Source organism: Colletotrichum jinshuiense, chromosome 12 (assembly GCF_051148585.1).
Source record: "Colletotrichum jinshuiense chromosome 12, complete sequence".
In the NCBI taxonomy this organism is placed as follows: domain Eukaryota; kingdom Fungi; phylum Ascomycota; class Sordariomycetes; order Glomerellales; family Glomerellaceae; genus Colletotrichum; species Colletotrichum jinshuiense.
Window position 1 is genome coordinate 242,006 of NC_139305.1, and position 116,935 is coordinate 358,940.

Here is a 116,935-nt window from a genome sequence, read left to right on the forward strand (position 1 = left end):
TATTTAAATATAACGTTTAAGATTTAAGTAATACTTTATAGATTATTATAATAATTAAAATAAAGAGACCTATTTTAAAAGAAGTATAACTTAAACTATATATTTAAATATAATATAATATATATATATATATATATATATAATAGCTTACTAAAGATAATATCTTATTATTAATATATCTAAAGCTTAATATAGTACCTATATATAGTACTATATAAATATAGACAGGTACGTAGGTAGTATTAATAAATCTATATAATTGTATTTTATACTTACTAAGTAGAAGCTAAAACTATATTGTTTATACTAAAAAGTCTCTAGTAAATATTTACTAAATGGTAAAATACCTACTAATTAATTACAAGGTAGTTTATAATAATAATAATATTAATAATTAATATATTTAAAATAAACTATAATATTAATATTTAATAATTTATATTTATATCTAAAAACATCTAGTAAAACAGTAAGTAAAAATAAAAACAAGTAAATATACTAAATAGAAAGCTACAATAAGTTAAATAAACTTATTAAAACTATGAAAAAATAAACATATTAGATAAGCTTTTTGTTATTTAAAGGAAAACAATATCAGTAGAATATTAAATCTAAAAAGTCTAAAATATTAATTATAATATAATACTGTTAATAGAAGTAAATCACCTTATAATATATATATGAGTTAGCTAATTTTAATATATATTACGATATATAGTAATTATTATTACGTTTCTAATATTCACTTAAATGTTTATCTAACTTATTAATCATTTTAAAAATCAACTATTATACTATAATAAAGGCCTTCTATAAAAAGTTCAACTTATAAAGTATATATATTAATAAAGCTATTTATTATAAGGTTTATATTTCTTGTTATAATTATTAATCTCTCTAATATCTAGATATAAAAGAAACAAAAGTCTATATTTAATCTATAATATATACTTAAAACTTAAGTAACTTAGAATTTGAAAATACAATGTTTTATTAAATATGCCCCTAATGGTTATAGAAATAACAATATAATATAATAGTTTATAGAATACTTTCTACTATTAAAGTTTATAATAAATATATATATATAATAAAACGTTTAAGATCTACTTTAGAGATATTAATATATTTAACAGTAAATAAAGGTATATCGAAATAAAATATAATAGAAACAAGAAGTTTAAATTAATAGAAGGTTTTTATAATATATAATCTTTATCTTCTAAAAGAAATAACAGTTATATTTAGAATAAAAACTAATTATTAAGAGAAAGAATAAGTTGCTTAACTTTAATATTAAACCTAAAAAGTATTTACTATAGTTTAAAAATATTTCTTTTAGAAGAATCTAGATATTTAAGTAAGTTTTAAGTTTCTATTTTATAAAATAGTATTCTAAATATATAAATAGCCTATAAAAAACTCTACTATATAATATTTAACGTTTAAATTTATAAAAACGTATTTTAATAGACTTATAGTTTACACTAAACTCTATATATTATATATATTATGTAATCTTTAATATACTAAGAAGAGAATAATATAATCGTTTATTTACTTAATATAATAATACTATAAAGATTATAGTTTATTTATTTATATATACCTTTCTAGTTATTATATATTTTAGTATATATATACTAAATAGTTGAAATTATATATAAGTATATCTTTAAAGTTAACTAGTACTAAAATTAAGTTTAATTAATGTAATATAAATATAAACAATTTTATAAATACTTAGTAAAACTTTACTAGTTAATATTAGTCTTTAAAGTTAAATATATAGAAACTTACTTCCAAAAGAGTAACAGTTTAATATATTTAAATAGTACTATTAAGTTTTATATCTATAACCTTTATACTTTATTATATTAAGTAGATATTATTCTTTAGTATAGCTTTAGTAATTATTACTTATTTCCTTTATATTAGCTTACTTTTTATAGTTAAAGTAATATAGCTTAAAGTATTTAATTAAAATAAATTTATATTTTACAACTTAGCAAAAGATTTAGAAATAATTTCCTAAAGTTCTCTCTTAGTATAGATTAAATAGCGCTAAATATAACGTATAGATCTTGAATACTTTTAATATAGAATCTTTAAATAGTATCTATTTATTCTATAGTTTAATCGTGTAAAGAAGAAATATTCTTTCTTAAAGAAAGTTATAAAAGAATAAAATTTAATACTTAGTATATATCTATAATAATTAAAAAGGTGTTTACTTTCTTGTAAAAGGTTACAACTTAGTTATAAAACATAAGCCTTCTAATAAAGTTGATAATATTAACTATTAACTAAACTAGTAATTACTTTTATCTAATTCTATATAAGCAATATTACGCTACTATATAGAAATAAAATGATCTTAAGTAATTTTATAACTAACTACCTTTTAAAGGTTTTATATTTCTATAGATAAATGTTATAAATAATTTATTCAAATTATACTAAAGCTGTTTATAAGTAGAAATAAATTAACTATTATATATTTATAGTTAATAGTTTCTCTAGTAAGTAAATATAATATGTTTTAATATTAGGATAATTTTATTATAAATTATAACTTAAAATAAAATCTTTTATAAACGTTACACTTAGCTTTACTTAGCTTATTTTAGTTTGATTAGGTATCAAGCTTTTTATAAGAACTCTATATTATGTAATTAATATATGTAGAGTTTATAATTAACATAATTATCGTTATAATATAATATATATACTATTAATTTACCTCTTAAAATATATCTTATAAAAGTATAGATATATATAAAGAAATTTAATATATTAATGTAAGCAATATATATATCTCTAGAAAAACCTATAATATAGTGATATTAATTTAAATAAATTAAAACTTTAGTATATCTAGTTAATTTATAAAACTATATTATAAGATTATCTTTTTCGTTAAGGTTTAAATGTTTCTATATATAAAAAGTATTTAAAACTTAACAATATAATATAACTAATAACAACTATTTAATGTAAATTTACTTCTTTATAATACCTTACTAATTAATTTCTAACACGTTAGTAAGTTTAATCTGTTAAATATATTTATAAATAGTTTTTTAAAGTCAATAAAATTAACTCTTAATAGAATTTCTTAATACTTAACAACAACCTATTACTATCTTAATTTTATTTACCTTGTAATTTAAATTAACATTAATGCCTTTAGAGATAAATAAACTATACACCTTAGAAGATAAATTAAATAAAACAATATAGAGTATATACTTAAAGAAGTATATATTTATATCTATATATATAATGATATATAGCTAAAAAAGTTTATAAAATATAAAATATAGCTATTTAGTAAACTTAATACCACTATTATTAGATTTTATTAATATTACAATACTTTAAAATACACCTATATATACTTATTTATACATATACGTTAGTATTAATACTAATATAACTTAATGTATTATCTTTATTAATAAACATATTTAGATACTTAAATTTAATAATTAGGACCTGTAAAATAACTATATATAGCTTAAAAAGATAGATTAATTATTAAAAAATATAGATAAGGATACAAGGTGAACGTTTAAATTATATATTAAAGCTAGCAAAAAACTATATAAGTATAATGTATTTCTAAGATAGCAACTTACACTATAATAAGTAATATATTTAATACATTATAAAATTATATATTTTATAGCTGTTTTTAAATAATTTAAACTCTAAACTAATATTACACTTTGTTATAAAATACTTCTATAAGTAAAATAGTATTATATATTATATACTACTAATTTCTTAAACTATAGTGATTTAAATAAAAGTATAAGCAACTTGTATATTATTAAAATATTAATAATATAACGATAACATTAGCATTAACTAAACTAGTTTATGTTTCTAGAAATAAATACTAAAAGGTGTTTACTAAAAAACGTATATTTATTCTTAATTATCTACTTTTAATATTAAGATTACGTCTTTATATACGAGGTATTATAAGGAATAATATAGTTAATAAGCAATATATACATTAACTTAAATATATAAGAAAACACTATACTAATTATTCTCTAAAACTAGAAAAGAAATAGTTTTAGATGAAATACTAAAAATATAGATATATAGTGATATTTTAAATTAACAATCTAAAGTGTATTAATTTTAAAATAATTAGTATATCTAACTAGTATTTTAAATAGAGAAAAGATTATATAGAATAAAAGCCTATTCTATAGCCTAAAGGAATTAAAATACTTTTATTAAACTTAATATAATTCTTGTTAATTTTAAATATAACGTACTATAACATTAAAATAAAACTATATTTTAAGTTTATATAAGTGGTGGCTATCTCTAAATAAACATATAAAATTTAATATAGAATATATAAAGTATTATCATCTAACGCTAAATACGTTAACTAAGATTATTTAAATCTAAAATTAGAAAGCAAAGCTAATATTTCTTATATAATAGGTAGACTTTAAAGTAAATCGATAATTTAAATATATTTATATTATATATCCAAGTAATATATAAAGCGGCATTATAAAGCAAGAGTAATATAGCATACTTTAAAATATATATCTACTAGTAAGTAAGTCTTTTATACTAATAATATTAAATAATACTTTTAAATAATGAATAATATTAATATTAATCGCTAAAAAGATATCTTTAGTATTAGTTGTAAATCTAATGTATGTAGCAAAGAAAGAAAATTTATAGATTAATACTAAACAATTATTATTTTTAAATCTTATTAAAAAGAAACAAGTTTAATATATATTCTTCTAATAATTAAATCTATTTTCCAGCCTACTATTTTAAATGTAATATATATATAAAAGATTTAAACGTTTTTATAGTTTTAAAAGATATATTAGTAACTCTCTATAAACTATATTAAATAGTAGGTTTAAATGTAAGTAAAATATTAGTGTGTAGAATATTATATTTTCTTGTTATTATTGTTTTAACTCTGAAACTATATAATGTATATTAATCTATCTGCTTATAGGATTTTTACATTAAAAGAGTAGTTATATTTAAAGTTAGTATTATAAATTAATGTTACTTTACCTAAACAATATTTATAATAAAGATAATATATATAGAAACTTTATTAGACTATTTAGTAATGTTATAAAAAAAAACATTATGTATTATTATAATATAGTAATTAAACTATGTCCTTACTATATAAATAATATATAAGCATTAAGCTTTTACTTAATACGCTTAGTAAAATTACTATTGTTAGTAGTTTTAATTACATTATAAAAGTAAAATTAGATACTAAATAAATTAAAATTAGTTGTCTTTAGTAAACTCTATATATATTAATTAATATAATTAAATCTTACTTTACTATTTAAAGCTACTAATATAGATAAATGTATATATATATTTTTATAAATACAACCTTTAAAACTTACTATTATAGTTTATAAAGTATGAAAATATATATAACTATTAATTCTTAATATAGAATATATAATTAATAGGGATTTATTATAGTTAACATAAGTTAATTATTCTATTATATATATTAGTTTATAGATAGTTAAATACTTTATGTTATACTATTTAGTTATTTTAATTTACTTATATCGCTAAAAGTACTTTACTTTAAAGTAGCTATATAGTCTTTTATAATATAGTACACTTAGTTATTATTATTTATACAAGTTAATATTATCTATTATACTACCTATTATCCTTAATTTAGTTTAATCTAATTTAAAGTTTCACTATAAGTATAGAAGTATATACTATCTAGCTATAAACTAAATTCTAAATAAGTATAAATAAAGTATTATATTAAAGCTTTTAAACTTCTTATAATAAGTTTTTTAAGAAGAGCTATAGTAACGCTATACGCATTAAGATTTTATTTTAATATATATAAACTGTAATTACAGCAGTGTAATTATAGTTCAACTTTTATATTACAGTTGTAAATAAGGCTAGACGCCTACTAAAGAGGTTAGGTTGTTAAGGTTATTTAGAAATCTTAAGGTTTTATTATAATATATATAACTTGTAATTAAAGTACTACACTTATAGTTTATATACCTTGTAATAGATTTTAATCTTAAAAGTAATAGCAATTATAATATAAAATAATAAGAAAATCTACTTAATAGAAACTATTTACCTTATTATAAATCGCTTTAGTTGCTTAAATATTAAAAATAAAATTTAAATATTCTTTATTACCTTTTTACTATAACTATTAACTATTCAATAAATCTTAATTACTTTAGTTTTGTAAAATAAGTTTATTATAGTATTAATTAAAATATATCTTATAAGTTATTAGAAATTATAAAGATTAAGCTATAAATAGTAATAAAGTTAGAGTTATTTATTACATGTTTCTAATACATCTTATTACTTTTCCTTATATTTTATTTCTTTTTTATCTATAATAGTATAAAATACTTATTATACTTTATTAATTAACTACCTTTTTATTTATATTGTTTCTAAATTACTATTAATTTTTATATAAATTCTTTATTATACTACTTTTAAGTTAGGATTTATTATATTATTATTTAAATTTACTTTAAGTTATAAATTTTTTTTAAATTACATTAATGTATTTATATAGACTAATACTTTAAGCACTATAAAGTATAATAACTAATAAATATATTAAGTATATACTATAATATATATTTAAATATAATAAATATTTAAAGCTTTAAAATAATTGCTATATTAATGTTAAGTAGTAAATATTTTAAAATAAAACTTATAACTAAAAACGAATTATAAAAGCTAAACTTGAAATATAACAGTTTAATGCTTATATTAACATTTTTAATAAATTAAGTATATCTACGTTATTATTAAGTATATAAATACTTATTTTAGTATAGCGTTATCTAGCTAGTTAAATATATTTTTAAAATTACAACTTTATAGTTTAGAATATAATAATAAAATATATCTCATGTTATTTACAAATAGTTTTATAGTTTTCTACTTAGTTTATAGAATATTTATAATTTCAATGCTTTTATAGACTAAAGTTGTTTAAATATATATTAGTTAATTATATAGTATTAATTAAACTATAAAAGAATAAAAGATACTAATTATTACTAGATAAGTAGATAATAACTTTAATTGCTTTATTAGCTTTATTTAAATCCCCCTTTATTACATCTAAAGATAAAAGTAAAACTGTAAAGTTGGTTGCTTTATAAATATAAAGATATATATTTAAATTTGCTTTAAGTTTTTATTACTTTAAAATACTATATATGTTTTTTTTAGTTTTATTTGTAATATAATATGTATCTTTATTAATAACTAGAAACCTTAAGGTGTATAAATATTATTTAATATTTATCTTTAATAATAAGAATAATAAACTGGAAACCTATATAATAGTTAATCTGAAAAATATATACTAAATATATATTTATATTATTTTAATAGTATGTTAAATGTTAGTTTTTCTTTATTATAGAGTTTCTTTAATATAAAGATTTTTATTTATTTAAAAAGTAAAAATACTTTAAGTTATATAATTTCTCTCTATAGATACTTTAATAACTAATATAAAATCTTTTAGCATCTTAATTTAGTTTATTAACCTATAGAAACTTAATAAACTTGTTATAGGCCTATAGCTTAGTATTATATCTATAGAACTGTTGTTAATAAAGATGTTTATTTTAACCTAGTACTATATTAGCTAATAGCTATTTAGCTATATAACTCATTAGCTTATACCTTAGTTATTTAGTAAACCTTTCTTAACTATCTAATTCTAAGATAAACCTAACTGTTATTATATAATAAATATCCTACTAATTTAATTCTACTATAGTTAGTTAGCAGTAGGTAAGCAACCTTTATTTATAGGTTTTCTAGGCCTACTGTTTTTATAGTTTTTAACTAATTATAGCTTAACTAGCTAGATTAAAGTTGTTAAGAAGATTATACTACAGTACTTATTTCCTAATAAGGTAGGCCTATAACCATCTTTATAGAGACTTTTTGGTGCTAACTATATATAGTAGCTAGCTAGATAAATTTATTTAAGACTATTTTAGACTACTATTATTATATTTAATAAGTAAATAATTACAAATGCTTATTTAATTTATATTCTATAGTAAAAGCCTAATGTATATTTAGAGACACTAACATATATATTATTACTTTTAGGTTTAGTATAATCTAAATACAAACTATTACATTAACTTTATATATTTATATTAATAGTTATAAGATAACAATATATACACTATTACTAAATGATATCGGTATTTTTATAGATTAAGTAATAATTAGAATATTTTATTTAGATTTTATACTAGTTTACTTGGTATATATAGTAGTTTTACTTAGAGTATAATAACAACTAGTGTTTTTAAATAATATAATTTTTAAACATTATAATTATTAAACAAATTAAATATATATAAATAATGCTCTTAAATATTGTAATATAATAGATTTAGCCTTTATTATACTTTTAACTAAGATATATTTATTTATTTCTAAAAAGTCTTTAAAGAAGCTTTAACTTTAAAATGTATATTTAATAATAATATACTTAAAATAGAGTTTAAAATTATTATAAATATAACTAGTTACTATATACCTATTTACGTTATATTTAAAAAGCACTATAGGTATATAAATATAAAAATCTTCTTATAAAAGGTTTTTTTATAATACTATTTTCAATTTATTATATAAAACAAATATAAATAAAATAAAATCTAATGTTATCTTTTAGAAAGTAGTTTATTGTTTTTATTCTTTGTTAATATTATAGCACTATATAAATCTTATCTATTTATAGTAGTATAAAGTTTATATTAATTAAGAAACCTAATAAAGCAGTGTTTAAAGAAAATATTCTATATTAGTATTCTTTAAGTAAAAGTAAGATTAAATATCAAATAGAAGTTTTTATATTTGTTTATTTATAATAATATTAAAAAAAAATTAAATTACGTTATATACTAATTTTAAGATTAAACTAAGTTTCTATATCAAGAGTTAAAATATTTTAGTTTAGTCTACATTATTATATAATATACTACAACTGTAAAAGTAGTATTTAGGAAATTACTTAAATAATAGCCTTAGTGTAGTTACTAATATATAGTGTACTTATAATAAAGTATATAATAGTAGATAAATAGCCTATTATAAATGCTGTAAGTATGTTTTTAAATAGTATAATAGTTTCTTTAAAAAGATATCTATATCTTTACTCTAATAATAGAACTAAAGTAATAAAACATAATAAAACTAATAATATTTATATAGAGAATATATTAATATATATAGATAAGTTAAACCTAAATACTAGCTTAATCTCTAAAAGAAATTATCTTTTATTACCTATAATTATCTTTCTATATATAGTAATACTAATAGTTAACTTAATACTACTAATTCTTTTCTTTATAACTATTCAACTTTTCTTGAAATTCTTTTACTTATATATTTCTTTTATATTGTTTAAAGATAGTTAAACCTCTATATTTCTTTTAATTTACCTAAAGAAGCAGTAAAATAGATAAACAATTCTATAGTATCTTTTTTTACTTTCTATTTACAAAATAGTATATCCTCATTAGCTTTTAGAATAATATAGCTATATAATTGTTTCTCTTCTAGCTGTATATTATCTATTACTCTCTATAGAGTTTTTATTTTTACTATTAAATGCCTCTTAAACTAATTAATCTTTATATATATATAAACTCTAACTACTTAGTTATATATCATTCTCCTTTATTTTCTTATATACTTACTAATTTCTTTACAGTATTTTATATCACCCTTACTTTAAGTTAATACCTTATTATTACTAATAACTAGGTTACTTTCCTTAGTTAGCTTTTAACTACTAAATATTATATTACTTACCTAATCTTTCTTTATAATAGTAATAAAAGCCAAGAAGTCTATAATAGCTATAAGTATAAATATATATTACTGTATTTTACTATATTAGCATTTTTATTAAGTGTTGTTATTAAAGTAATAAATATTATATTAATGTATCTCTATTATATAATTTTAAAATTCAACTTATTTTAATTATAATATTTAGTCTAGTTTTCTTATAAAGGTTATTAGTTAACAAGAATACTATTTATATTAGATTATTTAAAGAGATAGAGATAATATTGCTTGTTAAGATTTAAAACTAAAAAAATATTATTATTAGCTTTATAACTATAATTATCTTTTGATTTTAAAGATAGTATTTATTATTAATTTATAAATATTAATAATATAGTGGAACGTTTAGTATTATAACTATTATACTAATATTAATATTAAGAGTATAAATACTATAAACTATAGTTTTCTTAATAAGTAAGTCTAAAAGCAGTAGGTTTACTATATAAATAAATTAAAGCTGTTATTTTAGTAAAAATAGTAGATATAATACTTATTATACTCCTTTTAGAATTAAATTAAAAAAAATACATTAAAAAGAAATAACTAATTAGTGTTATTATAAATTTAGTAGTATAATTATTAAGGTTAATTAATATTAAAGTAATAGGATAAAGTATACTTAATAAAGCAATTTAATAAAATAGTTAAAATAAACTTTTAACTTAATAGTATACTTTAATTAATTTATTATCTTTCTCTTTTTATTACTTTAAGTTTATTAAGATATATTTTTACTTTTATTTTAATATATTTATTAACTTTAATTATTTAGGTATTAAGTATAGTGGAAAATTAAAAACGTTCTAAAAGAATATCTTTTAACATTAATATTTACTTTATCTCTAAAAAATAACTAAAAATACTATAAAGTCTTTATAAGGCTTTATAAACCTTAATAGAATTCTAGGTTTTTTAATTACTAACTTTTAATTCTATAATTAACTAAAACTAGAAAATAACTATACTAAGCATTTAAAAGTAGATTAAAGTAATTATCAAAAAAAGTATATATAAAGAAGTATAAAGCGCTTTATAGTCTTTATAAAGCTATATAATTATAGTAGAAAAATAATAAGTATTACTTTTAAATTATTAAAAGAAATCTTACTATATTTTATTAAACTAATCTTTTAAAGCTTTAAATAACTAAGATAGCCTTTTAAAATAGTAATAAGCTTAAAATTAGTATTATAATATAATTTTAAAATATTATAATTAAAATAGAGAATAAATTAAATAGTATTATATCCTAATTACTAAAGAAGATATTTAAAATAGTAAAGTAACATTTTATTTATCAAGTAGTTTGAAAAGCTAACAAGCTTTTAAATAGAAATTAATTATATATTATAGTATATAAGTTAAATAAACAGAAATTAAATTTAAGTTCTTTTTAAATAACAAATATATTAATAAAAATAGAGATATATAAGTTAGAATTTTAAATAAATATTTAAAAACTATTACTTTATATAATTCACTATAAAAGTTATTTCTAATTATAGTATATTTAAAAAGTAAGGAAAATTATTTAAATTGGTTTTTAAATATAACTATAGTTTTATAATAGTTTTAAAGCTAATAAAATGTTATAAAGTAGTTATAAGAAAATTAGGGTTTATACTAATCAACCTAATAGAATAAAAGATCCGCTAGTTTAACTACTTAGTAGTTAAGATATACTAATTATAAGGATTATAGGTAGTATAAGGCGATCGGCCTAAGTATAATAACTAGCTAACCTAATACCTTATAGTAAGTATATAGTATAGCTTAACTAATAAGTAGTTAAACTAGTAGATCTTTTAGTCTACTAGGTTAATTAGTATACTACCTAACTTTTTTATAGTAGTATATTTACTTTAAATATTAGAATATAATATTACATAATACTAATAGAAATAAAAAGCGAAAAAATGCTTTATATATTAATAAAAAGCTTAAAAAAAACTACTTTACATCTTTTTAACCTATTTAAAGAAATTTTATGTTAAAACACTTTAATTTATATTATCTTTCTTAGTATTATAGTGAGAGACTTTATTAAAAGGCTAATAAGGTTATTTATTCATACTAAGTTGGAACTTTAATTTATTACCTTAATTAATATAGTTATATATAGCTATAAAACTCTTTACAACCTTATAAATATATATATAAAACAACTACTTAAATAAAGAGACGTTTATAGTATTTAACTAAAAGTAGGAAATTAATAACTTTAAAAATAGATGTAAATAAAGGCTGTAGCTATAGCTTTTAAAGATGTAAAGACTAATAAAAGGTAAATTATTACAGCTTTTATAAGAAATAGCTAAAGGTATCTCTTTAATAGGTAAACTACTAATAATATATAGTGGATTATATACTAAATAGAAAAGAATACTTAGAGATATAAATACTAATTAAAGTATCTCCTTTAAAAGAGAAAACTAATAAGTCTATTTAACTATTATATATATTTAAAAGATTACTAGTAATTCTTATTAGGCGTTTCTACTTTATTTATACTAAAAATATATAGTATATAGTATATATAGACTTCTCTAACTAACTATATTAAGGGTTAGTTATTATAATAAAAAGCCTATAGTATTAAAGGTAGTATATATCTTTATTGAAGTTAAATAGTAAAAAGCATTAAGTTAAAATAGACTATTAAATAGTTTCCTTTAGGCTTATAGAGAGCTACTTGTGTAGATTATAGTTAAACTAGCTATTTATAGCTAGAAGTAAAAAAACTGTTTATTAGAGGCTTAGTTAGTAACTAGCTATACTACTTTCTCTATTAAGGAAATTATTAAACCTATTTATATAAATATAAATTTATTTAGTTATAAAGTGTTATAGAATTATTTTATTACAATAAATAAATATAAAGCTAGACTAAGTTATAAATCTAGCTTTATACTATTTAAAACGGTTTTTAAATAAATAGTAGACTTAAAAACACTTTAGTATTATTATTAATATATTTATCTATATATTTATGTTAGAGATTATATAAAAATTGTATTTAAAGGCTAGAAAATATATTAGATAACAAATTTCACTATAGGCTATATTAATATACTTTTAATTAATAATAAACGCTTTCAAAAGCTTTTACTATATAATTCTAACTTTTAATTACGTTTATTATACTTATTAGATTAGTATTATATATTTATATATTCAGCTAAATATTCTAAAAGTCTTCTTTTAATGTAAATTGATATTTAATATTTATTAGTGTTTATTTATAACTATAGTAGAAAAGTATTAAAGTTATAAACTAAAATTACGAGATTTATATATTTATTTTAATTATCTATCTTTAACTTACTAGGTAATTTAGTTAACTTACAATAAGAGAAAGTATAAATAGTTTATATAGTTTAATCTTTAAATATAAGTTATATCTTTTTACTTTTATTAAATTTTAACTATTTAAACCAGTTATATACTAGTTTTAAATAGGTATTTATATATGTATAATTACTTTCATTATATAATAATAGTTAGTTAGTTATAATATTTAAACTAGATATATAGTATATAGAAACTAAATATATTACTATATAAAGATTAGATCTAGTATTTAAGTACTAGATATATATTTAAGTAGTTATAAGTAGTATATAGCAGTAAATATAAATATAATTAGATACCTATAGTACCTTGTAGTAGATATATAGAAGCTTAATTAAAAAATACTTAAGTTAGTATATCTTAAAGTCTTTTAGGTTTATTAGTATACTATTTAACTTTCTTATAATATTAAGTTATTTACTAAAACTAATTTCTTATTATCTTAATATATTAATTATACTCTATATACCTATACTAAATAGTTTTTAAACACTAGTAATATTTTTTATAACTTTATAACTACATTTTATAAAACTTATTAATATTTATAAATTAAATAAGTTTCTTTTAATTCTAGCTAGAAAAATAATAAAATATATTAAAACTTAATACTTTCTATTTCTATTTAGTTCTTTTTATATTAGTAAATTATTTAACTTGTTTTTATAAGTCTTAGTTAGGTAGTTATAACTCCTCTCTATTTATATAGAAGGCACCTTATAACTAAATATATATAACTTTAAACTACTATATAAATATTATTATACGTCTATAGATTATATACTTGCTAACCTATTAATAAACTTCTATCTAGATGTTGTTATAAGCTTTAATATTATAAATTTTACTAGCTCTACTACTACTCTTAAAAATATTTTAAATATAACTATAAGCTGGAATAGTAATTATCAACCTTTACTTTTACTAGTAATACAACTTAATATAATTCTATAAAAGGGTTTATTAATATTATATATTAGTTGTTATTCTAATATATAAAGTCTTTTACTAATATTTATTAACAAGATAATAGATGCTTTTACACTATATTCTTTAATATACTTTTAAACCCTAAATTACTACTAATACATATAAGTTTTTATAATAAGGCTTACTAGATTTAAAAGCCTAGCTTTAAGTTTAATATACTTAATAGAAAGATATTAGTATATTATTAGTGTTTTTAAAAAAAATATTATAGTCTTTAATATTTTTAAGTTAATAAACCTTTAGTAACTTTTAAAAAAGTATTAATAATAAAATATATTTATTTTTATATACTAGCGTTTAATATTTAAATATAGTATAAGTATTTATTATTATTAAAGAAATAATTCTTTAAAATTATTTTTAATAGTATTAATATAAATTACGTTAATATTTATATGATTTAAAAGAATTATTTTAATAGTTATCTTTTCTATAATATACTTTTAAGTAAGAATATAAAATGGTTTAATAGTAAAAAATACTATTTAGTATATATTTAGTAGATATAAAATTAAACATTAGAATAATATTACTAAATTTTAATAAACTATATTAACTTAAAATATATATTAAACACTATATTAAATATAATATTATTATTTAGTTTTAACTATACTATACCTTTTACTATATAATCTATTTACAACTTCTTAATTATATTTTATCAACCTTTAATAGTTTATATTTCTAGAAACTTTAAAGTTTATATTATATAGTTCTTTTTAAAAAATATTATATTGTAAAGTCTAATCAAGATAAAAACTACTATTATCTATTTATAATATAGTTATAAAGATGTATAACTTTTATATAAGCTAAACTTAATTAAATATTAACCTTTCTTAAAAAAGTTTTAATTTAATACTATAATAATATTTTTAGAGATATAGTAAGAACTTAATAAAAATTTAAAATACTATTAAGAAAGTAAATTTAATTAAGCGTTAACTTTAAATATTATAAAATATATACTATAAGCTTTTATATATAATATACTATTATATATATATATATAGCCTTTTATAGTAAGTAGTCTATTTTTATAATCGTTATACTGCTTATTTAAATTAATTAAGCTATATTATACTAAATTTACTAAGACTATTTACTAATCTCTTCTATAAAATTCTTTTACTCTAGTTAATAAGTTTATATATTATATTTAGTTATATTATAATTTCTATACTACTATATATTTAATTTATTTATATCTATATAGTACTTTTTTAAGTATATTTTTATTTTAGTGTTAATAAATTTAGTTTCTATATAAGTTTATTCTTCTTTAACTATATTAAATAACTTTTTAAAATATAGTAGAGCTTTATATAGCTTTATATACTATAATTAGTATTTATCATAAAGCGAATCTAGGCAGGTTGACACACTGTTGTATTAACCTATCTATAAAGACTTAAAGTTGAAGATAGGAAAATTCTTTATAGTGAAGCTAGGCGTAAGTAGCTGTCTCTTTATAGGCTTGTAGCAAACGGCTACTAATTACATACCTCGTTACGTAACACCAGGTCAGCCTTATTTAGCGGTCTTTATCACGTATTCTACTAGCGCCGTAACAGTATTTATAGAGTCTAGAAACTTTAACTATTAGGCTATAGTTTAAATAATATATAATAAAATATAAAAATAGCATCTAGCTATATATATAAAGTTTCTATAATTTATATTTATTTATAATTACTAGACTGCTTTTTATAGAGTCTTTTATAGTATTTAAAAGTTATAATAATCTTTATATATAATAGTATTTCTATTTATATACTTAGTTTTATTAAAATATAAATATTATAATATTATAGTTTATAATTATACTTTAAATAAATTTAAACTAGATTTATAGAACTATAAGATATTTAGTTAATATAATTTAATAGTTAGTAGTATATTTAAACCTACGTTTTTAGTTATATTTAGTTTTATATAAAGAGATATATATATATATATTATATTATATAATTATATAAGTTACTATATAATTATCTACTAATTAGTAAGTTTTTCTTTTAATTTAAACACTTTCTATTTATTATATTTAAAGAGCTAAGTTGTAAAATTTATAACTTTCTTTATATAATAGCTTTAAGTGGTATAATATAATATATTTTAAAATAATTACTTAATGTATATAAGTTTAATAGGTTTTATACTTTAAAATATATTATTTATATTTAAAACTAACATTATTTACTATAAATATATTATATAAGCTATAGTTTACTAAAAATACTTTTTAAGTTTTTAATTAATACTTTAATAAGATATTGTTTTTTTATTTATATAAATATAGAGACTCTCTATATTTAAAATATTATATATAGTAAGTAGTAATAAAACTGTATTTAATGTTTTATAATTTCTAGTGTAGTTTTTATTTAACTTAATATAGTTTAAATACTAAGCTTTTATATTAGCTACTAAAATATATATATAAATTATATACTATAACTTAATTATTAATTAAAGTCTTTAATATATATTAATAAAGATCTATATTTAATTATAAATAATATTTTGTTTTTTCTACTTTATATTTTTATCTCTTTTAAAATATAAATATACTTCATATAGTATTATTTTATATTATATAAGTTGTTTTTTTAAAGTATATATAAGCTACACCTGTAATATATTAATATTTATTATTATTATTATAACGTTATAAAAAGCGTTTTTATATTTTAATATATATATATTTAAGAATCTTTTTATAAAAACTAAGAGTCTATAACTAGTAAAAATTTAATTTTGTTTTAAATAAATTATAATTATCTAATTATATTCTTATAATATAATAGAAATATTATTTATGTTAAAAGTAATTATTTATTATTATAGTTTTTATTACTAACTATAGTTAATACTCTAAAGTTATAATAATTTAAGTAGTCTTTATATAAGTCTTTAATTATTTAATATATATATATATTTCTCTTTAATAAAACTTATACTGGCTTTTTAAATAAGTATATAATTTAAGTAGCTAACTTAAAGTACTATAAAGAGTAATAATATATATTTATATAGAATTCCGTTTTAGTTACTTTATATTTTATATAATAAAAATTAAAAGTAGTAAATTTCTTTTATTGTTTATTTATTTAGTTTCAACTTTCTAAATAATATTAATAGAGTTTATTAAAAATATTATATATATATAGAATAGGTAATAGATTTAAACTATACTTTATAACATTAATAAACTTATACTTATTTAAAGTAAATATTTATTAATATAAATATATAAGCATATATATTTATTGTTAATATTATAAAATAAATGTAATAGAATTAATTATAATATCTAAAAAGAAATTTAAATATAAAAGAGCTTAATTTTATTATTATTTCTAGTCTAAATCTACTTACTTAAGATAAACTAAGTATAATACTAATCTTTAAATACTAAAATCTAATTACCTATAAGTATACTAATAATTACAGTTATTTAATATTTTATTTTAAAAAAATATTAAAAAATATTAGTTAAATCTAACTTTTTAACTATAGACTCTAGAGACTTCTTTTCTAAAAAGCTAAATAGTAATATTTAAATAAAACTTAAATAAATTTCGTTTTTAAAAGTAACTATATAGTTATAGAGAAGTTATTAACATTATATAATTACTTTTTAAATAAAACTAATACTTGTAAAGCTGCTAATAGTTTTACATCTTAGTAATAAAAGGTTTTTATTACTTATTAACTAATATATTAAAGACTAGTATAGTATTATTAAATATATAATAATACTTTTAAAAGCTTTATTACTATATAATTCTTTATTATTTCAGCTTCGCTTGTATATATATAGCAATTATTAAAGTAAGGTCTATAATAAGCCGGGACGGCAGACGACTATAAAACAGTAATCTTAAGGGTGGAATTATACATATTAATAAAGATGCCCTTCTCTTAAGACTACTTAAGGCAGCCTTATATACTAAGATGTGTAAGTGGTTGGCCAGGTAGATGGCTATAGGATTAGCTAATAGCATGGCCTTGAGGTTAGCTAATGAGATGGCTATGTGATTAGCTAATTAGATGGCCAATGAGATGGTCATGGGGTTTACTAGTTATGCGCCATTGGGTGGCGCATGCTTGTGCTACGTTACGGTGTGGCTGGTCCTTCTGGCTAGCCAGCCCTATGCCTATCAGTCTAAACCGGCGGCTGTTCTATACTGTTAACTGTTTTCAACTAAATTAAACTATTAAGATTTAGTATAGGCTAGAGATGCTATATTATAGGGTAATATATACTATAGTTTGCTTCTATAGAGAGTAAACTATACTAGACTGCTTATAGAAGGCTAAAATATCAACTACCACTAAATATAATTCTTTATATTACTTTAATGTCTTTTATTTATTTATTATTAAAGTTTCTTCTTTTTTTCTCTAATAAATATTAAATACTATAGAAAAGTCTAATATATTATTAGTTTTATCTCTTTTAATTTATACTCCTAGTATTAATATTTATATATATATAATAGACTTAATAAATCTTAATTATATAAGTGTCTTTTTTCTATAGTATTATATATATAAAAGTTAAAGTAATTATAAAGTAGAATAAAAGTTAATTTAGTTATTATTCTATTAATAAAATATATATTATACCTTTTTAGTGTTATTTATTAAGTATTTAAAGTACTTCTATACCTTATAACAACTATTAATACTTTTATTTTTAAACTTATTACCTTTAGAAGTAAAATAAGTAATTATAGGTTTAGCTTTATTTATATAAAGTAGAAAAAACTACTTACGTTTTATTTATATTATATAAAATTAGTTAATAATATATTTAATTAAATTTAAAACTATATATAGTTATAATATATTCTTAGTATATATAATTAATTAATTTAAGCTATTTATATTATATTTTTATTATATATAAACTATATATACTATTAAACATTTTAAATAAACTTTATTAGAATATCTAGTTATATAAAATATTTAATTATAGTATCTATAAAGCATATAATATTTATATTTAAGATAGAGTATTAGTTATATTAATTTATTTTAAAAAAACTTTAGATATATATTAATTAGTAGTAAGTAAATTATATTTTATATATAGTTATAATCTAATACCTTACCTATAAGCTTAACAATATTATAATTTTCTTATATAGTTTACCTTCTATTTAGCTAATATATTACTATAGTATAATAAGCATTACTACTTAATTTTAATTATAATCTATAATGTTATATAGAAATCAACCTCTCTTTTATAAACAATTTATAGTATTTATAACTATAGTATATAGCTTCACTTAAGGCGGTGTATTTTAGTATAGTGTAAGGCGCTGCTTACTGTTTTGCACTAGCAGATTGCCTTCACCTAGGCGGCCGACCGCCCCCGCGTAAAGCCTGCGTATATAAGCTGGACTTCACGCAGCCTAACTAGCTTGAATACATTAAGCCACTTTCAACTCTAAAGTTCCTTCGCTGGGAAATCCTGCTTCGTGATACATTTACTGTAGGCCGTACTGGAACAGCTTCAACATTTAGGCTATCAACCTTTGTAATTCTTGGATTACTTAACCAGAATACAGGGAGCCGGCCAGTAGCAGCAGACGGCCGGGGCAACGGCAGCGGCAGCGGAACCCGGAGTCCCAACCTCCGGGCTGCCAACAGCGATATTTTCACTACTGCTGCTGCTACTGCCAACCTACCTACTACAAATACACACACCAGAATACAGTACCAGTTTGGACCTTTCGTTGCTTACGCTTGAATTACCACCCGTACGGGTATCCTGTGATACCAAAAAAGACAGAACATAAACAAAGCACGTCAATCTATGCCCAAGCAGAGGACCTCACCAAATCTGGGATCACTGAAGACGACAACAAAATCCCTCGAGATGTCGAATGCTCTCCCGGGCAGACGTACTAACCTGATTCTTCAATGTTCTACCTCTGTGCCGCGTCTGCCTGCGATATTGACTTCGGGGGCAGGCCTCAACCCAGCCAACGTTTCGTCGGTTGAGAATTTGGACAGTCCCAGCCAGTCGACACTGCGCTATACCCTCTGAATGTATTGCTGCTATGGTCTAACCCAGCAGCGACATTATAACCGCAGCCCGCCGATACTGCTCTTGGTGTAGTCGCTTAGACTAAGCTTCTTTTTGACGGGGCCCGGGTGTGCCGCTACGACATTCACGGTGGATGATGCAAAAGAACTGGGAACTCTCCCATGGAGAAGGGTGATTGTGTTGACGTGGAAGCTGATGACGGAGTTGTCGCACCAGGGGTTTTCTGAAGTTGAACAGCTGAACGCGAGAACTGGAGGCGTTTGCACTCGAAGCTCCGGTGACTTCGTCGTCAATGAATCGCTTACACCATTGATCTGCACATCACCAGTCCCGTCGGTCTGCATGGGCGATCTGGCTGTGCTTGGCGAAATGGCAGGGGAATTCTTCACAGTCACATCCCAAACTGAAGGCGTAGCTGGCGAAGCCTTTCCTCCTTGATCATTCGTGTCCTTCGAGGGTGTGGGCGAGGCTGCGAGTGGTTTCTGTCAGCGGTTGTGCCGAAACCTATGGGAGTTGGCTCTTGAATGGAGAGCGTCGGAAGCGAACTGCGCCTCTTGACCTCAGCTGAATGTAGTCGATGGCGGTTGTTCAGCAAATGTTGTGACAGAGATATAATCCGGCGTCGTGGTAGCCCCCGATAGACCTCGATGCCGAGAGACAACAGCAGGTTGAACTTTCGGCGGAGCATCCCTCTGAGCCCTCCTCTGCAGCGAAGCGAAAATTCTGTGGTGGCCAGGACAGGAACGCACCGAAGAAAAAGCTTTCTGCATCTTGGAGGAGGGGTTCGCAGCATCAGAGAAAGCTCTGGGCCGAACGGGAAGTGGCCGTATATGAGGCGAGGCTTCCAACGCTGAGAGAGGTCGAGGAGGCAACAAAGGCGCATCTCGCCGAGGTGCAGGCAAGAATTGAGGAGATTGGAGGCTTTTTTTCTTTTCGAATTGAGTCAAAGTGCGCATAGAGCGGGTGATGATAGCGGCACGAGAGTTTGATGCCCGGGGCAAAGACCAATCTCTGAATCGCCATTCGAACCAATATATGGAATGCCCTGTTTTTTGCGATTGGTGCGGCAGGCCAACGCGACTTTTTACCATCTCTCACAATCTGATCTGAGTTACGGCGGTCTTGGAGGCGCAATCTCGTACGTGGGGAATGGTCGGTCCAACAGAGATGGGCGGTTGAGGATGACTGTCGTCATCCTCAACGCCATAAACCGCAACAGATTACCTTGCATGGCGGCCGGTCTAGTATCGGCAAGCCTGAAAATACTCTTTCAAATCTACCTCGACGTAGTCAATGTTGCCAAGATTGCCGGCTGCAATAGACGGACGGACAATGCAGCGAGTCATCACGGTACTCAACAAAGGACCCTTTTGAAATATCAGCCTGCCCCTTAGTTGCCTCGGCCTATTAGCTCTGTCTCTCTGCATCCTGTTACCGTCCCATCTCCTGCTTATGCTTCCTTCCTGCACGACAGCGCGCTTGTGTTGGAGCTCAAGCTTCGCATCCTTTCTCTTCTGGATGTCTTGTTCTTCTTGCTCTGTGGTGAGACGTAAACAGGCCCAAAAATTGATGTTTTGGGGCTGGTAGTTGATAGTTGAGGAGCATAACGGTAATAGGAGGCCTAAAGCTCATGACTTGGATGTGTTGGAGTCCTGGGAAAGGCCGCAACAGTGTAGAAATTGGTGGATGGCGCTGTCGACCATACGCCCCTCGTTTCCTACCGGGCGCTCAGTGTAGTCAGTCTTCAAGGGCATCGTTCGGTTGGCGTAGATGCTAGAGGAGTTCCTGCGAATGCTCGGATCAAGTAGCGGCTGGGGAGGGGGGGTCGCTTCTATGACTCGTTTCCGGTGTGACATTCATTGTTGAAGCAAATTGTGCACGAGGTTGGGTCGAGTTACAAATGGAAACATTGGCGATTGGCGTTGTGGACTCAAGGTGGCAGGCGTTATAACGTCCCTGATTCCTTTCTTCCTAAAGGAATTGCCTAGGAAAGGTAGGCTGGGTTGTGAGTGTATGGGCGATTTGTCCGTACTTCATGCGGATCGAGACGACTGTTTCGGAGGAGAAGATGGTAGCAATAGTACCCTTTGTGGAAGAGACCAGCAGCCAACTAGCCAACTAGCGTATAAATGGTTGGAGGGAAGATGCTCATGAAGAAGACGTGCTTGCGGGCGGCACGCTTGCGCAGAAGTTTGTCGAGAAGAGTATCCTTGAAAACGAGAATTTCAGACAAGGGGTGACCAAGAGGGGGATTGTGCATTGAATGCTCGCAGCGTAAGTGCTCGTAAAGAGGAGCATGTAGGAGAAGTGATTGTGAGTTGAGGCACTTTAGATGGTGCCTGGGAGCGGTCGACAGGAAAAAGAGGGAAGAAATTAAAGGAAGAAGGCCGAGTCTTAGGTATATACTGAGACAGACAGGTACCTTGAACTTGAATCAAGGTGATGTTTCGCCGCGGGCAGTATAAAAGAAGGTACGCAACTGCCCTTAGCTGTGGGCGGCGCTTCACATCCAGGTCTGGTTGCTGTTTCTTGCCGTCTTTTTTTTAGTTTCGTTTTGCTACTGGTAGATAAAAGGGTTGGAAATGTTCAGGGCCAGATAATTAAGCGCTGGCTGCATCATGCCGGGGACAAAAAAACCAGTGAGTCAGGCTCATTACACCTAAGGTATAGATAGGTAGTTAGAATTTCAATAGGTTAGTCGCATCATGACAGGTCTAAGTCCAAGAGCTTAGACAGATTGTGGTAGTCCAGCCAGCCAGCCTGTGGCGTCAGGCTGTGTGTGGCTGTACGTATGTAGTTTTTACACTATAAAGCCTCTGATTTTGTGGGTTGACTGAAGCGTTGTGCTGCTAGTGTGGCTGCTTCTAGCTATGGAGAGATGTGAGGCTCAGCAGGCACCTGGAGGCTAGTCATTAATCCTCCACTAGGTCTTCACCTACCTTGATAGTGGCCGGCACTTTATGCTTAGGCCTTACCAGAATGAAGATGCATAGATGAAGTCTACATGCTTGATAGAATGCCTGCAGATTCCCTTCTCCATCAAGAGAGGTTCTCTCTAGACGGCGGCGTTGTTCACCCTCACAGAAGCCCTTAAACGAAATTGCATTAAGCATGACCACGAAGAAGAACGAAGATTGGGAATAAAGTGAAAGACCTAGCCCGATCTCCGGGATCACGGAGCACGCCTCCATTCTGGTCAAGGATCCCTTCGGCAACTACGTCGTCCACTACATCATTGGCCTCAACGGGTCTTGCTTCACCGAGCCTATTGTCCGCAAGTTCCGGAATTGCATTGGTCAATTGTGCCGCCACAAGCTCAACTCCAACGTCATTAAGAAGTACCTGCGCTGCTTTCAGGAGCATCCCCGCGACATAAGCATTAAAGAGCTCCTTACTTTTAGCGATATCGAAAGTCTTCTCTCTTCCTGGCCGCCAAAAGGACCTCTGCACAACCCGATGTTTGAAATGACTGCTCGCAAACTAACCAAAACCTCCTCTTTCTGTACAGGGATTGCCATGATGAATCGGCCCATGGCCTCTAGAGCCGGGGAATTGACTCGAGGATAGACCGCAGCTCAAGGCTTTTAGACACCTCATCAGAAACGGCATCCTGCTTCAAGGCCATAAGAGCGCTAGTGCAGAATACCGTTGATGTCGGTTCGAGAGTACCTCGGGTGAGTTGCTCGAGTGGGGTGTTGCCGTTCACATTTTTCCAACGGAACTCTTCGAAGCAGTGTCATAGAGAGTGATCTGCGTCGATATGGCTTCCTCGGAAGCAAACCATCCCCTTAGCCACGCATAGAATCTAGGATAAAGACGCAAGTGGTTGACCAGCCAAGGGACTGGGGGCCGATTTAGCCGAACTGTTGGATCAGCCTCCGGAGAAACGACAGGTTACGTGACTTGTTTATGAAGTTCTCAAGGCCGCTGAATACCTGTCCTGCAACGCCGTCGTCTTTGAAAGCCGAGAAACGTACATTTACCACCTTCAAGGTCTGCAAGCTCCCGTTGATATTCAATTTGCCGATTCGGTTCGGGGCAGCACATACCTTGGCCATGTTCACCGCAGACTCACAGACTGTATCCCCCGGCGCATACGGTAACTCGCCTCGTTTGAGATTCCGGTACGGCTCCTCCGACGTCCCACGCTTCGGTTGACTTGATTTACTGACATGTGCCCTCCAGTGCGGCCCCCTAAACAGACAAACGTGACCAGCTAAGACATCTGCATCGTTTTTGCACTTTGTTTGCTACTTGCGCCACACCAGATTTTGACGAATCACATAAACGCCAAAAACAGGGTACAATAAATGCAAGAAAACGAGCCCCATAACGCCGCCACATCTCATGCTGGATGCACGCAGTAGCAACACCTTCAGTAAAGGTCCTGTCATGGGTTTCATGATTTCCTTTTATATTAGCGCAATACCCGCCTGATGTTGACTTTTTATTCTTCTTGCAAACTGCAATGTGTCCACGGGTCCTGTTTTTGGTACCCTTTCCGCTCGTCACAGAAGCAAAGACAATGTATCCGCACAATCGAACTGCCGGTGAAGTCCACATATCCTGCCCATGTGTAACGCCGCCATTAATACTTCCGTCTACACCACCTACCTAGGCGCCCTCCGATCCGTCCAAGCCGTGGAAAGAACGAGAAAACATCTATTGCGTGCTGGAATGTCTTTTGGTAGGTAGCAGGTTTCAGAAAATCTCGTCCGTCAACCACACACAACAACCAGCTTGCCCGTACTTGTTGCAAAAGTGAGAGTAATCTTCGACTAGAGGAAACAACTAACGCTAATGTCCGTTGATCTTGCATCTACCACGATGTCAACCTTTGAGTCAACGTTTCCAGATGCTCTAGTACCGCCTTACAGGCGCGGCCCAGCTGAAGCATGTCGTCTGTGACACCGCGTCTAACGTGCTCCAGCGAGATATGAATACTGTTCAGCATCTGGATATCCGCTCCCATCTGTTTGCGCTTGTCCGCAGTCTCAGAAGTGACGTCCGTGAGAACGCGACAGGACATGCGTAAGCCCTCGTTCTGATCATCAAGGAAGGTCCTCACGCGGTCAAGGACATTGCTGTCGGTCTCGGGCCCGTCATCGGACGAAGTCTCCACGGCAGGTAGGCTGTTTCTGAAGCGCAGACCGACTTCAGCGAACCCGTCGCCCAGTTTGCAGACGGAGCTGCGGACTCTGTGCGTGGTGGAGGTCGTCATGTGTTGATTGAGAACGCCTCTTCGATACGATCTGGTATCGGATACGAAGTTGGTGACCACTTGCAGTTGAAGAAGAAACCGGTCGGGGGAGGCTCTGCATGCTTTGACCTCGGCCAGCATAGGGAAACGACATAGAAATGATGGGAAGCCTACCCGCGATTCCGACACCCGAGCCATGCTCTCGGCAAAGTCTTCCAGCTGCAACGTCAGGTGGCATAAGGTCAGGTGTTCTTCCCGGAGGTGTGCCATCCAGTCCACATTGGTCGCCTCGTACGTCTTGGAGAGGAAGTCAATGGCAGTACTCAGCTGGGTGTTTCGCTGCACACTGGCGGTGATCTCTGACAGGGCGTTGACCCCCGACTCGGTCCGATGGATAACGCCGAGAACGCTGCCAAGGTTAGGCACGATGGGAGAGAATCCGATGGCTGCAGGAGTTGGAGTGAAGGGAGCAGCATTGGGCACCGATTGTGATGAGGAGCGCCACGCAGCAGCCGCGCTTGAGAAGGCGGCTTGCCCCCGTAAGAACGGCCACGCGAGCAGCTCTGCCAAGTTTCTGCTTTGGGTCCGGATGGCATCGCAGAGCGAAGCCAGCACGAACCACGCGATGAAACCAAGCAGGGTTGCCAGGACCACAAACGGGTGCCGAAGGGCCGGAAGCAGAAGGCGTGACGGCATGTTGCAGGAACTCATCAGCCTTGGCTTGTCGTTGTTGCTGTTGTTGTCATGGGTCTGGGTTGGAGGTTCAGGACTGCCTCTGCAATCCTGATACTGCGACGTTGTCCAGTTGACTGTGGCTCCGCTCGCGACGAACATGGTGTCTCTGAGGATATATCTGGCGGCGTGCTCGTCACGATTTGCACTCGGATACTGCCGGTCGTCCGACTCTTGGTTGGAAGTGTTTGAATGAGCACTGTAGGCAGCTGTATCCGTTGATTCCTGGTCGTCGATGCTCTCACCTGCGGGCGTTGTCTCGTAACTGATGATCTCTGTTCTGTCCGAGAACCTCACTCGTCTCTGGTCATTCTCATCTGGTAATGGTTCCTGATCATCTCGGCGTGGGCCCTGATGGGCTTCGGCTTGGAGCTTGACCTGGAGCAGTTTGTACGTTCTCTTTTCGCGTTCTCTAGCCTCTCTCCGGGAGTCAGACATGGCGTCTCGCTTGTTCTTGAAGACTTTGTCGTTGTTGGATTCGGTCAAGGCGAGGTTTCCAACTGGGAGTTTTATGTCGTCGACTTATGTAGCGATTTGGTCCGCAACGGATTGTGCATACAGAATCAGTCGGAACCGACGAGACGGAGCACGAAAATCTCGACCAAGTTTCGTCTCCAAGTGAATCCCAGTTCTTTCATCTTGTCACAGGACGGGACCGGACGCCAAGAGCGACATCTCACATCTGTGATTTCGGGACGCTTCTTAACAAAAAGACAAATTCATGTCTGCTTTGACTTTGCCTAACGAAGAAATAACAACAAAAGAGATCCAAAACAGGCCATGCTGTTGCGGCTCGAAACCTATGGCCTCTTGCAAGCGAATCCTCTCTAAAATTATTTGGCAGGCAGGAAGGAAAGCTTACGAAAGGGAAAATATGTTATTTATTGCCATCTTTCCTACCTATTGCCGGTTCCCGATATACAACGCACAACAACACCACCTGCCTCAAGAATCCCGGTGCATGAATTCCCACACAACGTGGCGGCCAGCCAGTACTCATCATCAGCGCAGGTCACAGTGGAAGCCATACAACAGCCAGCCATACGCCGCCATGCCGCCGTCCGACGACCCCTACACATCAAGCAACGCGCCGCCGCGTCCCAAAAGGCATCTGACCAGGACCAAGCGTGGTATGGCACCAATCGACCGCGTAGCACTTGTACTGATGGCCGGGCTAGTCATCCTGTTATGTTTAAACATCAGAGCCAAGAACCCCATTGAGAACCCGCCAGGGCCCATCGGCCACGTCCCCGAGTTCGCCCCGGCGCGTGTCCGCGTCTGCCGCGCGGTTCGCCGTCTCCATGCCCACCAACACCACCACCACCACCACAAGACTCCGGGAGCCCCGTCCTGCAAACCCCCGTCCTTGCCGGCGCTTTACCCCGAGCTCTTTGAGTATATGGGTCTGGACCCGGACACCGCCCCGGGCCAGGCCGCCGTTTCAAAAGCCTGGACCGCGCGCCTTGCGGACCTGGTCCCGGTTGGTGGAGGCGGTGCAAGCGGGGAGGGCGGGCTTTGCGACGACGCGTGCAAGTTGACGACGGCGGCTGCCGTCAAGGAATCGATGCTGAAGGGCTTCGACGGCGGGATCATCGAGGAAGAAGGTATGATCCACACGGTGGCCTCGGTATTATGGGAAGACGACAGCCGCGCCGAGTACATCGATCAAATCCTCCCCATTCTTAGGCCGCCGGCTTCGAGGATCTTAATTTTCAAGCGTGCTGATGCTGGTGGCTTTGAGGCCATGTGTCCCAGAGACTGACCACGATGGTCCCTCGGAGGGGATTTTTTTCCCACGTGCCAGGAAGAGGGGAAGTGAAAAAGAGTGACATAGCTTTCAAGTTGATAAAGAAAAGGAGAAGTGGCTGCCAGTTTGGCACCGAGTATTCAAGGCAAATGTGTTTTGCTACGCAAGCAGCCCGAGTCGACGAAGGATAATTGGTTTCGCGGAATGGCCGTATGACTAGAGTATTGTGTGCCACAAGCCTTTTGGAGTATCTGTTTTGTTTCCCTCTTTCTTGTGCGTATTATTCTTTTGTGTCCTTTCAATGAAGCACTCATTTAACCCCGGCTGACGGATGGCTGTTTGACCTTTGAATGGTTTCACTGTGCATGTTTGCCCAAAGTTGATGGGGCTAAGCTGGGAACGGGGGACGCGAGAACCGCCGAAAGACGCTCTCTCGGCACATAGTCACAGAAGGATTCACAAGAGCAAACCGCGGGCACGATGTAGCCTCGGCAGCCTACGAAGACTAACCGCCCTCTCGCATCCCGCTACTATACATAAACACCTGCCGGGCTAGTCTTCGGGTATCAAGGCCAAAGCACCCACGAGACCTATCCCGTCACCACTGGACGCGTATCCTCTCTTTTCAAGTTCACGATCAAGTCCGACGAGCCTGACCCGAACCTCGTGAGCCTCCCTACTGATCCGTCTCCCTCTGTACATGTACACCTCCACGTCCCGCTCAAACGGCGTCTCCCTGTCCGCCAGGGCACAGCAATTGGCCAACTCGCACTGACAGAGGCGATGCTTCAAGTTCAGGTCCACAAGGCGCATCAGTGCCGCCTTGTACTGCCTTAGCAGGTCGGAAGTGCCATATGATGCAGGGATTGGTGCAGGTGCCCCACGGACCAAGAGAGGGATCTTGCTGGCGCCATTGCAGTTCCAGAGCTTTCGGAGCATGTTCGGACGGTATTCATCCCGCAGGTGGCGTTGGAAAGTCTGGAGGCGCTTCGGCAAGGGATCGTCACCGGTACGCTGCGTCCACTGTTGCTCCACGGCCTCCTCGCAATGGTGGCCCGGTATTGTGATATGCAGCGTATCTGCTGCGCCAAGTTTCTGGGAGAAGAGCCCGTGAGAGACGTGTTGTCTGTTTGCCATCGGGGGAGAGTGGCTACCGGCCCGGACAGCAGTATCTTGGAACGGTGGAATTCCGAGTCCAAGCCCGCTGATGCTGATGCTACGACCGGCCGAAGGAAGCACGGAAACCCGAGACCAACGCTGAGCTCGGACCGGGACTTCCATCTCGACGGGCGCAGCCGTATTCTCTGGTCTTGCAGCATCGTGATGGTCCGCCTCGCGTCCGTCCAGCGGCTCATACCGTCGTTGCTGTTCCTGCTGCATCACATCGGGCATCAAATCTGGTTCGTCTCGGTCGTTGTCATGCCCCGGCGGCGGCGGCAGCTCGTCGTCATGCAGGGGCTTGGAAATGTCGCCTTCCCAGCCCTTCTGGGCCCAGACCTTCATGAACTTGGGGTAGCTAGGAGAAGAGGAAGTGGGAAAAAGTGTCAGCAGCATTCGAGAGGAACGCGCGCGAACGCAAACGCGGATGCGAACAAAACACGCATGACATACAACCTCGTCTCGCCCCCCTCCGTAACGCTGGTGAGTCTCGGCCTATGCACCTCGCTGGCCCTGAGCTCGGCGATGCGCGCCTTGAGCGCGTTGTACACGCGTGGGTAGACGATCTCGATGTACTTGCGGCCCATGTCGGCAATGCCGAGCCGCTGGTGCAGCTCTTCGAGGTGGTATTCGACGGACAGGTGGGTAAGCTGATGCTTGGCGATGTGGCTGAGAAACACAATGCGGTCCCTAAGGCTCCAGTGGATGCGCATCTGCGGGTTGATCTCAAGGCCCTGGTAGTGCTACGGACAAGAAGTTGTCAGTTGTCGGGACTGCTTTGGGGGAAGGAAAGGTTTGTCTCTCACCGTCTCGGTCGGACGAGCCGCAGCATTGTTGAGAGGCATGATGGCGCAGGTCTTCTCCTTGCTGTGGCCAAGGGACAAGAGGTTCAAGCAGTAGTGGTAGAAGACGAAGTAGCATAAAATTTGTCAGACAGCTTTCTCGGTTGGACTGACATTGTCTGGAGATGAAAATCGGCCGTTGATCAGCGTGGGACGACGAAGTGGGTGGTTCGATTTGACTTTACCTGCCAGCTCGCAAGCAAACGGAGCACCCCCATCCGCCCAAGACGTACATGGTGGTCGTGGATTTTGGAGACGATTGACTCCGACGCAGGTTGACTGTATATTGCTGACCGGAAAATCCCCCTGGAAAGACGTGGAATCACCGTGAAGGAGGAGGAGCAGGAGGCCCAGGTTGGAACGACTGAGACCACCGGGTGACAAAAGGGATGCATTCTTACAGTACAGCAACTGGTTACGTCGTCACCCTCCCGCAATGACGGCGGTACCACGTCAATCACACCATCTACGCATTGAGCCCCTTGTCCTCGCACGCGAGCCGCAGCATGTCGGCGCTGATAGCCCTCATCTCGGCGTCCAGATCTACCATGGACTGTGCGTGCGTCCTGTACTTGCTCTGTGCCTCCCTGAGCTTCTCCGTCAAGCCCTCCAGCTGCGTGCGCGTGGCCATGCGCAGAGGATGATATGGCCGGGGCGGCGGATGGTCGCTTGAGGTCATGTCTGAGACGTCGGCAGCAGCAGCGAGGCGATCTGATGTGGGTTCCGGAGGCGAAAGCGGCACCACGCCGTGATGATGGAGAGATTCTTCGCTGCGCGTCCTATACTGGGACGGTAAACGGTCGTGGAAACCAGTGGAAGCGTTGGAGACCATGTCCGAGACGTCGGAGGCGAGGGCGAGGCGGTCGGGCATGGCTTCGGGGGGCGACAGGGGCGCCATGATTTTTCTGGACTCCCCACCACGAGTTCCACGCCGCGTCTTACGACCCATGACGTGGCCCGCACGGGTTTCCTCCTGGTAGAGGTTCACAATCTTTCTGGAGTGGCTCGGACGCTGTCTCTCGCGTCGCTCCAGGTCCATGTCGGTCAGCGTCGTGGACGGTGTGCCGGGGGGGACATGGTCTCGGCCCTCGTGGGTTCCGATGCGGTCTTGGTTGAAGCGGGCGAGGAACTCGGTCTCTTCAGGGAGCAGGTCCTTTCCGGCCACGTCGTTGAGGGCTGTGGCGTATGTTTGCTGGTCATCAGCGTTTCCGTTTCGGTAGCGCTCCAAGAGCTCGAGGCGGTATGAGGTGTTAAACAAGATGATGGACTGAACTGCGACGAGGGGGTTGCCCTGCAAGCTCGGCCTGAAGGGGGACGGCATATCGTGTCTTGATCGGTGTGGAGAGAGATGCGGACAAGAAAGATGAAAGACATGCAGCGGTGAGTCTCAGACTGGAGCAGAGGCAGCAATGTAGACGCGTATGGCAATGCCAAAGGTGCTGGCCTCTCGTGTTGGCTCAGTAGCTTCACCACTTGTGAAGAAAAGGAAAGGGGGAATATGGATGAGGAAAAAAGACGGGGACGAGAAGTATTTTCAATTTTCGGCTCAAAACTGTCAAAATGAGAGTTACGGGCAGCGTGAGGGTCACAGACTCACAGTCAGTGGAAGCCAAGATTGAATATGTTTTTATTCACACACCTGGATCCAACGAGGAAGTCGCGGATGATGGCAAACAGATCCGACCGACCGCCTCTGAGAAGAAATAGACCAATGTCAATGCTCGTCTAGTGTGAGTGGGGGTCTCGGATGTCGTCCCGTTGCATGTTTCCACAACCCATGTCGATCGTGTGAATACGAAGCCATCCTGCCTGCGCACTTGTCGTGGACGATGACGTGGGTGTTCATGGCGGCATTTGGCTATGAGTATTTGGCTCTCGGCCTAGTCCATCTGGCCTCATCGGGCCAGCCAGCTCCTCAGGCAGGGTGAGAGTGAGATGATATGACAACTCGCGAGCCCCCAGGCCCAACTGGAGATTGAAATTCTCTCTCCTTATCCATCCCACCACGACAAGTCTGAAAGAAGGACATGTCATGAAGCCTTTGATTCTCATCATCTCTCGGAACTGAACGAAGGCAAACAACCACACAAACACACACAAAACAAAAAGTAAAAAACACCATACACACCCAAAAGCCGCCAACGCACTTCATCAGACCTTCTTCATCACCGTGCTGCCGTGGCGTGGCATGGTATGTCATTTCCATGAAGAGAAGACCAGCTAGCCAATCCTACAAGACAAACAACCAGGCACACAAGCAACTGCACTGAGAGCTTCCCTCTATGTAATGTCTGTATCCAGATTTGCAAAAGCTTCGGTCTCCTGTGAGTCGCCTCCCATGAAGATGTGCGTGGGAATGCCCAGACTGACGATGCTGTTTGCAGGTACGAGAAGACTAGCTGTATCCAGGCAGCGGGTGTTGGGCGGGAAGCCAACCCACATTCCCATACTTTCCACGAGACGCAACACCACCGAGAAGACGTATAAACACACGTCTCCGTTCAACAGGTCTATACAGAACGGGACGGACTTGTGTGGCACGGCACGGCACAGCATTGCAAGGCATGGCACATCGTTAATGAAACGTCAACCACGAGCCTTAAGCCTCCGAGTCAAGCTTCCCGGCTCACACATGTCGAAACACACCCCCCCTCGTACAACCACAGTTGCCGTGCAGACACATGTCGCCTTCAAAGCCCTAATTCCCATGTTATCCCATACTGTCTGAACGTCCGCCCTCCTGCACGCGCACCCTCCCGGCATGGGAGCAGATAGACCCCACACAAGAGTTAGCGCGGACCGGGCACCGCGGCTCCTCTTGTGTTGCCGGTTTGTTTGTTTCCAGGCCCAGAAGCTGCCTGTGCATCGAGGCCGGTACGAGATGGCTGGTTGGGGGAGGAACGGGAGGGTGGGTGCCGAGATGGGATCTGTGTTGTGTCGCACGGTAATATATCTACGGATAATGGCAAGTTGGTTGTCCTGAAGCTGCCATTCGTCCGAATCTGCAGAAAGTGCTTGATTTTGCTGGAAACCATTCCACTATCTGCGCTCGCACGCGGTGACACTGTACAGATTCATCTGTCACTGGGCATCACGAACCCCTCGTAATACTCATGGGGGCCATGTCAAGTCCTATTTAACAGACAAGACGGACGACAGCACGGCCGCCTGCTGGGTGGTCGGCCCCCATCCATCTGTCCTGACAGGCACTGGCAGCTCGCACCTCGTAGTCATGACGCACCGCCCAGAACAGCCCTGGATGCCCGGCCGTGGTTAGTTCTGGGTGATGTGGCGCCTGGCCGCGAGGATGCTGAGCGCCTGATGAAGATCGGCCTGCGACGATGGCGTAGCCAGCTCTTGCCAGAGTGACACTGAGTTTGTTTGGCGACCGCCCAGGAGTCATGGGGTGGGAGCCGGGGGATAACGACGACGGGCAATGGACGGAGGGAGATAAGTCCAGGTGGAGGATCGTCTTGCAATGACAAACAGGGGGACAATATGGGACGTACTGTAAAAAGTGGCCGAGGAAGAACAGGCGCCGTATCTCCTTGGAGACGATGATACGGGAGGAGGTCATGGCCCATCTGTACAGTGTTAGTATGCTGAGCGGCGTTACGTTACACAAGAGTGAAAGGTTTTACAGTCTGTGCTTTCGTCCTCTTGCCGTTTGCTGTTTGTCCGCTTTGCTTTGCAGTCTTGGGCAGGCAACGGATTCAAGGCGATGTTGGTCACACGTTGCTTCTGGTGTCTGCCTCTACTACCACCCTGTCAGCATCTTGAAAAAGATTCTTCCCTCTCGGCTTCCATGACACACAAGATTGTCCCATCCTCAAGCTTTCTTTTTTGGCGCAGAAGGGCCAGGCAAAGCAGAGTCCCCCCCCCTCCCCCTTTTAAACAAACGCGCGGTGCCGTCTTCATGCCGTCTGTCGTTAACTCCAACCTCGGCCGTGTGTCCTACTCGGTAAATCTTCTTCCCCCACATGCGAAGCCTACCTACACAGCAATGAACTTTCCCCGCTTGACCGTCTCCTTCATGTCCAAGTCAGTTGACTGACTCACTCGGACTGTTTGCTCGGCCAGAGAATGGCGCCGCTGCCTCGAAGCCGGAGCCGTAGCCAGGGTCGGGTCGACCCGGCCTTGCGGGCACGCCAACTTCGGCGCTTCCACAAGTACCTCCAGACCCAGGGCCCCAATCAACAAGACCTTCAAGACCACTTCACTCAAGCCGTCCTCGACCAGCTCGACACCCTAATCGGCGACAGCGATTGGGAGACGCCGGTTGATGGCGAGAACAACTGGGAGGAAAACTGGAACAAGAAAAGATCCTTGTCTACGCAGCTACAGTACGTGTCTAGGTGGTATGAAGCCAAAGTCGCCGGAAAGAGCCCTTCTTCTTGTGGCCAGGACGCTAGATCCGAACAGAATCACAATGATGCTGCTGCTACTGCAAGGGCAGACCAAAACGAAGCAGATGCTGAGGCCGACTCAGCCACTTCCCACGTCGCTACAAACATCCCGTCCGAGCACATTACCCCAGTCCTACCTCAGTCCCAGTCCCAGTCATCCTGTCGGTCACCGCTACTAGCAAGCAGCGCACCGCCCCGGGTCGATTCACTTCAGATGGTGTTTGCTAGACTAGACGTTCAGGAACCAACGGCGGGGACTGTGCCATCGACCAGCCGCCGTCATGAGTCGACGTCTCTGGCAAATCAGCTGCCAGATCTGCGTCTGCCGCCGCAGCCGCTCCAGCCCATTCGTGCGTCCACGTCCGCCGCCGGGCCCAACAACGCCCATGACGAGCAGGAAAGTGATATGGCTCGCATGATTCAACAGATGAATACGCTTGCGCATGTGTACCAGAGCATGGAGCCCGAATTTTTGGCCTCTCTCGAGGCCACCAAAGCTGCCTCCATTGCCCATCGGGACCTCGTCAGCAAACGCAAACTGCTCAGTACCGCGCGGTGCGAGACATCTAGCAACAAGGCCGCCATGGAAGCTCGCGAGACGGATGCCAAGCTGGCCAAGAGGGCGCTGCAAGGCGCCGCAGACGCTCCCTTGGATCGACGGCGGCTGGAACATGAACGGAGCGAGAGCCGAGGAGCATGGCAGGAAGCTCGGGATGCGTGGTTGGCTGCGCTCGAGAGAGAGCACGAGGCATACGATGTCGTTACACAAGCCCTCCGGGCCGTGGAGCATGCCGAGGCTGCCGAGGAGGGTGCGTTGCAGGAATGGAACCGTGTGCGGGAGGCTAGAAACGTCAGAGGTGCTCCGAGATAGGAATATATCAGTCATCCATCTCCGAAAGTGATGTTCGTGCTACGGTACCTAGGTTCTCCAACAGATGGTGCCAAGTTGCCGTCCGCTATGAAATTGGCAATGGTTGTGGTCACGGCCATCCAAAAGAAGGTTATCTTGCCTACCACCTCCACGCCTGCTCAGTCTCGCAAAGCCATGCGTAGTCTTGCTCACTCGCACTGGCCTCTTGCTTACACCACGACAGGAGCTTCTCAAATGCCATGACGATATCACTAATTGGAGGGAGGTACCAGAAGGTACATGCGATACCGCCCTCCTCCATGTTGGTGCTGTAAGTCTGCATAACCCAAGGAGTGGTATACCAGGCAGTTTGTTGATCACATTGGTCAAGTGGTGTCGGAGAAGCGGTAGGTGGAAGCGGCGGCGGGACGGCAACCAGGGCCAAGGTCTGATTGCCTAGTCGCTCCAGATCCAACACAACATTCCTGAGTTCTTGATGGGTGAAGCCGACTATCCAGACCAACGTTGTGGCAGTGTTGATGAAGGGAAGCAGTCTATTGTACCTCGGGGCAATGTCAGCCAGGGCGTAGTCTGCCATGCTGTGCACAGGGGCACGCCGTGGAGAGCATCCGGACAACCAATAACATGAAGTTTTGGTCTTTCGATGATGAACTCTGGAAGCGGGAACAAGTGTATCGCGAACCATATTACTCAGGAGGAGCAGGCGGGCGTGTTGGTCTGACAACTCCCGTTCAAGGGCAGCTGTCATCCGAGTGGCGTCATGGACAAATTCGGAGAAGCGTGCGAGGCCGTCAGATGGTGGATAATGGGTGCCAAAGAAGATTTCTTTGAGAGAGTTGAGCACGGCGTACGATGTTGTGTTGTAGAAGCACGAATTGGTTAGGGAACAGGGGGCCCCGTTATCAGCATCAGCATCATTGTTGGCGTCAGCGTCGTTGCGAGTTGAGGAATCATGTCGTTGAAGGGTGTCAAGAAAGGTGGAGATGGCGGTGACGGACGTGTGAGAATAAGAGTGGGACATGAATGAGGTGGTCTCAGACCATTGGATGGGCAGTTTGGTTGCAGAGCGGTAAATGGCTGAGCAGATAAGTGTGATGTCGTCCAGCATGGGGGACTTGGAAGACAGAGCCCAATCGGTAGCAGCGTCGCAAAGGTTGGTCGAGGCATCTTGCAGATGGACAAAGAATAAAGTGATGGGAGCATCGAGGTTGGGGTCTGAGTGGGAGTCGTCTGGCGTCCGATGCGGCCAAGAGGAACTGTCTTCATTATTGTAGTATTGGTTGATGACAGCCTGGGCGCTGACGGTCAGGGGCAGAGGAGCATTGGAACGGCGACGGATGAGGGCTGCCAGGTTGTCGAACAGCGGTAGTGGCATGGCCTGTTTGGATTTGCAGACGGGAGGCGCCATTGATGGCGTCTGGTTCAGCGTCATTGACTCGTAGCAGTGGCAGCGAAGTCGAGGTATGAGTGGCCGCAGGGTAACGGCGGCGAGAGCAATTGCAAGAGCGCCCAGCAGCAGAGGTATGGTCATGTAGGTCCGAGGAGACGGACAACTTTGGCGGTGGCCATCGAAGTGGTCATCGGGCGCGAGTTCGGAATCGGAATCAAAAACAGGTTCAGAAGCAGGATTGGAATCAGAATAGAAGGCAGGATTCGTGGCAGGGTCGATATGGACAACTTGGCGGATGTTGCAAAGATTGTACGCCGTTATCCGGGGCAAGCAGTCGATAGTACCATAAACGGATCGGACGGGCCCGTGACGGCGGACATGCAAGCTAAGAGGAACGTCAGGGGTTGGAACGAAGTCGTGATCAAAGGCCATGTTGACTACCTGCGTGTCTCCGTATCGAGGTGACTGGGCAGCGGTATCAGTGGGTGAAGTGGTGGCGGCAGCGGCGGCGGCGGGCGGGAAGCAGACGCAGAGGCGCAGGACGGTGCAAGTGCAAGAGGGTGATGGGTTGGGCGAAAGAAATGAAGATGGTGACGATGGTGACGATGACGGCGGTGCTGGAGGTGGTGCTGCTGATGTGGATGTGCGCCGCGATGGTGAGGATGATGGTAATGGCACTGATGGCGAGACGGGCGGGTGCGACTCGGTGGGTGAGACGGCCATTTTGAATCAAAGAAACTTTACCCCTTGGGAGGGGGCAAAGCGAAGCAAAGAAAACAAAAGCAGACAATAATATGCGAAGCTGCAACGAGGGAGAGGAAAGAGTGCGAGGGAGCGACTTGGTGAATGGAAGTCGATGAAAAGCCGACGTTGGCACAAGTTGGTGTTGCACTTACAAACAACCTAGGGTAGGTACCTGGCATGTACGTACTCCTGTCTATCGGTTCCTGGCCGTGTGGCTGAGAGCGGGTACAGTCTACCTTACCTAATTGAACCGCTCTGAAAACTGCTCAGCCAATGAAAGGATGGGATTTTTTGGGTGGGTAAATACCTGTGGCAGTGCGGTGTGGCAGTGTCCACTCACTCTGTCATGCATGCATATGCACGCATCGGATCGTACTTATTTATATAAGCAGATGCCTCGGAGATTGGGAGAAGCGGGTACCTCGGGTACCTAGGTGCCTTAGATAGGTACATGGACACCTGTGTACCTTGGTACTTAATTTTATCAGAACCCAATTTCAACAAACTTGATGAATTGATATCCGCGTTTGCTTAATGACATACCTGCCAACCTACCTACCCTAGTTTACCGATACGTGTTACATATATACACATGGAAGGTGTTTGACAGCTCGACGAAACGGACGTGACGTGACATGTGTGTGCGTGCCGTCGTGTCGACCTGTCTGTCACTCCATCCACGGCCTGTACGGATAAGGTCAGGTAACAAGGTCAGGCAAGACTGCCCACCTACTGGAAACTTTGGTATTACGTATAGTTACCTAGTTACTTTCAGATTGAGACGACATTCCCCGACCCACCCATCTGATCCTTACTTAGCCAATCGTGACCCCTCACGGCGACGACATCGTCGTCGCCTCCAGCCCCAGCAGCAACGTACATCCCCGAAACCACTTCACCTCGATTCGCATGTCACTGAAGTTGCCCACGCCATTCTACCGCGACGCCTTCATGCCGCCATCCTTACCAAGCTTGATGGCCACCCAGACTTCAGCAAGCTTGGCAGGCTCATGTAACCCTGCAAAGGTACTCTGGGACTGCCTCGACAAGGTCAAGAGCAAGGAGGACTTCATATCCTGGACAGCTACTGTAAAAATCGATGGAAGTAAAGCAAAGGCAGCAGTAGCAAATACGCCTACCGTGAGAGTTACACGGATAAGGTACACAGCAGATGCAGTTGTCGAAGTGCTGAACCTGGATCGAGAAGTAGATATAATAGTGGCCGAGTTTCAACAACGCCGGCTGGCGCGATAAATACCTCCCAAGGCGTCAACATTGTCGTCACCAGCTGAAGAAACGCAGGCTGGCTCGCACCAGCCTATTAAGGATGAAGGGGTGCGAGAATTCGTCGCAGGGTTGCGAGACGGCGTGCTGCAGTTCGGGGCGACTGAAGAGCTGGTGGGGCTACTGCTTCAGCATGGACCCGACAACCGTGATGACGAGGAAGTTGATTGGTGAGGAACAACCCATGAACAATAGTATGCCATGCCCGGAGACCGATGATGAGGATGATGAAGATGAAGATTAGGATGAAGGTGAAAGCAAATGTTAAGAAGATGAAGCCCAAGGAGCCTAAGACTCGCCTTGCTAAACCACGCCGCTCATAGTCCTCCCCAAGTCGGCCGTTGAACCCAACAACGCCTACCCGTGCGCGCTCTCTCCGCCATTAGTTGACTTCTATATTGAATAGCGTGCGACGGCAAGCCTCACCATCTACACGAAACGCTACCGCAATCGCTTCTATCACGTGCTCATGTCGCCGGACCCGCAAGGATAGGAGCTCATACAGTCCGACCTGGTAGCTCTGCAATTGATTTATTGCGGCGGCGGTCTAGGAGGCGACATCATCAGCACCACTCCAAAAGGCCGTGCTGGCCTTTGGCGGCATGTGAGGATGAATGGCAGCAAACGGCAAGGGGGGACAAGAGCGGGCGGGGGAGATACGCGCCTGGAAAGGATCCCAGCACCTCTCTTTGCCGCCAGACATAGGCGCATGTCAAACCAATGGCGAGGAGAGTGTGGAGATGACGCATTGGTCATTCCAGGACAGAAAAGTCATTTTGTCAAGGGCGGGACGTCGATGACACGGAACAGGATGTAGATGAAGCGGTAGGCGGAAAGGGATAGGAGAAAAATTTCCCAGTGCTCTCGCAAGGGGCACCGGCGACGCAAGGGTCTTCCTGGGTCCCGTCGAGGGCCAGGCGCCTGGGGGCGGTTGTGTGCTAGTGACGGTGTTTTAGGCCGACGCGGGATCATTATGAGAGTTTCGGGTTCATCTTGGAGCAAGGAGGCGCGTGGTCTTGTCGATGTCTGTGCAGCCGGGGACGGTAGTAGCAGAAGGAGTGGCGGCGGTGGCGGTGAAGGAGGAAGGGGAAGAGGATGGTGTCGGTTCGCTTGGATATTTGGTCCGGATACGGGCTGCTCTGAGGCTGAGGACATCTGATGCTGAGGCAGCCGACAGTCGTCTCCTGGAGAAGAGTGGGCTTTGTGGCTGCATCCTTGGTCCGAGGGCGGATCGGCCACGGCGCTCGTAGGTTACCGTTCCAATCAAGTTCAAGCCAGGAGTCCATATGTTTGGGATAACTGGTGGGAGAACAACGGGGTCAGCGGGTGAGCAATCCGGAGGGAAAAGACAAGGACGGAAGCAACTCACTGTCGCAGCCTGTCCCCCTCGACAGTCGGGTGTGTTGAGGGGTGAAGGTGTGGCTGGGAGCCCAGGTATTTGATGCGGTCTCTTAGTGCATTGGCCACGCGGGGTTAGATGGTGTCGATGTACCTCTAGCCCTGGTTGTCGATGCCAAAGTCATCGCGTAGCTGTGAGAGGCGGAAATCGGGAGACGAGCCCACGAGCTGATACCGGACAATGGTGACGACCTCAAACGGCGAGAAAGCGAGGTGCACGTTGGCCGTGATCTCAGCATCGTAGAAGGTCTGGAACAGAACGTGTCAGTTGTGAGGCTGGTTCATTGCGCCGGCACCGGCATGATTCGACTTACTGTTGTCGTTGCGCGGGAAGTGAAGTAGTGGACGGACATCTCGGATTGAAGCGGAAGCCGAGATGACGAGGATGAAGTGCCCTGGGGAGCAAGCGGATCAAGTATCTCGAAAGACTTGGCAAGTATTGATATTAGAAGTTGAATTGACTACACAGGACGGACGAAGACGAAGTGGGAGATGAGAGAGGGAGAGGGAGAGTTGGAAGAAGAAAAAAAAGTCTCCCCCCCATCTCAGGTCTAGGATAGACGGAGCCCAGGAGGCGGAGGAAGGTGTCTGTTTTTGTACATGCGTAGGCTGCCTGTCTTGATGGATTTCTCATAAAGATAGGGTGTAGCGGTGACGCGCGGTCTGCGTTCTAGTTGGAGCCATGCGTTGGCAACATCATGCCTGACGGGTGTTGTTTGGGAAGACGATTGGGTTGGACTGACTTCTGAGATGGATCCCATACAAGCAAGGTACGATGTCGTGGAAATGTGCAAGTAACAAACGATGACGGCGAGCAAAGTTCGCTGTCCATGATGGGCATGGAAAAGAAGGTATGACTTATAAGCAGGTTAGGCAGGAAGGAGGGAGACCAACGGGGAGGTTAAAGTAGGTAGGTAGGTGAAAACAAGGAACTCCAGAGAGAAGGATACCTAAAGTGTGGTTGCAGCCCAGCCGCCGAACTGATGTGGCGTCGGAGCAGTGGACGTTTCCGGAGCGGAAAGGATGAAGTGGGGCCTCTCGTGGCTCAACTTTGGAGATGCTTCGCAATAGAGGAAGGAAGTGAGGGTGGATGGATGGTGGGCCTATGGGGCGGGGCTGCGATCAGATTACCTAGATCTTCGCTCCTCCGCCATTCCGCCATTCCGCCATTCCGCCATTCCGTCATGCGGGCGCGGGCCGTTAGATGCTGGTGACGAAGGGGCGCCACGTTAACGCATTGATACATAAGGGAGGTGGATTTGTCAAAATATGGCCAACGGTGACTGGGAGATCTAGAGGACGGCGTTGATTGGGGTCGAAGCAGACGCCGTTGATGCTCTAAAATCGTGGGCATCGTGAATGTCGACGACAACGAGGGAACGAAGCCAGGACCGAGGAGAGAGCTAGCCAGCAGCGACACCGCCACAACGGCAACCTGTATGATAATGGCCAGGGCCAGAGCTGGGATGAGGGATTGGCTCGTAGATTCTCGGGTTGGTAGCCAGAACTGGAGCCAGCTTCAGTTCCAGGCTGGGGCAGTAGCGGTGGCGGCGGTAATGGCAGAGGTTAAAAGAGATCAATGGCTTCTTGAATAACGTAGATGTTATGGAGAGAGTGTTGTTCGTAGGCATTCGTAAAGTCGGAGACAGACCGGAGGACGGTTTACTTAGGTCTGACGCTCATGTAGGAGGGAGTTTTTCATTGGCTCAAAGGCCCCATCAATGAGAATATGGGCCATCTAGGTCGTCAGTGTTGTCCATCCCCCGAGGACATGGTCAGGGCGGAAATTAATATGGAATTGTAACGCGATGGAAGGTGGGTCGTCGTTGAAAAGTTCGTCGTCATCGTCGGCGTACTCGAGGCTGTGGCCACAGTCTTTAAAAAGCTCTTTGTAGGTGTCGTGTCCGCGTCGCTGCTGTCGCTGGACTTGGACGGGAGATGGGAACGGTGATGGAGACGACGGGGCCAGACTTGTCTTGCCATTTCTACAAGTTCTCAGGAGAGAGAAGCATGACTAATGGCTATGGGAACCAAAGTATAGGAGGAAAAGCGAAAGAGAGAGAGAGAGGAACACAAGGAGATACGAAGACTTTCCGGTCGAGTCTCAGGTTCGTGTAATCCGTCCATTCTGCCGAACCGCCGGTTCCTCCACTAAGTTGCTCTGCCCATCGCACGTTTATACCAACATCCAAAGGCCACATCTATCACACCTGCGTGCCTATCTCATTCGGTTGCCCCAAGTTCGCCTGCTCAAACGCTCATTGGCCGTCTCCCGCTCCAACGCTTTTCAAAATGTTCATCACCGGTGCCTAAATGAATGCTCACCATGTGCGGCTGCTATTGCATAGTAAAGAAGGTCCCAGCAGAGTCGCCACGAGTTCAACCGGCTCTTGACAACCCCTGTTTGCGGTCGAATCGCCTTCTCTCGAGCGGTGGATAGGATCGCCTTTGATGCTCAGAGCAGCTTCCACTGAAACATCCCGAACAAGTACAAAGCTATACCGCCACCGTGGCCGTCGCATCCCACACCGCCCCGTATATGCTCTTGAGCAGACAAGGTTGGATGTGCCACGAAAGATCGTATCTCACTCTTCAGTAGTGATATATAGCCGCCTTGGCAAAGTTAATCTATGCGATTTTGGCCTTGCGGCTCGCTGAGGCCGGCGCCGATCCAGATGTAAGTGCCTTCCATGACTTGAATGGCTTTGCTCACGCTTTTGTTCGGTTGTTCGTTGACATGTTAGGAACGCCCGTTGAATCCTGAGCGTGCGGCTGAGGCCTACTTGGGTGGCTGGTCGACTGTGTTGTTGTCGTATGAATGGTCCGACATGGCGGTTGTTGTAGCTGTAGTTGCCGTTGTCATCATTGCAGGTGTCGGCCCAGGGCACTTTTGATAGATGGCCAAATTCTGCATATAGAGTAACAAAGGATTTTCGCTGTGGTCTAGAGGTGTTTTGTGTCTAGCCGGTGGAGACCGTTTCGATCGGCTTTGGTTGACTTGTGGGGACGAATTCGCGTTCGGAATCTCTTGGATGATGAGCATGTAGCTATGTAGGCTAGGTCTCGAGAGGCCTGGCGAATTATTGGTCAGTTTGTCTGGCATTAAAAAGACGGAGCTTACCAAGGGTGTGACTGATGCTGTCGGCAACGTGGAGGTTTGCCGACGCGATGAAGTCGGGGTTCTCGGGCGCCTGGGCCGCGCATGTCGAAGCAGCTCCTTGGAGCCGGCAGGACGAGAGTGCCGGGCGGACATGAAGGTTGCAGAGCGTGCGTGTCAAACGTTCTGTGTTGCACATCACCTGGAGGCAGTGTCTCGACCTGGATGTCTTGGGGCTGTCGGAGACATGCGGTCGGAGCCAGGCCGAAGAAGAGGGTGAAGATGCTGAAGGGAAGATTGCACGCCCTTAACACACAGAAAGTTGGGCAGACTCCTCTCTCTGGACTTGACGACAAGGAAGCGACAGGCGGCCAGCTGGAGCGTGCCCCAAGCACTGGTGCTTGTTTATCTGGTGAAGGGAGTCTTGGATGGTGACAGGACGCTCAGGCCAGAGGTCCTTGGCCCATGCCTCGTACGCTTTCTCGTTGCTGACGGACTGGGTATCTGGCCGTGGAAAAATAGTCAGCAAATCGTGCCCCTTGATCTTGATCAAACGGATGAAACGAAAGGGCAAAGAAATAGAGAAAAGACAAGACAGAAGAGACGAGGGTTGGACGTGGAAAGGGTGATGCAAAAGAGCATGCAGAAGCATATTCTATATACGATTGAGCCTTTGTTCACCTACCAGCCGGGAATATGCAGCAAGCACCCTGCTCGGAGCGAACGCTCAGGCGGAAACGGAGGCATGGATGGAAGTGGCGGTTGCTGAGCTTGCAAGACTGAACTTGATGAATTGCTTGCTGTAGCCAGCGTGGGGTGGAAATGATAGAAATAGGTAGAACTAGGTATGATCTTTCCTAAGTAACACTATGTAGCCCTGGTGGTGTCTGGGTAGGAAATCCAAATGCTGACGTAATAAGATGTCGTTAAACCGAACCCCTACCTATAGTACGTACCTACCATCGTGGCATCCCTCCCCTCTACTAGGTGCATCTCTTCTCTCCTCCACCATATCACATCACTCTCTAAGCGTGTGAAAGCGGACGAGACAAGCCCAAACAATCGTCATCTACACGGACGACACAAAACACCCAGCACAACGCATCATCTCTCCCACAAACGTTACGACAAAACCATGGCCTCTCTACCCCAGGAGCTCGTCTTCCTCATCATCGACAATATCCAAGACGTGCCCACCCTCGCCGCCGTCATCCGCACCTGTCGCAGCCTCTACAAGACCACGCTACCGTTCCTACATGGCAAAGCTCTCGCCCGGGACGACGCCGAGGTGGACAACCCCAACATCGTCACCGACGCCAACCCGTACACCGTTCCCCTTGTGCTGTGGGCCACCGCCTCTCGGAGCTTGCCTCTCCTCGAGACGATTCTAGCCTTGCGGCCCGCGCACCTATCGGCACGCTTCCGCCTTCCGGCCACCATCTGCCGTTGCCACTGGCCCTGGTACAGTGACGTCGATGTCACCGTCGGCCACACAACGGCGCTCCACGTTGCCGCCACTGTGGGCGACCTACCCACCCTTCAGTGGTTGCTCCGTCACCGCCCATCAGCTTGCGGCGGCGTCGGTGGCCCGGACATGGACGAGCTGTCGCGGTACTCGTGCGTGTGTCCGTCGCGCCACCTGAGCATCCTTCAGCTGTTCCACGTCATCTACGATCCCGAAGAGGCCCCCCGTGCTTCCCCCCTACACCTTGCCCTCTGCCATGGTCGCATGGACTGCGCCAGGCTACTGATCCAGCGTGGCGCCGACTGGTCCCGTCCGTTGGGGCGGGGGTCCCACGGCGTCACCGGTCTCATGATCATAGTCGCCAACGGCCTGCTCCCGCTCTTCGAGTGGCTCCTGTCGCAGGGGCTGGTCACTGCGGCGGCCGCACCGAGCGGGACGACCTGGGCCTTGGAGCTCTCAACTACGCGTCCGCCTGCCGAGACGGTGCTGTGGCCGAGTCGATGGTCAGGAGTTTGATGTTCATTGTCAGCCGAGGCGGTTGCGCAGACCTGCACGGCCCGGAGTACGCCTACAACAGCACGCAAGGCCCAGACCCTCGGTCTCCATCTCCATCTGCGGCGGACCATGACGTCAACCGCGACCATGAGCAGATCCGAGAATACAGTCAACACGTCGAGGCATGCCCCGTATTTACCGCCCGGTGCGTAGGTAACGACCGTGTCCTGAAGGAGCTCTGTCGAAGAAGCACGCCCAACTACCACGAGGAGTGCCTTCTCACGGCCGATTGGCAGATCAGAAACGGTCAGCGCTGACAATGGGGTGTGCGATTGGGTGTGTGTGTGTATGTGTATGTGTGTGTTTGTGTGTGAGAGAGAGTTCAGGGCTAGGACGGTGGCAATGGGCAAAAAGCGGAGGGGAACACAACGGTGCAGACGCCATTCAGGTCTTCATCATCCATGTTGGTATTGCTAGCTGGTTTCCTCAAGAATACACAACTGCAACATCAGAGGCAGAGAAAGACACTGTTAATAAGAGTTTCTTCTACATCATGCGTTTCTCATGCGTTGCTCCTGCTGCTCACCACACCTTGTGCAATCGGCATCTAGTGTACCTATAGGTCTATACCCTTTGAAAAACGGGCATCAACCAGCTCAACCTCATCGTCACCAGGAGGGGCCGCTTGGGCATCAATCACATCACACAATATCATGCACATTTCCAAGGGCCTAGAAAGAAAAGACCTGGGTACTTGGTGGAAGAAAGGGCAAGGAAAAAATGTATGCAGAAAGCAAAGAAGGGAATAACTCAGACACCGGATGTATGAAGACACCGAACCAAACCCCATTACGAAACGACGGTAAAAAGTAGACATAACAAAATTGCGTCAACACCAATCAATAGTTAACAAGGCCCTCAACCTAAAAAAATAAGAAGTAGAAAAAAAAAGGAGGGAGGGGCAACACCGAAGACAAACTGAAACAAAACAAAACAAAACAAAACAGCAACAGCACCAAAACCACAACTACTCAAACACCACGCCGACCAACGCGCAAGGCGGCCTCCAGCTGGCGGCGCATGCGGCGGCCCGCCGCACCCCTCTCGTGGGGCCCGAACACATCCGCCTCCCGGCCGAGCCTGCGCGCGAGGTACCTCAACGTGTCTTCCACAACCCTGCGGCCCGCAGCCTCCCGGTCTCCCTCCCGGTGCTGGTGCTGTTGCTGCTGTTGCTGTTGCTGTTGTTGTTGCTGTTGTTGTTGCTGTTGTTGTTGCTGCTGCTGCTGCTGCTGAAGGGCTCGCGCCCGGAACAGAACCCTCTCGGACCGCCGGGATGGTGGTGGCGGCGATGGTGATGGTGGTGGTGGTGGTGGTGGTGGCAATGGTGATGGTGGCAATAATGGCGGCGGCGGGGAGTAGTCCAGGGGTCCGAGATCGAAGCCATCTCCGCCCCAGCCACGCCCTTGTTCTTCTTCTTCTTCTTCTTCTTCTTCTTCTCCTCCTTGGCCTTCTTCTCCTCCTTGGCCTTCTTCTCCTTCTTGTGCTTCTTCTACTTCTTCTCCTCCTCCTTGGGGCTGGGGCTGGGGCTGGGGCTGGGGTTGATGCTGCTGCTGCTGTTGCGGCGGCGGCGGCGGCTGGAGCAGGGCCTTTGCCCTCTGCAGGGCGAGGGTGGCGACCTCCTCGGTGAGACGGACGGCCCTCTTCTCCCTGAAAGCCTGCACCAGCAGGCCGCACCGAACCGGGTCGTCGTGCTCGATCCACAGGTCAGCAAGGTCCCGGTCCCCCTTTTGCCAAAGCTTGGTCAACGACCACATGGCCGTTACGACGTTCTCGGGGGGGGGGAGGCTGGGCGCGAAGGCGGCGGGGTACCACTCGGCCTGTGGCCAGCTGTCGCGGAGGCTCTGGAGCTTCCTGAGGAGGCGGAGGCGGCGAGGGTCGGGGGCGCTGCCCTGGGCGGTGAGGGCGGCGTTGAGGCGGGCGGCGTGGGTGTCGACGTGGTGCGCGAGCGCCGTGGCGCCGAGGGAGGGGCCGGCCGGGACGTTCTCCCGGACCCAAGGGTTGACCACCCCGATGGTGGGAAAGGCGCGGAGTGGGTAGCGGTTTATCAAGTCCTATTAAACATGAAATTTTAGCTGGCATCCCATCCAGGTGGGTAGGCCTATTGCCACCAGCTCGTGCAACAAGGTCAACAATGGACGCTGGGGGTTGGTAGACGGGGGGCTATAGAAAGCATACCCGCACAAGGAGTAATTACCCAGGGGCAAAGGAATTGCAGTTGTAATGGGGCAACAGGGTATGGGACTTACATTCATACCCCTTTCAGAGGGGATGTTGCTGTTGTTGTTGTTGTTGCTGCTGCTGCTGCTGCTGCCGCTGGCGCCGCCGGCGGAGAGAGGGTTGGTAGACATATTTATTTCTTTAAAACGAAAGAAAAATAACAAAAAGACAGGACGAATTCAGTTGGAAGGGGAGAGAAAACGACAAAAGACGACGCAGACACAGACAGACAACACGAGTACAGAAGCAAAACACATGGCGAGGACATGGATGCACGACGAGGCTTCACGCCATTTCAACTTTCGGCGTGCACAGCAACGTCGCGGCGGGACACAGGAAGGAACTACAGCACATGGCCTACCAATTCTGTTTAGAGAGAGAGGGAGAGAGGATTCGGGTACAATGCGTATCAACTGCTAGGCTGGGAGCAGACAGACACGACAGTCTCCTAGAAGGAAGGCCACACTTGCTGCCTGTTACGTGTGGCCTGTGGTTGATGGCGTGCCCGCGTTATAGTGAGTCCATCCGCTGTACATCGGTAGAAAATCACCGATGGCCACTGATCTGCCCCGAACGTCACAGTGAATCAACAAAGGTAAGGTAGGGAGGTAGGGAGGTAGTCAAATGCCGGCTGGTAGGTACGTACTTCGTCATCTGTACCTACCTTAACCTTATACAGTGGGTTTCACGGGTGGCGCTCGCCAAGAGGAGCCCGCCGCGTGTAGGTGGATTATGTGAGCAATTGGGGCCTTGGGGCCTAAGAATTGGGGCTGGCTGCCGCTTTTCCTTTTCCCAACTACATCAACACCTAATACCCCTCACCTCACTCACTCTTTGGCTCTCATTCTTGGGCCCCTATCCTCATCAGTGATTTTCCCGCATGATTACACGTAGCCCAACTGCAACTGTAACTGTGCTGTCATTGGTCAAGGTCCTCCTTGGGTCACCCATGGACAATTCTCTGCCCTACGATGAGCCATCATGATGCACATGGGACGGATACTTATCGCACCTATGCCCGTAGGTGGCAGGTACGTACCTTGCAGAGGCAATGTTGCTGTCGAGACGCTAAAAGTTGTGGGATGAGACGTCGTGCCGCGCCCCACCTGCTGAAAATGGAGCACCAGTTGCCTCCGATTGGACCGACCTCAGTATTATCGCAAGCCGCTTAGAGCTCACCACATTTTCACCTTCACTTATATTCTCGCTCTCACGCTCTCCCACTCTCATTATAATCCTCACTCCCAGTCGAACTCTCATCCTCGCACCTCAAGTTCAAGTTCACCCTTACCAGGCGTTTCTCAGTAAGACGAAAAACGATATAAGCACTTGTTTAGATCGCAGGCATTTGCGGAGACGTTTCCCTAGAATCAAACATTGCGACATCTAGCACAACATTTCACATCCAACGTACCCAGCATCTCAGCTACCGTCCCTTAAGTCAAATACTGCTGTCGGTGAAAAGGCCCTTCTCTATCCAGTCTATCGACTCTGTCAACACTCCTCGCCACCTACACCTCCCCAGAGGCCTATTACACCTGTGCCCATCACCAAGGCCTAGGCGACTAACTGCTTGACAATGCCGAGTTATGCAATGTTCTATTCTGAGTTAGTGGCTGAGAGAGGCCGCAAGAGGCAAGGATTTAATTAATCGCAAGGATTCTGTCCTCATTTTTGGTATCAGTTGGAACACGGCCGGTGACCCGTGTCCAAGGCCAGGTCTGTTTCCTAGTGTAAAAACCATTATACTAGAGCTTGGTCTAGAGACATAAGACGCCCTGTCCGTCACAAGAATATTGTGACGTTGTACTCCTGGCCCAGCTCCATCCGGCCCCGCTCGGTTCCGCTCGGGAGACGTTTCTGTGCAGGAGTCAACAGTTCGTGTAAAGGAGGGAAGGTGCAAATATATTAGGTCAGATAAGATAAGAGATATAGTAGATAGGAGGCGGTGTCACTGGCGTCACAGGTCCCTCCTTCCTTCCCTATGCCGCCTCGGACATGTCAACAACAAATAGTAAAAACAACAGCAACAAGAAGAAAAACAACAGCAACAAGAAGAAAAACAACAGCAACAAGAACAACAGCAACAAGAACACCAGCAACCACCTCCCACCAATGGTCCGCCTCGCCTCTGCACCCAAAGACCCAGAGGCCGCCCGTCCGCTTCTGCCTCTGCCTTTGCCTCTCCCTCTGCCCGTACAAGCTGATGCCGGCCTTGAGCGAATCCTGCAACGTCTGGTCGCCGCCTTGGAAAGAACGTCAGGGAACGGCGCGTCCCTGTATCCACTTCTTCGCGAGGCAGAAGTCGACGTCTCCAAACCACCACACAACCTCACTCCCGTCCAGTTCCGTCGCCGCTTATCCAACGACATAACCTCTCGTCTTCTGCCTTGGCTTCCCCGCGAGTCCTTCTCCGTCGGCAGCGACGTCATCCTGCCCAAGCTCAAAAAGGCCGCCAAGGCCTGGAACGTCGAACCAAATCGCATCCTCTTCTGTATCGCCTTCGATTACGTGCGCCAAGGACAGAAGTTCTTCGCGCGTCTTCGCACTCTTAGTAACGAATGCAGCAACTAGGACCGTTGCATCGTCGTGCTTTGCGATTGTGCTCTTGACCGTTCGCGCTCCTACAAAGTCGCCAACACCAACACGCAAAAGACGGCAGGCATCACCCTGAACGACATCAATCACGCCATAAGACGTTGGGCTGCAGAGGCTGGTCGCAGCCCAGGCCGGGAATCGAAATGCAGTTCTGAGAATCACGACTCGGATCAGGAAACCAATCGTGGCGACGGCGACGACGACGAAGACGACGCCGATCCCCACCAAGAGCAAGGCCAGAAGCATCAAAAAGACAGCGACAGCAACAGCGACAGTCAAAATCACGAATTACCCCCGCATCCTCATCACGGACAGGAACCAGCCAGGCTTGAAAGCGCAAACTCGAAATCGAATCCGAATCAAACCTCAACTGCAAACCTAGACAAAGCGGATGAGACCAACTCCAACACGCCACTAATATCCGAACACTTCCAAGACGTGCAAAATCTGTGCGACGACCGGCACTGTGATACGTCGATCGAACTCGGAAGAGCATCGCCACGGCAAAAGCTCCTGCGAACCATTGACAGCTTTGGAACGGACGACGGCAACCCTGAAGGCCTAGACCAAGAGTCGGACGGAGAGTCGGACAGAGAGCCGCTACACGAGGGCCCCTCCACGCCCCCCACGCCCTCCACAGCCTCATTCAACTTTACCTTCAGCCCCATCAAGTCTCCGCCGCCCGTGGATAATAAGCCCCCCATCTTGGCTCCGGTGACACCGAGGACGCGGATGAGGACGGAAAGCCCGTTGGCCAAGGAGGGTGATATTGAGTTACCCCAACTTACTCTGTTGCAGGCTTCCCCGAAAGAACCTCCGCTCACAATGCCAGAACACCAAGGCCAGAAGAGGGCGCGCCTCTCGGAGAACGCGTTGCCACTGATACCCCCCGATGCAGTTCCCGAACTCATTAACTGCAACAGGTGGATCGAGGGGAAGTGGTTAAACGATGCCGTAGGAAGCATATGTCAGTCGCAGGGGCCCGGAGTCGGTTTCGTTGATTCGCTCGAGCTTAGCAAAATGGTGGCAAGGGACGGTTCAGATTACCAACTCCAGCCCCGCGTGGCTATTGGGCCAAACGGGGTCCTTCGAAGCAACATCGTCATTCTGCCTGTATCGGTGAGCGAAAACCACTGGTGCTTGGGGCTGATTCGGAAGTTGGGCGATGTGGTCGAAATTGTCGGTCTGCACGACTCCCTCCCATCTTCCAGGGGCTTGGAGCTCGTTCAGCAAGTTTTCAACGTCCTCATCGAGAAATACCTACCCGAGACGCCTGCCATCCGACGCAAGATGATACCGCTGCTGACGCCGACGCAGCCTAATACCGACGACTGCGGAATCTATGCGTTTGCCATGAGTCTTTTCGTTCTTGCGGATAGACAGGCCCCCACGAAGCTCCACGGAAAGCTCTGGCGTCGGATCTTTGCCGCCTGCCTCGGGGCCCAGGACATTGCCTAGGAAGAAGTCGTCCCCAATCCCGGGTCAAAGGCCGCTGACACCGAGTTCGCCGAGAATTTTGAAGCGCCCAGCCGAGCCGCCTTCAACGGGGACGCATTCGAACATTATGCTGCAGTGACAAAACAGAGAGCTGAATGGGATATGGCGTGGAGAGACCGGCTCGCCGGCTCCCTCAAGGAAGTTGCTGAGGAGATGCAGACACTGTGCGCCAATGTGACGATGGCAATTGCCGTATTCAAGGTCCTCAATGAGGCCGCACGGAGGGAGGTCGGGAGACTTGAGCTCGAGCTCGAGCATGCAAGGGCGCGACAAATGATTGGCCTGGCCGAGACGCTGGGAGGAGGGGGTCCGACGCCCGGGAGGCTGTCGACTATGGCGAGTAGGGTTGCGCAGACCAGTTCCTGGATAAAGGCTGCGATTAATGCGCTCGAAATGCTGGAGAGGGTATCTTTGCCCCGGGCTGAGGAGGGGATGGCTAGGAAGTTTAAAGCTCTCGACGGATAGATAGATATTTTTCCTCTTTAGAGAAGGGCGTCGCAATTCAATTTTAGTGGTTTCCAGCCGGCGTCATGGCCATGACGGGTTGTGGTTTTAGAGTTTAGATGGCATCACCAAAAGGGGTTTACCTTACGACCAGTTTGATGATGATGGGAAAATGGACGTTTAATCTCCTCGCGCTGCATTATGTGCCAACTTGGTTTGTTTTATTTTATTCTTAAGGTGATTAGAAGCATCCTTCCTGGGTCTTCTTTAGATGCCCACCTGCTGGCTTTTTAGGTGAAAGGAGCGACGTATCATGGTCAACCGGCTGTTCTCTCGAAATGTAGAGTTTAGTGGGAGTTGAGAGTCGAGAGAAGAGCTGTGCAGCGTAATAACGGGGAGTCGCTTGAGATGCAGGAATTCTCGACGGTGAAGGCGTGTGTCCCGGGCGCAGCGGCCGGAAGGCAACGATATTTGCCCTGAATACCGTGACTTTGGTGGATATAGTGGTGGAAAAGACGCTGAAGAAACCGTGACCTAGAAATTGCGACCCGGAAATTTGACCTTGGTGGAAATAGTGACGGAGATATCGATTTTGACCCTGAAAATCGTGACCTTAGTCGACTTAGTGGTGGACAAGGCGCTGAATGAACACGGCACCACACCGTAGCCCCCCGCCTGATGTCAGTACGCCCTGCAATGGTCAGGCGCCCGTGTTCTTCAGCAAGACTGGTAGATACCAGTAGGTAGGCGGGCATACACGCATGCCATGCTTGCCTCACTGCACTGCAGCAGCCATGACTTGTTAGCAATCCCAACGCTCTGGCTGAAGTTGGCGTGACTGAGGACATGCTACTAACTATGACGACAGGTGAAGGGCGAGGCTTAGGAGACTAAATAAAAAGGGAAAGCAACTGAGATGAAGTGAGGATGTTGTTGAGTCCTAAGATTGTATACAGCGGGGGCATCGTTTTAGCATTCACAATAGAAATCAATCTCGTCCGTCGTGAACATGCTTGCGCATGCTACGCGTAGATCTAATTCAACCTAAAAAGCTAGACCTCTACAGTATGAGACGCTAGAAAACACGAACGTTGGTCCACCGCCGCCAATTGACCCGCTCTCTCTTCAGTTCACTCTGTGCCACCCTGCTTAGCCCACTCCGATACCCGCCGGCTGGTGAGCTGTGAGCTACAGACAGACTTGCCGTCTTGCCGTCTTGCCGTCTTGCCAGAACAGCCCTTCGCCTAGCATCGTCATGTCCAGTCCAGCTAGCGCACTTTCGACAACAGAACACTGGGCCAACCAGTCGGACATGACGAATCCCTGTAATCTCATCTCGTCCTTCAATATACCGTTGAGAAGCTTGGAGTTGTCGCATGCATACGAGTTGTTGACCTAGCTGTAGGAACACATGACGCTCGCGACGCCCGCCTTGACGGCATCTAGAAATGGTTAGGCACACAGTTCGTATAAGGTCCTGTCGTTGATGTTGCTGGAAATGGCATTAGGCAACCCCCACTCATGCTCCAGGTCGAGGCGAGCCACCACTCTTTCTAGTTGCTTCACTAATGTAGGGTTTTTTTATTCTTTGTTTTCTCTTCTTCTCTATCATTGATTTAAATGACGCCTCCTGCATTCTTACACTTGGTACTGATGAGCGTAGGCGTCATGGGCATTGCAGGCTATAGCCGGCATGGCAGGATATCATAAGCAGCTGACTTTGGGCGGTAGCGAGCAGGCCTGGTGATGCACCCTACAGCCTTAGCTAGGAAGGCAGGAAATACCACCAGACGTGAATACGTTCTTTCTGCCTCTTGGTGATGTTTATCTTAACCCTTGGTGTGGATCTCAATGTTGATGATGAGAGAAGGCCGACAGTAGTGCAGTCTCGTTGGCTCACGGGGTAGATCTTCAAGTTGATGATTATGTCAGTAGCTCGAGGATGGTGGGGGAATTCAGGGGGGTAGGGCAGGCAGTTCAGCTGCACCTATTGCCAGCCGCCGCCACAGCCCATCATCGAGCACGTACATTGCATGGCAGGCAGAACCCACGGCTGAGATCCTTCCTCCCTTCCCGTAAGGATGAAATACGTACCTCCCTTTCTTTCGGGGCTCCCAGCGCCCAGCGTCACCACTAATCGCCATAGACTCTCTCTCACACACATCAATGCATAATCGTGGCCGCTCGATCATCGTTTCCGAACCACGTCCTACTCAATCCCGCGTAATTTCCGCCATCTCTGCTGGTACCAGCCACCACACACACACACACACACTCTCTCTCTCTCTCTCTACATCGCAATACCGGCTCACGAAGTTGTGTTCTTCGCCAAAAGCGACCGGGACGAATGCCCACTGAGCAGTCGACAAAGAGAGTTTGCCCCGAAGCGCTCTTGGGGTCCTCTGGCACCTAGCAACAGAAGCCTGCAGAAGCATATCTCGCCACGAAGAAGCCCTCGAATCAAGGTTGTTCGTTAGTGGTAGATCATGGGTGGGGGAAGTGTGTTGAATGTGGAATCGAGACCTGTCGGATCACTTGTGCAAGTCTCGATCTGATCTGTGGAAGCCTTCTCCTGGTAGCGAGCGGTACCAGACAATGGCCATTTCAGTCAGCATCCGATCAAACCCAGCCAGTTGGACAAGCACCGGCGTCGCGCAGTCACTCCCAGGGAGAAGCAGCAGAATTTGGCACGCACGGTCCTCAGAATGGTGGCACCCTTTGCCGACGGAAATGCTTGGCTGGGAACTGTTGGGTATACGGTATTAACCCAATCTGAACTGACCCGACCCTAATGACTAATAACATGCAGATAGACCGCCACTCCTTGAAAAATCCACGTCTCATCAATGGGCCCAATTGGCATCAAGCAGTCTACGACTACGACCGCTTTGTGCGCAGAGATTAGCCACCCTAACCCTAACCCGAAGAACTTACTTATGAAAAATGATCTATTCACCAAGCCACCATGGAAGCCCTCTCCAAGACCATACCCGCATTCATTCCAAGCCCGTCTCTCACGACCAAACACGTATCCCATTGTTGTCACCATGACAAGGAGGGATATAATTCACGATCTGTTCTCGTATTGGACCGAAAATCATGAACGGATTCGGTAGGCTCTGGGGCTCACGCAGTCGACTGGCGCGTTCGAAGGGGGTGGTTTGTAGAGAAACGGCACTGGAAGATGGCGTTCTTTTTCTTCCAACCAGCTTGGACGTGGAGAGCCTGGAGAAAAGCATACAGTTCAACTTATTGGCTGCCGCAATTGTTGACGTCGCTGTCTCAGAAGATGACAGGAGGAAGCGTGGGTAAGTCCGGGTTTGGCCCGGCGTCGATCGCATTTCGTTTCACGAGTGACGGCATACGGATTTGACCATTCACCTCCAGAAGCTCGTCGCCGTCAAGGTGAAAACGTTTGAATGACCGATCTGCCTTACCGAGGCATCCGTTGGTGCTTCCCTCGTTTTTTTCCCGACGGGTCAGGGGGGCCCTCCTCTCAAGTCTCGACGGTCGTCCAATATCGCTGCTCACCTCATGATTCTCGTAATAGGCGCCAGTAATGGCTTGAAAGTCGGCCCCAGAGTCCTAGAGCCAGCTAGTCGCTTACCTTAAGGACTCGCTGGGCGGCTTCGACAAGAATGCGCAGAAACAGGCAGAGCTTGTGAGCCGTATACCAGATCGCCCCGTTCGCTCATTGCGACAATTGCTAACCTGTCATTGATGCGCAGATGCTCACCCAGGCAAAGGTCTCCCCCAACATTCACAACTACCTCGTCTATCTTTTCTCCAGCCCCGAGCCACTGTAGGGCGTGCAATGCTCCGTCCATGACTACCACCTCGTGCGGTCCGCCGCCGCCATCATGATCAAGAACAACGTGCGCACCAGCTGCAAGCAGATCCCCGAGAGCAGTCTGTCTCTCATAAGATGGCTGTCCCCGTGACGAGGCAATACTTACTCGGGGTATAAATATCACAGTACCTACTAGATTACATGATGTTGAGACGCAGATGCCTTCCAGGAGGACTCGCTGTTAGTCATGCGCGGACCATAGGGCAGAATGAATGGCAGGAGTCGTAGCCATTATCGTGGTTGAGCTTGCGGGGTCGAGGTTGAATGGATGGAAATTGAGTGGTCTAGATGAACTGGATATCATCCCCATAACATCATTTTGACATTATAGGCGACAAAAAATGATATTATTGGGATGGGGGTCTCTAGTGCCAACCTGTCTAAGCTCTCGGCATCTTCACAAACTCCTACCCCTTCACCCCCTATCCCCATTGCCACCAAGATGGCTGCACACGACCAAGTTCAAATGCCCCTCACCGTCACCCTCTTCGTCCCGAGAATTATCTACATTCTAATCCACCTCATTCTCACTAGCCTAATGGCTTAGCTAGGTGAGGAGATGCCACAAAGAGAAGGGAAATGAAGTTCACTTTGCTTATTGTTATTATCCCTGCCTAGAGATCTACCTGCGTAAAGAAAACTACTACCTAAATCTTCTTGTGTGTCTCGGTGTGGCAGCAGCCGGTCAGCTCCACTCGGGCCGTGAGACTCTACCCGGGGCCGAGTATCGGGGGTCTTCTAATCAAGCAATCCGTCTGTCTCCTTTTCTCCTTTCGGAACCACCAACTCGTTTGACTTGATTCTCCCATCTACCTCTAAAGAACGAGCGCTCTCGTTATTGTGTCTGTTGGATTACTCAGCCAGAATACAGGGAGCCGGCCAGTAGCAGCAGTCGGCCGCGGCAGCGGAATCCGGAGATCCAACCTCCAAGTGATGTCTTCACTACTGCTGCCGCTGCCAACCTACCTATTTTCTTTCTATACACATATACACACCAGAATACAGTACCAGTTTTGACCTTTCGTTGCTTAATTTTGAACTACTACCCGTATGGGTATCCTGTGATATCAACAATGTCCTCTCATATTCAGCGGTTCTCGTCTCCGCCAAACACGCTCTCGCTCCGCCGCCGACTAGGAAACCGCAATGCGGAATGCAGCTCTAGCCTCCTCCCGCAGCATGACTGTCTCGCTCGCCGCGCGCCGCGCGCAGGACGCTGTGGTTCAGGAGTTTGGTGTGTCGAGTCGGCGCGGCCGTGTGGTTATTTAAGTGTTGGGCGAGCTGCTTGTTTAGAAGCCCCAGAGCCCAGGTTCACAAGATTATCAGCAAGGGGTCCCTTAGTAGTTTTTCCTACTCTGTTTTTTTCCTTCGTTTCCCCCCCCTAACAGGGTTTCTTTACTATTCAGTAAAAATAGGCGACCTATAGTGCAAGTGCAGTCGAGGACAGGACATGACAGGACCTGAGGTGAGGAAATTAGAGTACTTAACACTTCACCCTGTAGACCCGCTGTCACCGACCTAGGCCGTGTTCACTTGGCGCATTTTCGAGCACGGCACTTGTTCAGCGTGTTCAGCGCCTCAACCCCTCCACCATGTCTACCAAGGTAACGATTTTTGCCCTGGAAATCGTTACCTGCGATTTTTAGCGCCTCAACCGCCCCCACCATGTCCATCAAGGTCACGACTTTTGGGTCACGATTTCTTCAGCGCCTTAACGACCACTTGAGTCCTGACCAGCTGCCGCCGCCTGCTGGCAACAAAATACATGCTTGCCATGCAAGGAAAGGAAGGCTTGCCTGTATTTCTCACTCACTTTAACCACCAACATCTCGCTTTTGACGGCGACATTCATCCCACCATCTATCCTCTGGAGTACTTGCTACCACTCCACGGCTGCCCTTGCCGCGACGACGCCATCTCTCACCTCTGCAGTCCCTGTCCACTCTAACTCCAGCCCGATTCAAACATAGACGACATGTTCATGGTTGGGTCTTGATGAAGACCCGTTGGGGCACTCAATTGCTCATTGCCACGAAATGCTGCAGGCTTGAACACCAATCGTGAGCTGCGTTGACGCCAAAAAAAAAGGCAAATCGAACCTTACGCATAGGTCTGGCGTGGTCTAACAATGTCTAAGCTTCAGGGAGATAAATTTCAGCCAAGAGATTCGAGGTGTCTTGATTGACATCATGAAAAGGTCACATGTGTATAGATTCCTTGCTGGCTTTGTTGCTGCTTTGGGCCGAGTATGGTTCAGTGTGGCAAGGAGAACAACGCGCCGCGTTACGAGTGGAGCTGGACCACCGGGAGGTAATATATGAGGCACTTTTCAACTAGAGTTCGCGCGGGAAATGATGAATTAGTCGAGGAAATGTTTTGGTTGGTGCAAGAATCCCGCGTCGAATTGGGCGGCACGGGATGCTGCACCAACATGGGTAGCGGCCTACTTATCGGTTATTGGTCACTTAACAACAAGATCCTTTGCCAAGAGCGGCGTGTAGCTGGTTTTAGCGCCACCGTAACAAGCTGCCGCTGGAGCCAGCCTGATTATGTCGTCGTAACCGCCCATTTACGCGCTCCCGTTTTGCCATCTTTCATCAACAGTTTTGTCTACATCTTGTCGTTGAAGATATGTCTCATGGGGAGCAAGCACCTGGCGATATTTGCCAGGTCCTATGCCTTACCGCGGAGGGTCGTGAGCCCACCGCGTGTCGCAAAATGTCGTCTCATACAAACACCAATCAGCTCATCCAGGACAGGTTCGACCACATTAGAGCCGTCCAAAGCAACGACAACGGCAAATTCCAGGACATTGACACAATGTATCGTTGGCTCTTCCCAAATGGAGTATTCGACTCGGAACGATTCAGGATAGCCATATGCCATAGTCGAAAGCGTGATTGGCTTTGCTGCGCAATTTTAACACAAGACCAGAACACCACATCAGCGCGTAGGACGGCATCAAAGGTATGGGCTGTGGCCGAGGATGAGTTGAACTCCTTTTTTGGAACCGACGTTGCCGGCAACACCTGGAGAGAAATAGGATCTTTTGCGAAGAAGGCGCCAGAGTGGCATCGGGCCAGGGTAGCCCTAATTGCTGCGCGGGAGAAGAGATGGAACAGCGAGTCGCCCAACAAGCGTGTTTCCGTCACCAAAAGCTGGGCACCATATGATATGAAGACGGCCGTAGGTATCTACGAGGTGAGCGCAGACGTTCCTTCATTATTGGTAGTAGTATGCTGACCCAAAAAGTCATCAACGAGAACGGACTCTGAGACGCCAACCGATGAAAATGAGCAAGGCAGCCACGCTGAGCCAACACCGAGGCGGCCTCCGACGCAAACAGCGTCGGGGCGGCTGGGAGAATTGGTGTTACGCGGGATAGGAGTACGAGCCGGCCTCCGCGAGGCGCAGATGTGGATGCCAACACAGTCGATACGATCATCGTCTCATCGGGACCCCTCGTAATTCAGACGTCGCCCATCGTTCAAGCAAGAGGGGAGAAGCGAAGCCGAGGCTTGGAAACGAATGCAGACCACCCGAATCCCAAGCGACGAGATCTTCATTGTTCAGATACTGGCCCACGAGATATCCTGGACGAAGACACCATTGAATCTCACACGTTAGGTGACGACCTCTCAACAGAGACCATCTATGCCGCATTACGTATTCTTCAATGCGCACTTGGGGCCGGACTTGAGATAATTCACCCTGATACGCCCCAAGCGTTTAGAAGGTTTGCTGGGGAGTCTAGAACGCAGCGGTTATTCCCTCTATGCCACGAGGGTCATTGGGTTCTCGGTGTCCTGGGCGCCAATCAGGACATCCTTCGGGTTTACGACCCCCAGCCCTACCCGAATAAACGTCAAGCGATCAAAGCAAGGCTGACCGCTTTGTTTTCGACCACACCGCCCGAGGTCAAATTCACCGCACCGCTTCTGCAAGAGGCTGAAGAGGATTCGGGGCTACTCCATCTTCTTGCATCCGCATTCTATATATCTCTCAATATGGAATTACCGCGGGAGGTGGATCAGGGTTTCTGGCGTGAACTTTTGCGCGTTCTACTCATGCCCTTGTCGGAGCACGATGCCTACATCGTCCGAACCTACGTGCTTGGTCAACCGCTGGTCCTGGAAAGCTGTCCCGATAAGGTGGCAATGCCAGACAACAGCATCGATGTTGGCGACATACCTGTATCCCTTGAACCTAAAGAGGCCCTGAAACTGCTTGATCGCCTCTATTTTGAATCACTTGCTGCCTATCAGAGGGTGGAGTTATTTTCGTCTTCGGTGTCGTCTGCGCTGAAAGTTGTCATTACCCTGGAGAGCCAAGCTAAATCTCGGTGCGAACACGAAATTGGACAAATTGGCGTCGATGTTATTGACGCTGTCATACGTTTGAATAGGTTGAAGGTATCCTTTAAAGACATCCAAAATCGTATCAAGTCCACTCACACAGAATTGTCTAGCATTCTAGGTCGCCTGGCCATCATAGACAAGTAGCATTATCGTTATAGTAAAACAGCAATGTGTTTCCTTTAATTGTGCATCTCAATCTTGACAAAATCCAACATGGCGGGTTTGTGCTTGCCCGGCAAACCACGCACCTCCTCGTCCCGAGCTTCCCACTCATCCGCATCTGAGAGACCCCGGACCGGATGTCGGCGACTGTCGACACCGGCCCGACGAACACGCCGGGGGCTGGGGCGGCTCTACTCGTTAACGCGGCCAGTGCTTCATCTCTATTGTCGGGTCCGCCATGGCCTGATTGCGTCTGCTACTGAGTATTAGAGTGATGCTGAGAATAGCGGACGCGTTGTTCAGGCAGAGTGCGATTTTTACTAACGTGCGAAGCTGCGTGGAGGTTGGCATGAGAAGCAAGGTCCCGGTGGCAGTTGTAGTCGACAGTGTGAGAGAAGATGGGTACAGGTAAACCCGAGCGATATTTCTCACCTGGCATCGGTTAGACTGCGACGGTGAAGGATGGCTCAGGGCGGAAGTAATACTGCAAAACTGCGCTGCAGTCGGTGGCGACAGCTCGTCTCCGATATGAGAGAATAGAAACCTAGGGGAAAATCGACAAGAATGATTTGAGACGGCGTTGAACATGTCTTGTTGCAAGGTTTGGTACCCTTGGGTGGAAAATGAGGAAGGGCCACAGGATATGGTAACAAAAGACAAAGACAAGGACATATGTTGGCTCAATCCGCAACAACAATAAGGGGTCGCTTTGAAATTATTGTCATTGTTTGCTTGCCGGCGCAGGCCACAGAGAGATGGGAGGAAACAAACGGAGAGCTGCCTTTACCAGATTAATGACAAGTATTACGAAAAGAGCGGAGATTGGGTACCAACGAAATGAAAATGAAGCAACAACAAAAGGCCAAAACAGGTTGGATCAAGCAACAGCCATGGCCCACACATGATATTCACTCCTTCGGGCCCTTCGTTTATCTCCTCAACCGACATTGCGGTGCCATCGCCCGGCCAAAAGATGACGCACCCAACGGCAAGGTCACTCCTCTGATCCCGCCACACGTTATACTCGGCGGCGGCGTCTACGGGCCGCGTCGATGCGCGCCATTTGTATTCATAAAGATATCGCCCACTTCCATGTCCTCCCTCAACAAGGTTCCTGACAGCCCTGGCCAAAAGCTAATCCCGCAGCAATCTCTCGACCTCTTCTTTCACCGCTGCGCCAATACAGCTAGTAATCTCTTGCCGTTGCGCCGGCGTCAGCCTGTCACCAAACTCTTCACGGCCGACATTGGCAGCCGAGTTTCTCGCTGCATGCACGTTGCCCTTCAAAGCCGGGTGGAAACGGCGTCTTGTATGGATCCAGCCCGAGTAGTTCGAAAAGGGTCGGCGAAGGAGCACTGCCCGGGTGGAACTGGCAGTTGAAGTATTCCACGGAGCATACTGTGCGGTAGATTGGAGAGGCTTTATGTTTTAGAGACGGTTGGCAGATAGTAGGGAGAAGTGTGAGAGCGAGAGAGGGAGAGAGGGACTGAGAGTGAGTAAAATGGGATATGCGGCTTGAGGTACTTGGCTGCCTCTAGACTACCTTGCGACATGACAGCTTGTGTTCCCACGCTCGAAGGAGTCGACGTGGGCGGCTGCTGCTTTTGGGGGAAGACCAATCTCATCATAACCAGAAGGCTGGCGGCGAAGACGATGAGGGGCTAATGTGGCGACAACTGCTCGGAGGCTTTCTTTTCGTCATGTGACAACCTCGGAACGCACGTGTGACAAGATCGATGGTCTCTCGGAGGATAGGGAACGGCCATGCTCGGAGGATGCTGCAGAATGTTGTTGTTGCCGGCGGTGAAAGTTCTTCTGGCCCTGGCGAAAATCACGTTGAAAGAGTAGACCCATCTCCAGCCACTCTTTTCCACGGAAATGAGGTCAAAGACAAGAAACAAGTTGGGGAAGGAGATTATATGGTAGCATCGAGTACAAATGTCAAGCGACGGGCCTCGTGATATCAATGCGTATACGGCAGGGGAGGCTGGTAGTGCGACAGCTGAATATAGCAAGAGACTAGGAAGGATATGACAGCGTCACTTTGAATGAGGCCGTGAAGCTGGAACGAGCGCGAGGGTGAGTGTTGGAATCACAGGGTATCTGTTGTATACAACAGGACTGCCCGTATGGGCTGGAGCTTGCTGAATATCAATATGGTATATTTGGAAGCTGTAAATCGGTATATAGAAGAGAAAGTAGAAGGTTGGCAGCAGCAGCAGCAGCGGAATTGTAGATATAGCTGTTGGTAACCTGGAGATACAATCTCCAAGCTCCGCTGCTGCTGACCGCCTGTCTGTATTCTAGTTATGTAGTCCAGCAATAGCAGCTGCCTGATTTAGGGCCAGATTTGCTTCTGTAGAGGGTGAACTATACTAGACCGCTTATGGGGGGGGGGCTAGAATATTAACTACTACCAAAGGTACCGTCATTAATTCTTCAACTTTTGTCAGCTACTCTTTTGTAAAAGCAAGCCTTGTAAATGCAGCTTCCTTGGTAATAAACGGCCTTTTTACAGCATGCCACTTACAGAAGTTGGCCTTTCTTAAAGCCCGTTTGAGAGTACTAGTGCTTACAAGAGACCCTATATCTTATAAGAGCTGTTGGTGTATATACCGGTAATTAATTTAGGTAGAACGAAGTATAGCCTGTTTCTATACCTTTGATAGTTTCTCTAGCCTTCTTTTTTGGGGTTGTAACTTAAATGTGTAGTTAATACAATACCGTTAAAGTGTTTAAGTAACTGTAGTGTAGGAGCAGTTGAAGAGCTCTGCAACCTTGCGGTGAGTTCTGCCAGCCAGCATGAGGGCTGTAATAGCTACCTGCTGCATCTCAGAGAGCTCATTGTCAGGGCTTCAATCCCCTAGAAGTATAGAGCAAAAAGTACGTAAACCGGCCTCCATTTGCTGAAGTTGTAGTAGTTGGAAGAAAAGTTGGTGTTTCTAGGAGACGCATCGAGACGCGTGCACGATAAAAGTGGTGCAAGACTTTTGACCCACTACTGTACAGTGTACCCTGGTCGGTTATGTTTCTAATGGGTTGTAACACCATCCTCTGCACGTCCCTTATCTGTTTTGAGACTACCGAGACGGGATTAGGGATGTGGACTTGCGAAGTTTGCGGTTATATTTCCCCTTTTGGCGATTGGCTGATTTGATTGACATCCCCGAATTTGCCGAGTAATATAACTGGCTTACTGATTTTGTCTGACCGTCAGCGGAGGGTATTGAGGGGTGTGCGCTCCCTGTGTTGAGGGCAGTCGGGTTGACAGCGACATCGACATTGAGGTACTGCTGGCGAAGACCGAGCATTAAGCAAAGGACCGCCGTCGTGACCGTGACTAATACTGTAGCTTGATGTTCAGGGTGATTATCCGAAAGTGCCTGGATTCCCCACAAGTATCCTCAACCCTGTAGTTACAAGGTCTATTAGAATTGCAGCTTCTCGGGGACATCTGACTCTCTTTTTGATGCTCTCATAAAAAGACCAAAGGACGTCTTTGTATTCGAATGGCACATTCTGTCGAGTTGCTCCATCAAATGTTGAAAGGCCGCCATCATTCAGAAGGAGCATTTGTGCACTCGAACATCGCAGCCTGGTACACTTTAACATCTGGCTCCAAAATGAAGACACTCTTCACAAACGCCAAGATCTTCCCAGATCACCACAATACCGATGGCCTGCCCAGCGCGACCTGTCTCGCCGTCGAGGACTCAATTATCGTCCATGTCGGAAACCAGTCCGATGCCGAGTTTACTCGCTTCTTGGGCGATGGCAGCGCAACCCACGTCAACCTAGATGGAGGTATCGTTGCTCCGGGGTTTGTGGATGCCCATGTGCATCTGCTCCAGTTCGGCATATCCTTGACCAAGACCGACATCAGGGCCTGCAGGACTTTGGATGAAGTGTACCGTGCCGTGTGCGTGGCTGCGACGAAAGATGCAAAATCCCCACGTCTTCTCTTCCGAGGCTGGCTACATGGCGTCACAGGAAACAACGTGCTCGCCTCCGCCCTCGATGAAATCGACTCGCGGCCCATTTACATCGACTCGGACGACTTGCATGCCGCGTGGTGCAACACGGCAGCCCTGAAGGAGATGGGACTTTGGAACGAGCCCGACCCCGAGGGTGGCAAGATACACCGGGACGAAACTGGCGCCCCTTCTGGCTTGCTCGAGGAGGCGGCGGTCATCGGCATTGTGTGGTCATTCCTTGGCAATGCCATGTCGCGCGATGAAAAGCTGGGCTGTCTACGCTCAGCAGTACGAGAGCAGAGCATCATGGGCTACACGTCTGTGGTAGACATGGCTATGGACGGGGAGTGTTGGGGACTTCTCCAGTATCTTCACTCTGAGGGCGAACTGCCCCTCCGCGTTGCGGCGCATTTCCTTATCTTGCCGTGCAAAACCGATGAAGAGAACAGAGCCCAGGTTGAGCGCGTTGCAGAGCTATACAAGAGCTTTAACCTTGCCACTTCACCCGACTTGCGAGTAGCAGGCATCAAGATCGTTTGCGACGGAGTCATCGACGGCTGCACCGCTGCAATCTCGAAGCCCTACCTCAACACTGGACGCCTTATCCAGCCTGTCTGGAATGCAGAGCCCCTGCAGGTTGTACTTGACGCGGCAGACGAGGCTGGAATGCAGTGTGCCCTTCACGCCATTGGCGACGCTGCAGTGACCCTTGCCGTCAACGGCCTGGAAGCGCTCAAGACCAGAGGCCGCAGGCACCGCATCGAGCACCTGGAAATCACCAGGCCCGAGGATGCAAAGCGCCTCGGAGAACTGGGCATCACGGCCTCCATCCAGCCCGTCCACTGCGACCCAGACCAAGGTAATCACTGGCCCGCCCTCATCGGCCATGAACAGTGCTCGCGCGCGTTCGCGTACGCAGAGTTCGACGCCCACGGCGCGCCCATCGCCATTGGCACCGACGCCCCTACAGCACCACACGTGCCGTGGAACAACATCTTCAACGCCACAACGCGCAAATCCTTCCGTGACCCCGAGTGCGGCGACACCCTCAACGAGCACTTCAAGCTCCGACTTCGTGATACGTTGAAGGCTATGAGCTATGGCGGCGCCTACTCTTGTTTCGCGGAGGGGATGTTGGGAAGCCTTGAGGTGGGGAAAAAGGCCGACTTCATCATCATCCACAAGGCTGGCGATTGGGATTCGGATCCTGCGTCATTACTATCGAGCCGCGCCGTGAGCACTTGGCTGGGCGGCAAGTGTGTGGCCGGGAATCCATTCCTGGCGAGGACCGAGCTGTGAGGGCGGCCGTATGCCCGCATGCCCGCATAAAATGGACCATCATAGACTACAAGCACACGATCAATAGAAGAAATGCACGCAATTGGCCTGCCTCCTGTCTTTTAGTTTCCATGTCTTCTATTTCGAAAAAAAATGTCTTCAAATACACGAAACTACCATGAACCTATGTCAAGCGGGTGCGAATGCGGATTCACCTGGCACGTTCCAACAGCTGATATCCCCGGCAATGCGTTAACCAGTCAGCCAGTTGATATGCAGCGACTTGGTGTCTTCCCTGTCAACGCGAGCTCCCTAATCTGGAAATCTTTCCGCGGTATCTGTAAAGCTTGCCAACAGCCAGCCGCTTGCCGTCCGCCGAGACCCGGTCCCCGCTGCATGCTGGGGATCCTTGTCGGCGGACCAGCATGAATCACTGTCGTCCAACTCGCCCGTTCTGGGCTACCGGTATTAAAACCTAGAGGCCCGAGCCCGCCCCGTAAATGGACAATCCTGCAGGTCTGATTGGCTCCTAGAACTGCCTGTTATAGCTTAGACTACCCGCGTCCAATTCCTGGAGTCCGTTCATCGAGGAACAGGCAGACATCGGTCAACTAAGGTAGTCAGCACGAGTAATGCTTGGTCACTGAAGAGGAACAATCGCCGGGCTCTTGAGATAAGCAATCTCTCAATGTCTACATATTATTGATGTGCTGTACAAACGGGAGCCGGCTACGGAAGATCAAGTGCATGTGGCTGCTCCTGGTCGATTCCGCGCGTGACAAGGATACCCCCGTGGTCCGACTAAAAGATCCTAGATGAATCTATCTATCTTCGCATCTAATGACCAGCGATTTCGCCGCGCAGAGCTTCATATCTGTGCTCAGACGCTTTCCGGATAGCCTTGCCCCAGATCACGAGCGGGATGAAAAGAAGTGCAATGATCGAGTTGATGCAGCCACAGATGACGAAGATACGTGTCAAGCTCATGGAATCGAGCCATGGCACGACCCCGAACGGCATAGGGATCGTGATAGCATTTCGAATGAAGGTGATGAAGACAAAGCAATCCGCGGTCATCTGTCAAGATTGGTTAGGCTCCAAACCAAAAACCGGGCTCAAGAGCGCTGGGATAGAACATGAACTTACATCCGTGTATGTGTCGATGACGACCGTGAAACAAATATCCATGATGGCGCCCATGCTGAAAGAAAACATGGCACTTCCGATGCTGGGATAGATCCAATGCATCCCCTGTAAGCCAAGTTGTTAGAGTTTTGGTCTGGCAACAGCAATAGATGCATCTCTTGTCTTACACGGTCCAACGTCACGCCGTAAACCACCAACCCGGCTCCCGAGATGACCGCCGGTAGCGCGAGAATGTACAGGCGAAACTCGGGCTCAAAGACCCCGTTACTTCGCTTTGCCAGCCAAACAGCAACCCAGTCTCCGAAGAAGCCTCCATAAAGACTGCCAATTGCATTTCCAATAAAGGGGCCCACGAGCATAAGGCCAACACCGGCAGTGTCGAAGTTGTACGGCGGAAGCGCGAAGACTATGGGGTTAACGCTGCTCAGCAGCACCAGGAAGAACGTGGCATTAGCACACTGCACGGCTGTAAACAGGACGTGCAGCAGAGCGGATGTCTGGAGCGGTTTGACGAAGCCTCGAAACAGCGGCTCTGAAGTCGGCGTGAGAAACTGCATTCGCTGCCGGTAAGTCTTCATCCGTGGGGGTTCGGGTGTCGACGCAGATTCTCGGGGCTCCAGGGGCACCACAGCGTTGCCGTCAAGCCCGACGGCAGCGCAAGCCTGGGGCTCTTTCATGACCTCTACCTCGCGTCGGCCGGGTTGCGACGATTTCCCAACAGACACTGGGACGTATTTTGTCTCTTCAAAGAAGAAACAGAAAAAAAACGTCAAGATGCTGAGGCAAATGGCAACGGTGTAATAGGACCACCGCCAGCCTTGAGCCTCGGCCTGCACACCCGTGATTGTCGGGATCAAGGTGTTTCCGAGCATGACGCTGATGATGTAGAGGCCATTGGCCATTCCTCTCTGGTGGACGAAGAAGACGTCTGCAATCTATTGAGATGGAATGGTTAGTTGGAACTCAAATACCGATCAAAGCGCGCGCTCGCAAGAGGGTTTTCACTTGCCGTTATCTCAGCAACGGTTTCGTTCGCGGAGCCTGCGAGACCAAAGACTAGATTGGTGATGTACATCTCGCTGACCGTGTTCATCCTGCCGGACCACCAAGCTGTACCGGCCAGTATCGCCGTCGAGATGATATATGTAGAGCGTCGTCCGTACTTGCGCGTGAATGGCAAAAAGATGAAGCTGCCCACAGCGAGGCCGACAAGGTTGCAGGAAATACCAGCATTGAGCTCTGCATATGTCATGTCCAGTTCCACCGTCATCTGTGGCCAGAACACCGTCTGCATGACGAGTCTAAATTTCCGCAGGTGACGCTGTCAGCAAGTTTTTCTTGTATACCGAATCTTCGGAAACTTAAAGGTTTTGAAAACTCACGTGGCGAATATGATGATGGTAAGTGTGTACACAGAGACGGCGTTGATAGCCTTGCGTGTGAATGACCAGTTCTGGGAGACGGGGCATTAGTAAATCGAGTACTCTTCTCTGCCATCTCTCCATCGGACCCAGTGCTTTTTCAGACATACCAGCGGATCGTTGGGATCGGTGGTCGGCTTTGGCACAAGGATGAGTGTCGTCGAGGGACCTGAACAGAACCAAAATGTTAGTCGCGCGGCTCTACAGCTCCCATCACGGTTGTCACAGCTGCAACGACGACGCTGCTTCACTAACCCGACAACAAACGAAACGTCCCCGGAGGGAAGTTGTCGTCTGACACGAGCCTTCCGGGGTCTGGGGCTGCCATGTTGATCTCGGTGAGTTGCTTTGGATGTCTCGAAAAGATGGCAGGATGTTCTGGAAAGGAAGATGCGGTTGGGTACCGGGAGGAAGAAGGGAACGAAGGACATCAACTGAGTCGATGAGTGTTACACTAAGGCATCGACGGCACTTTCTAATACTCTCTGTCCAGCACGCCAGGGTCCCAATCTCATCATGCCACTGAGGCGTCGACATTGGTATCTTGCAGGGTCGGTGATAAGGGGGGTGGGCTACCCGGGATGCCGCAAGTTGAGGGTCCCGAGATAGTAGTAGATAGTGACAGTTGCAATGCCGAATCTGAATCCTGGGGTTGCTCTACTGGGCCCGGCCCTCCCAGAGGCTGTGTGGGTAGAGAGATCATTGGTCGCGTCAAAACCTGCCTAAACGGTTCTAGTTCAGCCCGTTGCGCGGGGGTTGCCAACTACGGCAGTCCGCTTTTCAATTGGGCAACGATAGGTTGCTGCGGCCCGCCGTAATCAACCCGAAGGATCCATCCACCCCAGTAGCCGCGACCCATTCCCGCGTTGACTCCCCGTGGGCATTCACGGCATCGCAACCATGATTCATGTAAATGGTCCCCGTTGTGCGGCTGCTGTAAAGCTGTCTAGAACATGGCCATTTCCACGCCCAACCTCCTGGCCTGTTTGTCGATGTCATACATGTCATTAGATGTGTTGTAGGCTTCGTCCAGCATTTTCTCAACAACCCGGGCGTTTTCGGTGGCCCCGTACGGCCTGCTCCTGCGTTGGACCAGACGCAGCGTGTCGATCCAGCTGTCATGGCGTTGGAGAACGGCCACCTCGAGCCGTGCAGCCACGTAAGGGTAGAATATCGAGTTCGCTGCGAGGATGTCGGAATGCTCGGCGCGGCGTACGGCGTCGCAGAGTGCATCCAGCGCAGCGATAAGCCGGTTGACAAGCACATCGGCCGACGGGCCCAGCGGACATGGTGGTGGGCTTGTGCCGGCGGCGTCGCGCTGAAAACGGTGCAGCCTGCGGCTGACTAGGATTCCCGCGACACGGTAGGCTTCCCATAAATGGCAGAATGGGGCCTCTCCCACGTCCCCGGGCCAGGCCAAAAAGGCCGTCTCGGCACTGTCGTCCTCAATGGAGGCGAATATGTCAAGCAGTGTACGGGGAAGGCCGGATAACAACTCGATGCCGCCGGGTTTCTGATCGCCGTAGACCGACGCCTGTGCCCCTCTCATGCGAGCCCAAATGCCGAGGGTCCGGCTGGTGCGGCCTCTGACAAAGGTGGGCAGGTCCATGACTGCCATGGCCTCGAGTGAAAAGTCTACCACCGGGCGGCTGTCTTGATCACATCGGGCAGAGAGTCCACGCGGCGGCAGATCGTACACGTTCACCATATGCTCGAGCAGCAATGTCCACGGTATCCCCTGGAAGAGCTAGAAACCGAAATGGGAGCGTAAGCATCGAAAGTCACGGGTCGCATTCTGTGCTCGGCAAGATTGCCGGCGGGGCCCAACTTACGTTGAGCGTGCAGATGAACAGGCCCGCGCACACGATGCCGGCGTCGAGTGAGCCGTCGTAGTGATCGAGTTGACGCCGGAACAAAGCCATGCCTCGGGTGCTGTATTCCTCGAAATGGGGTCCGGGATCATCGGGCCTGTTGAGGTAAAGGTGCATCGCGGCCATGAGGGCTCGTAGGGCCTCTGATTCCCGGGCCAGCTGGCATAGCAGTCCAGCAACAGGATCAGAGCGATGAGTCGAGTAGAGACAAAATATGTTGTCTTTAGCGACTGTTTGACGTCGCCAGTTCCAGTTAGAATCATCAAATAGGAGTGACCAAGTCAAGGCAGTCGACTAGTGAGGCGAGACATGGGACTCTGAGGGGGCTTACATTCGCGGAGCAAACGATGGTCCTCACTCACTGCGGCTTCCGCCTGCTGCGGCATTGGCAGCAGGGTTATGGGCGTGGGCAGGATCTGGAGGTTCTGTTTTACTGATGTTACTGTGGTCTTGGGCGATCGGTTCTTTGGTACCCGTGCCGATGCGGCTCCCGCCAATGCAGGATTCTCAGCTGTGTTCCTAACCCTTGTTGGTGGACGAGAACGACGAAGACGAGGTTTGATGACGGGTCTGCCGGCCCCTGTGGTTCGTCCCCGTGATGCCATCCCGGACTCCCAGCGGAGAATGATGTTGTATCCCCCACACTCGAGTCCTTGGGACTCGCATGCCAGGCATGCAGGCCGTGCCTCGTCGCATTTCCGGTGGCGTTTTTTACATGTCACACAGCCGGTTCGAGAGCGAGACATGTTGCCCTCCGTTTGGGGGATACGAAGGCATTGGGTTTGAGACGAGATGCCCGTAGACGTGGAAAGAGAGAGCACAAGAGGGTGAGGTGAATCTGAAGATGAAGGTGAAGTGCGCGCAAGGCTCGTACTAGGTGGGGGGCACTTAATCTAGACATGTTGGATTACAAATGTGTATCAGTTGGACCAACTGCTGCTGGACCCACCTCTCTCATGGCCGCAATTGGTCACGTGACCCAGCAGCTGTAAGCGCAACCGCTGTTAATACAGCATTCGAGAATATCAAAGGGATAGATAGATCTTGCAAAATACACACTCGATTATCCGATCAATTCTACTGCGTAGTCTCCAACACTACACTGACGACGAGGTGTCTCATTCGCGCATGGACTCATTCCCCTTCACTCGGCCGTCTCCTTCATCCCCTAATGTATCCCATCGGGTGCGGACTAGCTACAATTCAAATTATAAAGTGGATCTATAAGCAATTATAGAATACCTATAGGAATAATCACTAGATTACTCTAAAGAGTAATTAAAGATTTATATATAGGATGAGCTTAGGGAAGCCTGAGATCAGACTTCTATAGCTCTTTAGCAATCAACTTTATAATTCATCTCTAAATGACTTTCTATATTCTACATTAATGAAACCACTACTAGCCCTCAACTGACGTACAACTAATCACTATACGCCTATAAACACTAAGCTACACCTTAACAACTTACAGCAGTAACAACCACTGTAAGAGTATCAACCGCAACGCCCTGTTAGCAGAAAACACTACTGTCGGATATCTAACTATAACAATGGGCCAGATTCCCTGTAGAGGCGCTAAAGTCACCCTGCATAATGGGCTGAGACTTGCCAACAGCTATAGACAAGAAGTCCTTCGTTAATAGGGGCGCGCATGCGGGATTGGTTGGTAGTGCGGGTTGTTTTGTACATTAATAAATTTGCCGCTGTGTAATGTAATTCTAGGCGAGGCTTTTATCTAAAAGCAGGGTGAGTTTCAGTTGGGCAAAGGTTGATAATCAGACAGAAATGTATTGTTTTAACAAAGATTAGCTATTCTGAATATCTTGTCTAGATAAGAGTAGAAATATTATACATCTGACAAAATAGATTAAAACGAGGAGTATCGGTCACGCCTCCGGCTTGAATATGGACCTACCGACATGGCTGCTACAGGCCGACGCAAGCATAGGTGTTCGCCCACAAACCCGTGCACGCCGTGCCAGCAGCGGGGTTCCAGCGAATGAAGTTAGCGACAGTTATTCCATATCTCCCTGCAATGATCTCGCAGTTTTGACCGGACTCGACAAAATGGAACGTCTTGCAGTTGCTCACCATGCCGTTCTGGATGGGCGAGGGCGTGGTGTTTGCTGGAGGCGGCGTAGTGGCAGTACCCTCGATGCCGGTACAGAGGTAGTAGCCGGCCCACATGCCAGTACAGGCGGTACCGCCTATACCCGTGTTCCAGGTGGCGATTTGAGCGACAGTAATGCCGACGCTGCCGGCGATGGTGGCGCAGGTGTCGCCGGCCTGGACAAGGTGCCAGCTGTTGCAGTTGTTGACCATGCCTGCCTGGATAGGTTGGGGCGTGGGGTTCGTCGTAGGCGGCTGCGTGGTCGTACTACCGATTATGCCGGTGCATAGGTAGTAACCGGCCCAGATGCCGGTGCAGGAGGTGCCGCCGATGTTGGTGTTCCAGGTGGCGAGCTGGTCAACGGTGACGCCGCTGCTGGCGGCGATCTTGGCGCAGGTGTCGCCGGCCTGGACCAGGTAGAAGCTCTTGCAGTTGCCGACAATACCCGGCTGCACGGGCTCGGGAGTCGCAACGCCGTTACCCGCTGTAATGGTGGTGGTGGTAACTGCGGCGGCGGCGGTGGTAGGGATCGCGGTCGGGACAGGAGTTATGGATGCCGGCGCAGTGGAGGCCGGCGGTCCTGCCGCGTTCTTGACACAGTAGGATCTGTCCGACTCCCAATCGCTGCAAGACGACATGCTTGGGTTCTGTCATTAGCAGCTTGTGTTAGCATACCACCCGGACGGGGGACCTTGTCCATGTTGAGCTTACCAGTCTAACCAGCTCGGCGACGGAGATGTCGGCAATAATGAGCACGGTGTCACAACCGAGGCCATCATCCGAGTTCCACCACAGGGAACAGTCGGCTGGTACATTGGCATCATGGTCATAGAAAGGCTCGAGGCTGTCGAAACGGCGCGTTACGGCGCCGTACGCGCTCTGGGCAGCGAGCAGGCCGATGGTGGCTATGAAAGATAGACGAGACATAGCGAAAGAGAAACGAGTGTAAGTGATGGCACCGGAGTCTTCAACGAGAAAATAGATGCTAGGTAAGGGTGACCAAAAAACTCATGCTTCACTCGAGATGGACTCTGCTTTAATACTGGAGGATTCTCGCCAGATGCTTGTGCTGTCGAGGATGAAGGGGTGGGATGCTTAATCCTAGCACCAGGGCGTCGTGAACTCTGCATCAGCATGTTCCGATCTCGGGATGTCAACAATGTCAGTCTCAATGACCTTTTGGCTACGTTGAGGTTCGCGGAAATTACATTCACGGCTGCCCTACGGCACCTGACGCCCACCACAGTCTCTGTCTCCATATGTGTCTGTAGCCAAGATGCATACGCAAGGTTACTCAAGATTAGACATCACCCTTGCTCGGAGCAATGGAAACTGAGAGGAGGCGCTCGAAAAATGATACTTAGGAAATGCTGTTGGTGTTGGCGGATGATGGAGACCCGGATCGCAATTTGCTGATGCATGCTCACGTGCATCCCCGACCCGCCTTGCCAGGGGGAGCTGGAACCAGGGGTTGAAATGTACTTACTATCACGTACAACTTCCAAAGTCATTTATTGAGCCGATCTGAAGGCATTAGCTTGGTCCAACACTTAACCCTGGCTTGAAATCACTAGATTCAATAATGCGCCGCAGTCTTGCCTACGACATATGGCCACGCCGAAATGACAATGGCAGGCTTCTATAGGCCTAGAAGTGTCCGACGGATTACGTCTTGAATTACCCGCGCTAGAAATCTCGTTGTATTTCTTTTCCACCTGTACTCCACAAGACATCAACTCGTCATGGTAACTGAAAGTCAAACCCGTGATAGGACCACTTTTCTCTCATCCATCGATACATGTCAACCTGTGTTGATCGTGTGTCCGTACCCTCCTTTTTCAAAAAAATTCACTCACTCCTTACGCTAAGGCTCGAGACATATGAAGTTTTCGCAGGCGGTGGTATAACTTCAAAAGCACTTTTGTATATACCTCGTAGATTTCAGGGTGGTGTTGTCGGCGAATCGTATCTGACGCGCCGTCAGCTGTACTGTCGAAAGCCGACAACGCGAGACTCGATAAAATATCGGCCAGATGCGTCGAGTGTAGGACGTGTCCTTTTTTACCAGAGTCTTGCCAGTAGCTTATTGCAAACTAACAAGTAACTCTGGGGGTTCATATCTGCCTACGAGGTGCGGCTTGAAATGGAATAGCATTGGATATTGAAAGTATTGAGATGAGAGCGCAAGATCCCGGAAAGATGACGCGTCGTATTGCCGTCTATCACAGCCACATTTCATCTCATCAATTCTTTTCTAAATTAAAATCTTCAACATGACCAGAATGAGGGCCAGCGGAGCCCAGCTCATCCCGGAATTCGTGTTTCGAGGCGAACCTGCGCTTCTTTTTTTCTGACAGGGCGCCGTGATGTTCTGCCATGTACCTTCTTCACATCCCATTTGTTCCAGTATCTTGGTCGAGATATTTGTAGCAAGCTCGCTGGCCAACGACTTGTAGGCACATTGCTCCGGCTTGATACTCGTATCAAAAACTGGACATGTCTGTTTCTGCCCGTCTTCGTCCAGCAGCCCGTTTGGATACTTCACATCGGTAATACGCACGGCCGCCGAGTTCTCTTGGTCAGACTCTGGGCAGGCGTCTACAGCAGACTCAATGTCGGGCGCCTGGGCACCAGGCGCCGTACTAAACATGACAACGCGGCTGCCGCCGTTTTCAGGCCGGTTTGACCAGCCCTTCTCGTCAACAGATCCATTGTGAAAACATCGAGGCTCGAGACTGAGCGCCCATCTGATGGCATACTGATCTGTCGTGCCATTTGTCATGTTGACAAGAGGAGTGTGGAAGAAGTGCTGGCCTGGTGTGGTTGAATTGAAGGCTTCCGCCAGGAGGGCCTTGTTGATTCGCGGGGCCACGTCCTGCCAGGAGGAGGACCCGGTGTTGTTAATTCTCCAGGACATGCTGTAGATTTCAATATCCACGTACACGTCGAGAGGCCAGACGGCATCGAGGTTCGTGATATCGAATATGACGGGGAACCATTGTGTAGGCGCGTATGTCTCGTTTGCTCGTGGAAAGATGAGGTTGACCTGGAGGTCAGCAGGCAACTTTCGGTTTTGGTCCTGACCTGACACTCTAGCGGAAATGGAGAGAAACAAGGCGAGGAAAACCAGTAACAACCGCATACTGGTGGTGATGCCGCTGTTACGACTGAGGTTGAGGTTAACAACAACTAGGTGGATGAGTTATTGATGCAGTCGGTAAGGTTGGTTTCGAAGAGAGTCGGGAGAGGGAGCGGCGCCTCCGACCTCATGTTCTTGTGGAGGGGAAACGGAGACTCGACCAACGTTTGCGCATGCAGTTTCGTAACCAAATCGCAAATGATTGGTCAATCGGGTCACCCGGCAAACTAGGAGAAATCTCCAAGCCTCCCAAGACTCATTCATACCCGTGAAGCCGGCTTAGCCCTAGGAGCGGGGCCGATTTACTCTGCTCCGTGATATCCACTTCTACCTGGTCAATTCCCCTTTTTAACCTTTTTCCTTTTCTTGAACCGGCCGACGCACCGCTTCGGGCCGTACTCCGATCACATGCAAGCGATTCCAGATACGTATGCAATACCACTCCAGAAGCTGACAAGGCTGCAGGCACGGGATGCAGGTCCGCGCCGTTGTCATCTAAGCCAGCCAATCACCTAGTCAAGAAACACCGCGGTGTAAGTTGCTGATGCCAATACTCTTGTGGGCCCTTTGTCCACTGCTTGTTGTAGCCTCGCGATACATTCCAGGAGTTGAAGGGGTCCGGTTGATGCCACCGCAAACCGGAGAGGAGAGACCCGCCTCCTTGCATGCGCGTAATGAAATGCTTTCTGGGCTACTGGGGCTTAAATCATGGGTATTGCATCTAGTACTGTCTCATTTTATTGAGTCTATAGCTTACTGGGTGGCCTGGCTCGAGATGCATCCTTGGTCTCGCTCTGCGTATCTCAATTGAGGCACAGCACGCCCGACTACACATTGTACCAGTGCCTGGTAGGTTTTCTCACAACAATGATGTATCTAAGATATTGTAAGTAGTTGGGTATAAAACCACATAAAGAACTGAGGTTGCCCTCGAGGACTCCATTGACTTAGGCATGCGGTTTCAAGCAAACTCTGCCGCTGCCCCTCTCCTGGTTAACCTCTTTGACCTTGCTGTCGTTTTCTCCAACATCTTGTGAAGTCCGAAGACTGATTTCCACACTCTCTCCCTCCGAATCATGCGGTGTTCACGCCGAAGCCGGGTAATTCCCTGGTTGCTCCTGGCGAGCGCTCTCATCGACGGCGTCAGCGCCCTAACGCCTACTAGGGATTTGTGCCCTGAAACCTGTATAGACTCTGGCCTTGATCCCTCCAACTGGACTGTGGTTGGAGAGTTTGGCCAGCTCCAGGCCTGCAACAGGCCCTTGGTTCTACAATTCTCAATCAACAACCCCATCGCCACTAAACAGTATATCAGGGCTTGCAATGTCTGGGCAAATGACTTCCGCAGGATTGCTGCCCCAACTGTCGCAGCATCCGATACTGAGACGGAAGATGTTGTTCCACAGATTGCCTGGACCCCTGCCCAGTCCGTGAGTGACGTCGGAGGCAGGGTCGCGGTGCAGAGCGTTAAGCATCTCAGGACCTTTCTGGAGACTGGCTACCGAGCCGCGGAGCGTACCATCCTGTTCGCAACTACAGGCGATACGACGGTCGGCGTGTATGTCGGTGCTCAGTTGATTAACCCCAGCGTGGCCGAGAATCTGTTTGAGACGTTCTCCGCCTTGCTCAACGGTCCTGGCATCGCACAGTCTCGGTCTGCCCTCATCCAGGTCTGCAAGGACCGCACCGGCGACCAGATCTTTGGTCTCATTGCCGTCGCTAGCTCCGACTTCTCTATCGTTCACAATGCTGCCAGCCAGTGGTCTAATGGCACATGTGTCGATACTGCACCCTATGCAGAGGACTATCTTTTCAACAGTACCACTATCGATGTCGTCAAGCCCGCCATTCCCCCCACCCGCAATGGCGATACCAACTCGACTAGCAACTCGACCAGCAACTCGACCAGCAGCCTGAGCATACTAGCCCGACCGCCTCGTCGTCTGCATGCGCGTGCCAACTGCCGGGCCATCCAAGTCGAGAGCGGTGATGGCTGCGCAGCTCTGGTCACCCGATGCGGCAGCGGCCTGACAGCTGCCGACTTTTACAAGTACAATCCCTCATCCAGCCTGTGCTCGACTCTGGCGGTTGGCCAGATGGTCTGCTGCACCTCCGGTGACCTGCCCAAGCCCTCGGAGCCCGAGCCTAACGCCGATGGAACGTGTCGCACCGAGACGGTGGACGACGGCGACGACTGCGGCAAGCTCGTTACCCGATGCGGCAGTGGCTTGACGGCGGCGCAATTTTACAAGTACAACAGTGCCACCAACCTGTGTTCTACTCTGTTGGCTGGCCAGCGTGTCTGCTGCACGCCTGGCGACCTGCCAGATATCCGCCCCAAAAAGAACAGTGATGGATCGTGTGCTGCGTACCAGATAAAGGAAGGGGACTCCTGCTCCAAAGTCGCCGTCTCTAATGGCCTGACGCTCACCGAGCTCAAGAACTTTAACAAAGACACTTGGGGTATGATAAGCGGCACCTGCCACCCTTGGGTACTACAAATGAAAGCAAACAACTAACGGTTACACAGGGTGGAACGGCTGCGACTATGGCTTCTGGTCCGAGAACTGGATGTGCCTTAGTGATGGCACACCGCCTTTCCCGGCAGCTATCGCCAATGCCAACTGTGGACCGCAAAAGCCCGGCACGACCATGCCCGCTGGATCCTCGTCCAGAGATTGGACCGCTCTTAACCCGTGCCCTCTCAACGCCTGTTGCAATATTGTAAATCCTCCCCTCTATAACTGCTGCTGGACTTGTCCGTTGCTTGCTGATTCATTTGCGAAAACATAGTGGGGACAATGCGGCACGACTGTTGACTTCTGCGTTGACACCAACACAGGTCCTCCAGGCACGGCCAAGAAGGACACTTATGGCTGTGTCTCGAACTGTGGTATGAGTATCATTCAGAGTTCTCCGCCGGCACAGTTCATCAAGCTCGGTTATTTTGAGGGTTTCAACCTAGGGAGGTCATGTCTCAATATGGACGCCACCCAGGTTGACTCATCCTATACCCACTTACATTTCGCATTCGGTATGATTGACAGCAGCTTCAACATTTACCAAGAGGACGATCTTGCAGAGTTCCAGTTCCAGCAGTTCAAAAAGATCAAGACCGCCAAGCGTATCATATCATTTGGCGGCTGGGTCTTCTCAGCTGAGGACCCTAACTACACCATCTTTAGAGAGGGCGTCAAGGCTGCCAACCGCAACCGGCTGGCTGAAAACCTCGTCAAGTATGTTGTAGATAACGGTCTTGATGGTCTGGACTTAGACTGGGAGTACCCGAGTGTAGGTTCCAGCCCACGTCTCTTCTCGCGTGTCTGATACCACGCAGGCACCTATATATGCGTACTAACACACAGAACAGGCTCCCGATCTTCCCGGTATTCCGGCAGGAGACGAGTCAGAAGCCGTTGACTACCTGCGCCTTCTTGCTCTTCTTCGGAGCAAGCTTCCAAAGGACAAGTCTCTCTCCATTGCCGCTCCAGCCTCCTTCTGGTACCTCAAACAGTTCCCCATCAAAGCCATGTCCGAGTTGCTCGATTACATCGTTTATATGACGTACGATCTCCACGGCCAGTGGGACGCTGGTAACAAGTGGTCGAGCCCTGGCTGCCCCAGCGGGAACTGCCTGAGGAGCCACGTCAACCGCACTGAGACGCTGAATGCCCTGACTATGATTACCAAGGCTGGTGTGCCATCTAACAAAATTCTTGTCGGCGTCAGCAGCTACGGCCGGAGCTTCGCCATGGTAGACCCCTCTTGCACCGGTCCAAATTGTCTCTTCGAGGGCGACAGACTCACCTCTTATGCTAGAAAAGGAAGATGCACCGACACTGCCGGGTACATGAGCAATGCGGAAATCAATGAGATTGGCGGGCGGACATGGCTGGATGCGGGAAGTAACTCGGACATCATGACTGACGGTAATCTTTGGGTGGCCTACATGTCTGATAGTCTCAAACAGTCGCGCACCGATGTTTACAAGCGCTACAGTATGGGTGGCACCATCGACTGGGCAGTCGATCTTGCCAAGTACCAGGGCCCGCCCTCGTACGATGTGGAAGGCATCGACCTGAATCTCAGCTGGCTACAGGTTAAAGCCAATATCAAGTCTGGAGGGACAGCCACCTGCGACGAGACATCGCGAACCGGGGACTGGATCAACAAGTCCTGCAGGGAAGACGAGGTTGTCGACTTTGACGAATTCACCCCCAAAGAACGATGGAAGGCGCTCGAATGCTCAGCCGCCTGGGACGATGTGATCCAGTACTGGTACACCTGTGCCAGGACTGGATCTAGTCTCGACTTTCCTCAAGCCGTGGCAAAATTCCTTCGTTTGCAACCCGACACCGTATGTTTTCCGACCTTCGGCTTTGAGCAAGACCGTGACTAACTATCATGGGCACACAGCAATGTCGTGATCTGTCCAAACAGACCAACTGTGGAAATAGCGAAAAGTGTCTCGCAAACTACGATGAGCCCAAAACATATGTGGGGGCCTGCGGGTACGAGATTTGGAACTCAATCGCAAGGCTTCATAGGGTGCGTCTTCATCTTCCCCATCCATCCAGCAACAAACGGGCATTTTCACAACCAAATGCATCGTCGAGTTTAACTCAGCTTGTGACTAACACCCCTTCTTTTGAAAGACACTGAACAACTACTACGCGTCCGTGAAAGAAGCGGGGACCGAAGTCGAACGGACGAAAGAGACATTCATTGGAACATTCGCTCCGAAGCCCGACGACGATGGCGAGGTGCTCGCTCTCCTTCTATCCATTCTCCAGATCCCCATCAACATCGCGGGTGCGCGGTTCTTTGCAAGCTGTGAGTAGCTCTAAGAATGAAGTGCACGGCGGGTCTGACCCGGACCTCTGGCTAACAACCCACAGCCTTCTTCGAGATGCCCTTCTTCGCCAAGAATCTGAATGGGAACAAGAAAGACGCGCTCAAAGACAGCGTCATGGGACTCATTGGCGTGGGTTTCGATGTCGCCAAGGAGGCCCTAAAGTATGCCACACTCTCCTGAGAAAATGAACCCCGCATTCCTGATCCGAGCGCTAATTATTCTGCGTCCAGATCCGCCGCCGATAATAGAGAAGAGATTGCCTTCGAAGACATCTACAAAGGCATTGTCGGCAAGTGGCAGGATCAAGTCGACAAATTTACGTACAAGATATTCGACGGGAGTACCGAAAGCATCAACGCCCTCACCGCCATGTTCAAGGACGGGAAGATGATTACGGGCCTGAACGATGGGGATCCCGATGATGACTCCAACGATGGTCACACCGACAACTGGAACAGAGGGAAGTCTCTTGAGAAAGCCTTCTACGCGTCAGCTATCCCGGCCGCCTGGACGGCCAACAACCAGGCGCCGGTCATTGCCGACTTTGGCCAGACTTGCGAGATCGACGCAAGAGACTACTTCCCCACCAAGCCCGAGAACTACAACAAGGGCTGGAGATGCATCAACGGGCACTCTTACATTCTCGCTACGGTTCGAGATGGTCCGTCAGAAGGCTGCGGCTGGCAACAGAATACTCTCCCACCAGTGTGGGTGTGCCCAGTCATGTGGACCTACGATATCTTGAAGGGGTTGGACGCCATCCAGGACACCGACTCAGACTGGGCTGGAATTACGGTCGATGATCTCATCATTGGGTATGCTATAAACTAAACCCGTCTTTAAGTAGAAAGCTGTCTAACTGTGCGTTGCAGAGCTGTCAACACATACAAGGGAAACGGCGGCAAGAACATTATGGACCCAGCGAAGAGGGTTACAGACCCAACAAAAATTGATGTGGCTACAGAGTTCCTAGGAGACCCTCTTGATCAACGGAGAGCTGGTTTTATTCATATTCCTATTTGCAGCCCAGAGGAAGCTACAGCAAACCTTGCTAGGGGCCGGGGGTCTAAAGAGAACTGGTATAACTACCCTTGCAACGCCTAATAATATAGACCATAACTAGATTCCTCATCTTCTTTGTATAAATACTGTTGGATTACTCATCCAGAATACAGGGAGCCGGCCAGCAGCAGCAGCCGGCCGCGGCAACGGCCGCGGCAGCGGAACCTGGAGAGCCAACCTCCGGGCTGCCAGCAGCGATATCTTCACTGCTGCTGCTGCTGCCAACCTACCAAGTTTCTCTTTTATACACATATACAACCACCAGAATACAGTACCAGTTTGATCTTTTGTTTACGTTCGTTGACTTCCCGTACAGGTAACCTGTGATTTCAACACATACATTTAATTAAGCTTATTTCTTCTCCACCTGTTTTACATTAAAGACATAATTCGGAAGGAATCGGACGAGTTAATAAAATTGGTGCGAGTTCTAATGGTTTCCCATTGACGGTGGCCTAAAAGCTGGAGACTGCCAAATTAAGAACAGGGACTAATGTCCTAGTCTCGCTCTCTCTTCGAACATGTCTTCTCTCTCGCCCTGGCCCCAAAGAGACGAAAGAGACGAAACAAGTAAGCATGTATAGATCCAACATATGTAAGGAACTTTGAATAATATGGGGAACCTCCAGTAGAGAACTCAGGCAAGCTTAAGATGTAAGTCAGACTGCAGAGAGTCTACTCGAATCGGTAGCCGAGGCAAAGAAGTTGGTAAAATTGAAGAGCTCGACGGATGAAATTCAGATCATAGTGCGGGTCTAGACTTTGTCTCATATTGGGGTCTTAATGGCCGGTTCTGTGGTCAATTTCGTTGTGTTGTCGTCGCTAGTTGCAGACGAGTTATTGGGCTTGGATAGGGGAGAGGATACACGCGCCAGCAGCCGCGTGGCCAAGTTGATGGTGGAGGGAAGTGTTTAGGCATGATTAGGTTTTTGATGGATAGGATGCCATTGGATGATTAAATTGGTGGAAGCACCTGAAGATACCAGCTCAAGGTGCGTGGGTTTAGGAAACCTGAATTCGCGTTGGCAGGGCCAGTTAGTGTTTGGGAGCTTGGGCGGCGGACAGTTCAAAGAACGAACAGGGGCTCGTATGGTCGAATATCAGCACCTCAAGGAAGTCCCCGTGAGTAAGTGAAGAGAAAAGCTGTTCATGAGAGAACTCCTCAGAACGCTGGCCGAGGATTGCTCTGGCTGCGCACCAATTTCCGTACACCTGTACGTGAGTGTTCTCAGTATGTCCAACAATCAGCTGATTGGTGTCTTACTCCAAGACATCAGCGGTCTCCACGTTAGCTGCGGGATCATAAGCCACTGTAGATGACGGTCGGTTTAGAGACTTATGAGTTACGTTGTCTCTTATGGGCAGCAGCGAGTGAGAAATTGTATGAAGAAGCAAGCTACCTTGTTGCTCCTAATACTTTAGTCAATCAACCCACGCGGACGATATTGGTTTGATTAATAAATCATGTCAACTCGATCGTAACGATGCTTCCATCTGCTTTGTTTTGGATATCTATCATGTGTTATCCGACTCTCTGTCTCTCCTTTTCCCTGCCTATCATGGAATCTCTGCCTGGCTGTGTCTCTGCTGCGACTTGCATGTCATGTTACCTCTATCCGCAACACAAGCCCAAAAAGAAATAAGTTGTTATGCGCGTCCGGTTTAGTCCGCGTGGCAACTACTAAGTAGATACTGTTCACCTCATCGATCAGGCGGTTGCAGAAGATATTGTCAGTCTCTGTCTCCACTGTCCTCGGGCCAACCTCGCTCTTCGACCTGGCCTGTCGCTTCCACTGGACGGTATCGTCAAGATTTCTCTCCTGCTCCATACTTGGCTGTCCTGGCACGGAAACGTGACGAGAACGTTTTGGCGCGGGAGACTGAAATCATCTCATTCCATCGTCCAGGGCGGTGCAGCAACCAGAAAATTAGACCAGGGCGTCAAAAAAGCAGCGGCCCTGTCACTAGGCGTTGAGAGGAGAGATACTCGCGTGTTTGGGAAATGCCCCGGTTCTTGCTCGGCCTTTCCGAGCTTGGGCGGGCATGGTTTAGACGTCAAAATGAGGTTGGCTAGATTGGTCTTGGCGATGAAGCATGGATAGTCGCTTCCGCGGGGTGGAAGGACAAGAGGAGAGAGTCAATCATCCCCCTGAGTTGTGGGGCAGCGGTGTCGTCACACCTGTGCATTACCTACGATTTATCCATATTTGTACAGCTCGGGTGCACTTTATGCAAATTCGGGTTACAAATGTAACCCGGGGATTATCCGCCCGAAGCTTACCCGCCCTGCCGCAGACTCTCTCCCTGCATCCCAAACACATTGTGAATGTCCTGGGCTCACGCACACACTGTGGATCAGAGCCTGTGATGGCGATAACTTATAGTTGTGTACATGCTTAGCGATAATTGCCAATGCTCTCATGTTGGGCACCACATTTATGCGCGACCGCCCTGCTGTGGCGTTGCTCTCAAAATTTATTCCCACCTAAACTGGGCAGCGCCTCAGTGATGATCTCCTCGTATTTTTCCAAAGCACTAGCCAACTTTTGAAGCGCCCTGCTCTGTCTCGCCCTCTTTGACGCGTGCGCCTCCAAGGCTCTGGCGGCTAACCTCTTTCTCCTGATGCACCGCGCCATGTCGGCCTCGGTCGTAGCTATGTCCGCGGCGGCGCCCGCTGCTCCCAACGCCTCCTTCGTCCATTCCGACTCCCCAGCATCTAGATTCCCGTCTTGTTCCCTGAGGGCCTGCTTGCGGAGTTGCACCTGCTTCTCATACTGCGCTTCCAGTTCGGCCAGATTCTGCTCCGACTCTGCCTGCTGATCTTCGGCTTCAGCCCTGTACTCGGCCTGATGTTGGAGGTGCGGCGCAATGGCTCTAATGCGGTTTGTCAGGCCATAATCCCTGTACGGCTGATACCCTCATAGTTCCATACGTGCATACGAGACATATGCAATGTACAGTTGGAACAAGGGTAAGTCTGACCACCAATAGGTCCAAGCCACACTCGCCTATATAGATAGATCTATTCCCTGTTACTGTCATTATTTACACAAGCTTATCAATATACACTATTGGCCCCATACGTTCCACTGCCAGACACGGTTAATAGTACCGCGAAGAACCGTTTCTTCCGATTCCACGGATTTTGATGCTGGTTCTTTCGTCATCTCGGGTGGTAGCGGCATTTCCGTCGAGGTCGCGTCCGGGTCCTTGCCGCCCGTCCTCTCGTCGCCCGAGTCCGTGTCGAGGCCCGAACCTTCGTCCGTACTTTCACGTTCCTCGGCATCTGACACGAACATCGCGCTATCTTGGAAGTCGCTATCTTGTAAGACGTCTTGGCTGCCCGTAATGTTCTCGTTATTCGTCTGGCCGTTGCTGGCCATTGCATCGGCTCGAACTGCGTCTGTAGATGATCTTGTCAATGTGCTTGGCTTGGTGGCCTGGACATTGTCGGCAGCCTGGATTGATTTGGATCGGTCCGACCCGTAAGGAGTAATGTTCGTTGAAATCAGCGCCCGAACGAAGCTGCTCGGCATGGCCGTGAACTTGGCTTGCGCGGTCTGCTGTGCTTGGGACGACACCGGAGTTGGCGGTCGTCGAGAACGTTGTTGGCCGCTTCCCTCTTGAGTGACGGGCTTGGTCGTGGGTGTGGCGTTGATGTTTGGTTTTGGTGTCTTGTTGAGCCGATTCGCGTCCACGGCAGGGCGGGGAGGATTGGCTCGTACTTTGGAGTGTCAGCACATGATATTGGCCAAGGCCGAAAGCGGCGAGTGGATGGGTTATTTACAAAGGGGAGGGAGGGCACCCACGAAAAGCCTTGGCCGCAGCGAACTCCCCAACGGTGTATGGGTGGGTGAGGTATGAACGTTGGTCGTGGATCGTTGCTCGCTGCGCCTCCAGGCGATCGAAAAGGTCGTGCTTGGTGATGTGTTCCGGGAAGTTCTCCCAGCAGCTGCGCGTCTCGACTTTCCTTTCTCCGAACCACAAGTACAGCTCAAAGTGGTCGTCGAGTCCGAGATGTCTTGCCGCGCGTTTCCGATACCCGGCCTCTGCTCGGTTTGTTGTCACTTTGGTGGACCAATGTTCGCCGTGAGTGGCTTGCAGGGAAAGGTGGACGAGTCGGCGATCGAGGACGGCCTTCTCGATCCACAAGGGAAACGGAGGCAGGTGGTGCGGCAGCGGATGATGGGGCTTGACGTAGGCTTTACTGATCCGGATGCTGACCTGGATATATGTCTGCTTGAGACGGCTCCAAGATGCCTCGATGCTGCTGTGAGCAAGCGTGGCTGTGTCGATGAAAGTCTTGACGGCGGCGTCAAGAGAGGGCTCGACTGCGCTGTCCGTTGGAGTATTGCTACACTGTACTGCTTGGGCGCGGGTAACGGGCATATCGTGGAGCTGTCACGCTCTTCGATTTTCTGTTGTTTGTGCCGGCGTTGGCCACAGGTGGATATGATGCGGACGGGAGATTCGTGAGGCTGGCGGAAGATGCGATTGCAAAGCCACTTGAGGCTGTGAGTGGCACGGCACGTCGTTGGTCGGCTTCATCCTCTTTTGGCCGATCGGTAGCTGCTGCGAAGGGAAGAGGGTGTTCCGGCAGGCATGAGGCAGGCTTTGTGAGGTCACGTGCAGGCGGTGAGAGAAACAACAAATGCACCAACGGGGACGATCAACTGTAGCAAAAGATTCCCTCTTCAAGTTCACGACCTTCCCGCGAAAAGTTTGTTCTTGAAGAACTCGGACAGGAAATACTCTTGCCTCGTATGCTCCCTCGAGTACCTTATGCAAGGCGTGTGTTAGTGTCACAGGGTACGCGTACGGGTGGGTTGCTCACCGAATCATCTCCATGTTCGAAAGTTGCGAAACGGTATGGAGAAGGTAAAGATGGAGAATTGAGCAGCGGAAGCAGCAGATGAAGATATTGCCGTTTGGCTGCCCCGAAGTAGAATCTCCGAGCCTGACTGCTGTCGCCTCCCGCCGCCTGACCGCCTGTCCGTGACCTGATTGAGTAACCCTAAGCATGAGCACCTTGAGCGGCACCATCCAATACGTACGCCGCTCGAGCTAAATTTCATCAGCTTGGTAGGCATCACCCATCACTTCCTAGATATAAGCGAGCGCTCCTACAAATGTCGTTGTGTTGCAGGAAGCTCTGTGCTTGGGAGGATGGCTTTAGTTTTCTGCGTCCTGCGTTACTTGAAGTCTTTAGCGAGCTCTCGGCTGTGTTCGTCAATGCGACCGGCAAGTCTGGCATCTCACAGGGGACAAACCCGACGCTCTGCCTGGCAATTCAATAGGGGAGACGCCAGCTTGGCGATTCTTCTCCAACTGTACTTTTTTTCAGCTCCCACGGTATTACCGAACCATGGTTAACCATGGATACCCACAGCTGTGTTTGGTGTTTTGGGGTAAACCACAGAATGCAGGCAGGCGATCAGGAGCAGGCGGCGGCCAGTCGCGGAACTCGGACATCCCAACCCCAGGCTGCCAACAGCAGTATCTTCACTACTGCTTCTTTGCCAACTTCTTACCTTCTTTTACTTAGACACGATACTACAAATTTGGATTTGTTATGTTGATTTCTCACCTGTATGGGTACCCTGTAATACCAACGGGATTTGTCATTGATATTTTATTGGTGACTCATCTTCTGGTCTATCTAGGATAGTCTGCCTTCGATACTATCTTGACAGTGTACTGCGTTAGGGGCTGCGGGGTCGCTGCGGATGTCAGAAATTCCTTGTTTAACAGACCACAAGACGTTTCCATCACCCAAATTTACAGAGACGGCATAGACGAGTCGTCACTCATCCTTCATCTAGGCCGGCCAACCTCAATCTCAATATTTTATTACGTATTGAAGCCCTAGGGTAACAGCACCTTCGTTCTGGATGGAAGACGCGATAGATAGTATGGACGCATTCGTTTCCGACTTTCCATCCATTTCTAACTACTGAAGGGCATGCATGACGCATTCATATGTGATGTGCATACAAAGTCTGTATGTAGCCTGTAGATGACTCCTTGGCGCGTCAAAAGACGAGTGGTTGGGCCAGAAGAGCCGAGAATGACGGAGATTGCTTGATTTCCGAATCTCATGGACCCCCTTTCGGCGACTGTAAAGTCACGCTGCCACCCGTCTCATTCACTGGTTTCCGCTTCGTAAGCCTTGCCTGGCATCTCAAGAACTATCTCTTGATTATGCAGGGCTGGCATGGATAGGTGACCTGGGATCAGACGTTATGTTTCGTACTGCTGTGTACCTGTTCGAACGAGAAAAACTTGATAGAGGGCTGCATCCGCGTGTCTCCAAAGTCTCGACTTAGCTTGGGGCGTGGGCCAGTTGACCTTTCATCTTAAACCTGCGCAGTTATTTGTCTCCCACTGCCGGGTGAGGTTCTAGCTCGGGTGGTGAAGAATGGGATACCTTCAAATGACATTCGCGACGATGCGCTGAGATACTCATAGTTACGTTTGCCGCAGACATGATCTTGACATACGTGCAAAGCTTAACCCCCTTGCTTGAACTTCGACATCGACAATTAGATTGGTTTTATATTGTAAATTTGAACACTGACGGAACCAGGCCGAGGACGTTGTGTTGTGGTTGTTGCCAGTGCAATGTGACCACGCAGTGCGTCATTGAGCCATAAGATTTGATGAGATGATGTGCTGGGATAAGATAAGATAAGATCTTGGAGGATGAGATCTCTGGGGAAAAGATTGCACTTTCAGCCAATCATAAATTTCCCTGGCCAGGGGTCCAGCTCCACTAGTCCTCGAATAGCAGGGGGTGGGGGTACATATCCTGGGGGGGTGTCGATTGATTCTCGTTCCTCTCACTACACTCACCACCTACCTTGCCCATTTTTCGCGACTTCCGCTTTGTTCCTTTGCTACCTTCCAATTCCTAATCTCCAAAATTCACTTCACGCAAGACAACGCACAACAGCATCAACAGCAACAAACAATCAACAAAAAGCAGCAAAGCCTCCCACTCTAGCAGTGTGAACGATCACCATACCATGTCTTTGTTTGCCGACACTGCTCATGAGAACTTGTTGGCAGACACGACTTCTGACCGCGCTATCCTCACCATGTCGACGCCTACACTCACCGCCTCACCAGCACCATCTCTGTCTCCGTCCCGGTCCTCGTCTTCGTCTCTGTCCACGTTTCACGATGGGCTTGGGAACACGCAGATGGGTCTTGCCCTCGATGAAGACGACACGGTTAACATAGGTCCGTTTGCTGCTGAAGGCACCGGACCTTGCCCGACTCCCGGCTGTCCTCCAACCTCTCTCCGCCTCGATACCCCCGAAAACCTCGAGGCTGACCTCGATGCCCTTTGCTTGTGGCAGTCTGGCCTGCTCCTTCTTCCACCTGGATCCTCGGCCTCGCCCTCGCCAACCGCAGAATTTCGTCTCGCGCCCGAACATCTCAGCCGCTTCCAGTCGCTCCTCCGCCAATTGCGCATCGCTCGCTTCTCGTACGATTTCCCCTCCAGCTATGCCCGGGTTGTCATGGTCGAGTCAACATTGCACGCGCAGGCCATCAGACGTGCCTCGGAGCTAGTCATGCGAGCCAGGGACGACATGGTGGCTGCTGTTTCCGCCTACGCAAACGGCCTCCAAGACGCCCAGCTGGCTGCCGATGCTGCCCACCTCGCCATTCGCCTCGAGAACCTTTTGGACAACGGTGCCGCAAAGGTCGAACTGCCCGGAGGCCTGCTCAGGCAGCCCGACATGCAGCTGATCGACCTTCCCGGCGCCTCAAGATTGCCCCCCTTCGTTGTCGAGATTGCCTTTGGCCAGACGCGACAGAGTGCAGCCGCCAAGGCTAAACAGTACTTGGCGCAAACCGACGGCCGAATCCGTGCCGTGCTCATCCTCGACTTCCAGTACCCCAAAGCATCTTCCGTTCGTCTCGGTCTGTGGACTGTTAATTCGGAAGCCGGAGTTATCGACCCCGTCGAGGTCCAAAACTCGACCTTGTTCGACGTCGATGTCGATGGCGACAGCGACGGCGACTCCAACGCTCCAGTTGACGGCACACTCCGCCTCTTCGCGTCCGATTTCCTTTCCATCGACCCCCAAGAGCTCCCGCAGGAGTTAAGCCGTCCCAGTCCCGTGGGTGTCGATGCAGACAGGTGAGTGATTCCATGCATTCGGTCGTCTTCCTCTAGGCTGGAGCTAATTGAGATGCCATCAAAAAGACCAGGTCAGGCCGAGATTCCCTTGGAGGAGTTTCGTATCGCGTGTCTCGAGGCGCGCCGAATCCACTTCGAACTACTGAACAAGACAGCCTGAGAGCTCCGCGAACGGGTACCGATGCCGGTAACGATCGCTGGAAGCAAATCCAAGCATGAGGGCATGGGAAGTGGAGTGGGCATACAAACCCAGGGAGCCTGCAGTTGAAGATTTTGTGGTTTTACGATACCCCCAGCTAGAGGCATCGAATCGCTGGAGCATGTAATATGTACTTGATACCCCTCAACAGAGACGTTTTTTTTTCCTGCTTCGCCAGAACGTGTGCGTTTTCCGGCCTGGCAGGTGGGTCGCGCATCTTGCAGATGCATCCTAGTTCAATAGTTATCTTTCAACAGAACGTTACATACGCGCGTTGCACAGTGTAAGTAAGTCATTGGTGCTTTGATTGCAGGCCTATGTAAAATGCTCGCTTTAGATGCATATGGTCAGCGATGCGGCGAGCAGTCACCTGCCACAGTTGCGGCGGCCCAAGGTGACGAATTCTCGGGTTGCGCCGCAATCTGACCGCTCAGCGGGAAAAGGCCGCTCGGCTGCCATAGCGAGCAACCCACTGAGCGGGTCGAACTTATGCAGCAAAACCTCAACGATAAAGAACATCATATTTAAACATGGAGGCCCAACTATTGACGAGGGCTGACAGATGAGGTCCTTGTCAGTGTTGTCATGGGCCATTGATGCATTGCATCTCCACGACGGGCACATCGTTCTGACGTAGTAGGCAATGCAGCTGGCCGTTCGTGCATGTAGACTGCCATATCATCCAACGATGGGACGTTTCTAAGAGCGTCCAACAACGGTCCGCGTGGCAGCAGGTGACGTGAATGCACGTCCGTGGAGATCATAGACGGGCCAGTCTGTCAACAGGAGTGGAAATGTTGAAATGATAAACATGTCAAAAATTTTCAAGTGATTGTCGTTAATTGAGCCAGTCATGAGCGCTAACGCGCTTGGCTTTTTCGTTGTCGTCAATTGATTGATTGCATGGATTGAGGGGGGAACGAGGATGGAGCGAAGCGCACGGCGAATGTCATCTGCGCGTTGCGATTGGCCGCATGCGGATGACGATGGCTTCTCTCCGGCTTATCGGCTTGTCACGAGCGGATTCCCCCTCAAAAATTCGTAAAACAAAAGCGAGCCGTGAATCCACACGCGTACAGTCCAGGTCGCTTGCATCGCTGAGCTGATGGAATGCCTGCGCGTCCATCACCCACATCATCCAACGAGCAAACGTGTGCCTTGTCCTCGTTTTACGTTGGCGACAACATTGTTAATTTGCGAGTGCTGTTCGATCGCAGAATGCACGTATGCAAGAACTGTTCGAACGGGCTGTTCTGTTGCACTAGGGAAGTTAGATGGGTTGCATACATGGATGCACTTGAGATTGGTGAGGTTGTGGTTCATTCTCTAGACATGGGGTCATCGGTGATGGAGATGCAGCGAGGTAAGGTAGCGGGCATGGGGCGTGGACAAGCACTGATCATTGAATCTCGTGCAGCACATCCGGGGTGGACACATCTTCACCTGCAAGGGCCTGAACCAGTTCGTGAGGCAGGGTGAGGTCGCTTCGTGCTTGGGATCAACAGTGCACCTGACATCGCATCTGCTCGCCCGAGTGGTGCCTGTATGTTTGGGATAAGGTGGAACGGATCAATCCATCTGTAGCTGAGCAGACCGAGGCAGTCGAGACTTGGTGGTTGAATTCTGCGTCCAGCAGCGCCACCCACTTGAGCCAGCCGAGTGGCTGACATAAGTGAGCTGTCAGCCCCAGTGTGGGCTGTCAACCCGGTTTATGTGGGTTGTTAACAGCGCCAAATGAGCTGTCAACCTCATTCTTGGGATGGCACCGTAACCGCACCTGCAACTGCAACTGCAACCCCGACTGCCTACCTTCCTCAACTCAATATAACTCAATATACATATCCGCCTCCTCCTCTTCCTCCGCCGTTCTTTCTTTCCTCAGGGCAAAGCGGTGTGCACCGCCAACTTCTCCCACATGTGTCTTCGCCAGAACCCCGCATAATGCAGTTCATTGTCGTTGCCCCCTCTCCCACAGTCCATCCACGCATTGAACCCAATTGACCCTCGACTTCTGCCGCCTTGTCATCTTCATCGTGACCAGCTCCATCTGCCTCAGCACTGCCGACACCAACCCCAAGACCGTTATCCTGCCAGCTCGATTCCCCCTCTCGGCGTTGTTATTGTTGTTGTGCTCGGAACGCCATTGACCACCAAGCGATGACATCCACCGGCGCTGTGGCGCTGCAGCACTCCCTCGAGTCTCTCAACAAACTCACACATGACCTCGATCTCCTGCAAGACCTCGACGATCAGCTGATCCGTCAATGGGAACAGCTCGAGGAATCTTTCATCGATGCCAATGCCGAAAACGACGACAGTAACGACGATGGCCATGTTCCCCAGCAACAACAACAACAGCAACAGCAGCAGCAAGAGCAGGGGCAGCAAAGACGGTCACCGCACTTCCAGCTTTGGGCCTTCCTCCACGTTTCTCCCTCTGTCTTGGCCAGGGTCTGCAAGCTTCTTTTTGACGACGCGAACACAGGGGATTCTCACGCCAGTGCTGCTCGCCGCATCCGCTCAACGCTGAAGGCTGTAGCAAGTTCATTCAGTCTCGACCCGGCCGTGCTGTACTTCTTGTTCGGCACTGACGTCGTATTGAACCTCACGTGTGTCGAGGCGCTACGAAATCTCCGCAAAGCCTTCCCGGATGTCTCAATGGAACAAGTCTTGACCCGTTTTCACAAGGCCAAGTCTACATCACACGCCGACCTTCTGCCGAGCGAAAATATCGACAAGGCACCTGTGAACAAGGGTGGGCGAAAGTACGAGTCGGTAGCGAGGCAAAGTCTTCGGGTGGCCCTTGAGTCCTGTAAGTGACTTCGTTCTCCCATTCTCCCGATCCCTCAACCACTTTTACGATATTTTTTATTCTGACAAGTACATGAAAACCTTTAGATGACGCCAACATTTGGCCAAAGAGAAAGCCCGCGAAGATGCCAAGCGCCGGGGACGCAGCCTACCGCGGCGCATCCGTCAATCAGGTGCCCAAGACTCCAGACAGGCCCGACCCCGACCCCGACCCCGACCCCAGAAAGAATGAGCCCGCCATTCAGCAAGAGGTGCCCAAAGATGCGAACAAGTATCAGGACAGTGCAGATCAAGGTGTTGATACCAACATGTTCGAATCAGACGCCGATGTCTTGGGCCCCAACACCGGCGAGCCCTACGACCAATCGTCTTTCTCTGGGGAGTCGGACGACGAGGTCATCGCATCGCCACCATCTTACCACCCCAAGGTCAACAGACGATTTCTGAGCCGGGCGCCAAGTCTAAGTAGTATTGAAGAGGTCACCGAAATCGAAAACGATGCCCCCGACACGGAGCAAGGCCGAGGAGTCACCAACACGTCGCTCAATAGCCGGCTTCTCATGCCCCCTTTCTCACCAGACATGCTTGAAGCCGACAACACCCGTTCGCCGCCGTCCGTCAAACGACTCCCGGACCACATTATCACCGACAGGCGCCGCCGTTGGTCTAGCTCACCCGACGCAGTCGAAGACGCCGACACTTCGACGAAGCGGTGTAGGCTCGACAGTGCCAGCATACATGCAGACGAGTCTTTCCAGTTCCAGTTTGCCCTCTCTCCCCTGGCTCGAGAGTCGGACCAAAAGCGTTCAGCCTCCCCTCCGATCATCGTCAACTCTCATCCAGCTGCAGCTACTTTTCCTGTCATTGCTGACCCTTCTTCCCCGCGTCTTAGTCCTGGCGACAACCATCCTCCAAAGTTGGCGCCCGAAACCAAGCGACTCCCGCGTCGAAATCTCGCAGATCTGCTCGAATCCCAGCGCCGATTTCTACCTGGCAAGTGGTTCAATGATTCCATCATCAACACCACTACCTACACCTTGCAAAGTGATACAGTTAGCATCCTCGAGACAAGCGTTCTGGCAAGCTGTTGGAGGACATAGGAGTCACCGCCCGCATGGCTAGCGCAACGGACTCAATGCAGCACAGCCTTGTTGCTGCCGGTTCACGACGCGAACCAAAGTCATTGGGTTTTGTATCGATATCTCCTCGGCCCCCGCTTGCTGCATGTGTACGACTCGCTTGGAAACGAAAGTACAAAGTCTGAAATTACGGTTCACCACGTCGTGCCATTTCTGAAGTGGTTGTATAAGCTCGATGCTGCACCAAGCGTCAGCACGATCAAGGTGAGTGGCCCCAGGCTTTCCTGCTATTTCTTTTCCATGAATTGTTTTTCTTTTTTTGATTTCGTAACACCGGTTGACATTCTAACATGATGACAGGGTCCCATCCAGCCAAACTCCACTGACTGCGGCGTCTACGTCGTGGCTGCTACCGCCATCATCGCCCGCAACGATGCTACTTCATGCGAAGCTGACTCATGCCTACCCGACGCGTTTGACGATGCATTCCTCCGCATGTACTTGCGCAGCAAGTTTCTCACAACGAGTCCAAGCGAGCGTACGTGGCATCTGAACGCCCAGCTAGGAAACGACACAACGCCGCGCAGCACTCGCCAACGGGCTGGCGAGCTGGCCGACTTCGTCGCATACCGAGCCAGCTTAGAAAGGTCTCCAACCGGTGCTGGCACATGTGTGTTACCTCGATGGAGTTCGGCGTCACGTGGTTTCCTAGTAAAGGAGGCGACGTTGTGCCTCACTCTGGGTGACGCAGTGGCTACCTTTGAGAGGTTCAGACAGGCACACCTTGAGCTCTTGCGACGTGCCCTAGAGTACGAGACAATGGCGGAGAGTGCGCATCGTCGCCACGATGAAATAATCCAAGCCGATTCGGCACGCCGGAACATAGGCAGCCTGATTGAAATGACTGCGTCACTGTCCAAGCAAAGCATCCCGACCAATGAGGGGATTACGCAGGAAATGTTCAGCCAAGCCTCGACAGCTGCTAGCGTCAACTTGAAGCTGATGATGTCGATGCTGTCAGAGTGCGGCGACAGCGAGCGTTCCTCTGCAGAAGTTCAACGCCTACATGAGGCCGTCAGCGACGCATATGCCGCATGCGTCGTGCACATGCTCGTTCTCCGATACGCGGCCGCTAAGGCCGACCAGCAGGCACAGATACATGGAATGTACGGACGTGACTAGGAGGGGTTTATTACTTGGTTGGCATAGGGCCTCGTTGGGAGCTTTTAATTTTGTGCGTACGAGCACCACACGAGTTATTACCTAGTTCATGACGGGTTAGATATCATTAAAGGCCTCAAAACATGCGCTGTATCTCTTTAACTACTAACCCAATAAATCGCCACAAACAGGTTACTCAATTTTACTACCGCCCTATAGCTCATTGTTCCTGTACTTGTCCTTTTCATATCCTTGTTCCTCCCCTGCCTGGCACAGGTGGAATTGTCGCTTGAGCAGTTGCTGCCATCTTTAACACCGCTCTTCTCAGGCGCTGCCAACGCCGTCGTTCTTGAATCGCCGCAGTTAGGACTTCGAGAAATCCGCCGAGGCGGGCTTTGAATTTCTGGGTCGGCAAGAATACGTTTCCTACCCGGCCGCCAGTCCACTTCTCTGGTTGGGAACATGCACGAGCATATCTATGCCACTGCCACTGGTCCTAATTCTTTTCTCGCCGGGAGTTGCGAAACCGTGGTACCTGCTGAAACATAGTTACTTGAGCGGATGGGGCAGCTCCGGCAGTCTTATCCTTCACTAATGATGATGGTTCCTCTTTGAGGCGAGGGAGAGGAAATGACCTGACGATGCAATGGCCCACGCGGACGAGATGTCCGCTCAAGGGCCCGGTTCACTAGCTGGTCCAGGTACAGGATTGGCAACAATCATCACGAGGCTATTAGTTTCATGTGGCTGTGGAGAGCGCGTGCCTGACCAGCGTTGATTGTGCAGTTGTGTGACTGACGAAAGATGGGTGGTTTGATTCATTGTAGTCAAAAGCTTGGTGGGGATGGTGAGCTGGTCTTAACCTAAAGAAGAATAGAATGTCAATTCCTCCGATAAGCGAGCCAGATTGACGAAAGCACACCACCACGTGCATTACCTTATTAAGACGACGACCTTCTGCAATGCACTAGTCTCAACACAGCTATGGCCTTCGCAGGGGTTGCATCTTCAACTGTTGCATCAGGTAGCCATCTCACAAAGGCCATCCGGCTGGAGCTCGTTGCCGTCATTGGATCGGCGACTTGTGCCTGCATGTGTGTCGCACGATGCGATATTTGAGCAGCTGTAGGGAAATCTCGGCGAGTAGCAAGAGCGGGAGATGATGTTGGTGTGATGGTATATGGAGGTCTTATCTACTGTTTGTGTCATCGTTGAAAATTTCGGGACGGGGGAAATGGAAAATGAACGGGAAGGTTTCGGTGCTGGAAATCAGCATTCAGCATCGAGGCTGTGATGGAGGATGTGCTCCGCTGGCTCGGCTTCCGAGGCCGGAAGCTGCAGGGTTCCCCGTACGAGAGTTACGATTGCGGGCTTGTGTTTGAAGTGTCAATTGACTAGAAATTGATGGAATGGCGACATGGGGCCGATGGCCAGGTGGTTGTCTTTCGGTCTTGAACCGGGCTTACGGGTTACATCCATTGATAGAGACCACTTCTTCGCGTACCTTAACTAATCGTTTTCCCACGTTGGAAGCCAATAATGACATTGGTAGGGATTAGAACAGCCCCGGTGCCCTATTACCCGCAGCACATGCAACCCAGTTCCAGGTGTGCCTCCATCGACTCACCCATAAACCCGCACTCAACACTTGGCACGCAGCACGCAGCACTCAGCTCTTGTGCGCCCCAATGCTTCAAGTACAGTAATCCAGAGTGTCCGGGACGTTAAAACTGCAGTACCTATCACACAAGCAATGCAATAAAGCATAAGTAATTTTCTGTTTAACCTCCTCTGTTTTGGCCAAGTTTTCGACTCTTTTATTACGAGTTCGAATCCAAAAGCTTCTCCAAAGAACGCCTTGTATGGGGCTGGCGAGTCATTGTTTGCCGACCTGGAACTTGGCAGTGGCACGGCCCAGTGTGATGGTCATGGAGATGGGCTGATTTCTGTCACATTAACCGGCAAACCGAGGCATCGAGGCAGACAAGTAGGCTCATTGGTGAAAAAGTCAACTAAAACTGGCAGTGTCAATTGTAAATAGCTGCAACTCATTCAGTTGGTATCGAAGGATACGCGTACGGGTAAATCAATATGAACTAAAGGTGCAAACTGGCTTAATATTCTGTGTATTTAAAGAGAAAGATGGAAAAGTAAGCAGCGGGAGCAGCATTTGAATAGATCGCGATTAGCAGCGCGGAGGTACAATCTCCAGGCCCAGCTGCCGCTGCTGCTTCACTTTGCCTGACCGCCTGCCCGTATTCCAGCCGAGTAATCCAACAGTGCGTTTGAATGGACACAGATCACCCCGAATTGCCGGTGATTCTATCGATCTCTTCAAACTCCCCTTGCATGTCGAATGTTTTCCTTGCAGTGATATCAACCATATATTGTAATCCGTGGTACCTAGCTTGAGTCTTCAAAATGACAACCACGTTAAACATTCAACTCAACCTAATGATTCAAGTGTCAAAATTTTGTATGTCAAAGATAGTAAAGTATAATTTAGTTAAATTGACTTCTACCAATCCAATTCAATATGTTTATGAGCCAGATAACGACACACTATGGTGGTAAATCTCTAGGGAAATTTCCGCATTAGCATCCTATCCGGCCTGACCTAGCACAAGCCACGGTCAACATCAAAAGCATACATATCGGTGCACTTTAGCATCAGTTTCTACTTGCCAGTCGTGCCAAGAATTGAATCGATATCCATTTGATAAAGGATTTATTTCTCTGTGTTAACAAGCTGTAGAAACCCAAGGTCTTGCCATGTCCAGGTGAACCCTCGAGGAGAGCAATCCATATTGAGCTCGGGTCATAATCATCCTTTCAGACCTCTGTTGGCCCAGTTTTCATTTACTAATTCAAATTCTGGAAGCACATGCAAAGGTGGATGCACCACGTGTTGGATTACGTGACCAGAATACAGGCGGGCGGTCAGCAGCCAGGCTGCCGGCTGCCGGCCGCGGCAGCGGCCGCAGCAGCGGAGCCCGGAGATTACGTCTCCGGGCTGCCAACAGCTATATCTACACTTCCGCTGCTGCGCCGCTGCCAACCTTCTACTTTCCCTTCTACATACCGATTTACAGCTTCCGAATATACCATATTGATATTCGGCGAGCTCCAGCCCATAGGGGCAGTCCTGTTGTATACAACAGATACCCTGTGATTCCAACACCAGGTCTTTTGGTGGATCAAATGTGCTGAGCCCATTTCGAATTCATCTTTGCCCAGGCTCGCTCTTCGCAGGCGTCGAGATAATCATGTCCGTACTTGTCGATCTAGTTGTCAAGGATCATAGTAGGGTAGTGTTTCAATGCCACTGTCCATTTGAATTCGGCTAACACAAACTGTAAGGAGGCTTCACGTTTGATTGCTCGGTACTTCTCTTCTGCATTTCTCAATTTTCTCTTGTCTATTCTACTGGTCCAACAATGAATCCCGATCTCTAGTGAATGCAATGAGATGAATACTGTGCTGTTCATGTCTTCAGCATGGTCAAGGTGGCTATCGCAACAAATCAGACCCTGGCGCAAACTTTAATTACGGTTCATAGTAGATACCTACCTTTCCAAGTACTGGACAAAAGAATGTCTACCTCCACTGAGGGTTGGACTGCTTTCAATTTGGATGGCATCTGCTAGAGGAAGACCTCGAGCGTCATTGTACGCATCACGCATCCTTATCAGCAAAACCTCGTTGCACTGACATAGGGATGAAGAACGCCTGGTCGTCGCTGGACATGCCGTCAATGAGGGGTTCAAAAACAGAGAACGTGGTACGATGAGGAACAGCAAGTGCAAGATAACCAGGCAAAAGTCGAATCCTCTTTTGATTCAACGACCGAAGACAAAGCTGATAGAACCGAGCGCCGTTTAGTGACGAAGATGATAGCATCAAACATGAGTCCAAAGCCTGTGTCTAGTGGGAAAGACTTGACAAAGCGGGTTACACTGTCCAAGGAGAAAACTGCGCTGCGCTGAAGAGCGCTGAATTGAATGACTATACGGATACGATCGTACGTCTATGACAATGTCAAACTAGATTTTTGCCAACTTCTTACAAGAATTGGCGAGAGCATCAATATAGCAACAATGTTTGGCTACCTGAAGAAAGTCTAGTACGTCATAAGGCAACAGCCTCGGAGCCTTTTGACTTTATTCACTTAGATGAAGTGCGAGGCTTAGCGAGATGCCCGTCGGCACAGGTTCAACCCTTGGTCATTTCCATGACTCAATCTAGTGTATTCCTGGGATCAACCCTCCCAGTTGGGATGAACCCGACGCATCACAGCCCACTTATGTAAACTGGGAGAAAGAGATCGTCGCTCTAACCCCACTTGTGCGATTCATTCCTCTTGGAATAGCCTACCGCCCTGAACAGAAGCAGTAATACATAAATAGCTACATCATATAGGATGCTTTCCGCCCGAAACTAGGAGATGAGGCTCATTTTTTATACTTTTTACACCCTAATAATTTGATTGATTTCTATCTTGGCATCCCATGATCTTCTCTGACTCTCAAACTAAACTTCAGATGTATATAAGGCGATATTTATTCCCACTTGAAATTGCATACCATTTACTAACCTAATACCTTATCACACCATCACACCATCACACAGTCAAATATCTGTCTTTATCATAACGATGCAGTTCCTCAACGCAATCCTCGTCTTTGCCTCGCTCGCAGCTGCTGCGGCTGTGCCTGCCCCCATTGAAGCGAGACAGGCTCCCAGTCCGTGCTACTCTAACCAGCAGTTGACCTGGAACACGGGCCAGATCCCCGGCGACGGAGGATGGATCGTATGTATTTCAAATTTGTAGATACAGCGATTATGCTAATTACTACGATTCCAGTGTTACGAAACCCCATCCGGACCCTGCACGAAATACTCTTGGAAGACGGACCTTCCTTACTACAGCGTAAGTACATGATATGTCTCTTTTTACATTAGTACCTAACGTTGCTAATCTTGGCTGGTTCTTAGTGCACCTAAGCTAGTTTCTCTTAATGTCGCGACATAAGTGTCTGAGTTCGACTTTCCTGGTTGCATCCTAAGCTTGCAAAAGTCTATACTAGAATTATTTTAGCGTATCAATTTACTTCAGCATTTATCGCCTCTATATTCATTGTCCGGTGATTTTAAGGGTTGTCATGAGGGTATGTGGGTGCCTGGTTCCGGTTTTGCTACCTTTTAAGAGCCTGTGTTGGAACTATAGACAGTGGCTACTTGAAGTTTTCGTCAGTTACTTTGTTATCGTTAAATACAACCTCTTACTTGCCTTTTTCAAATAGGAAAAAATACATCCCCGAGCTCTTTGAACGCTTGATACCAATCGAAATCGTCAACTCCGGCTTGCGCCAGCCCGTCGCTTCTTTCCCACTATTGCCAAACCACGTTCTATTGTGTCCGACTATTACGCCTATAGGAGGAGAGTGACAATGATGACGACAACCGCATTAACACACCACCAGCTCCATTAGCGGAGCTTGTTGCTTAAGAAACGACACACACCTGCTGGGATTGACTTCCTACCCGCCCTCGTCGCTCAGAGCCATTTGCAGTACTTTGTCGCCACAACGCGTCACGATTCCAGCTAGGCGTGGCTTTACACCAGGATGGAGGTAGGAACCACCGAGACGCTAGTCGGCACATTTCAGATCCTCATCGCTCTACAGTATTTCAAATGCTGGATAGAGGACACATACTGGCCTGTGTTCTATAGGTATATACTGGTTTTAGACTGAAGTTGGAACGTCAAGTTGGAGACAGCAATGCACATCTAGGGTGAGATGCAAGAGAGACAGTAAATTCGTCGATATGGCTCCTGGTGGAGCTAGGTCCTGCTCTTGCCGACAAGCAGATAGAGGGTAGGTGCTAGATGTCTCTTAAACCTCTGCGGCTAACCTTCAAGGCCACGCTGATTGGAGTTTCTAATGGCTTAAGAATGGAAGCCAGATCTCGCTTGCCAGCAGGAACATCTTGGTGAAGGCTTGGGCGGGTACATGTAAGGGCTTAAATCCTTAGATTGGCCTAATTCAACGCCGGTCGCTCTATTACATTGCATCCCTAGGAAAGTCCCCAAGCGCTCACAGGTTGTCACCACACGTCCAGTGTCAATCAAGTCATCAGAGTGGACCTAGCTAACATACCGCTAACTACGCTGAGAATATATCCCGGTACTCAGCGGCTTTTTAATCTCTTGCAATCATGAACCAAGCGGTGTTACGTCTAAGCAGTTTGCCGCTGAGTGATGGTTGAGCGATCTGAATATTGACCTGGCTTGCACCACCCCATCCCATCGAGTCTACGTGGGCGCCATACGGGTCAGAGACCTTTGTTGCCTTTCAACGGATGAACAGACTTCGCCGCTGTTGGTTGGGGGTGAACATGGGTTGGTCTTGCTCATGAACACTCTGGCGTTAGGCCGTGCGTGAATGAGCCTGTTCACAAGGCTTCTCTAGGCCCTCAACCCAAGTCGAGAGACAACAATAGCGCCGGTTTGAAGGATAAATTAGGGTACCTATTCTGGGAACGCTGTTATAGACCACCGAGAACATGGCAAATACGAACCGGGAAAGGGAATGCATTTTTGCGAGAGGAGGTTTCACAGGATCGTATAGGACTGGGTTGATGATCGGATTCAGGTCATAACATCACCCACCTTCATAAACACCATGAAGCACTCCATCGTTCAAACTTCCCTTTTCAATGCCCTAACACCCCACGAACGCCAAAAGCCTACCAATTCGTTTCGCGCGCGCAATCGATCTGTCACTGGATTTCCCTTTCTGTCCTCCTGCTCTATGCTCCAAAGTTGTTGTGCGCGCCGGTGCTCGAAATGCTGGCGTGATCCGTCCAACCCAAAACTGCTGCACCGGCAGCGCCTGGGATACCGTCGCCTTGAACCTCATGTCCAGACCCAAGGAGCCCTCCTGTCTAGGATCGATTTCGCTCCCACCCCTACCCGCCAGATGGGCCGCTCAATTTCGTCCCCTCTAGCAACCATCACCTTAAAGAATGCTTCGGATGACTGTGAGATACGCCGGCGCACCAAACGAAAGAGTGAGATAAGAAACATTTTATTAATTGTTGCTAAATGAGTGACTAAGTTGAGGTAATTAGGTAATCTTCAGTAACAGAGCGATAAAATACAATATTTTATAGGATTTTCTGTTGTTAATATTGAAATCAATCGTCTCTTTCTCCTTAAGATTAAGCGACCAACCCTCCGCGGAGCAGTCTAGGAGACCTGTTGGTCCAGAAAGCCGTTGTTCAAGAGTCCCTGTCTGGTAACAAATTTGCGCGCAGCAATAGACATAGGCTTTGTCAGGCTCGGCGTGATCTGACCGTGGCCGTTCGTGCTCCCGTTCTGCCCCTCGAGGAGGTTCTCCCAGGTCTGCTGGGAGATCTGCAGGGGCTTAACTCCGAGAATGTTCTTCGTTTGGTCGATGACCTGCTGCCAAATCTGCTGCAGAGACTCCGTCGTCAGCTCCTGGCCCTGGGATGTCGCATACGCGGGGCCGAAGTGCACGTGGCCAACGATGCACTGTCCCTGGGTTGGCACATCTTCTATGCCGAGCTGCTGTGAGGCGATGGCCAGATTGGGGATACGATCCAGACGCTTAAGGACCTTGTCGAAGCTGGCCCGGGCCGCCTCCACACCGACGCTGGCGGGCCAGCCGACATAACCCGTGATGCTTTGCACGGCCCCGGAGGCAACGGCGCTACCAGGAACGGTCAGGGCGAGCACAGTTGACAGCCCAAACACGGACCCTAGAGCGCCAATGGCGTGGCCGCAGAAGCCTTTGACATCGTCCCAGACCTTGGTGAGCTTGGTCCATACTCCCGCGAGGAAACTTGTAATGTCATTTATGACGGTACCTAGGGCGCCTTTGATACTGTTGATGGTACTGTTGACGACAGACATGCCGGTCTGGTACAGGCCCGCAGATGGGGCCTGTGCCTGAGGCGGTAGGGTTTTGATGTAGGCGATGGCACTAGTACCGCTGGAGCGGATTGCCGTGGTGAAGTTCTGAATGGCGACGTCGTCGGCGTTGTTGATGGTCTGTTCCCACGCCGGTAGGTTGGGTTGCGTGCCCTTCAAATTCTGAACGGTATCTACGTACGTCCCGCTGTCGCTCTGAGCAGTCTGGACATTGTTGGTGGTTATGCCCAGAAGCTTGGTCTTAGCATCATCGGGCACAGGAGGATCATCATTCAGAAGCGTAGTGGTGAAATGGGCAGCTTCGAACGCCTGTAGAGATTGGGACTGCCCGGTCTTGAGGCTCAATATGGACAATGCCACGTGAGTGTTGATGTTCTGTTCCCAAGCAGGAACTCTTCCGTTAGATGAAGTCATGGTGATTTTCCTTGACTATGAGTGAAATAATGCAGTGTAGATGTTTTTGTGTTCGATAAAATGATCAACGTCTGATGGGTGATATGTTAAACCTCTCTTTATACTTCTTTTGAACTGGGTTGTGATAGCCTTTCATCAACTCAAAAGTCAGAAGGATGTCTCACAATGAGATTTCCTCATTCTCCTATATGTTCATCTTCAATAGTTGTTGTTTTAATGTACACATGGCCAGCTTGATACCTGTACATAGTTTTCGCGGTACTGCGTGTTGCCTGCAACAAACTTGCAAACATTCTCGGTGTTGCGCATCAGTTTTCGCCCCATTCTTTCATGTAGGTATGGCAGCTCAGTGGGGCACCGCTCAAAAGATGGGGTGGGCTCACCATCCCCAGCATGCGGCACGGCACGTGGTTAGCGCACGCTTAGTGGCATGGAAAAATTCTTTGGCGGAGAATGTGGCTACTGCCGAAGGCTTCCTGTCCTAGTTTAAACTCGCAGGGGTGTTGCCACGAGGAAGGAATCTACTATTTTCAGCTTCGTCAGCTTGGCTGTATGCATTCCAGGACTGAGCCTAGCCAGGCCTTGTGGCGTGGTATTTAATTGAGTGCCAATTAGCTACATTTTTGCTAATGGCGGGGTAGAGCTAATTAGATTCATTGCCTGGAAATTCCCAGAAATATTTACTAAATCAATATATATACAACGGCATTTTGAAGTACAATGGGGTATTTCAAGCCTGGTCAAAATTGTGGATAATTGGCGCTGGATGGGATATAGAGCGAATATAGGCATAATAACAAAAACATGAAATATGCAGTTGTATTGAGACTATATCCTTGTGGAACCTTACATTTAGGTCATGGCTCCAACTTTAATGTGCCCTCATTGTGAGGCATGACAAGCAAAGGGAGTGTAGGTTAAACTCTCCTTCCATTCCGAAAGTCAATCCATTCTCTATAATTCCATGAATGCATTCTATACGCCTCCACATTCTTATAGAAAAGGCAGAAATCAACAAAAGGAGTATTCATGCTTGACAAGCTGTGATAATCGTGGAATTGTAATTCTTGTCTAGGAATCTTGGTTTCTGCCTGACGAGACACCTGAGGGGCCTCATCAGTGAAGGATTTGCTTGAGATCTTCAATAATATGATGAAGTTGTTGTTGTGGCAATTCCGGTTTACAGGCAGGATTAAAATTAGAGAATTCGCTCATTCTGGGCTTCGTCTGAGAAGGAGATAACGTGATGACCCATGTAGGCATCAACCCTCAATTACGTCTAATTTGACAAGACAAGGCTGAATCATGTATCTGCAACCAATTTCTTCCAGGCATGTAGAGCAAATGGTATCTAAAAAGACAGCAACCGGTCGGACTGGCCGCCCAGTAACCCACTAGAGATTGTCAAAGTGAATGCCAAGGGTCAGCTTGGGTTGAGTGGGGGGTGAGCAAGACGAGTCAAAGTTAGCCGTGGTTGAGTTGAGCCTGAGTCAAGTATGAGCCAGGGTGTCAAAATTGATCTGGAAATCACAGATAATAAGCAGTGGCCTGAATGTAGGCTCATTTGCATGGAAATAAATATGGCCTCAGTAAGATAAATGCGTATTTAGCTGACTGCCACAGTCACTTTGATCATTTTCTTCCCTCAGTAGTATGAATATATTTTTCTACTTAGTATGTTAATTCAGTGACTTTCTTTTTCTGGCTGCCATCCTGAGTCTGACACCAAGCCTGGACAGCCCTGAATGTGTGTAACGTTGTGTTACATGTATTGAATTAGAAGGAGAACTACATGGCACCATGAAACATACCATAGTCACCCATTTTCAACATCAAACAGCTGCCTCTGTCAGATTTAAGGGCGGAAGAGGTGTCGCGATTTCAAAACCAGGCAATAGTATCTACAATGAGAAGTCTTATCCGTGCTGATGAGGGTTTTCCCATACCTTGTCCTCTGTCTCGCATGAGGTTGCAAAGCCACCTACGTATGGACTCTCTGACTTCGCAAAAGTTTGCAGGCCACGTGGTGTAGAACAAGAAATATTCCTCGATGCTAGGAGACTGTTGGAATCACAAGGTACCTGTTGTATACAACAGGACTACCGTATGGACTGGAGCTCGCCGAATATCAATATGGTATATTCAGTAGAAGAGAAAGTAGGAGGTTGGCAGCAGCAGCAGCGGAAGCGTAGATATAGCTGTTGGCAGCCCGGAGACGTAATCTCCGGGCTCCGCTGCTGCAGCCGGCAGCCTAGCTGCTGACCGCCTGCCCATATTCTGGTCACGTAATCCAACAGAGACAAAAGAAAACCTAATGTATTGTACCCCAGGCCGCCCGCAAAACCCAATTCACCAGTATTTCGCGGCTAAAGACATTAACCCCAGAGTTGACTTTTCAAGTAGCTAAGAAGCTGTTTGCATCATTCTAAAAGAATGATAATATTTTATAGTTCATCTACAATTGTCCCTATATAGACTTGTGGGCTATCATAGTCTAGTCATTTTACCAGGCCGCCCAACGTCCACTTTGAATCTGAATACCCTTAGGGGGCTATGACAATTTCTCCAGGCTCTCTTGCTAAGTCTGCTGCATCCCAAGCCTTCTCCCAGTCTTCTAGAGCAAATGTTCTAACAGGACCCATTCCAGCTTTCTGTCCCAAGGGAAGCAAGCCGGTTTCAACAAGCCGGATGAGTCTCTGTGTCTGTTCTGGAGTACTCATCCACGATCCTGCAATTTTCAACTTTCCAATCAGTATGTCTAGATAACTAAACTTGACCTCAGTGAGAGGGCTACCGCACAAGCAGACTTGTGCACCGGGCTTTAGGACGTTCAAGCAACTCCTAAAGTGAGTCGAGGATTCTGCAGCCATTGGTGACATGTCCCAGAAGGCATCAATCGGTCCACGGCAGGCTTCGCGAAGAGACTTGGTATCTCTTTCAACATTGTTGGTGAGTGTAACAGTGGAGATACGGCTATTGATTGATGCGATGTGGGACAACACTTCGGTGTTGCGGCCGATCGCAATGACATGTGCACCCATAGCCAAAGCGAGATGAACAGCAGCACTGCCATGCCTCCCGGTTGCAGGAGCTATGATGATATAATCACCAGGCTTGAGGTCCATGTCGGCGAGGCCGCCAAATGGTACCAGCATGCTGAACAGATGCGTCAGGTCTTCAACTGTGTAGCCCAGTCCGTTTTGTCCGATCTCACCCAATAACCGCTCCTCGTCCAAAGGGTGGCAATTCTCGAGTGGTAGCTTGGCGTAATCAGCGTATGTAGAGTCCCGCCATTCCCCGCGTGAGAGGTTGAGGCTATCTGCATTAAACCCCTCCATCAGGCCTGAGACGTATATGCCACCTCTATCGCGGGCTTGGATGTATGGGTCGAAGAATACCAGTTGGCCCTTTTTCAGCTTGGTTGCATCCGAAGCTGCATCGAAAACCCGTCCGATGGCAGTATGTCCAGGGACAAATGGGAAAGGCAACTGGTGATTACTGAAGGGGTCCCGATAGACCTCCGGAGAATTGGCCCTGACTGACGCGGCTAGAATCCGGACAATAACACTCCCAGACACAGGTTTGGGAATGTCGCGGCTTTGAAGCTCGGCCGATATTTTGGTTCCGTTCTTTTGCAGGAAGACGGCGCGGTACTGGGCGGTAGTGGAAGAAGACATGATAACAACTGAGTTTTTATCGGGTTTAGTTTGGTAAAAGAAACTAAGGATAGGATAAATCAAAGGGTAGGGAGACCATCAACGACTGTCCTGTAACAGCTTTAAGTAAGTCGGCGTCACTGGATTTCTAACAATTAAAGCGGAGTGGAGTCTTAGACTTGATAGGATCTCCTGTCCCAAAACGAATCGATATGGTTCTCACACATCTTGTTCTAATCTCAAAAAGATTTGGAGACCTGTGAACGCCGTCTTTCCCGCTGTGGGGTTTCACGTTATAGGTCCAAGGCTTTTGCGGAGAGAGCGGACTTTGCTGGAATGTTCCCCACTCCGCAATCGTTGTGCGGAGGTTGAAAAATCAAGCCCAGGGACCTAGGTATTCACATTCGGCAGAACGAGTAAGTAAAGGGAGATGATCTATGGGATGGTGAATCACTGAACATATCGGCGTGTTTTCACAAGCACATATTTCAGAAGGCATATACACAGTACTGCTGTATGAAATCACAACGGATTGGTGTAAGTCGTTCAACTGACAAACTGGATCTCATGAGTAGCTAATGCAGTAAAAATTGTAGAGGAAAGCCGCGCACGGAGCACGAAGTATATGTGCAGTAATGTGGGTCTAACTGTCCACTTGACTAAATGTCGCGAGCCGACTTCGCCGGGGCCGGCTTCATACGGGACGACTTCGTCCGGGCCGACTTCGCCCCAGCCGGCTTCGCGTTGCATCCACTTGCCAGGGATATATATACCTACCAATCTATTGTATCTAGACTTTCTATAGTCAACCACATATTCCAACTGCTCTGCAACTGTGATCGCTACACTAAAGCATAGCGATACACTAGAAGTCTTGAGAAATAGGTGAGTCATCTAGATAGAACCTGTTGCATGCTTGAGGTTACCCATGCTATATGGAGGAAAGTGTAAATAGACGGCTTGTATAATGAAATATAGATTGGGGGTGAAGGTCTATTTGTACTTCGCTTGGAACCATCGCTATAGAGTGAATCGGTCGGCTTAGATAAGTAGGTCTCTACAGCAGGCTGTCTAAGGCTGTTGTTACAGTTAGATATCCGACAGTGGGGTTTCTAGCGAGGTTGTGTCGTGTTACAGATAAAGATTGCTATAGCTAGTAGATTTCACAAATCCTCACATTACAGAACAGCGGATAGCATGTTTCTAGTAATGACTGCTAGGATCGTGCACAAAAGACAGCCTAAAAAAGTCCGAATATATTACCAGATTGGGCTTCTATCTAGGATGGAAGTTGATCAAACTTGGATATCAACAGATGCAGGCCGATGACTGGAATCATAAATGGTACACAACAGCATATTGCATAACCCGAAAACTGAGCCGATCAATTTCCTCTCTAGAAAAGGAACTTGAATTGTCTTGAACCAGCCTGAATCATTGCTGCTTTAACATAAGCGAGGGTGAGCGGCCTGAACTGGAGTTGGGCTGAGCGTGGTTGAACATGAGGCGAGGCCCATACCTAGGACCATCCCCAAATCTGGGACCACCGCTGGCTAGACATGCTCTCAGGTATAGTTAATTTTGACTGTATTGAGTCTCAAGTTTAGAACAACTTCATCAAGTCCACTTAACCGCGTCGCTTCCGATTATCGCGCTGACCAATGCAGAGAGCTTCCACTTAAAGTGATTTAGGGTCGCGACCACGCCCCATGCGTCGAAGTGCGCGCTGTAAAGAGACAATGACCTGATAGTTTGGCTGCTGTTTTAGCCAATTTAACTTGTAAAAGCGATGTCTCAGCATGCTTGGATGGTCCACCACTTCGTGGGTTCAAGATTGGAGCTTAAAAGAGAATCTCAACACTAGACTAAAGATTACGTCGCTGGAGAAATATCACACCTCAGGCGAAGCTACCTCAGAAGCGGAAGTTTTTGGAAATACTCTCAGAGTGAAGGGATTTGAGACTGATATAATTTACTCCTGCGGGAAGCCTATAATTCGGTAAAGTCCCTTGTGGAAAATGTTGCGATATAATTTGCATTTTCATTACTAGTTATTCCGCCCAGTCTTTCCATGCTGAGTGGGCAGTGGCTGTTTCAAGTAAATAGACATGGTGAAGACTTTTTGAGGTACCGATGATATAGCCCAAGAAAACGTGGCGGCCGATACAATGCTTTGCACTCAAAATATGGCAGCGCTTCCACCACTTACATCAAACAACGCCAGAATAAACTGGCACATATTCGATGCCCCCATTCCAGACCCTCGCAATGTCCATTGTCTTTGAGATATTCCGCAGCGGATCGCTTCCCGGTTTCAATAGGAGTAGATCTGCACGATACCCTTCCCTGATAGATCCCCTCCCTATCAAATTATGCCAGATACTGGGCATCACCGTCGCGGCCCTTAACACATCCACCTCACTCATGCCTGTCTCTGTCAGATATCGTAACTCGCGATGTAGAGTAACCCCGACCTGATCATGCCCGATGAAGTTGTTGGCAACATCAGTGGCGTCAGTTCCGGCGAGAATCGGAACGCCAGCACGCATCAGCCGTTGTACACTGGTCACTCCAGCTTCGTATGACAAGCCTTGACCGCCGGCAAGTACTGATTCTAGGGTCGCATTCCCGGCGACGATCTTGCCGATGTTCAGTGTTGGCGTCACATGTTGCCCTTGTCGTTTTATGCGTTGTGCCATCTCCTTCGTAAGCGGAATGTCAAATGGTACGTGTTGGATACCATTGGTTTTGGACAGGATGGCGACTTCATATGATCCGTAGTCTTGGGCGTGGGTCATGCAGACCTTACCTAGCGCATGTGTCGCATTAACAAGCGCATCGTGGATAGTCTGGTTAAAGCCATCAGGCTCTGAGATGACCTTCATATAATCAGAGCTATTTCCGAAGACATCAGCCACGAACTGCTGTGCTTGGGATGGCGAGTACACCAAGCCTTGAGACACGAACGCGGTGGCATGCGTGCTGTTCGGTGCGACGGCGCCTTCTCCCGCGCTGAAGTAGGATGTGAGTCCACTCTGGTTGCGGAGGGCGGCACATAACGTGTAATTCGAGCAGCCCATATTTAAGACGGTTGTAACACCGAAACTGCTCAGGGTCTGGAGACTGGCCAACGAGCTGACGTGAACATGGCTATCGATCAACCCTGGAAGCAAAACGCCGCCCTTGCCGTCGATGATATTCTTTACGCCGCGAGGATCGAAAGTTATGCTGTCCCCATCGATCACCACAGTGCTAGGTTTACCGATTCGCCACCCGTCGAAGACACGGACGTTTGTAAGAGCAGTTTTACTCGTTGGTGGTGGATACTGGCTCCGTGTTCCGAGTAATTTCAGCTGTGCCTCGATGTAAGAGACATTCCTTTCATGCCGTGCTTGATGGCCAGATAGGCAACCATTCACAGATGAGTATGCCAGAGCTGTGAGGATTAGGTAGATGATTGGCCGCATGACGAAATCGAATAGCTTTGTTCCCAATTATGTTTGTTGTTTAAAGGATAGTGCGAGCTTGCTGTTTTGTCGGATCTTTATAGATTTATGAAATAGAAGTACGCAAAAATTCAATTGTAATAAAGAAGCTTGTTGCTGAATTTCATGTCGGACTTCATGGCTTCATGCTTTTGGCCATCAACAGACATCTTATTTATAATCGTGTAGTATATTCCTCTTTAACTCCACTTCATCCTTAACTCGCCGCAGGCCCGAGCGGTCCGGTGTACATGACGTCCGATGTGCCACTAAATCCTGGAAAACTGATTTCGCCTTCTTACTTCGCCCTCTTACGTCGCCTTGGTCCCGTATCTGTTTATTCCTAATGGCGAAGAACGCAGCGGTAAAGAAACAATGACGAGATGGGAAAGATTACCTGTGGACTTTGAAGAGAGAGCACTAGGGTGACCGTACGAACTGGCCAATTGGATCCTCAGGTACAATCCACCTTTCCCCCTACTTAACAAGAACTTGCTAGACTCGACTGGGCAAGCCAGGCAAAGCCCCCACTAGCGCTTACATTAGGGTGTATCCACATATCTGCAAGAAGCGAGTTATTTACATGGTGTCCATACGCATCAGCCAATGGGGTCGGTCCACTGGAGACAACATCCCGAACGGAATACTTGTAAACGCGGCAAAACTCGCGATAGAATGGGTTATCGGTATGTAAGGCTTTATGAGACCCCAACATTGATAGCAAGTACCTCCCCAGAGCCGGTTCATTTGTCAGTGTGCCGATGATCTACAAATGCCCATACGAGCGTACTTACGCAACCACCTTCGAAGTCTGCGAACAGAGCTAAGCAAGGGTTGTGCAGGCGTTCGATTTCGCTAGAGAATGTGCCGACCATGTATATATCTTTCATTCCCCAAGACTTTGTGTCAAAAACTTCCCATGCCCAATACCACACACCCTGTATCTCGTTGTCCACTAGTTTCCATCGTTCAAATGTCGTCTGCGACTTGCTCTGGTCAGTGTCTACAGACAATGCGCTGGAGATGAAAGCTTACATTTCCTCAGCCCGCGCAGATCCGATACACACGCTATGGGAATTTTGCCCTTCGCTCCCAGCTGCAATTCTCTTCACGGTGCTGTTCGCTCTCACTACCTGTGCACATCTCTCGCAAGCTATATTCTATAAAAAGATGTACTGTTGGGTGATAGTCGTGTCTGGACTTACTCAAACGCTCAATTACATCTTCCGCGTCATCAGTATCAGTCAACCCGAAAGTCTGGCCTCTTACACGGCGTGGTTTGTACTAACTCTGGCAAGTCACCAACCACTGCAACCTCAACAGGCTAAGCGCTAACTCCCACATAAGATCGCTCCTCTTTTTACTAATGCATTCGTTTATATGGTTATGGGTGAGTCTTACTGGCCCTGGTTCTCACGACTTGTGAAACTCTGATACACGTCGCGCTTTCGGAATCCTTTACGGGGAGTCAAGTGGCTCCCACTGGCTCCTACTGCAGTGCGAGCACTGTGGAACCCCGCTAACCTGCTGTTCAGGAAGGATGATTTGGAATTTCATCCCCGATGCTAGGCTTTATCGAATCAGTGCGTGGAGATTTTCGACATATTTTGTGACTGTTGATATCATGTAAAACTGCGTCTGAGAACTCTTGAAGGTACTGAGACTGATCGTTATGCAGCGCTCTCATTATTCAGGTGGCTGGAGCAGCATCAAGTGCTGGCAACACGAAACCGAACCAGCAGGTGCTGAATGGTGGGTCGCCACGTAGAGATGGAGACTTTAGCTGACTCTGTTTGCAGCAATTCACATTTACATGGGAGGGGTTGGATTCCAGCAATTCTTCATTCTCGTCTTTTCGTTCTTCATCATCAAATTCTACCGCACAATCCTTCTACATGCTCAAGAAGGCGTGGAGGGAGCGTCAAGGGCAATGCCGTTATTGTACTCGGTAATCGTGGTGCTAATACTTATCACGGTGCGTTTATCAATTCACCTTGCAAGAAACCCAGCACTGACTTTTTGCCAAGATGAGAATCATCTTCCGACTGTGCGAGTATGCCCAAGGGTTCCATAGCGGCATTCCCACTCAGGAGGCGTACCAATACTGCCTGGACTCTCTGCCAATGCTATGCAGCCTTGTCATACTCAATGTCTTCCATCCAGGTCGCATCATGGCTGGGGAAGGAAGTGACTTTCCGAGTCGCAAAGAGAGGAAATCAAAAGGCATTCGCAACAGAGTAGAAAAGCCCACGGAGATTCCTAGGTCGGCAGTATAGCAAATGTTGTAAGGACGGGAAACATGACGGCGAGGTCATTCTTCAGCAGGGAGAATTCAGCAATGCGTAAAGTAGATAATAAAGTGCGCTGATATTGGGTTGGGCATTCATTCATTAGTATTGGAGCATTTTGGTTTATTTGCCTTGTTTTTCATCATTCAAAGGTCTTTATTTCTTTTTGCATTGCTTTGTGACATAGCACATCGGCTACCGGAGGTCCCGGCCAGAAAGCCTGTCATCACTATCTACTCTCCGGTAGCAGTCACCTGACAGGGCGCCAGGAGCAACAAAAGGGCTGTGCCGACTTCATTTCTGGGCCTAACTTTAGTGCTTATACCCGTGCCCGCCCCGACTTTAATTGGAACTCGAAGACTCGTCACCTACAATTACATCACCCAAACAATCAATAAATCCCTCATCTTCACTAACTTTATCACCACTATTAATAACAATCGCCACAATAGTTAACTTGAGCGTCTTTTTGCCTACCATATGAACCCAGTGCTCTGAAGCCTTTTGCCGAGCAATGCGCATTGCTGTAAGTTGACCAAGAACAGGCTAGTTGACGCAAAGTGGTTGCATCCCGCACCCATTGAGAGTCTCCCACCCGAACCGCAAAGTGTTGCCCGAATGACTCGTGTCGCTCCAGGCATGAGGAAACGGGCTTATCAGCCCAAAACTCGAACTGGATGCCACACATGCAAGTGCGTACCCTCATCTAATTGGAGTCTGCATCCATCCCGGTACCTACTTATGTTAACAGCATTACAGGAGTAAGATTTGGCTGCACGGTATTGATCTGTTGGGGGGCGGAACTAACTTTTTTTGGCCAGTACGGCGAATAAAATGCGACGAGGCGAAGCCTTCTTGCAATGCATGCATCTCTACGGGTAGAAAATGTGATGGCTACGGGCTGAATAAGGAAGCATCTCCAGATTATCCAAGCGCGTCCTTTGGTGCTGCATTGAGTCGACCCCTGTCTGCTGGTTTTCTTGGCACTGAGAAGGAACGTCGATCGTTCTACGTCTTTCAACAGAAAACTGCACCACAACTGTCTGGATTCTTTAGAAGTGATTTCTGGCAAAGTCTCCTTCTCCAAGCGGCTCTTTACGAACCCTCGATCCGACATGCGACCCTCGCTCTGGGATCTTTGCACGATGAATTTGAGCAAGCCAAGGCCTTGACTGTACCAAATCATGCCAATGGATGGACGGACAACTTTGCTTTGAAGAACTATAGCCAGGCAATCAACATCCTGGCTGAACCACTCTCACAGGATGGCCAACGACAACCAATAGACGTTCTGCTTATATGCTCTATCTTGTTTGCATGCCTCGAGGTCAGTCGTTTCACGCATCCGGGCTGGAAATTCCTTGCTAATGGTCAATAGACAATGCAAAGCAGTTACGGCTCCGCTATCACACACATCCAAAGCGGCATGAAGATACTGTGCGAGGTCAACTACACCAAGGAAACCCGCCGCCATCAACATGACGTCCTTGGAGTGTCTGAGATTCCATATGCAACGATAGAAATGCTAAAGGAAATGTTTGAGAGCGTTGACCTTCAGGTTACCCAGGTAAGCACCTTTCCGATTGCGCAGATGATGTGATTTGACCAAAAGTAGATGGTTCATGGGCAGGGATGGGATACATACAAACCAATGGAAGACTTGGCACAGAAACGCGAGATTCCAACCATCTTTTCGAGCTTATCGAAAGATCGGGAAACGCTCGTATCTCAATGGCACGTAGCATCTTACTCCACGAGCCGTACAGTGAATCCTTCAGGTGTGATTCTTCCTGCATTTACACAGGATGGGCACTGGCAGAGCAAATCCACAAGCATTCTAGCAAGATGGAGTTCGGCATATGACGTTTACTTGGACATCCAGGGTGGTAATCTGACGGATAAAAGAAGGCAAGGCACTGCTGCGCTGCGCATACTGAAAGAGCTCGGGTTTATAGCGTCGATGCTCACACAAACCACGGTTGATGATCAGAGGGATTGGGACGTTTTCTGCCCTATGTTTCAGAACATTGTCTCCCTGGCGGAGGAAATCGTCGAGCTAGACCAAACGTCGACTGTAGAGAGACCCACGTTCTGCCTTGACATTGCCTTGATTGGGCCTTTGTGGAAGGTAAGTCCAGTTGTGCAACACGATTTCCTTGCTTCAAAACTCTCGCCATGTATACCCACTTGATATCACGCCTGCTACAGTTCTAACTCAAATATTGTCTAGGTATCCTGTCGGTGTAGAGATCCCATCATTCGTAGGAGAGCAATCTTAGTTCTTCAAGAATGCGGTCGAACGGAGGAAACATGGAATGCCTTTTCAACTTCCAGAGTCGCTCAACGAGTTTTGGAAATTGAAGAAGCTGGTTTACAAAACGTAAAGAGTTGCGAGGATATCCCACACTGGGCTCGCATATCGGAAGTGATACCGTATTTTCATCCTGTAGAGCGCAAGGCAACCTTAACTTATTACCAGCTGAGAAGTAAGCACGATCTAACCAGGCAGATGTTAAAGGAGGTGATTAAGTGGTAGCTTACAATAAATCCTACCATTTTACTCTACATGTTGGATTACTCAGCTAGAACATAGGGAGTCGGCCAGCAGCAGCAGCCGGCCGCGGCAACGGCAGCGAGTTCTATTAAATTAAACTTTTAGATTGGAGTTTCTTGCTGAAATAATAAAATAGAAATAAAGCGGTAGGTGCTCGCCATGATTCGGTCCGACGCTGCCGTGACTAGAAAACAGATGAAGAAGAGGGCGGCCAAAGGCAAGAGAATAGCCCACGCTCCTACCTAGAAAGTCTCCCACACAAGCTCAGAAAGACTTGGCGAGGCGTATTCTGGAGGCAAGAGCCTAAGTAAGGAGGATGCAGAGATAGCCAGGTTGGCACAAAGCCCGCCCACAACCGTGTTCTGTAGCTATAGACGTGCCTCGATATCTCTACTTCGTGCCTCCTTCTTTTCTACCCTATCAAGATGGAACGGCTGATTTTGCTAGTCGAACGCGTTCAAACCCAGTGCTGTTGATTACGGTCCCGTTTTGATGGCTCCAGCGGACGCGTCCTGAGAGGGGTGTAGAACCGACACGTTGGAGGTGTGTGCAGCGGGCGATGCTGGCATACAGGCCACGGCTGCTTTCATCTTGCTGATTTTTGCGGCTCGTTTCAAGGCTTCTCGTTCATCCGGTTTATCAAGCCTGCAGCTTGGTACGGCCAATTTGCAGTTGAACTTGCATATGCGGTGTATTATACACTTCACTTAAGGTGTACTCTATACTTCATGCGCTTGTATCACTCACTATAAGTGCTTAAAGTGCTTAGGCCCCTAGATAGAAAAGGGGATATTTTCTTTTATATATACAATACTGGACCTATTGGCAGACTGCAAAATGAATTATATCACTTTACTTTTCCTAGTACATTATACTAATGCGTGTGTGCTTCAGACCATGCTTCAGCAGCCACCCCTACAGTCTAACAAGTGTGGCGTTGTACGAAGCGAGACCTTTTATTACAACTCCGGCTTGGCACATTAAAATCCTCGGGGCATTCGGTACTCGACGCCAAGCAATGCCTCTCCCGCCGATGCCGACAGGCCGCTAGTCGAACCCGTAGGCCCACCAAAAGCGCGCGATTACAACGGTATCCGAGACCAATTATTGGCCTGTTCGGATGGAAATAAGTCTAAATTCAACACTAGACAAGGAGTAAAATCCCTTCAGATCCACCTACTTCTTAGCCTCCCCAGGGGTCACGGCACAGACAGCGGACCCTGATGCTAAGCTTTATTCAGATCTCTTGGCCTCGGCTCGTCTGGGTGGGTCTGCAGCTCAGGTGGTAATATCTCGCTTGCTGCCGACCGACTCAGGACTGTGCGGCTGGGACCCAGGTGATTTAGAAAGTTAAATGAAGTTATGTCAAATGTAGCTAGATCAAATTGTGGATAAATCGTTCACAAAACGGATTCGTCCATTCCGCTATACTAGTTTTTAACCACACAAACCGAATGGACTAGCAATGATTTGCTAAAGAATCGATGGGGGTTCCATAGGGCTGCGAAGGACGACTGCAGACACCGCGTTCTGCAATAATTATAGTCTGGCGAAAGGCTAGCTGAATGCATATTGCAGAAAATGGAATGCTTTCGCGAGGGATCAATATTAGGACACGTTAAACGGCGCTCAGCTCCTCGCCCCGTTTTCTCTAATCCCTGTGACCCGGAAGACCCGTTCAAGCATATTAGTTGCCGCCTGGGTGCACGGGACCCGTCTTGATCCGCGGGCCCGTCGAAGGTAGGCAGCAGCTTAAACTTGCGGGCCCGGACTCGACGGCTCGGCCTTGTGTTCCGAAAGCAGCGTAGCAACACCCCCACCATCAAATCTTGACGGGATCAGTTGCTGCGGATCTCCCATACTTCTCGTATCTCCCACTGGCGCCGGACGAACAACAGCTCATCTCTAGCAAAGACCGTCCTTGAATCATCACCACGATCCTTATC

General features: G+C 46.4%; 23 protein-coding genes across 23 annotated transcripts; 9 read left to right on the forward strand and 14 right to left on the reverse strand.

Annotated features, from left to right (window-relative positions):
- Window positions 1-25,181: 25,181 nt before the first annotated feature.
- Window positions 25,182-26,732, reverse strand: EsH8_XII_000043 (uncharacterized protein; the record flags this gene model as incomplete). Its single annotated transcript, XM_083273806.1, has 1 exon — window positions 25,182-26,732. One exon carries the CDS (start codon window positions 26,730-26,732, stop codon window positions 25,182-25,184), a length of 1,551 nt encoding a protein of 516 aa, XP_083120420.1.
- Window positions 26,733-27,345: 613 nt separating this feature from the next.
- Window positions 27,346-28,056, forward strand: EsH8_XII_000044 (uncharacterized protein; the record flags this gene model as incomplete). Its single annotated transcript, XM_083273807.1, has 1 exon — window positions 27,346-28,056. One exon carries the CDS (start codon window positions 27,346-27,348, stop codon window positions 28,054-28,056), a length of 711 nt encoding a protein of 236 aa, XP_083120421.1.
- Window positions 28,057-28,593: 537 nt separating this feature from the next.
- EsH8_XII_000045 (uncharacterized protein) lies at window positions 28,594-30,044 on the reverse strand (the record flags this gene model as incomplete). The annotated part of the gene is made up of 3 exons (XM_083273808.1): window positions 28,594-29,557; window positions 29,617-29,942; window positions 30,006-30,044. 3 exons carry the CDS (start codon window positions 30,042-30,044, stop codon window positions 28,594-28,596), a joined length of 1,329 nt encoding a protein of 442 aa, XP_083120422.1.
- A 463-nt stretch (window positions 30,045-30,507) lies between these two features.
- EsH8_XII_000046 (uncharacterized protein) lies at window positions 30,508-31,362 on the reverse strand (the record flags this gene model as incomplete). The annotated part of the gene is made up of 1 exon (XM_083273809.1): window positions 30,508-31,362. One exon carries the CDS (start codon window positions 31,360-31,362, stop codon window positions 30,508-30,510), a length of 855 nt encoding a protein of 284 aa, XP_083120423.1.
- A 2,762-nt stretch (window positions 31,363-34,124) lies between these two features.
- Window positions 34,125-35,318, forward strand: EsH8_XII_000047 (uncharacterized protein; the record flags this gene model as incomplete). The annotated part of the gene is made up of 1 exon (XM_083273810.1): window positions 34,125-35,318. One exon carries the CDS (start codon window positions 34,125-34,127, stop codon window positions 35,316-35,318), a length of 1,194 nt encoding a protein of 397 aa, XP_083120424.1.
- A 139-nt stretch (window positions 35,319-35,457) lies between these two features.
- EsH8_XII_000048 (uncharacterized protein) lies at window positions 35,458-37,431 on the reverse strand (the record flags this gene model as incomplete). The annotated part of the gene is made up of 1 exon (XM_083273811.1): window positions 35,458-37,431. The coding sequence occupies one exon, from the start codon at window positions 37,429-37,431 to the stop codon at window positions 35,458-35,460; it is 1,974 nt and encodes a 657-aa protein (XP_083120425.1).
- Window positions 37,432-39,707: 2,276 nt separating this feature from the next.
- EsH8_XII_000049 (uncharacterized protein) lies at window positions 39,708-40,022 on the reverse strand (the record flags this gene model as incomplete). Its single annotated transcript, XM_083273812.1, has 1 exon — window positions 39,708-40,022. The coding sequence occupies one exon, from the start codon at window positions 40,020-40,022 to the stop codon at window positions 39,708-39,710; it is 315 nt and encodes a 104-aa protein (XP_083120426.1).
- Window positions 40,023-44,366: 4,344 nt separating this feature from the next.
- On the forward strand, window positions 44,367-45,212 carry EsH8_XII_000050 (uncharacterized protein; the record flags this gene model as incomplete). Its single annotated transcript, XM_083273813.1, has 1 exon — window positions 44,367-45,212. One exon carries the CDS (start codon window positions 44,367-44,369, stop codon window positions 45,210-45,212), a length of 846 nt encoding a protein of 281 aa, XP_083120427.1.
- Window positions 45,213-46,222: 1,010 nt separating this feature from the next.
- On the reverse strand, window positions 46,223-47,599 carry EsH8_XII_000051 (uncharacterized protein; the record flags this gene model as incomplete). The annotated part of the gene is made up of 2 exons (XM_083273814.1): window positions 46,223-47,302; window positions 47,498-47,599. The coding sequence occupies 2 exons, from the start codon at window positions 47,597-47,599 to the stop codon at window positions 46,223-46,225; spliced, it is 1,182 nt and encodes a 393-aa protein (XP_083120428.1).
- A 1,867-nt stretch (window positions 47,600-49,466) lies between these two features.
- Window positions 49,467-51,524, forward strand: EsH8_XII_000052 (uncharacterized protein; the record flags this gene model as incomplete). Its single annotated transcript, XM_083273815.1, has 2 exons — window positions 49,467-49,979; window positions 50,043-51,524. 2 exons carry the CDS (start codon window positions 49,467-49,469, stop codon window positions 51,522-51,524), a joined length of 1,995 nt encoding a protein of 664 aa, XP_083120429.1.
- Window positions 51,525-64,000: 12,476 nt separating this feature from the next.
- Window positions 64,001-65,650, forward strand: EsH8_XII_000053 (amidohydrolase; the record flags this gene model as incomplete). Its single annotated transcript, XM_083273816.1, has 1 exon — window positions 64,001-65,650. The coding sequence occupies one exon, from the start codon at window positions 64,001-64,003 to the stop codon at window positions 65,648-65,650; it is 1,650 nt and encodes a 549-aa protein (XP_083120430.1).
- Window positions 65,651-66,466: 816 nt separating this feature from the next.
- EsH8_XII_000054 (uncharacterized protein) lies at window positions 66,467-68,524 on the reverse strand (the record flags this gene model as incomplete). Its single annotated transcript, XM_083273817.1, has 7 exons — window positions 66,467-66,706; window positions 66,776-66,880; window positions 66,943-67,710; window positions 67,785-68,076; window positions 68,158-68,228; window positions 68,307-68,365; window positions 68,452-68,524. 7 exons carry the CDS (start codon window positions 68,522-68,524, stop codon window positions 66,467-66,469), a joined length of 1,608 nt encoding a protein of 535 aa, XP_083120431.1.
- A 618-nt stretch (window positions 68,525-69,142) lies between these two features.
- EsH8_XII_000055 (Zn(II)2Cys6 transcription factor domain-containing protein) lies at window positions 69,143-70,813 on the reverse strand (the record flags this gene model as incomplete). Its single annotated transcript, XM_083273818.1, has 3 exons — window positions 69,143-69,943; window positions 70,029-70,297; window positions 70,399-70,813. The coding sequence occupies 3 exons, from the start codon at window positions 70,811-70,813 to the stop codon at window positions 69,143-69,145; spliced, it is 1,485 nt and encodes a 494-aa protein (XP_083120432.1).
- A 1,183-nt stretch (window positions 70,814-71,996) lies between these two features.
- Window positions 71,997-73,107, reverse strand: EsH8_XII_000056 (LysM peptidoglycan-binding domain-containing protein; the record flags this gene model as incomplete). Its single annotated transcript, XM_083273819.1, has 2 exons — window positions 71,997-72,827; window positions 72,892-73,107. The coding sequence occupies 2 exons, from the start codon at window positions 73,105-73,107 to the stop codon at window positions 71,997-71,999; spliced, it is 1,047 nt and encodes a 348-aa protein (XP_083120433.1).
- Window positions 73,108-74,434: 1,327 nt separating this feature from the next.
- Window positions 74,435-75,322, reverse strand: EsH8_XII_000057 (uncharacterized protein; the record flags this gene model as incomplete). Its single annotated transcript, XM_083273820.1, has 1 exon — window positions 74,435-75,322. The coding sequence occupies one exon, from the start codon at window positions 75,320-75,322 to the stop codon at window positions 74,435-74,437; it is 888 nt and encodes a 295-aa protein (XP_083120434.1).
- Window positions 75,323-76,395: 1,073 nt separating this feature from the next.
- EsH8_XII_000058 (uncharacterized protein) lies at window positions 76,396-81,278 on the forward strand (the record flags this gene model as incomplete). The annotated part of the gene is made up of 8 exons (XM_083273821.1): window positions 76,396-77,782; window positions 77,850-78,043; window positions 78,113-78,610; window positions 78,690-79,676; window positions 79,975-80,152; window positions 80,218-80,335; window positions 80,405-80,989; window positions 81,047-81,278. 8 exons carry the CDS (start codon window positions 76,396-76,398, stop codon window positions 81,276-81,278), a joined length of 4,179 nt encoding a protein of 1,392 aa, XP_083120435.1.
- Window positions 81,279-83,704: 2,426 nt separating this feature from the next.
- Window positions 83,705-85,625, reverse strand: EsH8_XII_000059 (uncharacterized protein; the record flags this gene model as incomplete). The annotated part of the gene is made up of 3 exons (XM_083273822.1): window positions 83,705-84,145; window positions 84,320-84,960; window positions 85,046-85,625. The coding sequence occupies 3 exons, from the start codon at window positions 85,623-85,625 to the stop codon at window positions 83,705-83,707; spliced, it is 1,662 nt and encodes a 553-aa protein (XP_083120436.1).
- A 2,636-nt stretch (window positions 85,626-88,261) lies between these two features.
- EsH8_XII_000060 (uncharacterized protein) lies at window positions 88,262-89,545 on the forward strand (the record flags this gene model as incomplete). The annotated part of the gene is made up of 2 exons (XM_083273823.1): window positions 88,262-89,385; window positions 89,452-89,545. 2 exons carry the CDS (start codon window positions 88,262-88,264, stop codon window positions 89,543-89,545), a joined length of 1,218 nt encoding a protein of 405 aa, XP_083120437.1.
- A 2,196-nt stretch (window positions 89,546-91,741) lies between these two features.
- On the forward strand, window positions 91,742-94,656 carry EsH8_XII_000061 (uncharacterized protein; the record flags this gene model as incomplete). Its single annotated transcript, XM_083273824.1, has 3 exons — window positions 91,742-92,396; window positions 92,483-93,447; window positions 93,835-94,656. 3 exons carry the CDS (start codon window positions 91,742-91,744, stop codon window positions 94,654-94,656), a joined length of 2,442 nt encoding a protein of 813 aa, XP_083120438.1.
- A 4,633-nt stretch (window positions 94,657-99,289) lies between these two features.
- EsH8_XII_000062 (uncharacterized protein) lies at window positions 99,290-99,639 on the forward strand (the record flags this gene model as incomplete). The annotated part of the gene is made up of 3 exons (XM_083273825.1): window positions 99,290-99,445; window positions 99,500-99,565; window positions 99,631-99,639. The coding sequence occupies 3 exons, from the start codon at window positions 99,290-99,292 to the stop codon at window positions 99,637-99,639; spliced, it is 231 nt and encodes a 76-aa protein (XP_083120439.1).
- Window positions 99,640-101,887: 2,248 nt separating this feature from the next.
- On the reverse strand, window positions 101,888-103,006 carry EsH8_XII_000063 (uncharacterized protein; the record flags this gene model as incomplete). Its single annotated transcript, XM_083273826.1, has 1 exon — window positions 101,888-103,006. One exon carries the CDS (start codon window positions 103,004-103,006, stop codon window positions 101,888-101,890), a length of 1,119 nt encoding a protein of 372 aa, XP_083120440.1.
- A 2,543-nt stretch (window positions 103,007-105,549) lies between these two features.
- Window positions 105,550-106,683, reverse strand: EsH8_XII_000064 (chaperonin 10-like protein; the record flags this gene model as incomplete). The annotated part of the gene is made up of 1 exon (XM_083273827.1): window positions 105,550-106,683. One exon carries the CDS (start codon window positions 106,681-106,683, stop codon window positions 105,550-105,552), a length of 1,134 nt encoding a protein of 377 aa, XP_083120441.1.
- A 2,189-nt stretch (window positions 106,684-108,872) lies between these two features.
- EsH8_XII_000065 (amidohydrolase family protein) lies at window positions 108,873-109,742 on the reverse strand (the record flags this gene model as incomplete). The annotated part of the gene is made up of 1 exon (XM_083273828.1): window positions 108,873-109,742. The coding sequence occupies one exon, from the start codon at window positions 109,740-109,742 to the stop codon at window positions 108,873-108,875; it is 870 nt and encodes a 289-aa protein (XP_083120442.1).
- Between the last annotated feature and the right edge of the window lie 7,193 nt (window positions 109,743-116,935).